The sequence below is a fragment of the Penicillium vulpinum genome (genome assembly GCF_028829585.1).
Source record: "Penicillium vulpinum strain IBT 29486 chromosome Unknown utg000001l_segment0_segment0, whole genome shotgun sequence".
In the NCBI taxonomy this organism is placed as follows: Eukaryota; Fungi; Ascomycota; class Eurotiomycetes; order Eurotiales; family Aspergillaceae; genus Penicillium; species Penicillium vulpinum.
Window position 1 is genome coordinate 6,241,063 of NW_026643241.1, and position 104,062 is coordinate 6,345,124.

The 104,062-nt window shown below is 48.4% G+C and overlaps 39 protein-coding genes across 39 annotated transcripts; 21 read left to right on the plus strand and 18 right to left on the minus strand.

Annotated features, from left to right (window-relative positions):
- Nucleotides 1–1,710: 1,710 nt before the first annotated feature.
- Nucleotides 1,711–3,782, plus strand: N7479_002223 (alkaline phosphatase; the record flags this gene model as incomplete). The annotated part of the gene is made up of 3 exons (XM_057249920.1): nt 1,711–1,823; nt 1,877–2,088; nt 2,143–3,782. 3 exons carry the CDS (start codon nt 1,711–1,713, stop codon nt 3,780–3,782), a joined length of 1,965 nt encoding a protein of 654 aa, XP_057114352.1.
- A 346-nt stretch (nt 3,783–4,128) lies between these two features.
- On the minus strand, nt 4,129–6,310 carry N7479_002224 (uncharacterized protein; the record flags this gene model as incomplete). The annotated part of the gene is made up of 9 exons (XM_057249921.1): nt 4,129–4,215; nt 4,266–4,381; nt 4,440–4,467; nt 4,518–4,721; nt 4,777–5,467; nt 5,520–5,592; nt 5,654–5,667; nt 5,733–6,060; nt 6,280–6,310. 9 exons carry the CDS (start codon nt 6,308–6,310, stop codon nt 4,129–4,131), a joined length of 1,572 nt encoding a protein of 523 aa, XP_057114353.1.
- Nucleotides 6,311–8,552: 2,242 nt separating this feature from the next.
- On the plus strand, nt 8,553–10,290 carry N7479_002225 (uncharacterized protein; the record flags this gene model as incomplete). The annotated part of the gene is made up of 7 exons (XM_057249922.1): nt 8,553–8,747; nt 8,818–8,827; nt 8,872–9,056; nt 9,085–9,159; nt 9,225–9,440; nt 9,491–9,687; nt 9,711–10,290. Coding segments are annotated over 7 exons (1,458 nt in total), but the record flags the coding sequence as incomplete, so codon positions are not given.
- Nucleotides 10,291–10,585: 295 nt separating this feature from the next.
- On the minus strand, nt 10,586–11,836 carry N7479_002226 (putative methylaspartate ammonia-lyase; the record flags this gene model as incomplete). The annotated part of the gene is made up of 4 exons (XM_057249923.1): nt 10,586–10,988; nt 11,043–11,170; nt 11,219–11,313; nt 11,374–11,836. 4 exons carry the CDS (start codon nt 11,834–11,836, stop codon nt 10,586–10,588), a joined length of 1,089 nt encoding a protein of 362 aa, XP_057114355.1.
- Nucleotides 11,837–12,116: 280 nt separating this feature from the next.
- Nucleotides 12,117–13,211, plus strand: N7479_002227 (zinc-dependent alcohol dehydrogenase family protein; the record flags this gene model as incomplete). The annotated part of the gene is made up of 2 exons (XM_057249924.1): nt 12,117–12,327; nt 12,379–13,211. The coding sequence occupies 2 exons, from the start codon at nt 12,117–12,119 to the stop codon at nt 13,209–13,211; spliced, it is 1,044 nt and encodes a 347-aa protein (XP_057114356.1).
- Nucleotides 13,212–13,941: 730 nt separating this feature from the next.
- Nucleotides 13,942–16,736, minus strand: N7479_002228 (uncharacterized protein; the record flags this gene model as incomplete). The annotated part of the gene is made up of 3 exons (XM_057249925.1): nt 13,942–15,627; nt 15,707–16,090; nt 16,155–16,736. The coding sequence occupies 3 exons, from the start codon at nt 16,734–16,736 to the stop codon at nt 13,942–13,944; spliced, it is 2,652 nt and encodes an 883-aa protein (XP_057114357.1).
- Nucleotides 16,737–17,164: 428 nt separating this feature from the next.
- N7479_002229 (NAD(P)-dependent oxidoreductase) lies at nt 17,165–17,896 on the plus strand (the record flags this gene model as incomplete). The annotated part of the gene is made up of 1 exon (XM_057249926.1): nt 17,165–17,896. The coding sequence occupies one exon, from the start codon at nt 17,165–17,167 to the stop codon at nt 17,894–17,896; it is 732 nt and encodes a 243-aa protein (XP_057114358.1).
- Nucleotides 17,897–20,828: 2,932 nt separating this feature from the next.
- N7479_002230 (pyridoxal phosphate-dependent decarboxylase family protein) lies at nt 20,829–22,349 on the plus strand (the record flags this gene model as incomplete). Its single annotated transcript, XM_057249927.1, has 1 exon — nt 20,829–22,349. The coding sequence occupies one exon, from the start codon at nt 20,829–20,831 to the stop codon at nt 22,347–22,349; it is 1,521 nt and encodes a 506-aa protein (XP_057114359.1).
- A 1,125-nt stretch (nt 22,350–23,474) lies between these two features.
- Nucleotides 23,475–24,911, minus strand: N7479_002231 (uncharacterized protein; the record flags this gene model as incomplete). The annotated part of the gene is made up of 2 exons (XM_057249928.1): nt 23,475–24,681; nt 24,748–24,911. The coding sequence occupies 2 exons, from the start codon at nt 24,909–24,911 to the stop codon at nt 23,475–23,477; spliced, it is 1,371 nt and encodes a 456-aa protein (XP_057114360.1).
- Nucleotides 24,912–26,432: 1,521 nt separating this feature from the next.
- Nucleotides 26,433–28,229, plus strand: N7479_002232 (homeobox domain-containing protein; the record flags this gene model as incomplete). Its single annotated transcript, XM_057249929.1, has 1 exon — nt 26,433–28,229. The coding sequence occupies one exon, from the start codon at nt 26,433–26,435 to the stop codon at nt 28,227–28,229; it is 1,797 nt and encodes a 598-aa protein (XP_057114361.1).
- A 130-nt stretch (nt 28,230–28,359) lies between these two features.
- N7479_002233 (uncharacterized protein) lies at nt 28,360–29,428 on the minus strand (the record flags this gene model as incomplete). The annotated part of the gene is made up of 2 exons (XM_057249930.1): nt 28,360–29,183; nt 29,299–29,428. The coding sequence occupies 2 exons, from the start codon at nt 29,426–29,428 to the stop codon at nt 28,360–28,362; spliced, it is 954 nt and encodes a 317-aa protein (XP_057114362.1).
- Nucleotides 29,429–29,879: 451 nt separating this feature from the next.
- N7479_002234 (uncharacterized protein) lies at nt 29,880–32,147 on the minus strand (the record flags this gene model as incomplete). Its single annotated transcript, XM_057249931.1, has 1 exon — nt 29,880–32,147. One exon carries the CDS (start codon nt 32,145–32,147, stop codon nt 29,880–29,882), a length of 2,268 nt encoding a protein of 755 aa, XP_057114363.1.
- An 828-nt stretch (nt 32,148–32,975) lies between these two features.
- On the plus strand, nt 32,976–34,532 carry N7479_002235 (M20 family metallo-hydrolase; the record flags this gene model as incomplete). The annotated part of the gene is made up of 4 exons (XM_057249932.1): nt 32,976–33,139; nt 33,192–33,509; nt 33,571–34,398; nt 34,454–34,532. The coding sequence occupies 4 exons, from the start codon at nt 32,976–32,978 to the stop codon at nt 34,530–34,532; spliced, it is 1,389 nt and encodes a 462-aa protein (XP_057114364.1).
- Nucleotides 34,533–37,307: 2,775 nt separating this feature from the next.
- Nucleotides 37,308–39,646, plus strand: N7479_002236 (acetate--CoA ligase; the record flags this gene model as incomplete). Its single annotated transcript, XM_057249933.1, has 6 exons — nt 37,308–37,346; nt 37,432–38,676; nt 38,736–38,996; nt 39,049–39,178; nt 39,239–39,513; nt 39,584–39,646. 6 exons carry the CDS (start codon nt 37,308–37,310, stop codon nt 39,644–39,646), a joined length of 2,013 nt encoding a protein of 670 aa, XP_057114365.1.
- A 2,106-nt stretch (nt 39,647–41,752) lies between these two features.
- On the plus strand, nt 41,753–48,658 carry N7479_002237 (uncharacterized protein; the record flags this gene model as incomplete). The annotated part of the gene is made up of 6 exons (XM_057249934.1): nt 41,753–41,852; nt 42,152–42,265; nt 42,572–46,368; nt 46,521–46,757; nt 46,814–48,475; nt 48,545–48,658. The coding sequence occupies 6 exons, from the start codon at nt 41,753–41,755 to the stop codon at nt 48,656–48,658; spliced, it is 6,024 nt and encodes a 2,007-aa protein (XP_057114366.1).
- Nucleotides 48,659–49,282: 624 nt separating this feature from the next.
- Nucleotides 49,283–49,725, minus strand: N7479_002238 (uncharacterized protein; the record flags this gene model as incomplete). The annotated part of the gene is made up of 3 exons (XM_057249935.1): nt 49,283–49,382; nt 49,436–49,481; nt 49,569–49,725. The coding sequence occupies 3 exons, from the start codon at nt 49,723–49,725 to the stop codon at nt 49,283–49,285; spliced, it is 303 nt and encodes a 100-aa protein (XP_057114367.1).
- A 103-nt stretch (nt 49,726–49,828) lies between these two features.
- On the minus strand, nt 49,829–50,176 carry N7479_002239 (uncharacterized protein; the record flags this gene model as incomplete). Its single annotated transcript, XM_057249936.1, has 1 exon — nt 49,829–50,176. The coding sequence occupies one exon, from the start codon at nt 50,174–50,176 to the stop codon at nt 49,829–49,831; it is 348 nt and encodes a 115-aa protein (XP_057114368.1).
- A 599-nt stretch (nt 50,177–50,775) lies between these two features.
- On the minus strand, nt 50,776–51,132 carry N7479_002240 (uncharacterized protein; the record flags this gene model as incomplete). Its single annotated transcript, XM_057249937.1, has 1 exon — nt 50,776–51,132. The coding sequence occupies one exon, from the start codon at nt 51,130–51,132 to the stop codon at nt 50,776–50,778; it is 357 nt and encodes a 118-aa protein (XP_057114369.1).
- Nucleotides 51,133–52,086: 954 nt separating this feature from the next.
- Nucleotides 52,087–54,019, plus strand: N7479_002241 (putative MFS transporter; the record flags this gene model as incomplete). The annotated part of the gene is made up of 2 exons (XM_057249938.1): nt 52,087–53,267; nt 53,335–54,019. 2 exons carry the CDS (start codon nt 52,087–52,089, stop codon nt 54,017–54,019), a joined length of 1,866 nt encoding a protein of 621 aa, XP_057114370.1.
- A 429-nt stretch (nt 54,020–54,448) lies between these two features.
- N7479_002242 (NADH-quinone oxidoreductase subunit NuoF) lies at nt 54,449–56,143 on the minus strand (the record flags this gene model as incomplete). The annotated part of the gene is made up of 3 exons (XM_057249939.1): nt 55,811–56,143; nt 55,681–55,752; nt 54,449–55,606 (listed from the first exon to the last, which is right to left on the minus strand). Exons 1-3 carry the CDS (start codon nt 56,066–56,068, stop codon nt 54,449–54,451), a joined length of 1,488 nt encoding a protein of 495 aa, XP_057114371.1. The 5' UTR covers nt 56,069–56,143.
- A 1,095-nt stretch (nt 56,144–57,238) lies between these two features.
- N7479_002243 (SET domain protein) lies at nt 57,239–59,508 on the minus strand (the record flags this gene model as incomplete). Its single annotated transcript, XM_057249940.1, has 4 exons — nt 57,239–58,452; nt 58,527–58,786; nt 58,864–59,412; nt 59,492–59,508. The coding sequence occupies 4 exons, from the start codon at nt 59,506–59,508 to the stop codon at nt 57,239–57,241; spliced, it is 2,040 nt and encodes a 679-aa protein (XP_057114372.1).
- A 576-nt stretch (nt 59,509–60,084) lies between these two features.
- N7479_002244 (SAPS family protein) lies at nt 60,085–63,844 on the minus strand (the record flags this gene model as incomplete). The annotated part of the gene is made up of 3 exons (XM_057249941.1): nt 60,085–60,762; nt 61,095–61,772; nt 61,823–63,844. 3 exons carry the CDS (start codon nt 63,842–63,844, stop codon nt 60,085–60,087), a joined length of 3,378 nt encoding a protein of 1,125 aa, XP_057114373.1.
- A 1,771-nt stretch (nt 63,845–65,615) lies between these two features.
- On the plus strand, nt 65,616–66,006 carry N7479_002245 (uncharacterized protein; the record flags this gene model as incomplete). The annotated part of the gene is made up of 2 exons (XM_057249942.1): nt 65,616–65,801; nt 65,857–66,006. 2 exons carry the CDS (start codon nt 65,616–65,618, stop codon nt 66,004–66,006), a joined length of 336 nt encoding a protein of 111 aa, XP_057114374.1.
- A 1,395-nt stretch (nt 66,007–67,401) lies between these two features.
- Nucleotides 67,402–68,126, plus strand: N7479_002246 (putative SNF7 family protein (Cta1); the record flags this gene model as incomplete). The annotated part of the gene is made up of 2 exons (XM_057249943.1): nt 67,402–67,467; nt 67,542–68,126. The coding sequence occupies 2 exons, from the start codon at nt 67,402–67,404 to the stop codon at nt 68,124–68,126; spliced, it is 651 nt and encodes a 216-aa protein (XP_057114375.1).
- Nucleotides 68,127–68,402: 276 nt separating this feature from the next.
- Nucleotides 68,403–70,264, minus strand: N7479_002247 (NRAMP family metal ion transporter; the record flags this gene model as incomplete). Its single annotated transcript, XM_057249944.1, has 3 exons — nt 68,403–69,219; nt 69,289–69,560; nt 69,626–70,264. The coding sequence occupies 3 exons, from the start codon at nt 70,262–70,264 to the stop codon at nt 68,403–68,405; spliced, it is 1,728 nt and encodes a 575-aa protein (XP_057114376.1).
- Nucleotides 70,265–71,218: 954 nt separating this feature from the next.
- On the plus strand, nt 71,219–71,587 carry N7479_002248 (uncharacterized protein). The gene is made up of 2 exons (XM_057249945.1): nt 71,219–71,399; nt 71,421–71,587. The coding sequence occupies exons 1-2, from the start codon at nt 71,281–71,283 to the stop codon at nt 71,431–71,433; spliced, it is 132 nt and encodes a 43-aa protein (XP_057114377.1). The 5' UTR covers nt 71,219–71,280; the 3' UTR covers nt 71,434–71,587.
- Nucleotides 71,588–71,590: 3 nt separating this feature from the next.
- Nucleotides 71,591–74,282, plus strand: N7479_002249 (uncharacterized protein; the record flags this gene model as incomplete). The annotated part of the gene is made up of 3 exons (XM_057249946.1): nt 71,591–72,625; nt 72,688–73,265; nt 73,319–74,282. The coding sequence occupies 3 exons, from the start codon at nt 71,591–71,593 to the stop codon at nt 74,280–74,282; spliced, it is 2,577 nt and encodes an 858-aa protein (XP_057114378.1).
- Nucleotides 74,283–74,853: 571 nt separating this feature from the next.
- On the minus strand, nt 74,854–75,714 carry N7479_002250 (uncharacterized protein; the record flags this gene model as incomplete). Its single annotated transcript, XM_057249947.1, has 3 exons — nt 74,854–74,961; nt 75,030–75,091; nt 75,210–75,714. The coding sequence occupies 3 exons, from the start codon at nt 75,712–75,714 to the stop codon at nt 74,854–74,856; spliced, it is 675 nt and encodes a 224-aa protein (XP_057114379.1).
- A 2,073-nt stretch (nt 75,715–77,787) lies between these two features.
- Nucleotides 77,788–78,057, minus strand: N7479_002251 (uncharacterized protein; the record flags this gene model as incomplete). Its single annotated transcript, XM_057249948.1, has 1 exon — nt 77,788–78,057. One exon carries the CDS (start codon nt 78,055–78,057, stop codon nt 77,788–77,790), a length of 270 nt encoding a protein of 89 aa, XP_057114380.1.
- A 1,814-nt stretch (nt 78,058–79,871) lies between these two features.
- N7479_002252 (YdcF family protein) lies at nt 79,872–80,675 on the plus strand (the record flags this gene model as incomplete). Its single annotated transcript, XM_057249949.1, has 1 exon — nt 79,872–80,675. One exon carries the CDS (start codon nt 79,872–79,874, stop codon nt 80,673–80,675), a length of 804 nt encoding a protein of 267 aa, XP_057114381.1.
- A 993-nt stretch (nt 80,676–81,668) lies between these two features.
- Nucleotides 81,669–83,102, plus strand: N7479_002253 (3-ketoacyl-coA thiolase peroxisomal A precursor; the record flags this gene model as incomplete). Its single annotated transcript, XM_057249950.1, has 3 exons — nt 81,669–81,678; nt 81,794–82,244; nt 82,304–83,102. 3 exons carry the CDS (start codon nt 81,669–81,671, stop codon nt 83,100–83,102), a joined length of 1,260 nt encoding a protein of 419 aa, XP_057114382.1.
- A 267-nt stretch (nt 83,103–83,369) lies between these two features.
- N7479_002254 (RraA family protein) lies at nt 83,370–84,394 on the minus strand (the record flags this gene model as incomplete). The annotated part of the gene is made up of 5 exons (XM_057249951.1): nt 83,370–83,540; nt 83,618–83,716; nt 83,780–84,129; nt 84,197–84,272; nt 84,338–84,394. 5 exons carry the CDS (start codon nt 84,392–84,394, stop codon nt 83,370–83,372), a joined length of 753 nt encoding a protein of 250 aa, XP_057114383.1.
- A 956-nt stretch (nt 84,395–85,350) lies between these two features.
- Nucleotides 85,351–86,425, plus strand: N7479_002255 (arylamine N-acetyltransferase family protein; the record flags this gene model as incomplete). Its single annotated transcript, XM_057249952.1, has 3 exons — nt 85,351–85,754; nt 85,815–85,860; nt 85,919–86,425. 3 exons carry the CDS (start codon nt 85,351–85,353, stop codon nt 86,423–86,425), a joined length of 957 nt encoding a protein of 318 aa, XP_057114384.1.
- A 152-nt stretch (nt 86,426–86,577) lies between these two features.
- Nucleotides 86,578–87,105, minus strand: N7479_002256 (NADH dehydrogenase [ubiquinone] 1 alpha subcomplex subunit 1; the record flags this gene model as incomplete). The annotated part of the gene is made up of 5 exons (XM_057249953.1): nt 86,578–86,598; nt 86,657–86,751; nt 86,838–86,841; nt 86,912–87,004; nt 87,058–87,105. The coding sequence occupies 5 exons, from the start codon at nt 87,103–87,105 to the stop codon at nt 86,578–86,580; spliced, it is 261 nt and encodes an 86-aa protein (XP_057114385.1).
- Nucleotides 87,106–87,770: 665 nt separating this feature from the next.
- Nucleotides 87,771–91,304, plus strand: N7479_002257 (uncharacterized protein; the record flags this gene model as incomplete). Its single annotated transcript, XM_057249954.1, has 4 exons — nt 87,771–88,249; nt 88,321–88,400; nt 88,481–88,528; nt 88,615–91,304. The coding sequence occupies 4 exons, from the start codon at nt 87,771–87,773 to the stop codon at nt 91,302–91,304; spliced, it is 3,297 nt and encodes a 1,098-aa protein (XP_057114386.1).
- An 889-nt stretch (nt 91,305–92,193) lies between these two features.
- On the plus strand, nt 92,194–92,638 carry N7479_002258 (uncharacterized protein; the record flags this gene model as incomplete). The annotated part of the gene is made up of 2 exons (XM_057249955.1): nt 92,194–92,199; nt 92,411–92,638. 2 exons carry the CDS (start codon nt 92,194–92,196, stop codon nt 92,636–92,638), a joined length of 234 nt encoding a protein of 77 aa, XP_057114387.1.
- Nucleotides 92,639–96,410: 3,772 nt separating this feature from the next.
- Nucleotides 96,411–98,360, plus strand: vosA (the record flags this gene model as incomplete). The annotated part of the gene is made up of 10 exons (XM_057249956.1): nt 96,411–96,472; nt 96,561–96,628; nt 96,734–96,803; nt 96,854–96,999; nt 97,059–97,143; nt 97,203–97,268; nt 97,312–97,419; nt 97,475–97,820; nt 97,893–98,021; nt 98,097–98,360. The coding sequence occupies exons 1-10, from the start codon at nt 96,426–96,428 to the stop codon at nt 98,358–98,360; spliced, it is 1,329 nt and encodes a 442-aa protein (XP_057114388.1). The 5' UTR covers nt 96,411–96,425.
- A 497-nt stretch (nt 98,361–98,857) lies between these two features.
- Nucleotides 98,858–101,407, plus strand: N7479_002260 (uncharacterized protein; the record flags this gene model as incomplete). The annotated part of the gene is made up of 2 exons (XM_057249957.1): nt 98,858–98,977; nt 99,050–101,407. The coding sequence occupies 2 exons, from the start codon at nt 98,858–98,860 to the stop codon at nt 101,405–101,407; spliced, it is 2,478 nt and encodes an 825-aa protein (XP_057114389.1).
- Nucleotides 101,408–102,154: 747 nt separating this feature from the next.
- N7479_002261 (ribosylnicotinamide kinase) lies at nt 102,155–103,216 on the minus strand (the record flags this gene model as incomplete). The annotated part of the gene is made up of 2 exons (XM_057249958.1): nt 102,155–102,968; nt 103,035–103,216. The coding sequence occupies 2 exons, from the start codon at nt 103,214–103,216 to the stop codon at nt 102,155–102,157; spliced, it is 996 nt and encodes a 331-aa protein (XP_057114390.1).
- Nucleotides 103,217–104,062: the final 846 nt, after the last annotated feature.

Sequence of the window (104,062 nt, forward strand, 5' to 3'; positions counted from 1 at the left end):
TAAAGAATTGAAATGGTAAGCCATGTCAGGGCCACGAGATGAGAAATAAGAACAATGAAAGCCAACCACATTGTTGGCTGCTATAGTTAGTGGATGGAAATATATTCTTAATCAGCATACAAATGCGATGGATACGTAAAATCGGCCTCCGAGAATTCTGACTGAGTCTCTCGGTATAATTCATGATACTATAATATGGTATCCTTTTTTTTTTCTTTCTTTTTTTTTTTGATTCGGTCCCGAGTCAGTCCTTTGACAGCCATTTACCACCAGAATAACAGCCACTAATAACGATATTTCTATAAGATCCTCACATCATATGATAGTCAAATAGCACAGCTTACAATTAAAGATCTCATGGTCGAAAAATAGGCATTGTAAAGATCCAATACTTGCAGTTATCCCGAGGGTCTGATACTAGTAGTCGATTCTTTGTTCATTTTGTTATTGCTTTCCACGACTATAATGATACAGTTCTCTATATCAAAGCACTACGACCCACTAATATCATAGAAAACTAAGATGAAAAAAAGTACTTTTGCTTCGCCGATGCTGTGGGGGTGACCATATGTTAAGCCTCACCTGTTCCCGAGCTCATGCAGTGTAATCACATCATGGGGCCACTTTTGCTGCAAATGGCTGTGAACTAAATTGGGAGGCTGATTTCAACGTTAATATGGCATTTCTACTCCGTACAGACTAGGTAGCTAGACATTTAGTACACGAAGTACGGACACTGGTATGTCAGTAGGTCACTACAAAACATCAATCAAGTTCACCTATACCCACTGTTTGTAGAATGCTCGGGCCTGTCAATATGTGTTTATGCAGGGACAGGCAGGTGCTAGAATATGTGGTATTCCGATTGGTTTGGCGCTGGAATTTTTCATCCTGTGCCGACAAAAGCGCCAGGGAATGAATTCATCTCCGCACCTCGGATGTATGTTGTATTTTAATATTCAGGATTCAGGGGTGCATGTTTGGAATCCCACGCTAGAACCGTCTACGGGTGGTCCAACCCTAACTAGGAGGGCCAATGATATGATGGCTCAGGACTTTGTTGTCTATATTGTACATGTGTACGGAGTACTCCGTGCATATCGTATGGTTTGGTACTTTGTATTTCACATTGGACATTTCAACCGAACGCTTACAGCTACCTTTTCTCGACACTAGGGATATACTCCGCACTCGGAGAGACATATAATTGACTAGCGTCTTGTTATATCTCTATATCGTTTGGTGCCATGATCGATAGCTGTGCGAAATGATTCACGTGTTTAAACAACTGTCAGTACATTTAGAACGTTATTCCACCCCATCCCTTATCCATCCCACGTGCGATGGTACGCCAAGCCCTCTAACCTTGGCGGACGACTGGGGTTGGTTGGACCGGGCTTGGCATCACGTTCACTCAACTTGGCAATGAGGGTCAAGCTTCCCAGGGAAACATCAGGATTACGCACGTGCAAATACTGCTTACTTCCTATTCGTTCCCGCGTAGAACATACATGATCTAGCAACACCACTTTGCTAAGGGTCTAGCATAATTCGGAGATTTGAATTGCTATACATCACTATAGATTGTCTTGGCAGGAGGCTCTTGGCAGGAAGCCCGCTTGCAACTAGCTGCGAAGCTCGTTGTACTTAACAGAGCTATATTCTCTCGAAATTCGAATCGATTTCATCACAATAAGCTTTGAGATCAAGATGCGTGCCACTTCTATCTCTGTGCTGGCATGTTTTGCCTCGTTGGCGGCAGCCCAGACCTTCCAGCGTCTGGGTGGTTGCCCCGACTTGGGATGTATCTTCCCTCCGGACCAGTATGTAATATTTCATTTGGAATTGATTTATAGCTACTAATTGCTATTTGTAGGGTTGACTTCCTTGCGGGTCAGTACTTCGATATCCGTCTCGAAGTACACTCCCCCGTCAATGGTTCCGAAGCTCGTGTTGGCAAGCCCGACGAAAACTTCAAGCTCACTATCGCCAAGAAGGGCAAGAAGAGCAAGGCTGTCTCTGTAACTGAATTCTTCAAGATCAAGAAGGAGCCTGAGCTTGAGAAGTGGGACTTCACATGGTTTGAAGGTAATGGCCTCGTATCATAGAGTCCCTGGGGAATACATAAGCTAACAGAAACAGATCGCTTCGCCCAGGACGCAAATACGCCTTCTCTAGTCAATGTGACCTCCAAGATCTACCGTAGAATTGCCCTCTACGAGCCCGGCGAGTACGAGGCTACTCTGACCTACTATGGCAAGCAAAAGACCGTCGCCAACTGGTTTGTTCGTAATATCCCTACCAAGCGTCGCGCCAAGAACGTCATTATGTTCGTCGGAGATGGTATGACAACCAACATGATCACTGCTGCACGTCTCATTGCCCACAAGAGCATCAACGGCAAATACATGACCAAGATGGCCTTGGACAAGTTCCCCGTGCTGGGTCACCAGATGACACACTCTATGGACTCGTTCATTACTGATTCGGCCAACTCCGCCACCGCCCTGTATACTGGTCACAAGACTACTGTCAATGCTTTGGGTGTCTATGTTGACTCCTCCAGCGATTCCCTTGATGACCCTAAGTTCGAGACTGTTACAGAAATCTTCCGCCGTCAACGCCCCAAGGGCGGTGTCGGCATTGTGTCAACTGCCTTTTTGGCTGATGCTACCCCTGCCGGTTTGTCTGCTCACACTGCTAACCGTGGCGACTATGACCATGTCATCGGCTCTTACTACGACGGTGGTCTCAAGGACTGGACCGAGTGGGATGGCCCAGATGTGCTCCTTGGCGCTGGTGCGGAGGACTTCCTCGCAAGCGAGAAGCACCGTGATTACTTCAAGCTCTTCGCCAAGAAGGGCTACAACGTTGCCTTGAACAACACCGCACTCAGCAAGGCCTCGAAAACGGACAAGCTGCTCGGCGTTTTCTCGAAGTCCAACCTCCCTACTTGGCTCGATCGCAACGTCTACCAGTCCAACCTTTACAACCAGAGCAACTACCCCGATGGATCCGGCCGCGATGCAGATGATCTCCCCGGACTCAAGGACATGACCCTCAAGGCCATTGATGTGCTCGATAAGCGTCACCGCAAGGACGGCTGGATCCTTATGTCCGAGGCCGCCAGCATCGACAAGCAGATGCACACTCTGGACTACGACCGCTCCCTCGGTGAGCTTCTCGAGCTCGACGATACCGTTCGTGCCACTATTGAGAAGCTCAAGAAGCTCGGCCAGCTCGAAGATACCCTCATTATTGTCACCGCCGATCACGGCCACGGCTTCGATGTGACTGGCTCCGTCGACACTGAGTACTTGGAGGCACAGGAAGACGACCGCAGCAAGCGCAATGCTATCGGTTATTACGATAACTCCGGTCTCTCGCAATACACCGTCGCCGGATCCAACGCCTTGCGGTACTCCGAGGGCGTCCACTTCCCTGCCCGCTGGGACCCCAGATACTCCCTGCACGCTGGTGTTGTTGCCCACCCTGACCACCGCGAGAACTACAAGGTTCACAGCGAGGGTCCCCGTGTCCCTGCTGTGTCCGACAAGGAGCATGGTGTCGTTGCTAACTACAAGGATGCCGTTACTGGCTTCTTGGTCAACGGTACCTTGCCCGTTGATGCCTCACAGGGTGTCCACTCGTTGACTGACGTGCCCGTCTTTGCCCGCGGCCCATGCCAGGAGCTGTTCGGAGGTGTCTACAACTCGATTGACATCTTCTTTGGCGTGGCGGAATGCCTGGGATTGTCCCAGACCAAGGCCAGCAAGAACTAGAGGGGGTCTTAGTATCATTCTGGTGATAGCATCACTGGTTCACTGAAAGGTTGAGCCAAGTAATTAAGGACTCTGTCTTATAGCTTAATTTGTACAAGAGAAGAATTTGAAATTATATCAGTGAAAACTCATCTTGTGATTTCAAGTAATTTACATTCTTTAAATATCGAGCAACACCCCCAGCAGGTAAGTTAAACGTCTAATTCTAAACACCAAATGAAGTCTATTTACAATGGCCCAGCCAATTGATGCAGTATATCAGTCAATACTTACCCAAGCATATCTATAAAGCAACCATTTCCAACCCTGGAAACATAATATATGTTCACTGTGAGAATAAACGAATTTAGGTGGCATTGTTGGCACAGGTCCAGCTGGCCTTGGACGAACTGTCGTTAATAGCCACGCCGGAGACATAAAGTCCCAATCCGCACTAGTCTTGTCAGTAGGGAATTCAGGATCAGGGAGATAGACAAAACATACAATAGCACAAGCAATTGCAAGAATGACCAAGTTGATGATGGTCAGGACGGTCTTTTTAGTTGACGAGAACCACTTTCCCTTGTTCATCATGAGCCAGAAAATGGCAGGGAGTCCGTCTATTTTCAGTCAGCAATCCATTTTGCATCAATACATTAGTATCAAAAGTCGACTTACAGCTAAACCAGCTTCCAAATAGGGCGCTCTGTACAACAGATTAGCACACGCACAATAATAAATGCCGAGAGAACATACAATCAAACTCAACAACTCGTTGAACACTGGGATCGACTCTGCAATCACCCACGCAAGAGTCCAAGTGCTCAGGCCGATAGCGACCCATGTACCTGTAGCCAAGAGACTCTTCTGATGCATGTGGTGCGAGCGCTCGCCGCGGAAGATTCGAACATAGATATACTTGCATGCAACGTGGCCGAAGACAACACCGGCAACAATGACCTATTAGAAATTAGAACAGGTCCCCTGGTTAACCACAGGGAGACAAATAACGCACCGTTGGAATGGCCAGGCCGTAGGCAACCTTCTTCATCATAGGTCCAGCCGACGATAGAGCCGGAGATGCGACACCTGGGCCCGCGTAGCAGTAGATGACCATAGCGGTCACAATATACATAGTAGTATCGACAATTTGGAGCATAGCAAGAGCCTTGGGGAAATCGGCGGGATCTTGCATTTCCGACATGATACCGAAGAAAGAGACATGGGCAATGAAGGCGAAGACGATGTTGGTAACCGCCAAGAAACCTTCCTGGAAGGTCGGGGTCGTGACGATATCGTTCTGGACATCATCGGGGGCCTGAACGGCGATGGCAATCATGGTGGTGATGGTGGCGATCAGGATACTGAGGGCGGAGACGATGGACATCCAGAAGACCTTCTCTGCTGTCCGCGGGAGGGCTGCAATACAGCTGACAAGCAAGCCGATGACTCCGAAAACAATGGTGCAGGTACCGTGGTTGGTGATGGTGTTGAACAACACGGAGAAGGTGAGAATGTGGCTGGCCATCAAGAAGATGATGAACAGCAGCTGGCCGACGAAGAAGATTTCGCGCCCAATGGGGCCTAGAAGAAGCTCGCCAGCATCGCCCATGCTATGGACCTGGGGGTAACGCTTCTTGAACTGGCCCATGGTGTATCCAGTGTACCACGAGATAGCGGATAGGAACATAATAATGACAAATGCTCTTGGAGATGGTCAGCTTTCTTCCTGCATCATAGAGGCAGACATTTTCTTACGGGATAATTCCGAGAGTTGCTACTGCAGACGGAAGAGATAAAATACCAAGCGAGATGTTTTCAGCAACCATTACTAGATGAACAATATTAGAAAGGGGTTCCTGTTTTGACTGAGGTTAATTATGGGCTCTCACGTGTTCCAGCCTGCCTGTATAAAAGTCAGAACTGTGCTCTTTGATGCAATCTAAACAGCAAATAGATCGAGATACTTACCACCATGGCATGATCCGATACTTCACTTCCCCGGATTCTTCATTTCCAAAGGGATCATCTGTGTGGTCTACCGGGCATGACTTCTTCTCCATGTCGGTCGAGTCATTGTATACTTGATGGTCCTGAATAGGACGAGGTGCTTCGTTGAAACTCATATTGTTGAAATAGTATGTGGAAAAGTGAAGAAAGAAAAAAAAAAATCCGGGGCGAGAAGAAAAGGCACCGAAAATCGCGTGTGGAGGCCCAAAGATGAACGGTTGGCCCAGAGTTTTCGCTTGGCGCAGGCGAGGAAAGTTGGAATATTCAACCACCAGGTACCAGTAGTGTACTGTTTATGATGCTGACTGTGGGGAGATCAACGGTTTTGTAACTTTGAACTCGCTCAAGCGCACTCTGGGGGTTCCTCCGGGGTAAAATGCCAATCAGGTTGATGGCGTCGAAAAAAACGCGTTCATGGGCTTCCAAGGTTGGCCAGCGACACCGGGGAATGATTACATAAACATATATTCACCGGCGCGCCTGTTTATAGTTGTGGATTATTCGGTACTAGGCGAGCCAACCCCGTACGTTCTAACCATCCAAGGTTTGGGACCTGGTCGTTGTTCTGCACTCCGGCGACCGATTTTACCGGCCCGGCACCCGGCCCGGCGTGAAGGCACCCCCGTTCGGCACACTTAGAGGCCCCCGTTATATGTCTCCTCAGATAACATAGAAAGTTTTAGTCAAGTTTTTATGTACAATTTGTGTTTTACCCCAAATTTCAACCCCAGATCATTCAACCCTTTAAAAAAGTCCAGTCTTTTCACAAGAAGTTCGAAAATTTAAAGTAATTATGCATAAGCCTCGGGAACTAGAAGTGGCGCTTTTTAACTTTCCAGGGTTATCGCAAGTCCTCGGGACAGGAACTAGAATTTTCTCGAAGATGCTTACATTAGCCTAAACCTCGGAGTCCGACCTCGGGAGGATTTATTCAACCCCAGGTCTTGGTGGGTTATGTTCTAGTCCTATTGCAGGGAATGGGGTCGATTGAATTCCGCATGGATCCGAGATCCATTTTCTTACTTGGGATGCGGGGTGTGAAAATGTTTTTTTTTAAATATATATATATAACATAACTACGCGCTCTATTGAATACAGCTTGTGACATGGGTTAATTTTTTTTCCCACTGAGTCAGGCCAGTGAGGAGCTTGCTACCTAGGTATGTATAAGGTGTAACATGAGACTGTTGAGGCTGTTGAGGCGGTTGAGAGGGCGACTATCTTTTGTGGCGCAGTGGCGTTTGCTTGGTTTGTCATCCAGTGTCAACACGTGATTGTTATCTATGCACATATGTACATAGTTGTGACCGGCTAAATCAGTCACCCGACTTGCCGTAACCGCTAAGAGAGCCTTTTTGACACCAAACCAGGGACCGATGGGTTAAATAGTTTAAAGCGCTTGATGTACAAAATAGCTGCCGATCAAGAAGATGCTTTATTTATTGGCGCGCCGTCGAAACTGCAATATGTCATCTTGATACAAATGCGCATGATGAGGATAGGGTTTCGACACTTTTTGTTCATCAAAGTAGCCAAATCAGACTGATATAGCCGTGATAAGGACCCACAAATGCCAAAAAAATGTGATCATGTAGTGTTCACGCCACACCGGCCTCCGCGGAATTGTAGGCGTAACTTGACAAGTCTGAAGTCGGAACCGACTTTAACAAAATCAAGGCATACACCCAGAGCGCCCACTGCATGGCCAGCTTCATGCTCAACTTCGTGCACTGAAAAGTTATTTTCAACAGTTTCAGCATGTGCGAATGAAGGAAAATGGCAGTGGCGAATTAAAAGGCCACAAAATCCTACTTCTAAAGCTCGTCAGTTGGAACTTCAAGTCATTCAGACACCCTTTCTTCAAACAAGACATATACTCTTACCGGAATGGTTACCATGACCATTCCAAAGAATAAATGGGGTGCCATTGTTAGCAATCCGTTGACCTATCGCAAAAGCGGATACGCATTCAGTGGACGGCCTGAAAGTGGACAGTACGAACACTTTCAGTCGGATTCTTTTAACCAGGATACTTTTTCCTATGGACAAAACTCCTGATCATGGGTAAAGGGTGTTCTTACACCTTGCTTGGGAGACTCGCACCCTCTGAAGCGCTGCCTCGGAGATGGTGAACTGCAGTAAATGTTCAACTTTTGTGGCTTCCTTCGCATTTTCAGATTTCGAATCATGAATATCGACCACACTTTCCATTCACAGTATGCTATCAGCAAGATGCTCTCAGGTCAGATATCTTGATTTACTATCACATTATGTTGTATAAAAATTATATCAGCCATTTGTTAGTTCTAAACTAAAGTACTGGTTTTAGCGGAATAAATGCCCAATTAGTGGTAAACATTGGGCTGAGTGTATTATGAGCGGCGGTTTGTCAACTTTTAAGCTATAGAACGTTGCATTGTGTGACTTATTGTGCCGGCGCCATACACATCAGACTTCTTGAAATGACTGAGACTTCAAGCGCAAACTCCTAGTGTGTGACCACGCGAAAGATGGTAAAAAATCTCATTGGAGCTAGGTACCTAACTGCTTCTAAGAATATGGTTGACTTGAGGTGGTTGAACCTGGGAAGGTTCCGATATACATCTAGGCATTTACTTAAATTAATAGGATTCTATGTTGAATTTATACTACCCGTGGACTTTTTTTTCTATTCCACTATATAACACGCGTTAGTTAACAAACTGTAAGTTACATACATGTACTTTTCAATATAGTATTGCTCTTTTCTGACAGTGATGTAATCTGCTGTATATTACAGCAAACTTTAATACACGCGACTTCGCTCCCGAGCTTCCCAGGGCTTTGGTCTCTGCTTATGAGGCTGGCATTTTGGATGAGAAGTCGCGCAAGCGATACCGGAGTCGAAGAAAATTTGTAACTGCTACTCCTACTTTTGTCCACGAGTTCGTCTGCCAAGCGTTCTGGCCGCCTCGGAGCCACCAAGTCCAAGACTGGGTGCGACACATACAAGTCAATTGTCCCTCAGGAACTCGATCAATCACTGTACTTGACATTCAATTTGCAGAATTCGCCGTGTAAGATGTGGTTAGAAGAAACCCAACTGCCTAAGATATAACAGTACAAGACGCGGGTGCGGCTATAGCCTATAGCACAGGTCTTTTAAAGACTATTGGGCGGCCCCAGCTAGACACCACACCCTTTTTATCTCAGGCTTTGCGGGAGCCTCGTGCCTTTGAATATTACTTCTACAAGGCTGGCCCATGGCTTTCATGTGTCCTAGACCAGGCCTTTTGGAGAGGCTCGGTCCTCCAAATCTACTGGATAGAGCTAGTTATTTGAAATACGATTATCTCGCTCAGCGCGCTCTACGAACGACCTCCCATTCACGAGATATGAGGTCACCCTAGTCGATTATTAATAATCCAGCCGCGGTACCTAAAATATCAGTACCATCGTAAAGCGCTAGTATAGTACTCACGCTCGTTGGCTCTCCTGCAGCAACGTATTAAGCGGGGTACGGTAGACCTAATAGTGTTCTTGATCAGCTGTATTCTCTTCATTGCTATCGGAATTTTACAGGGGAGCCGCAAAGCTGCTCAGATCCTATACAAACAGGGTACGCGACTGATTTTAGTGCCCTATCAACAGCAACCTCGACTATCGCCACTCTCGAGCCTATCTTCCGCCGTTTAGGAATATAGTTTTTTATTACCAATAGACTATCAGAAGAAAGGTAGGATCTTTATTTAGCTGTTCTAGACAAGCGTTTTATATCGATTAAAGAGGTAAGGAACGTTCTGTGTAGCATTGTAGCCGAAATAAAGGCCTTCAAAATTGACACAAAGGCTTATCTACACCTAATATCAGATAGTCAGCTGCACAAGGTATCAGAGCTGGTAGCTAGACAGCAGCGCCTAAAAACCCGACTCTCTTTGTATACTTAAATTCTATACATAGTTCAAACATCGACAGTGCAACTACGCTTCTTCTGATAATATATACGAGCGTCTTTATCAAAGCAGAAGCTATACTGAATCTTAACCAAAGTGTGTATAACGCCTACGAATCTAAATTCGCCCAAATCATTGACTTGGCCCCTACCGCGGTTGTATATATACATAGCTCGGGAGGGAAACAACCGCCGTTTATATTTGAGATAGGCGTATTCCTCTCACTTTTTATCACAGGGCTCAAATATCCCTTTCCCAAGCTACGAAGCCAGGTATTACGGTATATAGGGGAGGCGCCCACGACACAAGGGCTGTTTATATACACACCGACCGCTCATATCGTGGCAATTTTCATTATGCTAGAGGAGAACCTCGATAACCTACCAGGAAATATCTCTCAAGTATATGATCTGCTGGCCAAACCGGGGTATATCCCACCAGTCCAGCATCGCACATGTGATTTCAGTGTGTCGACAGTTATGGATAAGGAGGGTAAGACGTGGAATTGGTTGAATTATATACTCCACTACTTTGACGAAGATGGGAAGATACAGGTCATAGACAAAACAGTGCTATTCCCTGCCTGATATAATCAGCATAACAATATTTTATGATAGCACGATCTTAACTTCTCTGTCGATCATGGGGCTCTGAGCTGCTTGAAAGATCGGGAGAATGTCTCTATTATGCGATCCCACGCAATCATTGGACCTACCAAGGTTTCATGGAGGCTCAAAGAAATTCTGCCGTCCGTCTGACGCTTTATGAATATACACGCAATATTCGTTTGATAACCGTCAATACCGCATTCAGTCAAAGGCACTTGAGCCTGATTCATACCAGTCAAATATGTAAATTCAATTGAGATCAATCCCAAATGTACTACCCTTCATTGTCTAACAAGGCCAAAGTCCTAATCATCTCATTCGTCAAAATCATCAACCCCTCATCAGCCCCAATCCCAGGCTTAGATAACAAAAACTGCGGTTGTGTTGCCAGAGCTACTTGCGTAGTAATCCGCGCCGAAATATCCGTTTCATTTGCAGATCCTCCAAGGCAACACCCGATATTTTCCTTAACACAGTACATCACCGCATCAATGGTGTTATGGAGACTGCCTAGATCAGGCGTTTTTACCTGCACATAGTCCACGGCGTCCGCGTCAGCGAAGTCCTGGATATCATCCAGTATATTACACCATTCATCTGCAACAATTTTCACATTGATCCTGCGAGAGGCAAGGATCTTTTTGATCTGGTGCAACCGTCGAATTTGAGATTCTTTGCTGAAAGAAATAATCGGAGATTCAATCAACACATCGTATGGACGGGCTACCTACTCAAGTTTCTTCAGGAAGTCCGGTATTTCCGTGTCGGTGAAGGCATCACCGATTGTGCCATAGACGTCAAAGTGAAGCTGTGGTCGATATCCAGGGTCCCCTCGCTCCTGGATACGTTGAGCGACAGACTGCACATAATTAAGTATAGTCTCGCCTCTGGGGCCGATGTCACTAACGTGGACAAATGACGCATGTGGAAGAAGGGCCACTCGTTTCATGATCATCCTGTCCAGTTGGTGGTGGTCATTTCGATGGCAGGAGGCGAGGATATCTATCGGCCGATGACTGATATTTGTCTTCCACTCGCGGGAAACGATTTAGGTCATGGTACACTTATTGGCGAGAGCGGTCGCCGACAGGAGAGCTTGACTGAGTCCGTAACGAACGGCGGTGTGGAGTCTCTTGTTTCCCAATTCTGGCCACGGCTGATCAATTTTGACCGCATTTGGGCGGAATTTCAGCACATCACATTCGAGAAGCCATGGTCGTACAACTGTATTGAGCAGCGGAAGATGTTCTTTGAGGATAAACAGAGAGTCGCGCGATGCAGTGCCAGAGAAGATAACATCGACACACTCTCCAATGGCTACAGTTCCATTCGGTAGACGAAGCAGAATTGAGATCACCTCTCCTGCCTGGACAACCTTCTTAAATCCCGATGTCACTGGTGCGATGTCGTCGGCTAAAGAATCATATTTGGGACTCTGTTTCACTGCCTGAAGATCCTTGTGGAAATATCCAGACAGCCCGCAGACAAAGCGAACATCAGTAGGCCGAAACCTTTCAAGATACATTTTCAAATAGTACTCTAATGAGGGGGGTTTTTTTTTGCTCCGAGGGCTGAGTTTCCATCTATTATATTTAGGCAAGTGGGAAAATATACTGGCTGAGTACGAAGTACATATAGATCAGCGATCTCTTTCTTTCCCCGGAAATATTTCGTATTTGTTATTATATAAATTGCCGCGATGAAATCCTCTGTCCGCCTCTTTCCAACATTCTTCCCACTTACACTCCTGTATATCATCCAGAGTGTCTCAAAGTCCCCTTGTCATTATTTGGTCTACCTTTGCTATGGTAGGCACATTCAAGAAATATATCCTACCGGAAAGAAAAGGATTTCACTGTCTGACACTCCATGATGTGCCCAAGCCACGTCCTCAATATGGCCAAATTTTGGTTCGGATCAAGGCTGTCTCGCTGAACTGGAGAGACTGTGCAATTGCGAAGGGAATTTATGCATATCCCGGTGAATGCTGTGACGTGCCCGGTAGTGATGGTGCAGGTACTTTCCATATCACCGCATGCATTTGAATGCCTGCTGACAAGTGCCAAGGAATCGTCGAGGAAATTGGCGAAGGCGTAACCGAGTGGAAATCTGGCGATCGGGTGGTCGCGAACTTTATTCAAGACCATTTAACAGTTAGACTTACCCCCGGAGCTGTCAAATCATGTCTTGCAGGTGGCAGACCCGGTCTGCTGGGTGAATATATGATCCTACCACAATCAGGTGTTGTGAGGATCCCTGAATATCTTTCTTTTGAGGAGGCTGCATGCCTACCATGTGCCGCAGTTACAGCATGGAATGCACTCTACGGCTCGGTGCCAATTCGGCCTGGAGATGTTGTAGTTCTCCAAGGAACGGGAGGAGTGGCGATGTTCGGCCTTCAAATTGCGCGAGCAGCTGGTGCTGTGACTATCATCACATCTTCCTCGGACGAGAAACTTGCCAAGGCTAGAGAGCTTGGCGCCACATATGGCATCAACTACCGCACATCAGACTGGGCGGCGGAGGTAAAAGCGGTTACGCATGGCCGAGGAGCAGATCATATCCTTGAAGTCGGAGGAATCGGGACCTTACCGCAGTCCTTCCAGGCGGTTGCATGGAATGGGCTGATTCATTCTATTGGCCATATCACTAACATGGTCGGTGATCACAAAAATGGCGGGCATAGTGATGCAACATTTCTGACAATTGACCCACCATACATACTCCGACGGATCATTGTCGGTTCTCGAGAGCAATTCCAGGATTTGCTGGCCTGTTTCACTGCGAATTCCATTCGCCCAATCATAAACAGGACTTTCGAATTTGAAAAGACGCAAGATGCTTATGAGTATCTTTGGGGTTCATCACACATTGGCAAAGTGGTTATCCGCATACCATAGCAAAAATACTGAAATTCATGTCTCTTGCATCGTGCATACTCATCTTTGTAGACTTTACCTCCAGGTCAGCGGGAAGCATTAGATTCTACGCCCAATTTGCTTTTAGTTCCTCATTTCAAAAAAAAAAAAAGTCCACGACCCTTACTACGACAATATATACTTATTTCACATAGCATAATGGATTGATTTCAAAACGGTGCTATTACAGTGCATAATAAGTCGCTTCAGATTGTGGCTTGCTTGTTGATGAGCTGGCAGTTAATCTATGAGCAGTGATACCGGAGGCTGGATGGCTTTCGCAGTAAGCATGGATCAAATCGCAAATCCTCGTTTGCTGCCAGGAGCCTGTCTACATGGTAGTCTTCCAGCCTTTCCATAAGCGAATGTATGGTTATGCCAGCCTCGTGTGCCAACAATTTTGTTTGGCAGGATCAGTAAACGGGTCGGGCCGGAAATCAAGGTGTACCGCGCTTGCCGACCTTGAGGTCAAATGGTGTGTGATAGAAATATAAGGCGGTATCTGGGCTGTGCATGAAGGACACCCACCTGGCAAGATGTTCTTCACACAAGAAACTATCCTCATTGTTCTTCTTGGTTCAATATTTTCCGGATAAGGTCCGGGATTTATAAACAGTGCTTGTTGTTACCTTGTTTCATGAGCTGCTACAAGGATTTTGACAAGGCACATTATCATTGGCAACATGATGTGTAGTGACAAGCCAGCAGTAGCCTAGCGCGGTCCACCGTTATAGATCCCTCCATCGCACTCCATATCCTTCGCAGATGCAGCCCAGTTGTACCAATTCACCTCCTCATCCATGCGCATGTTGTTACCGGCTTGGTCTTCAGAGGTACTGGGGAAATCAGTCGGCATGCCCTCCCCAGACCACAGCCAAGGTGCAACGGCTGGATTGATAGTTTGGTCGCCGAATTGAGCTTCAGGTACCATCGAGAAGTAGTTGTGTGAGAAAGCAGAAGGATTTTCGGGTTCGAATTTGGTTCTTGGATTAGGCGCCATGACTGAAGCAAAGTTTGTAGATTCAATGCTTGGAACTTCGTACCCGAACTGTCCTGCATCTACAGCAAGATACTCTGGCTCAGCGTTGAAAGCTGAATTTAACGTTTTATGGGACAAATTGGGAGCAGAATGCACACTTGGCTGTCTTTTACCAATGTGCATTGATGGATTTGACGGGTTGACAATGGCAAACTCAAATGCATCATGTCTGGTTTTATCTGAATGTGCCACCAACTGCCGCCATTGATCAAGGAAGAGATCTGATGAATTTGAACCAGATGGAAATGGCCCAGGGCTCGATGGGATTGGGGCAATGTGATAGCCCTGTTCCAGCTGTTGGACAGCTTGAGAGTCATTTCTCAACCGCCCGACCTCCATATTGCGATAATCTCTAGCCTTGGCCATCAGCTTTCGGAGTGGAATCCATATTCGTAGATTCCTTTCCATGTGTGATTGATTCGGTATTAGCCAGGGACTATGAAGAGCTACCCAAGCCCGCTCAGAAAGAGGTGACCATGGGCGTCGAGAGATCTCTAGCATCATGTAGACAATGGAGTACCAATGGGTATAGGTTTGGAAAACCCAGCGCCAGTGCCTACATGCTTCCTCGTTGTTCAGGGCGTGATTGTACTCGGCGACCTCGATACTGGCAACCAATAGTTTTGTCCTCAGCTCCTCAGAGAAGTCTTCATTCGGGGAGGAGAACAACAAAGGCAAGTAAATAAGTAGGGTCATCTTGGACATAACAAGCCGAGCGACCTTAACTATTACCCAGTATATAATGTTCCCCGAGTCGGTTGAGTATTGAAGAAAGTCTCGTTGAAGGCCTTCGTATATCTGTTGCAGCAAGCGACTTTGCTCTTCTGGGCTCGGTGCTCTGTCTTTGAAATCATGAGGGAACATCTGCCGCGTGACCTCGCTCATGCCAAAAGACACACGGGCAACGGACATATCAGTCAGGGTATTGTGAGCTTGAGGAGTTTGCTTTGAATCAGGGCTGAGGTCGGCGTCATTAAGATTAAGAGGTATTTTAGTATCGAAACTCGCTGTTGCAATTGTGTAATCGGTCCCTTGGTCCTCGGATGCTCTCGCATCCAACATGCACAGGGTCCACCAGACTCTTCGCCGCATTTCAATCTCATATGGGCTGAGATAATCAAAATGTGTTCCATCACGATGTAGTCCCAGAGCTTGGCCCATTCGGATTACTAGTCCCGTCATCATCCACACAAATCTCGGACTGTCATGTCGGCGAGCAAGACAAAGGAAGATGGCAAATGCCTGCACGAGAACAAAGTCTGGTACATTCAGAAAATCTGCTCTTGCAAGAGCATGTTCGAGGCCTTGGCGATATTTGAGATTGAGCTCGGCTTTCGTGGCTCCAAAATTACGTACTACCTAAATGCACCAGGATGTAAGCCTGCAATCCGCATGCTTGGATCTGTCAGAAAGTTGAATATCTAAGGATTTGGCTCACATCTTCTTCTTCCATCGATGTGACGGCGGCGTAGTAAATAGAGAACATCAAAGCTTCATTGGCCGGTGTGAGTCCCTTCATTTCGCGGCTACGCCAATCACGAACCATGTTTTTGATGGTGGGAAGATGAACGATTTGAAAGATAATGTTCACATTTTCGGAGAACACGTCTAGGAGAAAAGGAATCTGGGAGGGGAGTGGATGAAGTTCTGTTAGGTCAGGAAAGAAAGCACTCAAATTGTGCCCAAACAAGAATCCGTGACGCTCCGCCGGGGTCCGTTCAAGTTCTTGTGTGGAAGGGGTCATCTCCGGCGAGGCCTCATCATCCGAGGTCTCAGATTCTCCAAATGGAAGACCGCTAACGTCTGCCCTGAGACCATCAAGCTACAATACAAGTTAGCCAGATATTTATTGCATGTAGCAATGTAAACAAACTAAGGCGGCATACCTCGTCATTGACCCTAGACCAGAAGCCAGTGCTGACATAGCGGGTTCGGTTTGAATCTTGAAGCACCAGTCTCCCGAACTTTTTTTGCAGGTTAGCAGTACCATTGGAAGATGGGTTTGACTGTCGATCATGCGCGGAGCTTTCAGGCGAACCAACGCCGGATGACCCTTCAGCACCAGAGTTAGCTGCTGGTTTAGCCTGTTCCAGCTGAATACGTAGCTCTTGAACAAGGCTTTCAAGGTTGTGAAGCCTTTCCATCACCTCATCTGCTACTGGCTCGGGATCCTGGGAGGCTTGTAGGTTGGATACCGCGCTGTTCAGGCGGTCGAGACGGCGAGCCCATCTTGGTGGCCGGTCTGTTGGTGGAAGAACACACGCGATATTTGCGCGACGGCAATTAGAACAGGGCGCTCGCTTGTCGCAACGGACTTTCCGACTTCGGCATACAACACAGCTGCGTAGCTTAGGGGGTGTTGTGTTTCTGCCTGAGGCGTCAAATCTCGTGTTTTTCTCGGCGTCCGAGGCCGAGGCGAGCGCGCCCCCAAGGGCCCCAGGAACTGTGACTGGAGGCTCTTGTGACATCTTAGGACTGTTCTGGGCTTGTTTCAGCAAGCGATTAATCATAAACGGGCCCAGAGAAACCTAGATAATCGTGATCTCGTTCACCAGACAAATGGCCTGGAAGTGTTGGCCCATTTGACTCAGGGATAGCGTAGATTCATAGACGTGAGCGCCAACCAACGAGATAACGCCATTTCCGCCTCCATTTGTTAGGCTCGGGTTCTCCCCTCATTTTAGTACGTGTCGCGAAAAAAGAGCGAGGCCTGCTGCCTTGACTCGGATGACTTTCGGCGACTTTCTCGATAAGATGGTGTCAGCCAAAATGTATATTATGAAGCCCATCGTCCCATCCAAGGCACTTAAAAGAAGCTATCCACCACGCCTCTATCATTTCTTACATCAGAACACAGCCTTCCAAGACACTACTTGAGCAATCACAGATCCAGACAATGACGTCAAGCACAAAATCCATCGTGTTCATTGGTGCCAGCACCGGCGTTGGCCTTGCTGCCCTCAAACACACTCTCGCTGCCGGACACAAATGTATCGCGCTGTGCCGCGATCCCTCAAAACTCACAGCCATCTTCCCTTCAGGGTCAACACCAAATCTGAAAATCATCAAAGGCAATGCACACGACATCTCAACCGTATCACAGTGCCTCCAAACCGACGATGGCCGCATCGTCGATGCCATCGTGACCACCATCGGTTCAAAGCCAACTGGAAGTGGAATGAGTGTTGAGGATCCAGACATCTGCAAGAAAGGCGCAGCAACTATCTTAGATGCCCTCGGTCAGCTCCGAAGCACCGGCATTACCGGAAACCCACACATCATCGGTTGCAGTACGACGGGCTTCTCCCGCTTCGGCCGCGATATTCCTTTCGTTATGCGGCCTATCTATTACCTGTTTGTCAGCGTCCCTGGAGCAGACAAGGTAGTCATGGAAGACCGTTTCGCGCAGAGCGGGGAATCATTCACAATCATTCGTCCGACCCACCTTGTTGATGGCGAGTCGAAAACGGCTATCCGCGTGGGCATCGAGGATCCCAAGACTGGCCCTGAGTCCAAGGTTATTGGGTATACTATCTCCAGGGAGGATGCGGGGAAGTGGCTCGCTGAGAACCTTGTCTTGAAGATAGACGCGAAGTATGTGAACAAGAATGTGACCATTACATACTAATAGGAATGATGCCGGAGACAGATGAACTAGCGGAGGAGTTCTCGCTTGCTGGGATTGTCAAACTTGAGAATGACACATTGTAGTTAATATAATGCATTGCCGAGACTCTCATCTCCTTGTCAAAAATTCATACCGTCCATAGTTCACTCGCCACATCGACTCCAGTAATCATAGAGTCCGGGAAACAATTTAACCCAGCACTGTATACACTGGTCCATGGGGCTGAAATAGAACCACTGAAGACGCGAACAGGGAAAGAATAAGTCCATTAGGTAGCAGTAGTACCACAAGACGAGCGGATATCTACTCATCTGGGTAGTCGTTCCTAGAATCACTGTTATCGGGGTTTCATTGGCATCCTCTTACACAGAGCACGAAGTCACCGTGGAGGACTTTGTGTCTAATGTCCCCAGATCAAAGGAAGAGAGTTCAAGGCGATGGCATAGGAAGGGACCATATGTGATGGCAGCCTTGTCGAAACTTCTGCTAGCAAATTATCTAAAGATAACTGCGTCTTGGGACTGATAGGGCTCAGGGTATAAGCATTTGTTTCACTTATTACGCCGGCCTCAAAATTGAGAAACGCCACCACGATTGGTGCTTTACTTGTTTCCGAAATTGCCCCAACAGCATCAGTGGCTGCTCGTGAGAGGACTGTTCCAGAAGCAGTATAGCAGCGAAGAAAACCCCCCCAAGCTAGACTGACTGCATGCACTATGCTCAAGTATTTCTACTTACACAATTCTGACCAAGTAGAGCTCAATCTTGGTAGAATCCAGATGTGGGGGAGTTTTGCGACTTTCTAGGAAATATACAATCCTCATCTAGACAGAATTCCTGAATCTTCTAAAATTCAGGAAATGTGTCCAAAGTGACAAGATCAGGAAAATACCGTCTCTCATAAGTCACTCCGAGCTTGGGCTTTTATGGATAGAAAAAGGATGGGCTAGGTGCAAAACTGCACTGAAACCATGGGTATATTCTCCATATCGAATAGGTAATTCAACTTTCTTTCCATACAGACAGTCGGAATGCCACTGTATCAATTTATGCAGCGTGACAGGTAGATACATATGTCCTACAGTGGCATAGATCAGCGCGCGAGTTGGGACAGATCTCATGCCACCATTTTCAACGCTACAATTTGAAGGTATTCGAAGAAGTGGCACTCCGTTCACACCCTGCAAGAGATTGGCATCAAAATCGAACAATTCCATGCAGATCTCGCGCCGGGTCAATGGGAGCCTGTTCTTCCATAGGACTCTCCGCCGATGGTCTTCGATCGCCTCATTATTATTCGCCAGACTATCGATGAGTGTTGCACAAAACTATGGCTTACACACCACTCTGCATCCACGGCCATCCCCCGATAAAGTAGGGATAGGATCTCATGTGCGTATTTCTCTAAGTTCAGATGGGAAGAAAGACCTACAACATATGAATTACAGAGTCCTTTTTGGTAGTAATACATCGGCAGTTTCTCGCTATTGCTACTTTCGGTCTTCCTCGTGAAATCAGCTATAGTCAATTTGTATCGGGTATCAGCAGTGGTAGTCTGTTCGTTGCCTGGAGATGGGGTAATCGAGAAACCATCCTCAGGTGCATGACGATCAGTCGTTTTGAGATCAAAATGATGAATGGCCTCACTAATTCGTACCTTGCCCTGTCCACCATGCTGGTGGCTGGACTTGATGGAATGTTAGTGGAGAGGAGTCTTTTTGTGGGAGATTGCACAGAGCCTCTATCAAGCATGTCTGAGTATGAAAGGCTCTCTCTTGGTATTAAAGTAATGATGCTCCAAACCTTGGATGAGAGCCTCGTTGCCCTCGAGGAAAGTAAGATCTTGCATGAGAACCTTGAGACCCGATTGAATAGATACAGATCTCATAACCCAGGCTAAAATCGCCTCTTAACCCTTTTTGTATCCTATCGGTCCACTAGTAAACATTGAACTTTATGACTACATATGCAACCCAGTACTCTCTACATTGCTGGGATTAATTCATCAAGTAGCAAGCTCGTGATTATGCAATGCAATGCCGAATGATTGGTCACAGCATGTGGCTTTTTAAGCTAGATCCAATGGAACCCGATTCACGCGTGGTCTGCGGTGTTTTTCAGCTGCGCCACATTCTGAAATTCTGTCGATTAGGTACGGAGTACTCTGCAGAATAAAGTTGATTCGTTCGATTTCAGCTTATTTTAGTCTCGCAGATAGATCTGCTAAAATTGAAGATTATGTTTGCATACATTCAGCTCATCCAATAGCTCTCGGCAGTGGGTGGACACGGCCTGCGCCAAGTAAAGAAAAGGTCCAAGGAGGGCTACACAAGAGATATATCCATGAGGAGGAATATTTCCATTTACTATCGTGCGGAGCGGACAGAGGACAGAAGAGAGAATAGATCTAACTGACTACATGGTTCTCATCTAATTAGGGGCTACGCTCCTCAAGCAAAAAGCTATCACAATCCTACGATTCACGAGAAGAAGAAGAAAGCACATTTGCATCAAAATTTGGCGGGAAATTTACATTCTTTTTGATCACTCTACCTCTCCTTGTGGCGAGTACCTAGGTACATGTGCGTGCTTGATGTGCATGCTTCCAAATAGTAACCCTTCCCCCCCTTTACACATTTACAGAAAGCCCAATCAAGTACTCCGTACTGCTTCAGGCTCATTCATGATCAACCTACTAGTACCTATGTAGGTAATCCTTAGCTTGATATATGTATTTTGTATATATTCTCTTGATATGATTTTGAATATTTCCAATTTAGCCCAGCATTATACATATGCATACAATATGCACGTAGTGCCTTGCGACATAACCCACCTCATTACTCCTTGGCTATACCCGTACCTTTCTCTTTATTCGACGAATTGCAAAATATCTCTTCTGGTATCAGGCCTAGTTGCCTTCACTCCCATGATGCTTATCCCGCTCTCTCATGAGCCGGAAAATGTTGAGCTTGTCTCAATACTCCAACAAGCCCAATCCCTCGTCACCGGTCTTCTCAAAAGTAGCCCGACGGATCCATCAAGTCCGATCAGTCGCATACCCAACCTCGAAGGCATAGAAGCCATTCAACGTCTAGCGATCCCTGGCGAGCCACAAGATATCACCTCAGTCATACGTGAAGCTCTTTCAATTTTCGATAATCGCATGCGTCTTGACCATCCAAAATGTTTTGCCTACATCCCGTCATGTCCTTCGCCTCTGGCGTACTTTGGGGATTTTCTGACCTCTATCTTCAATGTCAACGCGTCGATGTGGACTATCAGTTCTGGGCCAAGCGCCATCGAGGCTTCTCTTATACTTTGGTTGGCTAGTCAGGTGGGACTTCCTTCGTCTGCTGGGGGATGCTTTGTGTCTGGTGGTTCAATGGCCAACATGACAGGCATTATTGCCGCAAGAGACCAGATGCTCCTCCCAGAACAACGCGCCAATGCAATAATTTATGTATCTGACCAAACGCACATTTCTGTGGCCAAAGGTCTGCACATGATTGGCTTTTGTGACTATCAAATCCGGGTCATTCCCACAGATAGCAAGTTCTGTCTAGACTGTAAAGCATTGCAACAGACTATCGATGGTGATCGGCGCATTGGCCGTCTCCCGTTCTTGATCATCGCCAGCTGCGGAAGTACAAATACTGGGAGCATCGACCCACTGCATGCGATTGCTGATATCACTCGGAATGAGAGAATGTGGCTCCATGTTGACGGCGCTTATGGTGCATCGATTGCACTCTCCTCGACCAAACGCCATCTTGTGGACGGACTTGGACGGGCGGATAGTATCTCCTGGGACGGGCATAAATGGCTTTTCCAAACCTATGGTTGTGGTATTGTTCTAGTACGCGACAAAAAGTCTCTCGAGGATAGCTTCAAGATCGACGCAGAATATATCCGGACATCACTTGCACCAGATGGATCGACCAATTTCTATAATGTCAGTCCCGAGCTTAGCCGTCCCGCTAGGGCTATATCGTTATGGTTCACTTTGCGCGTTCTTGGGCATAACCGCATTGGTGAAATGATTGATCAAGGATTTACCCTTGCCTCCACGGCAGAGCATGAACTGCGACTACTTCCAAACTGGGAGATCGTAAGCCCAGCCATTTCAAGCATTGTGGTATTTCGATTTTCGCCCCCTGGTTTGGATATTGTGACAGCGGACTCGTTGAATTCAAAGATTTCTGCCAGACTTCTTGATGAAAACTCTGCTGCTATCATGACTACCAAAATCCGTGGCCGCATTGTGCTCAGGCTATGTGCGATTAATCCTGCCGTGCACCCAGATACAATTTCTCTGATCGTCTATCGAATGAATTCAATTGCAAAAGAAGAGCTGTCATTCATATTGCCAGTAAAGGAACCACAAGCTGTTCCAAACTATATACGCACTGAAGGTTATACTCCCGTGGGACTTAAAAGGTCGCGCATTTGACGTATCAACTGAAAAAGATGGTTTTGGTATTTCAAAGGGTTCAAAACCATAATGAAGGTCATTTGGCTTCCGGGTTTATGCGACTTTATTGTGTTTATTTATTGTGTCATGTTGGACACTTAGCTTACAAGACATTGGTCATCTTTACATTTCTTGCAAAATCACTTAGTTCAAGCATTGTACCTTACTACAGAATAACCTAGGAAACTTCAACTATACCATATGTATTGCGCGGCTTGAATATTTTGGTAATTTCTAGACGTTTACATTGCACCCAATCTTTTCTACCTCGAACAATATAATTTTGGAAATTTGATAGAGAAGCTGGATATACGGAGAACACAGGAGCGACTACTATGTGCATATTGAAGTAATCGCGCCAAGCGCCCAGATATCATCTTCTCAACAATAACTTGATACTACACACAATCTACGCATAACGCCCGATTCGAAGACATTATTAAAGGTGCTTCTCGCCAAGTGTAAGAAGCAGAGATAGGGCCAGTGTCATGGAGCAAACAGAAAGATGTGGTCAGCTCGAGTCTTGCTTACAGGTAGATCCCTGCAATGTCAATCGAAGTCTATTCCGTCCGAACAAAGAATTCAGCGATGTTAGATATCACTTTTAGGAAAGAAACCTTAAGCAGAAGTGAGAGCAGAGGTTCTAGGCTCGACTTACGGCAAACAAACATAGACAGCTTTAAGTCCCGGGTTCGCTTCTGTTATACCCAATAATTATTTGGAGTGGAATGGGCCTGACAAACCGTAGGGTAAGTGAAGATTGCTCTCATGATTTGCCATATAAGACCAGTATGAAATGCAGTCTATATTCAGGGGCAATTTCTTAGAGCCCAGTTACCAACTGAAGACTTCCATGCCTGTAAGTAGCAGTTGTTTATAGTGATTAATGAAGTGATAAGGTTTGCCTTTTTTTTTGTCTTAAAGGGTATAGTCTAGATATAATTAGGACAGACAAGCATGTTCAAGATATTTGTTCAAAATATTTTAATCTATTATTTATATTCGAGAGCCAACCAGTGTACTCTAAGCATAATCTATATGCGGTGTATATACAGTGCATGTAATGTGAATGAAACAAAGCAATATGAAGCAAGACGAGGCCACCTAAGTGTCAGTGTTGGCGCAGGAGAAGCTGTTGCTGTTGGAGCTCTTGCTGATAGCCGTGCCAGAAGCATACAGCCCAAGAACGCACAGCACCAAACCGAAGCAGGCAATGGCGATGTTGAGGATAGAAAGCAAAATCTTGCGGGGAGAGGAGAACCACTCGCCGCGGTTGAGGTGGAGCCAGTAGATACCCGAGAGACCGTAACTGAACCAGGAAGCGAAAAGAGCACTGATCAAACTGTTCAGGTCGCTGAAGACAGGGATAGCTTCGGCGATGATCCACGCAACGACCCAGCAAGCCACACCAAGACCAACCCAGAGACCGATGGAACGCTTATTGCGCTGATGCATGAGATCCGTCCCGGCACAGATGCGGAAGTAGATGTACTTCAAGCCGATATGACCGTTTACGACACCGGCGCCGACAATGGTGGGGATAGCAATGCCGTAGGCAATCTTGCTCATCAAGGGACCCGCGGATGTGAGGGCAGGGGAATGCACATCCGTGCCAACATAGTAATAAATGACAACGGCAGCGGTTAGGTAGAGAGAGATCTCAAAGGTCTGAAGCATGTACAATGACTTCTTGAAATCTTGGGGCGTCTCCATCTCGGCAATCAAACCGAAGAAGGCGACGTGGGCGCAGTAAGCGAAGACGATGTTTGAAACGGCCTGGAATGCAGTGTAGAGGTTGGACTCGACAGTGGCGTGGATGACACGGCCGGGGTGACTTTCGACTCCCACGGAGATCATAGTGATCACGACAGCACATAAGATGCTGAGGAATGATGCAAACGAGATCCACGTCATGCCCTTCATGGTACGGGGGATAGAGAGGGCGAGCGAAAGGACCATACCAACGACACTGAAAATAATGGAGCAGGCGCCGTGGTTGGTGAGGGTGTTCATCATGACACGGAAGGTCAGGATATGGCTGCCCATGACGAAAATACAGAAGAGGAACTGGCCAATACCGAAGAGCTCGCGGCCGAACTTGCCCAGCAAGATCTCACCGGCATCACCGAGGTTCTGAATGTGAGGGTACCGTTCACGGAAAAGGCCAATGTTGTAGCCAGTATATGTTGCGAGGAAGCCGAGGCCGACAATAAGGATGATACCGGGGACGAGGCCCAGGGTAGCGATGGCGGTGGGTAGCGACAACACACCTAGTGAAACTGACTCACAGATCATGAGCAAGCCACATTGCCTGAAGACACCTCACATTAGCACAGTGAATTAAAGAGATTCCTGTGTTCCCTATGATTAAACATACCACCACTTCAAGGTTTTATACTTGACTTCGGCGTACTCCTCGTTACCAAAGGCATCGTGTACCTCCCCAGCCTTGAGCTGGCCTTCCTCCTCGAATTTTGGTACATCCTTCCGCTCAACGATCTTATCTTGCTCATAAGCAGGTGGTGCTAAATTGACGTCCATTCTGTGTAGTTGAAAAAGCAGAGGACTCAAAGTGTTGAAGATGAGTTGAAGAAGATGTTTTTAAATCCCAAAGAACCCAAGGGGACCTGGGCGATCTTATTGTTTCCCCATTTTTTCTCGTAAGAATTTTTGCCCCCCTCTTATAAATGGAAAGTTCCACAGAAATTCGATGCAACTCGACGGTTTCACCAATAGCGTGTCCTAATCCGGAGGGACCCGGCTAATGACTAGACCAGTTCCAATGCCGAACTGCACTAACCCAATAATTGCTGACTCACTCTAATTTGGTCATAGAAACCTTGGAATTGGCTGAGTAGCCCCAGTTTTGTCCCCAGTTCCCACTCTACATTGCCTGACTGTCACATATAGTGATCGCCATCCCCGTTATTAAGCTTTACATTATTTAGTTAAAGAACACATTTTTCTATATAAAATGGAACAAGATAATACAATATTCACCATATATTGTGGCTTTTATTTTTATATCAGATAGACTTTTTTTTGTCCCGAGATCAGATCCTTCACCGGGATCCCGGTTCCTCGGCTTCTCAATCAAATTTTTTACGTTCTCACCGAGTGGCGAGTCACCGCCCCACCTGAACTCCGGAGTAGAGAGACAACTCCGGAGTCCTTTCTACTTTGTATGTCCAGGAAGGTCTCGTGCTCCAAGTGGATTCAAATTAGTTTTAGATACCCCGGGTCTAATCTCCTCTATATTGCCGTTGATGCTACATCTTCCTCCAGGTCTCTTCCAATTCGTCTACTTATCCCCGGATTAGATTTCAAAATATTAGTATCCTGCCTAATAGGTGATAGTTCCAGTTCTAAATGGACCGAGCGTTGTTTTTTTTTTCCTTTCGTAATAACATGAGATAACCTTAATTCTGATAAGCAACGTGGCTGTGAACATTTAAAATTGATGTCCATGCGATTTGATTGAGCGTATGGACTTTGTCCAGACCAATTGGTTCCAGCCATCGCTTACCATGCCTTTGCGAGAACTGCCTGAAATATCAAGTACCTTGCATAACTTCGCCCCTGGAGCGGACCCCGGGAAATGCAAATTAGTACTACTCTGCACGGTCTGCATAATCTTTCTGCATAATCCGAAACTACTTCGATGATTTTGCGGGTGATACGGCTCAAGAATCAGGACACCCCGGAGAAATCTTGGAGCGCAGCGAACACATGGCCACAGGTTCATTGTAGATCTAACCTTGGGTGCTCCCGAGATCGGTCCACGGACTCCTGGAGGCACTGCCCCGGGGTGAAGGCTGAGTAATATCCTTGAATATCCTGTACCTGCCGTTCTGGGACTAGTGGGGCAAGGAACGTTAGTTGGCCCAATATGGACTAGCGCGGTCAGGGTTGGTCAGCAATGCCATCGCGATCAGCAAGTTAACGACGAGGCATGAACGAGACAGGGTCTAGCCAATCTACTGGATTCTGAACTATAATCTTGATATACAAGCAAGGGCTTGAATTATATCGCGCCGGTGACTCTGTTCAGCGCTATATGGCATGACTCCACAGCCGCCACCCATCCACCCTTCACCATGGCAGCCGTTGCCACTGCCTCTATCACACATAGAGTTGGAGGGTATGCTGGATGCAAATGAGCCGACACAATGGATGCAAGAGGATAACTCTTTTAATACTAATACTGGCTACGAATTCCAACCATTTCCCTCAGACATCAGTGATTTGGAATGGTCGCAATGGACAAACTATGAGTCACACTTCATACCAAGCGCTGATGCACAAGCACAACCTGGACATCAAGATCATGAAGAATTAAAGGTTTCAGGAAATACATATGATCCTGCTCTGCCTTTAGCAAGGGAATATGTTGACCCATCCCTGTCGCAACGAAGTCTCACCAATGTTTCCCAGTGGCTTGACGGGGCATATCGTCCTCCTGTATCATGTGCTCATTGTCGCAGACATCGGCTACAATGTCTGATAATTCGCACTGGCCCCGCCAACCCAAACCCCAAAAATGCCTGCTCAAGCTGCGTGGCCCTTTTTCGGGAATGCAGCTTGGCAAAGGGAGAGAAACGACTCCCGTCGGGCTTTGAGACTTTCTCTCCGGTCTTAGGTCATCTCCACGGTGTACCGGAAGATGGAAACCCATTACCCGCTACCAATACATGCATGGACGATTGCGATGACCGAAAAGAACCTAAACAGTTTCTGAGAAAAGGAGCTAGAGTTCTCCGCGAGTGGTTCTATCAACATCAAGAATATCCTTATCCAACAGATGCACAAAAGAATCAAATGGCAAACGAGACTGGCTTCTCCCAAAAGCGCATATCAACCTGGTTTGCAAATGCTCGCCGCCGTCAAAAGCAAAAGATCCAGACTGCAGGTCTTTCTTCAACATCCCGTACTCGCTCAGGCTCCCCCATGGTCACCAGCACGCTGTCATCCCTGACTCCCATGGAGCGATGGCAGGCATCCCCACCAGATGAGGAACCTGTTCCAGAAGCGGCAATTCAGAATGCCCTTGCCTCTGGCTCGATAGAGTCGGACGATAGCATTGACCCATTCCAGCTCGATGGGTCTACCATGGATTTCTTCAATTTCGATGAGAGCTCGTCACATTTGGCGTCCTCGGTATCGAGTATTGGAAGCAAAGCGTCTGAGACATCTGATAGCGCCTCTTCAGCATGGAGCTACCATTCCTCAGCAGATACCGGGCTGCCATTCCCACTACTCCCCAAACAAACCAAACCCAAACGCATCCGAGGACGGCAACGCGCAGCAGTAGATCATCATTACCAGTGCACATTCTGTACGCAGTCTTTTAAAAAGAAACACGACTGGGCCCGCCACGAGAAAAGTGTCCATCTCACCCTTGACTCCTGGGTCTGCACTCCAAATCTCAGCGAAGTCCAACAAGCGTTCGACCTCCAGTTTTCTGAATGTCCCTTCTGCGATGTCCTTTTCCCAACGCCCGCCCATTTGGAAGAGCATGAATTCCAAGTCTGTGCCAATAAGCCTGCTCAAGAGCGATCGTTCAGTCGAAAGGATTATCTCTGGCAGCATCTGCGAAAATTCCACAGTTGCACGAAAGCCCCCGTGGCTGACCTTGAAGCCTGGCGCGGATCGGTCGCTAACGTCGAAAGCCGCTGTGGATTCTGTGGATGCTCACTGTCTACCTGGTCAGCTCGGGCAGAGCATCTGGCGGGTCATTACAAGAAAGGATCTCGTATGGATCAATGGGAAGGTGATTGGGGTTTGGATGCATCTATTTTGAGTGTTTTACGCAACGCGGTCCCACCCTCTCAGCAGGCCATCATAAACATGTCTGCTTAGCGCCGATCAATGTTGTCTACGTATATACGAATAATGAAAATAATGAAAATAATGATCACATAATATATGCCATTGAACTATTCATACTGCGCTGATCATGAACGAAATTACAAACTCAAGCTACCCCATTTTATGCCGTAGTCTGCCATTCGCGATTGTACCAAGTCCCCATGCCCAACATAAACAGCAGGAGGCTGCCGTCCCTCACGACGTCTTTGAAAAGCTGCACGACCATTCCCATACCACCAGACTTCCCACCAAGCAACACCTTACCACCAGTCAACAACAACTCTCCCGTCACAAAGATCGCAAATGGATTCTGTGCCGTTGCAGGCTTTGGCGGGGGAGTACCGAACAACGCAACCGAAGACCCAATAATGAACAGCAGATAAAAAGCAACCGACAAAGCAAAGACAGTATGCATGGTCTTCCAAATCCGAGCTTGCTTCTGCTCCGCCTCCGTTGGCGGCGCCGCTCCACCCAGCATATTAGCAATGAAAGGCGGCACGCCAAGCATTGTTGCGATAGCAGCGGGCGAGAATCCAGGTGCTGGTTGGTTTCCTGCACCAGCTCCTGGCGGGGCATTGGGGTCACCGCCGGGTATAGCACCCATGAGAGAGTTCAGGAGTTTGATGGTGGGGTCTTCGGGTTCGTCAGATGGCTGGCCCTGTCCTTGGTCCTGTCCGGCTTGTCTCAACATCGCACGGAATGCCTCTTGCTGGGCCTGGAGGCTGTTTGGAGCTTGCGGATCGGGATGCACGCCCTGGCCTGGTTCCGGGGCGGATTGTCGGAGCATCGAGAAGAACGCTTCCTGCTGCGCGCGGATCGCTTCTGGTGACTGCATGTCTGGTTGGGGCGAAGATGAGGGTTGGAACTGCGGGTTTTGTGGTTCTAAAGAGGGGAATCCGGAGATTGCACGCTGGGGTTGGGGGGATGGGGAGGCTTCTTCGCGCTCTGTTGTTGACTTCAGTTAGCATTGTGTACTGGCGTAGCTGATGAAGTAGCATGTCTACTAATGCTACCAGGGGGTCCCTTGGCTAGGGCTGGGAATGCGGATTTCATTTCGTACCGGTTTGTGGCGTGCGTCCGCTGAGACTGGTGATTTTGTCCAGGCGCGCTGAGCCTCCTTCCTTGATCTTTGCCTCGCGGCGCTCGCGGCGGATTCGGGCAGATCGCTGTGCGGGTGATTCGTCTGCCATCGTTGTGGGATCGAGAAAGTATATCAAGATTGCTGTAATCAGGGAGTAGCAAGATGGTTGTGCGATTACAAGTGGGATGTCGTTTGGCGAAGGCCAAGCTGGATGTTGCCGATTATGTGTAGTCCCGTGGCGATAAGAACACCAGCCACAACACTCCCTCTACTTTGTACACGAATCGACGACCACACCTGATTGTCTCTACCAGAATCATTCAATTTGTCATGTGATGCTCTCTTTCAAAGTTCATCTATCTGCTTGGATTTGTTGGTCACTTTACCGGGTTATTAGGGTGATGGCTACACAATATCGAGCATGCACAAGGCTCTCGGGAGCTCTGTTAGATGACCAGTAGTAAGTATCTCTCTGCTGGAACACTGTTGAAATCCAAGGGAAACATAATGAGATATTCTTGGTATATTCTTCTAAGCAATGCTTATATAGACGTCTATATTCAATAACAAAAGTCCTGCACAAGCTGAGTAAATACCTTCTCAAACTGTTGAAGACTCTCAACTTCGACCCATTCCTCCTTGGCATGAAGGCCCTCTCCTGCTGGGCCATATACAATAGATGGGATACCAACAGCGCCGAGCAAGGCCGCATCGGTCCAGAATGGACCAGCCTTAACGGCAGGCTTGCTCCCAAGCACAGCAGAGGCACAAGCAATCGCCTTCTGCACGAACGGATGATCGGCTGCCACCTTCTGTGTAGGGCGTGACATGGTAATACGTGGCTCGGCGTATTTGAAACGAGGCTTTTGCTGGGAAATTTCTTTCAGTAGCGCGCTGATATCTCCTAATATGGACTGTTCCGTTTGGACTGGGACAGTGCGGAATTCGACAGTGATAGTACACTTGTCCGGGTAAGAGGAAGGCTCTTCGCCACCCCGAATCAAGCCACAGTGTAGCGAACCCTGGCCTAGGAGATCGTCTACTGGCAGCTGAGATTGGTACTTCTCCAAAGCCTGCAAGAAGGATCCGGCATACAGGATGGCATCTTCTCCTGATGCAGGGTCAGATCCATGTGCAGCAACTCCCAGGATATCAACTTCCACCCACACAAATCCCTTGTGGGCAGTAAGGATCGCCCCTTGGGTTGGCTCGGGAAGTACAGCAGCATCAACGCGCCAGCCAGCCTCAATCACATCCTGAGTTCCCTGCGATGCATCCTCTTCATCTGATACTGCAGCCACAATTACATCGCCCCGAGGTATACGGCCGCTAGCTTTAGTTGCTGCAAGGGCAGCTAATCCTGCAGCCAGACCCCCTTTCATGTCGAGGCAGCCCCGGCCAAATATAACCTCTTTTCCATTCTTGGTTCCAATAAACCCGGACAGGGGATCTGTCTCGTAGCTGGAGAGACTGACGGTGTCTGTGTGGCCGTTGAACATGAGAGACTTGCCACCTCCGCTGCCTCTCAAGACTCCTATAATGGATGGTCGTCCAGCGACCTTCTCAATCCAGTGATACTCGATGCCTCGATGGGCGAACCAGGCCGCGAGGTAGTTTGCGATTTCAGTCTCGCCCACTCCATCCGTTACAGACAAGGTCGGGTTGGAAGAGTTGATTTGAGTGAGAGTTTGAGTCAAGCCCACGACATCTTCAACAGAGACGTCTTTGGGGATTGGATACTCGCGTGCACCTTCAGTGCTGAGAAGAACGACCACAGAATCCTTTTTCAGAAGTGAGGTACCCTCCTTCGATGTAGCCAATTGTCGCAGTGCGGCCAAAGATGCACCTCCGCATGGCCCAGCTGCCACGGACTTGGAAGTCAGATACTGCACAGCGCAGTGGCTCTCATATGATGAGACGGTGACACAGGCATCAACCAGGCGCTGCATATCAGGCCATGCAGTAGAAGATACTGTGCCGCAGTCCATACCATCCATGATCGTGGAGGAAGTTTGGACAGTAACCAGCTTTCCAGCAGTCAAGCTAGAAGATAAACATGCAGCGGTGTCAGGCTCGACGGCAACTACAGACATAGGCGTGCTCTGCGACTTGCAATGCTTTGCGACCGCATGCGCAAGGCTGCCCACGCCAGCAGGGGTGATCATCACACTACCCAACAGACCAAGCCGAGCAAGCTCATTCTGAATTTCGTGCATCATAGTAGAATATCCCTCCACAATCCACGCAGGAACATCCACATACCCCTCGAACGCAGTATCCTGAATGAGGAGTACACCGCGTCCCACACGTGTCTCATTCACAGCCTCCTGCACCGCCTGATCATAATCGCCCTGAACAACAACCAGCCTAGCCCCCTCCCCAGCGATAAGATCCCGAGTCGACTGGTTCAAAGACCGAGGAACAAAGATCCGCGCCTCGATACCGAGGAGTCGAGCCATGAACGCAACCGCCCGTCCATGGTTCCCCATCGAAGCCGTCGTCAAGACAATTGATGCTTCTTTTGCTCGGCTTGATAGTTCATCGAGCGAGACAGTAGAGGGCAGGCCGAGATGCGCTGCAATCGCTCGGAAACAGCCCCATGACGCTCCCAGAACTTTAAATGATGGTAGGCCGAACCGGTTACTCTCGTCTTTGACCAGAACGGTGCCAACTCCTAGCTCTGCCGCGAGCTCTGGGAGTTGGACTAGTGGAGTTGGGGCATAGTTGGGGAAGGATTGGTGGAATGCTGTCAGGCCTTCGATATGCGTGCAGGTACTGCTCTCATTTGCTGCCGCAAGGTTGAGGTAGATTGACCGTCGTGATGGCATGCTGTGCGTTCGGATATGCTTAATTGATCTGCGCAATGCAGGTGCTTTATTTATTGCCGGCTACACCATTCCCAATTAATTTGGGCCTTCTAGGGACATCGCGCCTTCTGACGACATGTCGGGTCAAGTGGGGACTCTTCTGACGAAATCAACTCCTACAATATATTTTTGGCGTTTAATGAGAGATTTTAAGAATTTATATTATGTTTATTTCATTAGGTAAGAGTATATCTCTTGTCCAGGTGGATTTGACGCTAGCGCTTGTATACAGGTTGGTACAATGTCTTGAGGATTATTCTAGGGTTTATGGTCACACTCGCTGGTTGCAGTGAGTCCACAGTGATATTCTGGGAACGACTGTTTAAAATTGTGCTTGGACAAAGCTTCAAAGAGTACTTTGTCTGCCACTTGGATTTTTGACATATTTTATCTCCATTTGTAGTGGGTTTGTATGGTTAAGATACATTATGTACCTATTTAGGGTTCGCAGATGTTGCGGGAAGGCGTCGCTCCCGAATCGTTAGGCTTACAGGGTTGGAACCGGCCATTAACCTCAGGTCTTTTCGGTCACCCAACAATTATTCAGGCTTCTAGTGAAAATATTCGGCTAGTAAATTTGATCGTTGCTTCGACCGTATCCACACCTGTTGTGAGAAGGCGCTGTCAGATTCATAGATTGGTAAGTGGTCTCGGACTTTGAGAAGACTGGTTTTAATCTAATAAAGCCCTTGTATATTCTAACCTTTCAGCTCCCGCCGCCTGCTCCGAATTAAATAGTAGGTCCTTTCAATAGACAGGCTATTTGATCAGCGTCACTTTATCAGCAAAATGTACGGCACAAGAGGCACAACACGCGCCCTTCATTTCAATGCCCGGCGGTTCTCTACTGCCGCCCGACTACAAGCACCATCAGGCCTCAAGATCAATCCAGAACGATTATGGAACACGCTGCACGAGACATGTAAATGGGGTGCTGAGCATCGCTATGGCGAGTATGTACCTATTTCCTCTTCAGCCATTGAACATAATCTAACGACATAACAGGAATCCAACAGAAACAGGGATGGCTCGCCTGACTCTGAATGATGATGATGCCCGTGTTCGTCGGTGGTTCGCTGCCGAAGTCCAGAAGCTTGGCTGCTCTCTTTCTGTGGACCAGATGGGAAACATGTTTGCACGGCAATCAGGCCGTTTGAACTCAGCTGCTCCAATGATCGCAATGGGAAGTCATCTCGATACCCAGCCTCGGGGTGGTCGGTATGATGGTATTCTCGGTATCATGGCTGCACTTGAGATCCTTCGGACGATGAAGGAAAGTGGGTTCCAGACCAACTATGATGTCGGAGTGGTCAACTGGACTAAGTAAGTATCAAAACTTGTTCCATCATGTCATTTAGGATTGTCACCAATTACGAGTCCACAGCGAGGAAGGTGCACGCTTTCCCAAATCAATGTGTTCCTCGGGTGTCTGGGCAGGTGCCATCCCAATCCAAAAAGCTTGGGACCTGCGCGATATTCACGATCCCAGCGTAACTCTACGCTCCGAGCTTGAACGACATGGATATCTGGGCGACATTGCTTGTTCCAGCGATCCGGCGACCGGATACCCTCTCGGGGCCCATTTCGAGTTGCACATCGAACAGGGCCCCATTCTCCCAGGAAACAACCGATCAATCGGTGTCGTCCAGGGTGCCCAGGGATACAGATGGTTGACTATGACCGTTCACGGGAAAGATGCTCATACCGGAACGACACCTTTTAGTGCCCGTCAAGATCCATTACTTGCATCAGCTAGGATGATTGCCGCTTCGCACGATATTGCTAAGCGACACAACGCACTGGCCTCGACTGGTATTATTAGAGTTCCATCTAACGCGTCTACAAACACCGTCTCATCGCAAGTGACTTTCACGCTTGATATCCGACACCCGCAGGATAGCGTAGTACATACCGTGCAGGATGAATGCCTCAAGGCATTTGAGGCAATTGCATTGCAAGATGGCAAGGGTGTGTCCTTTGACTGGACGTTGGATACAGACTCGCCGGCTGTCAAGTTCGACGACAACTGCGTGGCGTCTATTCAGGCTGCGGCGGATCAGCTGGTTGGCCGTGAGAAATCAATACTCATGACTAGTGGCGCGGGCCATGATACTGTTTATACTAGCAAGCAGTGTCCCTCTGCGATGATCTTTGTCCCTTGCCGGGATGGTGTGAGCCACCACCCGACAGAATATTGCAGTCCGCAGGATTGGTAAGTCCTCTCGTTCCTCTAGACAATTTTTCCCCTCAAAAGCTAACAGTCGCAGTGCTCTGGGTACGCAAGCTCTTCTTGAAGCTGTTGTTCACTACGATCAATTCAGGGTGGAGACTGAAGGGCAAAAGTAATCGGAATTTTCGGCTGAGTTGGTGTTAAACCAGACCTGGTTTTTGAGTGTTTTATATGATCATATAAGTTCGGCTCGAAGGCTAGCGTATCCCTTACCCCGGTAACAAGAATCAATACTATGTAATACATAGCACCTACATGTGGACAATATGAAAGGGAGTCGGTCGGACCTTCCACTTCTCGAAACAAGCTATTTGCCACTACTCCGTACATCCATGGATGCTGCGGACCTCGGGAGTATAGCGGGTTGACTCGGGGTACGAGTCAGTCTTGTACGAGTCAGACTCCATCCAACTGTTCGTATTCCGCATGGTTCTGAACTACAACATAGATATTCATTGTCCCTCTGCTCCACCCAATGATCTACTCGCCCCACTCTAACTATTCGAAACAAAAGGTTTAACAAACTTCAACATGGCTGACCATATCAAACAAATACCGAGGCAGGAAGAAGGCCCCTCCAAGCGACATGATTGGATGAACTATTACAAGACATGCAGTCGAGCAGTCCTCAAAACAGCCAAAAAAGATTATGCGATCATACAGCGATCTAGCCACGTCTTATTATGTTGGATTTAGTTCGAAGCGGTCTCCATCAATCTTAACTATGGCCCTAAGTCATCCGGGGCCTGAAAGTCATGCGATTCATGCATGGCGCGCCGTTGGTCTACATGTGACAAGAGACAAGGGTGGCCGCATGATAGACTTGGCACTTGTGCCATTTATTTAGCACGAAATACTTTTCTTCCTCAACGCGTTTATACATATTCAGCTCTTTTCCCTGGTGTGGATGAATTTCCTTGTTTGTTTTGTTGGGGGCAACGTCCAGCAGAGCATGGAGATAACACGGTCTTTTCTCGGGTCTCACACTCGACAGAGGGACTCGTCCCACAATAATCTTCGTTATCGATAATTCTGTTACGCTTATTGGGCAGGTTACATTCTCTCCCCGCAGCCAATTCAACGATCTTACTATTGTAAATATACAAATACGGCTTGATACCCCGTCGGATCGCTCGGTGTACACATATGTGTACACAGGGTCTTGGGGTTCGGGCCAAATCACCTCTCTTTTTTGTTGGGAAAGTGGGAAAAGGTGGGCCTTGAACAACCTTTTTTTCTTACAGAGTAGCAGTGTGTTCACGAGGTGTGTTCATTCGTATTCCACTGATCTTCATGCAGTAGTTACAGAGGGGCCAAGATCTCGTTGTACAATGCATACACTACGGAGTACATAAGGCTAGATACCTATGTTAAGAGGATAAATTATTTCAGATGTCAAGCTCATTTCTTATAAGTATTTCCACCAATGCAACTGTAATAAAGGAAAAAGTACCACAGGATGAGAGGAACCCCTGCAAGGTACCCCCTTTTTTGTCCCACACTCATTTAACTCCCCACAATACAATCCAGAATCATTTAAAAATAAAGTAAATTAAAACATGTAAAGAATAGTAATACAGAGTCTTGTACTAAACAGTGGAACTGTCCTTTGAATATCAATCCCTTAGACTACTGCCATATGTAGATATATGTGCATATATATACATAATGTACTATCCCAGTATAAAGTTTTGAGATCAGATCAACGCCAATAGCGCAAACACAAAAAAGGAGGCCTATAGCTTACTCATCCACATTCCGAGATCGGCTACCTAGTCTCGTGATAGAGCCTCCATGATGGCGAACAGTGATATAAGGGATATTCGGTCCGAGAATGCCCAGGTGCCTTGACATCATAACATCATATTATGACATATCGAAGCAAGAATTTTAACATATAAAATCTGGGGAATACAATCTATATGCATACATAACATATGTTGTAACGTACAAACTCCATACTCAAATACTATTCGAATCCGGCAAGGGAGGCCTGTAGTGGCGGGTCTGAGCTGATCCAGGAGCTCGAGGACACGCTTGTATTTCTGAATGTGTCTGACTTGCAGGTCTCCTGTGGCCCGCCCTCCCCTGGCCCGCGACCAACCCCGGACCTTGGCCCTTGGCCAAGCCAAGATTATAGTCCCCGCCTATTGGACTCGGACAAAGGGTTGGACACCGGAACACCTAGGCTAGAGTCGGTTGAACTAGCGTTTCTTCCCGACTAGGAATGCCCCAATAAGGTGGCCGGTATGATCTTAGTCAAAAATATTGGAGGGGCAGCTTACCCCGGAGCAACGGAAGAGGACCTACCAACCCCCGCATGGCCGAACCCAAACCATGTATATTTATGATGTGACGATTGTAATAAAATGAAATTTGGGGGGTGAATTGAGAGTGTATTGAGAAATATACCTTTATTCAAGTCCTAATCTAGAGATCGAAGTGGATAATAATCCAGTTCAATGTACAGAGTAGAATGATTCCAAATGTACTCCGTACATGCCGTCTGCGGCTAGATAGAGTGGTATTTTGGTATTTTATTGTAAGAGAGTGCACGGACCACTGATATGGCCAAAGGGAAGTGGCACATCCACCCAGGAAAGCTGGAACTACTAATATTGTCGTGAATCCCCTCTTGGATTTCCTCTTTTTTTTCTCTTCTCTCTAATTGCTATACGCTGTTTACTCATAATCCTTTATAACTTATAACTCACAGAGTAAGTTCATCTCTACTATGCGCATCAAAACAAAGAACACTTTCATCCCACTTTGCTCACTTTGCCTTCTTTATTTCGGAACCTTCGCAATTCATTTCCGCTAACATATAATCTCGCACAGAATTTATTATATAGTCCATTCCACATTCATCACTTCCATTGGACTCCGCAATCATGTCGGACGGCCCCATTCAGCCTCCCAAGCCCTCAGTGGTAAGAATTACTTTTCTCACCGGGATAACCAGCCCCAGGTGGCTTTGGTGACCGCAGTACAATGGGCTAACAGTTAGTGATATAGGTGCATGAAGCACACGAGGTCGACACTTTCCACGTCCCCAAGGCGTTCCACGATAAGCACCCCACCGGCACTCACCTGAAGGACCTCGACGAGTACAAGAAACTTTATGAAGAATCAATTAAGAGCCCCGATACTTTCTGGGCCCGCATGGCCCGTGAGCTCCTCACATTCGATAAGGACTTTGAAACCACACACCACGGCTCGTTCGAGAACGGCGACAATGCCTGGTTCGTTGAGGGTCGGTTGAACGCCTCGTTCAACTGCGTCGATCGTCATGCTCTTAAGAACCCAGATAAGGTCGCTATTATTTATGAGGCTGATGAGCCCAACGAGGGCCGCAAGATCACCTACGGAGAACTGATGCGCGAGGTATCCCGCGTTGCCTGGGCTCTGAAGGAGCGCGGTGTCAAGAAGGGTGACACGGTCGCCATCTACCTGCCCATGATTCCCGAGGCCGTGATCGCTTTCCTGGCTTGCTCACGTATTGGTGCCGTGCACTCCGTTGTCTTTGCTGGATTCTCCTCCGATTCCCTCCGGGATCGTGTCCTGGACGCCTCCTCCAAGGTCGTCATTACCTCTGACGAGGGCAAGCGCGGTGGCAAGGTCATTGGCACTAAGAAGATTGTGGACGAGGCTATGAAGCAGTGCCCCGATGTGCACACCGTCCTGGTGTTCAAGCGCACCGGTGCCGAGGTGCCCTGGACCGCTGGCCGTGACATTTGGTGGCACGAGGAGGTCGAGAAGTACCCCAACTACCTCGCCCCTGAGCCGGTTAGCTCCGAGGACCCTCTCTTCCTGCTTTACACTTCCGGTTCAACCGGCAAGCCCAAGGGTGTTATGCACACCACTGCTGGCTACCTGCTCGGTGCTGCCATGACCGGTAAGTACGTGTTTGATATCCACGACGATGATCGCTACTTCTGCGGTGGTGATGTCGGTTGGATTACCGGTCACACTTATGTCGTGTACGCCCCTCTACTACTTGGCTGTGCCACCGTCGTGTTCGAGAGTACCCCTGCCTACCCTAACTTCTCCCGTTACTGGGATGTCATCGACAAGCACGACGTCACCCAATTCTACGTTGCACCCACCGCTCTGCGTCTGCTGAAGCGCGCTGGAGATGAGCACATTCACCACAAGATGAAGAGTCTGCGTATTCTTGGCTCAGTTGGAGAGCCCATTGCTGCGGAAGTCTGGAAGTGGTACTTCGAGTCTGTCGGCAAGGAAGAAGCTCACATCTGCGACGTTCGTTTCCCCTTCCTCTTGGACCTTTTTGGAATAACTTCTAATTTTTGAATTTGCAGACATACTGGCAAACTGAGACTGGCTCAAACGTCATCACTCCTCTTGGTGGTATCACCCCCACCAAGCCCGGCAGTGCTTCCCTCCCCTTCTTCGGTATCGAGCCTGCCATTATCGACCCCGTCTCCGGAGAGGAGATTCTTGGCAATGATGTCGAGGGTGTTTTGGCCTTCAAGCAGCCCTGGCCCAGCATGGCTCGCACCGTGTGGGGTGCCCACAAGCGTTACATGGACACTTATTTGAATGTGTACAAGGGTTACTACGTAAGACACCTCACAGTCTACCTTTACAGGATTGATACTAACTCATATATAGTTCACCGGAGATGGTGCTGGCCGTGATCACGACGGCTACTACTGGATCCGTGGCCGTGTCGACGATGTCGTCAACGTTTCTGGACATCGTCTGTCCACCGCTGAGATCGAGGCTGCTCTTATCGAGCACCGTAAGTGCAACCACAATACAATCCAAGATTTCCAACTGAGCACAAACTAACTATGAACAGATGCCGTTGCTGAGGCTGCTGTCGTTGGTATTGCCGACGAGCTGACCGGCCAGGCTGTCAATGCCTTCGTCTCTCTCAAGGAGAGTAATGGTACACCAGAACAGATCAGCAAAGACCTTGCAATGCAAGTTCGCAAGTCCATTGGTCCCTTCGCCGCTCCCAAGGCCGTCTTCATCGTGGACGACCTCCCCAAGACCCGCAGTGGCAAGATTATGCGCCGTATTCTGCGGAAGATCCTCAGCGGCGAGGAGGACAGCCTTGGTGATACATCAACGGTAAGCGCATCGCTCCCTAGGTGACATAACCATACATTCTGAACAATAACTAACGAAATCTTCTTTACAGCTCTCCGACCCTAGTGTTGTGGACAAGATCATCGAAACCGTCCACACCGCCCGCCGAAAGTAAAGTGAAGGTCTATGAATTTGATGATAATGACGTTGGAGAGCAAAATTCCTGGTGGGGTTTTTGAAAGTAGCATGATGGTCCTTCGCGGATCATACACCCCCGACCTCAGTCCATTTGGTTCATAGCGGAATCCTTGGACTAGACTTGACCATGCGGGCGGGTTTCTTCTCTTTTCTTTTTTTTTTTCCGGTTTCAGAATCACTACTTGTACTTGAGATTCCCTTGGTTCGCTCAGAAGCGATGTGAATAGTATTTTTTTGGCGCTTCATATATACTTCGTGGAAGTTCTGCCGAGGTTGTTGGGTATGTGTAAACATTTACCTATCAGCCTCGATGCAAAGCATCTGGCTGGTGTGTAGCTGTACTATGTGATCTATAGTCGAAATTCCCAAAAAAGAGAGCGTATGCTATTAGTTAATTTTTCAAATGGTCTCTATTCTTCATTGAATCAAGTAACAGCTTCACCTTTCCGCCAGAATATCCATTGTCGCTTAATATACCTAGAGTAGGTACAAAAGCTACCTACACCACCGCCCTTATGTATTGATTAGTGAGATCCAGTCAAGGCTTCTCCCGCCATGTGAAGTACGACCTAATAGCCCAGCATGCATTTTAAGCAATTAAAGGCGCCACGAACCCCTCATATGCCACCATATAGAAACTTATGATGAGCACAAGACTTGAGATTATCTGAGCCGGTTTTAGAAAGACGAGACAGCATGGCTTCTCTTGCCCCACGCAAAATATATAATTCAAGCCCTGGGGTCAAATTATCCGGTTGCGGGAGGAGGCGAGAGGAACTTTTGAGTCACTACCTAAGCTTGGAGATGAGACCGATGATGAATAAAGCTCTTTAATAACTACCTGTATGTACCACTTGTAGACTAGATCCTCTGGTTACATCTTATGACTTACCTCGGCTCAAACCCAGGCACACCCTTTATCTACATACCCAATGAGGTGCGGTTTCTTACCTGCATTGTCCTGGCTCTCATTGGATGTTATGTACATAATCTTACATAGTAAATACCTAGATAGTCGCTGTTGTTTCGTCGTGTACCGTACATATCATCCACGGTATCTTAACCTTTGAACTCGCTTAATGAGTTCAAGCCACAGCGTGGGCTTGTTCTCATGCAGAATACCTATCTGGAAGACACTAATCCGCTTGAGACTCTTGAGTACATTCGGTTTCTTTAGATTCTATTCGTTCAATTATCTCGGAGAGTCTTTCCTTATTTAATAGTATCTTATTTCGAATTATGTGCACAAAGGTGGCCTGAGAAATTGCCTAAATGGACAATATCTGCGCGATAAGGTTGACGGTTTTTATAGTTGCCTCCGGTGCGTGGGTGTCCGGCGGTCTACGGTCTTCCTTAACCGCATGAGACCAGCTGATATGTGCACGTGGCTATTGGGATCACTCTAAAAACTTGCGATGATTGGATGGCAGTCAACTATAGGGAGCTATTATACTATCAGTTACGAGACTCGACACATGTGGGCCTATCTTTTCCATATCAAACGTTCTGTGGTAGAAATCAATCATGTCGATATAAACATTGGATGTGAGCTTTCAGTCGAAATTCTGTAGCCCGAAATTAGGTTGAATGATGATTTGGAAATAGGCGAGCGTAGCAAGAATAATAAATAAATAAAATTTAGAGAAACCTGGGTAACAATATAAACTCAAGTATGGAGTAAATGGGTATACATCAATTGAGTATATTTCACCTTCGGATCACTTGTGACTTGACAATAGTCGTCAACCAATAGAATATCTCACTTCGAGCTGCATTGAGCATCAATGAGTCATTTTTTCAATAAAACAAACCGAAGACAAGTCTATTGTCCTTATTTTGCACCGCATTCATTGGAGACGTCCGATTTAGGCAGCTATCACGTGATGGAACATTGTGATCCGGACCTTACCTAACACAAGTCTCCAGCAAACTTAACTCTTCCTTTTCTGTCGCGTCTTCTCCCTCTCTTCTTCATCCCGCGCACTCCTGCTTGCAATTCTTCTTCTCTTAATCTGCAAGCTCTCGAAACTGCGCGCAATCAACCTATGACTTCGTAAACACCCGACAAACTCCAACCGACATCATGTCTTTCGGATTTGGAGGGTTCGGTCAGAACAACCAAAGCAGCGGCTTTGGTACAGGCACTGGCTCTGCCTTCGGAGCTGGCACCGGTACTGCTGGAGGTAGGTTTTTTCTCTTCAATTTTTCAAATTCCCCTTGTGTTTTTGCGCTGTACCCCCATATTCCCCCCTCCTACTCGTGTCCTCGGCTTTTCCCTATCTCGACGACCGGTGCTCCTGATTCCGACCCGCGATGGTGCCACGCGCGAGGCGAAAAAAACATCAACATAACAAACTTCGTCGTGCGGTCGAAAACCACCTGCGGACTACTTGGATGCAATAGCGACACCACAACAAGATAAGGAATGCATAGGCTTCTTCGAATCCAAGTCTCTCTGACCGCGATCCCCTCCGTCATCTAGGCTTTGGCTCGACAGCATCCCCGTTCGGAGGCGCCACTACTGGCACTTCAGGCACCGGCGCCTTCGGTGGTGGTGCTTCCAACACTACTGGCTTCGGATCTGGTTCCGGCGGAGGTACGTGGTCAAACATCTTGGGCTTTGCGCTGCTCTCTCGATTTTCCCTGGCGATCTCCCACGTCGCATCCCACGGTCTTGCGATTCAAGCGCCCCTGCATTGATCGCGCAAATGGAACCTGTCAATTTGGTCTTCGCTCTTCCTGGAGTTATCGCTCGTTGTCCTCATCCTGGAATTGCCAATAACATGCGACTTGCCCACATTTTGGCCGATATGTGCCCGAGGACCTCTTTTCATCAATCCGCACTTGTTTGATCGTTGCATTGAAGACTTGATCGTGTTTACTAATTCTTACTTCTCTATAGCATTCGGTACCACTACTCCAGCCCAACAACCTAATGCCCTTTTCGGTGGCGGAACTCGCCCAGGTGGATTCGGCACCACGAACACTTCTAACAGTGGATCTCTCTTCGGCGGAGGCACTCAGACTGCTGGTGCCACCGGCGGCTTCGGCACTGGTGGAGGATTCGGTTCTACTGGCACCGCTGGTGGCTTTGGCACTAATGCCAGTGCAGCCCCTACGGGTGGAAGCCTTTTCGGTAGCGCTAAGCCCACGGGCTTTGGTACTTCGGCTACGGGAACCAGCGGATTCGGCACTAGCGGTGGCTTCGGATCTGCTGCTGCTACCACGACCCCCAGCACAGGCTTTGGTGGCTCAGGCACTGCCTTCCAGGGAGCTCTACCAAACTGCGAAGGTACTGGCGGCACCCCGTTCAGCCCCTGGAACGAGAAGGATACCAGCTCAACCAATACCACGAATCACTATCAAAGCATCTGCTTTATGCAACCCTACAATAAATGGTCGTTCGAGGAGCTACGCCTAGCGGATTACCAACAAGGTCGTCGTTTCGGCAACGGCAGTGGTCAAGCTGGTGGCTTTGGCGCTCCTGCTTTCGGTAACACGACCACTGGTGGATTTGGTCAAAATACTACAGCTACTCCTGGTGGCTTTGGCGCTAGCACCACTCCATTCGGAGGGGCTGCCACAACTGCACCAACCGGCTTCGGTTCAACCCAGACCGCAGGTGGATTCGGCTCAACTGCTGCTAACCCATTGTTCGGCGGAGCAGCAAAACCAGCAACTTCCTTATTCGGCGGCGGAGCTACTCCTGCAGCTTCATCAGGAGGCCTGTTTGGTGGAGCCACACAGACCACTGGTGGATTCGGAAGCAACACCGGTACTGGAACTGGATCAGCTTTCGGCAACACCGGCGGGTCCATGTTCGGTGCAAATAATCAACAACAGAATAAGTCCGCATTTGGCACTACCGGCACAACTGGTAGCGCCTTTGGTGGTTTCGGCGGTAATACCCAAACTACTACTGCCGCAAATCCGTTCGGAGGTTCGACTGCCACAGCCTCACCCTTTGGTGGGGGTGCTCAGCAGCAAACAACAAGTGCCTTCGGTGGTTTCGGTGGTGCGAACCAACAGAATCAAGCTCAAACTCAACCTAAGTCAATGTTTGGTGGCGGTGGATTTGGTGCGGGCACCCAGCAACAGGGAACTGGCACAGGTTTGCTCGGCGGCGCCGCTGGCAGTACTCCTCCAGCTGCCGGATCTTCGCTCTTTGGTGGAAACCAACCGCAAGCCCAGCAGCAGGGAACTAGCTCACTTTTCGGTGGTCAAAATCAGCAAACTAATACGGGCAGCTCGCTATTTGGCGGTGCGCAGACCCAGCAGCAACAAAAGCCCGGTGGTCTCTTCGGATCTACCCCAACTCCCGCGGCAGGTGGTTTCTCTGGCTTCGGTGCCTCGCAGCCCCAGCCAGCCGCTGGTGGTAGTAGCTTGTTCGGTACACAGAATCAACAGCAGCAGAAGCCCGGTGGCCTCTTTGGCTCGACTACGGGAACCGGCGGCGGCATGTTCGGTGGTGGTCAAAGCACTACGGCTCAAGGTGCCGGGTCTTCGCTCTTTGGTGGTCAAAATCAGCAACCGCAGGCCAGTGTCTTAGGTGTCAGTCCTTTCGGTGCCTCTACGCCCGGACAACAGTCTCAGCCTGTCCCTGGTAGCTTCCAAGCGTCGCTCCTTGATGGAAACCCATATGGAAGCCAGTCCATCTTTTCTGGTCTTCCTGCTCCCGGCGGATCCGCTCCTGGTCCCCTTGCCACGCCACTGTCATCTAGCATGAAGCAAAAGCAGCGCACTCCGTTGCCAGTCTACAGAATCACTCCAAACGCTGCCAATCGCCTTGTCACCCCTCCAAAGCGTGGATATGGTTTCTCTTACTCTACCTATGGCTCGCCATCTGCCAGCACTGGTGCCTCGTCTGGACTTGGCAGTAGTTTATTGGGGGCTGGTGGCGGTAGTCACAGTCTCCGCGGCAGCGTCAATGGCAGCATTGGTCGTACCTTCAGCAAGAGTTATTCCACTAGCAACCTTCGCAAGACCTTCGATCCCGAGTCGGACAGCGTTCTTTCTCCCGGTGCCCTACAGGCCGGCAGCGTACGTGGTAACAGCACCCTCAAGCGTCTCACTATCAACCGTGGTCTGAGAAATGAAATATTGTCGACCTCGCCTCGTACTTCCCCAGCCCCTCTTCTCACCAACGGAGAAGATGCTGCTCAGTCTGCCGACAAGCTGAAGAAAAAGGTTAGCTTCGACGCTAATACCAACGGGCTTCACGGCGGAGAACTTGTTCGCGTTGAAACTCAGAGTCCTGAGCCGTCCGCTGAGGAGCTTGGGTTCCTTCGCTCTGTGCGCAAGAGTGGTAGCCTCAATGGTGTCGATGCTACCCGCACTTCCGATCATCCTGAGACGGAGTCTGTTCGCCGTGACCTTGCTGCTGTCCCCGAAAGCGCACCACCAACCACCAACGGTGCTACTGTTAAACGCCTTACATTCATCCCTGGCGGTGACCCAAGGCCTGGTGAGTACTGGATGCAGCCTTCCCGTGCCGAGCTTAGCCGATTGAGCCGCGATCAGCTCAGACAAGTCGTCGACTTCACCGTTGGACGTCAGAACTGTGGATCTGTCACGTTCAACGGCCCCGTTGATCTGACTGGCGTTGATTTGGACAACCTTTTCTCCAATATTGTGGATATCGGTCTTCGCAAGATTACTGTCTACCCCGAGGAATCTGTCAAGCCTGCCAGGGGCAAGGGACTGAACGTGCCATCTACCCTGCGGATTGAGAACTCATGGCCCCGTGGTAGAGATAGGAAGAGCAACTCGCCTGTCACCAGTGGTCCTCTGTTCGAGAAACACATTGATCGTCTGCGGAAGGTGGGCGATACTGAGTTCGTTAACTACGAGACTGAGACTGGAACCTGGGTTTTCAAGGTGCCTCATTTCACCACATATGGCCTCGACTATGATGAAGAGGAAGGTGAGAGTCTTGATCAGAGCACCATGAGTGCCCAGGGCCCTGACCACCCCACCCCCAGGGCTCATTTCAACCACTCTGCGAGTTTCGATCAGTCTACCAATTTCGACCAATCCACCACTTTCTCCATCGACGAGTCCTTCGTCGGCTCTATGATTGGCGTTGAAGATGATACTTTCGATTTCAAAAAGCGCAAGCTTGTTCCTGGCTCTTTTGCTAGTCAGGCCACGCCTGTTGAGGATGATTATTTTTCTGAGGGTGAGACCGAGTCTTTTTTAGAGGAAGGCTCCACGGGTTCGACTACTGAGAATGACGACGATGTCGTCACCGAGAGCCAACAGTCTGGCGACTCGGTAGTTGGATCAGATGAGGCAGATGAAATGGATATGGAGGGTGCCTTTCCGACTCCTCATCGCACCGTGGAGCGGGACTACTACCAGAACACCGTCGGTGATCTGGATACCACTTACCCTATCTCAAAACACTTCGGCAGTCCTCCAAAGCCCCAGCTTGATCTCAGTGGCGATTGGGCTGAGCAGCTGCAGCGCACCATCAGCCCTCGCAAGCAGAACCGCGATGCCTTGCGTGAAATGCAGGCAAATGCTTTCATTGATCGCAACCTTGTGGACGACGAATCTCCTACAACTCTTGCTACAGCCCCTCTTAAGAAAGGATTCTCGAACAGCATTGATCTTATGAACTCTTTGTTTCAGCAGCCGCGCAAACAAGCTGCCCCTTCTCCGCTGAAGGCTTCTAAAGCACCCCCAAAGGGCTTTGAGGTTAGAATTCCCTTATGTTCACACTGATTATCATTCCTTTCGTTTCCCCCGTCCTGTGTTACTGCATCGTGTATCTATGAAATTGCACATCACCCTTCAGATAGTTTAACAAATGAGATAACCTGAGCTAAAACTTTTTTTCTTCCTTCCAGTGGCCTTACAACAAGCAACCCAAGACCTTTGCTGGCGATACAACACAAATGAGCGAATCCGACGCTGCTTTCCATAGCTCTTTCAAGCCCCGTTGGGGTCCCATGGACTCCCTCATCTGCGCGAAAAACGATATGGAGGACACAATCTTGGGGGTGAACAAGACCTGGAAAGAAAGTTTCTCCATTTTCAGCGAAGAACGTGATATTGCAGTCATGGCTTACACTCAGTCTGGCGAGGTATGTTTAATGGTCTGGTTGGTGTTTATTTGAATTGGATACTGATGATGATATAGGTCAAGGAAATGCTTGACGTCCAGCGGCTTCAGTCCTCTATCCAGCGCATCGACGGCGCTCCCTTCGTTCGTATGGCTAAGGTCGACCTGTCGCAGTTCCCTCTCTCGCCGTCTACTCGTTCCCAGTCGGAGGAAGAGCGCTTGGTGTGGCAGCTTCTCAACATTCTTTTTAATGACGATATTGAGGACGACATCTCAGCGGGTGTGCCCTCGCGACTACGACAGCAATTTGCGCACCGAATCAAGAAGGACCGACTCACACGTCTTTGGGAGGGAATAATTCGTGAAAAGCAGACCCAAAACCTGGATCTGATTCGCTCCCCCATCGAACGCGCCGTCCATTTGATTTGTTCCCACCGAGTGGAGGAAGCGTGCAAGACGTTGATTGAGAGTCAAAACCCGCATCTGGCGACTGTGGTTGCACAGATTGGCCGCGATGCTACCTCGCGGGCTGACATAGCGAACCAGATCGAGGTATGGCGTCAGAACAATATCCTCTCGGAGATGAGTGAACCCGTGCGAGCACTCTACGAACTGGTCGCAGGAAATGCTCTCCGTAGCGAGGGCAAATCCGGCGGTGCACTTGAAGACCGGGCCTCCAGCTTTGGCTTCACTGAGCGGTTTAATCTAGATTGGTTCCAGGCCTTCGGTCTTCGTCTGTGGTATTGCACTTCTGAAGATGAGCCCATTGAGGTGGCTGTCTCCAAGTTCCTTGAGGATTTGGCTACCGGACAAGAACCCGCTTTCCCCCACCCGTCGCACCAGGCCAGCTCACATGCAGTCCTGCAGCCTGGCTCTGATACACTTGGGCGCGAGTCTCCTCTCTGGGTGCTGCTCAAGGCCTTCTCGGCGATTCAAAGCAACAGTGCCAAATCCATTGAATTTCCGGCATCTTTCCTTCCCGAATCCGTCTCCGGTGACCGTCTGTCCAACCGATTCTCCTTCCAGCTACACCACGTTCTCGCTGCGACGGTCGGACAAAACCAGGCCATCAAAATCGACCAACATCAAACCGACAAACTCATCTGGGACTTCGCTTCTGAACTCAGTGCAGGCGGAAAACTTGATCAAGCACTGTTTGTTCTCCTGCACCTTTCCCAAGCCAACGATCGCAAGCAAGCCGTCCAAGAAACTCTCGGCCGGTTCGCCGCTCAACTTCCCGAGCCCTTCGCTGCCGACGGCTCCTCCCACCCGGCATGGCAATATCTCGTTACTGAGCTCCAGCTTCCTGAGCCCTGGATCTGGGTTGCCAAGGCCCTTCATGCCCGCGACATTGGCGACGCTCCTCGTGAGGTCGACTGTCTTATTCGCGGCAAGCACTGGAACGACGCCCACGCCACATTCTGTCGCATCGTCGGTCCAAGCACCATCATCGAGGGTGACTACCGTACCCTCGAGGCTCTCGTCTCTGGCTTCGGCGACGGCCCCGAACGTAAAATGCGCGGCTGGTCTTCTGGCGGCGGTGTCTACGAAGATTTCCTCCGCCTGGTCAACGCCACCAGTGGCCGACGTGATCCAGTTCGCCTGAACCGCTTGGTGGCCGCTCTTGTTGCCATGGGCGATCGTGTTCAGGGATCCAGCCTGGAAGGACTGGAGGAGCGTGTTGCATTTAAGGAGATGAGCCGGGCTGTCGCCGGCTGGATTACGCACGAGGATGTTCATGTTAGTTTACCCCTCCCTTTTCCGCTGATACATTGTTTTTGCTCATTGCTGACTTCCATCTTTCTACAGACTGTTGAATCTTCCGCTGTCCTGGGCCTGCCCTTGACAGGAGATGCTCGTGTTTTGCAGACCGCAGAGATGAGCCGTCGGTACTACGGCGTCATCATGGCGGGTGGATGTTAAGTTTTGAGGAGACAAGGAAATAATGTTCCAGTTTGCATATGTTCATTGCGGAATTAGCGGGCATTAGCTATCCAAAGCCCAAGCACCCTGATCTTTTTCTTTTGTTTTTCCTCTTTTCTACTGTTCTACCCTGTCCCCCAAATGATCTCAAATGGTTCCCATGACATGTATTGTACTCTACCCTATTGCTGAAAAACTATTTGACCCAATTCATTTTATCCTTTTCCTTCTCTAGTGTAGACATTGTAGCAGAATAGAAAATACGTAGTTCGTAGTCATATCTTTGTGATCACTTACGGCTCCGCTCATTGGCTTCACCAAAGTATGGGTATAAATAAAGCGCCTAGGTTATACTTTGCTGTATTCGCATATCAGGATGTTTATCAAGGGTGGCCTGATACCTGCGCTCGTATAATACTCCACGTGAATAGTACTTTAGTGACATGTTAGTCACCGTCATATTCAAGTTACTAGTTACATATTAAACATCATTTGTGCCTATTATAAGCAAACTAAAAGGATCAGGAGTTGGTTACCAGCGAATATTGGATTGATTGACAGCGATAACTGTGGTTCCAACCTCTGCATAAATTGCGTCGTATGTAGAACTTCCAGTCACTGTTGTCAAGGTCCACCAGCTTGGCTAGCTTGTACAAAGTAGTTGGTATCAAGCCATTTTTCAGTGCTATCAATGGGACCAGCATTTGAGAAACCCGAGATGCCCCTGGAAATAAGAATAATAAGCATATACCATCTCGGGGAAGGAATATCACTTACATTTTTCCGGTCAACTTATCGTAGATGAGATTCGATGACGAGGCCACTAGTGACTGAAGACCCCACGGCACAAGCTGTCTTATCGATATGTTAACGCAATGACTTAACAGATAAAAACAGAGTAGGAACTTACTGATACCCTCGGTAGAATTCTTCACGGATTGCGGGGCGGATATGAGGACGCCTGCTCTAGAAATACTCATCGGTGAGAGGCTCTCCAGGAACTTTATCCCAGACAATACAGGTGGTAAAGCCCAATGGAATAATGCCATCATGCTTCTGCTGTTCATGTTGATAGCCAAGAAGTTTGGGGATAACTTCGCAGCCTTTTTCCTTTAATTTCTTCAATGCTGTCAACTCAGGATGCTGAAATGGTGGACCAGCCTGGCTTCCTCAAGTTCTGGAGATTGGGAAATCGGTGCCGGCGATAGACATTTGTTGATACATCCGCAGAAATGCTGGCTTCTTGGTTCGGTCATCATTGCGGTAGCAGAGGAATTTGACGGCGGCAAATAGAGGACCAAGACCATTGTTGATGTCCTTATGAGTCATAAGAAGGGATGTCTCCTCGAGCTTCTGATTATCTATATCTGACAGGGCAGAAGTGTTTTTTTTGGTGTCTGTGGTGACCTCAGTGCCATGAAGGCCGACAAGGAACACAGTCTCAGCGCTGTGGATGGAGAGATTTCTATATAAGAAAGGCCAAGAATGAATGGTAACTGTGAAAGGCACTAGGGACATAGTTACTCAACATGGTAGATATTTATCCATCTGGGTGGCATCATATTTATCTTCATATCGTCAACTAAACGGAAGGAGCAGCCCTGGAAGTACTAACACATGTTACATAGAAAAGTCGGGTTGCACATTTTGCACCTCTTCACGACCTGTATTATATGTATGCAGCTAACTTCCCAACAACAAGGGGAAATATCAAATATAAATGTACTAAAAGAGGTTTGAAAAAGACATGAAAAGGTCGTATACGAGTGACTGATTTATCAAGGACGATTAGATTTCCAGCCCATGTATACCATTTCACAATGCTCAGAATTCCAACACTCCACCAGCACGACCTCGGTTTGATTGACCACTGCTGAGCATCCATACCTAGCCACACCTCCTGCCTCGAGCCTAATAAAAACAAAATTACATGCTCCTTTTAACAACATATGTATATATTTACCGAGATATATATACTACACACTGCGTCTACCTGGGTCTATTTTATAATTATATTATAGTACACAATTTTGTAAGATCGGCCTAGTAGGCGATGTTCAATTTAGATCTTAGATAAATACATAAGACCAGGGTACCAGGGGCGTTCAAACCAATGCTCAGTCTAGAAAAACTGCGGCACCACGGTCACGAGGTAGCAAGACACGGTTATCCCATACCATCGCACGGCGGACTCCAACTTCTGTCACGTTCATAGTTTCCGCAATTGCCTGGTAGGTAGCCTGCCAATGGGCGTATGAATGGGGGTTGGTTGCTGTCAACGTATTTCGGAGTAGCTCGGACGCGAGTGCTCGGCCTGCGCTGGGTCGGAATCCGAAAACAGCAAAGGTGATTGGCAACGCATGTCGCGCATAATCCTGTATTGCCACTTGCGGGGATACAAAAAGGTCGTTGGCGGCGGTACATAGCAATATCATCGAAAGCAATTCGGAGTACGCAGTGTAAGCACACTTCATAAAGCGTATGTACGCTTTGTACGATTTTTCGCGGATAAACAACATTCGCTTGGCAATAACACGCTGGATATACCACGCCAGACCGATACGTTCGACGAATGCGTGACACACATCCACATTGCCCCATAGTCGATGAAAGTCGCTCCAAGAACACTCTCGATGATATCCGACAAGAATCTATCCCACAGGTGGGCGAACAATTTGCACCCAGTGCTATCGAGGTGCCTACCAATCAATTTGTCTTGTGAGATCGCTTGGCCAGGCTGTATGTTAACAACCCATCTTTTGGCGCTGCCAATAGGACCAGCATTTTTGAAACCTGAAATATGCCTGAAGATAAGAAGAATAAGCACATCCCCTTGGACACCATCTCGGGGACAAGGAATATCATGTACAGTTCAAATCTTGGATGAGCCAGTAGAGCTCCAAGCTATACTTGATCCTCGTAGGCCTTGTTTATCCGGTGTTCGGTAACGCTTCCAAGTCAATTGCCTGTTGGAACCGGCCCTTCAGACTGTGCTCATCTTCACACTTTTGATATCGCGTGGTCTCCGTGTAGGCTTAATGGCCTGTCGGTCTTGTTCTTGAGCTCTGTGCTCTGTCTGATGGCTCTACGTCCTGTAAAAAACCAGCCCTGTATCAGATCTTGCCCTGAAATTCAAGTTTGTGAAGAGCACAGGATTTTGTATGGTATTTCCCTACCAATAGACGGAGAATGCATGATGTTGCCTGGTGCTCCAAGATCTGTAACACTGGCAGTGGAGAAGTGATGTGGTGCGAAGATAAAGTTGTCCAGGGTTGTGCAGACACTGTTAGGGAAAGTGCCGCAGAAGAAGCTACTCTCCTCTCATTCTCTACTCTGCTTCTCCATTTTCTCTACTTTTCTATTCACTACTCTCGCTATCATTGCCCACTTTTGCCATCATTCTGTCAAGCTATACCATCTTCCTCAATATGGAGCTGCAACAGATCGAAGGAAGTCGTGAGGCAGGGACTGTGACAGTACCTGGTCCCTTCGAGCGCGCCCCAGCAGATCGCAGTGTAAGGAGAGTCGACAGTGGGTACGGTCCTGGCTTTACTGAAGTACCCGTTGCAACCCCAGCCACCCATACATCCCCCAGCGATGCCAATTCCAACAACGTCCATGATCGGCCCGAAGCTGCTACTGACGGCACCTCAGGCTCGCCAGCTACCGAAGCACATGTCGAGATCGCAGAAACAGCACCTGATAATTCTCAACCATCGTACTCGGCATTCAGCAAATACGAAAAATTGTTCATCGTGATAATGGTAACGCTTGCATCGTTCTTCTCCCCTCTTTCCGGTCAAATCTACTACCCAGTCATGCCAACATTAGTACGGAACTACCATCTTACCCTGGAGCTGATCAACCTCACAATCACTACATACATGATCTTCCAAGGCCTGGCCCCGAGCTTCATGGGCACATTCGCTGACACTGGGGGCAGACGTCCAGCCTATATTATTGCGTTCGCGGTTTATACCGCTGCCAACATTGGGCTGGCGCTGCAGAACAGTTTTGCAGCGTTGCTTGTCCTCCGCTGTCTCCAGAGTGCAGGAAGCAGTGGCACCGTGGCCTTTGGTTATGGCGTTATAGCGGATATTGCGACAACAGCAGAGCGTGGGAAGTACATTGGGCCCATGGCAGCAGGTGTTATGGTTGCACCGGCACTAGGCCCTGTTATCGGTGGTCTTTTGGCCAAATTCCTAGGCTGGCGCAGTGTCTTCTGGTTTCTGGTCATTATTAGTGGAGGATACCTGGTGTTCTATGTGCTTGCTATGCCAGAGACCGCACGCAAGATTGTTGGTAACGGCAGTGCAGCACCAAATGAGTGGTGGCGCAGGTCGGTCATCCAATGGTGGTCCAAGAGGCAGGTACAGTCGGATGAAGAACGTCACGCAGAAAGATCTCAACAAGAGACTTCGCAAACTAAGAGACTTAGGTTCCCGAATCCTCTCAGGTCCTTTGTCATTCTGCTGGAGTGGGATGCCCTGATGATCATTTTGTACGTCGGAATTGTGATGTTCTCGAATATTGCTCTACTAACAAGCATTCCCAATCTCTTCGGTCCCTTGTACGGGTTCAACGAGCTCCAGATTGGTCTCTGCTTTTTGTAAGTTTCTGTGTCTCCCTCTTTATCCTTCCAATAAAGGGACCTACTGACTAACACAAATATCCAGGCCCCTTGGAGTAAGCTCTTGCCTTGGCGCAGTCCTATATGGGAAAGTCATTGACTACAACTACAAGCGAACAGCCCAGAAACTCGGATTCCCCGTGGATCTGAAGAAAGGAGACGACTTGCGCAGCTTCCCAATCGAGCGCACTCGCCTGCAAACAGTATTCCCAGTAATGGCCATCGGCATTGCAGCATTCATCCCATACGGCTGGGTCCTGCAGCAAAGAGTACACTTAGCTGCCCCGCTGGTGCTCCAGTTCATCATAGGCTTCTGCTTCGTTGCATCCCTGAACTGCCTTAGCACCCTTCTTGTCGACCTATTTCCAGATAAGCCCGCCACGGCTGCGTCGGCGTGCAATCTTGTTCGCTGCTGCCTCGGTGCTGTTGGGGCCGCTGTCATTAGCCAGATGCTGAGCGGCATGGGGTGGGGATGGTCTTTTGTTTTTCTGGGTTTGGTCATGGCTGTTGGGATGGGGATGCTCTGGGTTGAATATGTGTATGGCATGGGCTGGAGAGAGAAGAGGTTGCTCAAGATCGAGCGGAAAAAAGCGGAGAAGGAGGCGAGAGCCGCTGAGATTCAGGTCGAAGGAAAGGCCGATGGAAGAGAACAGAGGGATACTGATGTTCGAGAATTGGTTGCTGGTGCTAATGTTGATGTTACTGGAACTGATACTCGCTCAAACCGGTGAGGGGGAAAACATAGGGGACCATCGCTCTGCTATCATGAGGCGGTGGACGTTGTTGTTACCATACGACTGCCTGTTATGACCATAGGATTGATCGCTTTATGGAAATGGAGAAAATGAGAATATGCTACGTAGCACGAATGAAGACATCAAATGCATCAAATTTGCTACCGACTGTACAATAAAGGAAAAACCTAGGCGCGATAGAGGAACACGAGGGGATCGAGCAGAGTAAAGAAAAGAGAAACACCACCCTCCCCGGCCGGACCAGGCAAACAAGAAGCAAGAAAAGACATTACCGGCCAGGGAGAGGGAGATATAAGAGAGGTCTAGATGTGATAATCATCCCCGACCCGTTCCTGCTTCTTTTTGAGGGGCCAACATAGGGAGGAAAAAGGGCTTTAAATGAAAAAGGAAAGGTGTGGGGAGCGTTTACATGCCAGGGGAGATCAGTTTGCCCTCAGCACGGCTGTTGGGGTGCCAGCCACCGGCGTAGGGGGCAGCGCCGAGCTCCTTCTCGTACTGGCGGATACGGGCCTCTAGTTCGGGACGGAAGTGGCGGATCAGACCCTGGATGGGCCAGGCAAAGGCCTCACCCAGAGCGCAGATAGTGTGGCCCTCGACCTGCTTGGTGAGCTCCTGGAGCATGTCAATTTCACGCTCGCGGGCATTTCCAGTCTCGAGACGCTGCATCATCTGCATGGTCCACTTGCTGCCCTCACGGCAGGGGGTGCACTGGCCGCAAGACTCGTGCTTGTAGAAGGTGGACAGGCGAGAGATGGCGCGGACGATATCAGTGGACTTGTCCATGACAATGACGGCAGCTGTGCCCAGACCGGTCTGTGAATCCTTGAGGGCGTCAAAGTCCATGAGCTGGTTGTCGGCCACAGACTTGGGGATGACGGGAGTTGACGAGCCACCGGGGATAATGGCGAGCAGGTTGTCCCAACCACCGCGGACACCTCCACAGTGCTTCTCGATCAGCTCGCGCAGCGAGATGGACATTTCCTCCTCGACTGTGACGGGGTTGTTGACGTGACCGGAGATACAGAAAAGCTTGGTGCCGGCGTTACGCTCACGGCCGAAGGAAGAGAACCAGCTGGCACCACGGCGCATAATGGTCGGTGTCACAGCAACGGTCTCGACGTTGGTGACTGTGCTGGGGCAACCGAACAGACCAACTGCAGCGGGGAAGGGAGGCTTGAGGCGGGGCTTGCCGGCCTTACCCTCAATGGACTCAATGAGCGAGGTCTCTTCACCACAAATGTAGGCGCCCATTCCTCGGTGAATGTACACGTCGAAGTCGTATCCGGAACCGCAGGCATTCTTGCCAATCAGGCCAGCCTCGTAGGCCTCGTTGATAGCCCGCTGGAGAACGGTAGCTTCGTGGTAGAACTCACCACGGATGTAGATGTAGGCGGCGTTGGCATTCATAGCACGACCCACCACCAAGCAACCCTCGATCAACTTCTGGGGGTCCTTTCGCATGATCTCTCGGTCCTTGCAAGTACCGGGCTCACCCTCATCTGCATTGACAACCAGATAACGGGGGCGAGGGTCCTTGTCCCAATCCTTGAAGTTCATGAACGACTGTCGAGTAGCGGGTCAGCCCGGCTATCCCACAAAACACTCGCGTTCGTCGGAATTGCGGATAGGCCACTTACGTATTTCAATCCTGAAGGGAAACCAGCACCACCACGACCACGGAGGCCAGATGCCTTGATCTCTGAGATGAGCTGTGTGTGGCATTAGCAATTGATAATTCCCCAGCTCGTCAATTGTGCGACAACCCACCCAATCATCGCCCTTCAAAAGCATATCCTTGGTCCGGTACCAGTCACCATATTTCATTGATGACTTCAGATCCGCACCGTGGTGTGAGTAAAGGTTGGTGAAGATCCGATCTTGGTCCTTAAGTCCGCCATAGTGCTTCACGGGAGGCGCCTCCGACACAGATGCGAAGGAGCGGGCGGCCGCCCCCTGGGCGCGGAGGGAGCGGGTCGAGAGATGGGAGAGGGAGGAGGTGGAGGGAGCCGCCGCTCTGGATATCATGATGACGGCGGGGGTGACAATGCGTGGTGAGGGTCAAAGGGTCGTGGAGAAGGAGGGAAGGGAGTCGTGGAGCTCACGGCAATTCCTGCGCTTGCTGAATGATCCGCCTTTGGCTTCGATATGATTGGGTGGTACCTTCTCACGTGACCGCGTTGCTGAGTCAGTATTCCAGACTCGGTCATGACGCCCTTGTGGTCCCTAACGGAAGTTAGGGCCTAATAGTTATATACCGCTGCAGTGACAAACACACGTTCTGTTTATCCCTATGATCTTTTGGCCTAGCGGCTAAATGATCTTATGTAATCCCTTAGGAGTTGCGACCTAAGCGGTGCTTAGGATTACACCCTCAAGTATATATTATCACGTGACTTTCTACGTACAAAAAGAGGTGCTTTCACCTCAGTGGCTTCATTCTCTAGCATATATTCGAATTCCCTTTTTTGGGCAACCTCTCATGGTTTTCTTTTGTGTCCTCTTTTCTTCTTAAACTGTTTTTTATCTTCAAGTCAGTAATTGTTACAGTGATCATAGGCAAGAATAGTCGGCCTCTTATGCAACCTTGTGATGCAGTCTTTTGGTGGTCTTCTTAGACATTCTTTATATATACTTTTGGATATTCTTTTCAGAAATCTTCTTCCCCTGCTCAGTATGGGAAAAAAAAGATATTGCCACGTCCAAACGACCACCACAACTATAAAATGGTTGCAACCACTAGATGACAACATGCACGCACATCAACAAATGAAATCGCTTCAAGGAGCCCCCCTCTGAGAATACCGCACCCCATACTGTTTCAAATCCATTTTTTGACCTATCTACATTCCTTATTTTCGACCCGAAATAGCTTGGCTTACCCGTTGGCCTTGCCATTGCAAGGTGTCGCCAACTACCTGCGTACTGGCCCTGTCAAACAGCTTCGCGAATTGGGTTGACCGGACCCAACCTTTTAACATGGCTATGGCTGCCACTGACAGCGCTTCCTCGGTCAGCATTGCAGTCAAAGTCCGTCTTTTTACTATCAGAGAGGCAGCCTAGATCACACGATGTGACGAGGGTCCTCTGTTTCTCGGCGACAGTTCCCTCACGCGGCTAAAATAATAGACATAGAGCAAGTAGGCTGAACGTGAACGGTAAACAACTCTTTCACTTCTATGTCTACTATCTCTTTATTTATTCTTGCGGCACATAAAGGCATGCCTGCTTCAACATGGACAGTGATCCCTCCATCTTTAGAATCTCAAATGGCTCAAGAGGAATCATGACCATTTCCGAACCTGCCACTGTCCATGCCCATTTAAGCCACTCCGAGTCTAACCACCCACTACCCTCAGTAAGCCAATTAACCCCATCACCAGGTGCCAATGAGCTTGGTTGTTCCGCCCTAGTATATTCTTGGAATTGACGAAGTGTTTCGCTGGCTTCATCCACCCCAGTTTCAAGAGATCTGGAAATAACAGAGGGTGGAGGGTATTGCTCAAGCAGGAAAGTAAACCATCGGTTGAGACGCGACGACAATTTTGATCGTGCCTCTGGTGAATTATATGTTGCAACTAGCAAGCAAATAACCGTTGCAAATATAGTCTGTGGATCGCTCGAGATACTCGGGACAGCCTGGCTCACCACTCCGAGGGCGTGCTGGAAGCATGTCTGAGCTGGCTCCTGCATTTCAGCCGGGAGAAGGCTGAAAAGCTCGCCTAATCTGAACAGCTCACCATTTTTAGTGATGAGTGATGGACGCTCCAGAATACGCACTTGGATCCGGGACATGACATCGTCTGGGATGAGGCCGGCCGGGATGCGCGTCATTAGTTCATGTATGAGGGCCTTGGTATCCTCCCAACTTTCACCACGCTTGTGTTCTCTGCCACGTGTAATAGTCCAAGTAGCGATAACCAAGGCAGCCTGATCTAATGTGATTTGACCATTGCGGTAGATCTGGGAGTGGATCTGGTTTAGGGTGGTTGGTTGCGAAGGCAGATGTTCCGCACTGGCTTTCAGATTTGTGGCATGGGCCATGAGCTCAAAGCTAATCTGACCGAGTGCAGCGTAGATACTATGGCTGTTTCCATATCCCGGGGGAATGCGAATACAGTCCTCGGTGATCTCGAGCATTTTGCGTTCGCGTGCGTTTGATTCCATGACGGTCAATGCGTTGAAAAGTGCCGGTGAGAAGATCGAGTGCTCCATCCTTGTTTCGGGTGCCAGCAGTGGGTAAAATGGATTGAATATGTAGTAGTGGTCTTCGACATTCTTGGCAACCTGGGGGAACAGTTCTAGCTGGCGAGCCTTGGCTTCGCCGAGAGGGCTGTCAGGCTTCACACCCAGATGAACAATGCGATAATCAGTTGGGTTTCCGGCAATGCAGAATCCATAGTTTATCAACACTATGTTGTAGTCAGTCTCTTGGAGTTCAGACGTTCAGAAATATTGAATATCACGTGGCAAACGCGATACGTACATTGTTCATTATTACGAGGGCCGTAGTTGTTGGAAATTTCATGGCCTACCGAATGATCTTCAAGCACAAGTAGGCCAATATCCTTATCACCCGCTCGCCACTCAACCTTCGCCATTGGCCGATGGTTCGGAAGGTCAATGAGCGGAAGCAGCGCCGAGACTCCATCCTCAGGAAGATCATCAGGTTGGACAGCCCCAGATAGAACCTTTGACGAGAATGCACGGGAGGTAATGATAGTTGAAGCCCAAAGATATAGCTCCCTGTATACAAATTAGTATAATGTTTCCTCGGGCTTAATAAAAGTGACAGCCAATAGCAGTATGCTATAGTTACTCACCAAGTATACTGCTCACAATCCGGGAATCCAAGTGCATCCAACTGAAGATAGCCCGAATCGTACTTCTGCTCCCATATCTTAATTCTCTCAACGGCAGCTTCGGGAATTCCAGTACCCTGAATCCAATCTACATCCTCCTCGCCAAAGAACAAAGGTGTGGTCAATTGACCGGGCTGAGGCAGGGTACGAAGATACGGATACCAGAATCCCTCGGGCCCCCGTAGATACTGGCCCATGAGGAAGAAGGCAAAAGTCTCCTCTGGTCCGACTTCATCAATCCATGTCCGCGGAAGGTCAATTCCGTATTTGGGGAATGATCCCCGTGGTGACTCGTAGCCTACGGCATTGTACCAGGACATTGACACGTTGATTGGAGTGTTGATCACCCGGGTCTCTTTCGGGATTGGTTCTGGCCAGTCTGCTTTCACTTGCAAGTGCACGCCGCGAGAGGCGTCTTGTGCAATGCGTACGCTCTTGTCGATTGTGCCACCATGCTGGATGAACCAGGTTACTAGCTCTGTGTGGGCTTTTAGACTTGGATCAACTTGTCTGTTTCGCGTGTGTTAGATATGTTTAACATTCTCTTGCAAGATAATCTGGGAATGACGTATCGCCAGACTGCGCTTACTCTGAGGAAGCTGCCATTTTCCAAGCAAATTAATAGATTTTATTTGATTGATATTTTTTTGTGTTTCCTCACAGGCACTGTTTGTTATCGACACTGTTATCCAAGAATGAACTCGACTTGGTGTATCGGTCAAAGTCCTGAGGAAAGAATTGATGGGGGGTGGTGGGGGCCCGCTTTTTTCCTCTGTGAGATCCAACGTGCTTCTTTATGTACACATTTTGAAGAATGATCTATGAAATAAAATACTCTCGGGTTGATCAACGGTGCTACCAATTGCTTAAACTAAATCAATTCGCTTCTCCAGACTTCAACTATCGTACACAGGCGAATGCCAACAATCAAAGGCCATGGACTCGTAAGTCGAACTCAGGTAGGTGACATGCGATACATGCAAGGACACAAATAAAACATCAGATCAGAAAGCTCTCCATGCAGAAATTGAGGATCATGAATGTAGAACCCCATAGCTACTCCATCGATGGAAAGTGTATATACAAACGCCATGCCGCGACGGCGACTCGCGCAAAAATCCCCCCGGTTGTTCAGTAGGATGTACCGTCATAGCCATGCAATCAAATGTAAAGAGTCAAATCTTAGTTCGAGGTTGAGGACTTGCGACCAGGGACCACAATTTCCACCAATCCGTCATCCTCACCATCACTGCTGTCATTTTGCTCGTCGTCATAATGGGAGCTCACGGCTCGGGTTCGGCGGAAGTTGTTGTATCGGCCGGGGCCCGAGAGGTTGGAATAACCAAGAGATTCATTTATGATAGCCTCGTCTTCATCGTCGGAGTCCATCATTCCAATGCCACTGGGTCCGACCATCTCACCCATCTCATCATCGTCATCATCCTCGACTTCGAGAGGGACACGAACCTGGCGCCTCACGGATTCTGCATGGCTATCACCTTCATCTTCAGATGAGTTGGTCGATAACGAGTCTGGAGGGCTGAATCCCGATTCTGGGAAGGTAGGTGAGTGTTTGGCATTTGCTGAGCCAAAATCACTATTTGGGAACGCAGAGCTGCCTCCCTCAGCATCCTCATCGATCCCTGCAATTACGAATGGGTTGCTCGGCCAGTCTGACTCTCGGCCCTCACTCCCTTCGGCCCCTCTGCCTTCCTCGTCGCCATCTTCGTTTTCGGATGATTGCTTTTGGGCGGCAAGGCGCGCGGCTAATTGGCGGCGTGCCCGTGATGGACCAAGGCTCAATGGAGCAGGTGGCGGGGGTAAGATAGGAATAGGTTGGCTGGCTGAACTCGTTAAAACCTATGAGAAAGTCACGTTAGTAAAGATAGCAATACATTTGACTAGTTTCAGTCAAAATCACAGTAATTACACAAGGGGGGCAATGTAAAATAGATGGGCAGGGAGATTCCAAATCTCCGCAGGAGGTCGATGGCTCCATTGAACGAGCTCTAGCAATCAAGCACTCTACCCGGAAGTCTGGCTCCGTCGCCTCTTGCTATGGCTTTTGATACATAGGGTGTATTAAGATGATCGGCGAAACTGGGAAGGACAGAAGAAGGGGGAAGATAATGGGGAATGCACGGAGTCGATCAAGGATTGTGCATCACGTCAATCGGGAAGAGGTCACCCACATTGTCAGTGTCACCTTGATCGGCATTGCCGGAGTCTCTGTCGTCCTGGTCCTCCATTTCTTCGTCCTCGTCGTCATCGCTTGAGCTGGCAAAGCCACTCAAAAGGGAGGTGCCACCTCCACCGAATGCTCCACCAGAAACACTTCCTTGGCCGAGATCGAAGCTCTGGAAGGTTGAGCCACCGATTCCTCCATTCAATCCTGCGTCTGCCAGAGCGTTGGAGTTAGAGAAGCCTTGGCCAGCGTTAGTGTTGTTAAGGCTAGTCTGGCGAGACCCAACCGACATGTCAGGACGAACGCCGCCGAGAATGGCATTGTCCCGCTCGCGAGTCTCTGACAAAGTCTGCTCGACGTACTCAATCCAGTCAGGATTCAACACGCTCTCCATAACGGCCCGTGAAAGCAACTCCGGCGGGTGACGCTCGCTGAACTTAACGACTTCCTCCGCAACAAGAGTAAGGTGTCCCATGTATCCGAGACGGATTTGCTTGGTCCGCTGAGTCTCATCGCTGCGCTTCTGTCCTTCAACAATCGCGTTGGTGATCCGTCCGATGTCAAAGACATTGACTGCGAGTGCCCTGTTGTAGCCACGCTCCATGGGCCCATTGAAAACTTGTTGAATCACATCATAAACAACATTGTGAAGGAAGTTATTCCACGGGAAACGGAAGAAGAAGCCCTATCAATGGTTAGCCTAGGTTCTCGGGCTTTTCCAAGAGAGATACTAACCAGGATCGTTGGGACCACTTTGTTCTCCACAAACTGGATCTTCAAGTAATCACCGACGACGGGTTGTCCGTTAGTATCGAGTTGGATGTATTGTTCGGCTGAATCTGCATCGCCTCCGTCATTCATAATGCTTGTTTCCTCGGCCTGTGCAGTAACACTAGATACTTTTTCTGATTGATCGGCAGGGGCTGAGTTTGACTCCGATGCTTGTTCCTTCGAAAATAGAGGGGCCGGAACATCTTGAGAGATAGAAGCCACGGGATCTTGGTTATCCTTTCTATCCTTTTTCTGCTGGCCTTGTTCGTTTTCCAGATTCATGCTGCCAACTTGGTCAGGGAGACCAATAGTAGGCGACGAGGGGTCAATGGCTGCGGTGGAACTTTGAGATGTATTTGTGGTTTCTTCAGAAGACACTAGCTCTGCTGCTGTGATCTCCGATGAAGGAATTTCGCTGACCGTTTCCGTTGGCTGCGAGTTGGCAATAGTCGTTGTGTCGGCACCAGATTTTGCACCCACTAAAACACCAGATGCACCAACATCCTCAAATCCTTCTTCTTCACCTGCATGTGGCACTTCGGTGATCTTGATCTCTTCTGGTGATCCAGAACTGAAGGCTGAATCGTTTGCGAAATCAGCCGTGGTATCATTACAATCAACCCCGGAATGCTCCTCTTGGTTTGGATCAAAAACTCCTTCACGGATCAACCGCTCACGTTCCTCGTCTCTCTGCTTGACGTACTCATCACTGCCTGGCTCATTCAGAAGACCCATATTACTGCAATGAAGCAGCTCTGCCATCAATTCACACGTCTTGAATCGGTCGAAACCAAGTGGCTCAATTTGCCCACCCCATGCAGAGTTCAACTTTCCTCGCTCAACAGTCTTGAGCTTGTTTCCATCATGAATAGTGTGCTGGGAACTTTGAATGAGAGCCATGAACTGGGGAATATGTTTGGCGAAGAGACGTAGCAAGGTTCCAAGGTAGATAGGGTCGTACGTAGTGAGCATTGTATCGGGACCGCCAAGGGACTCCGGGTCATAGTCGGAATTGTTTTTGCGAATCACCTCAATTACAATACCCACGCCCACGGTCAGGGGATTGCCGCCCATGAGCATAGCATCGATGAGTTGCTGTACGCACCGGGTCGAGACAAGCTGGCGTGTCAAGCTGTTAGGGCCAATACATGACTGGTCGTTCGGGCTTGCATTTGCAGATATAGTGATGATCGCTTTCAAGAAATCACCTGCCGAGGTTTGAACAGATGCCGGACGATCAGGCGACAAGAAACACAAAAGATTGGGAATCAAATCCTGGGACTTGAGCCAGTCAACGGTACCCTGGCCACCTTCCGCCTTCTCAAGGCTGATAATTTTTAGAAGAAGATCCATGACCATCGGGTTGTCAACATGCTGCAACAATGCTGGGACAATTCCATCAAGGGTCTTGAGGAACCCCAGCATCTCCTCGGTCTTTTTATCAAGCAAAGTCTCGTTTACTTTCGTGAAGTAGCTTGCCTGCAATGAATCAAGAGGTGGGGATCGTCGCAGAAAGCCCCAGAAGTCTCGCAAGTATGAAGGGTTGGCCATCATAGATTCAAGGATGGACCAGGTCTCTGATGAGAGAATCTCACAGGCAACATAAGCATGCTTCAGACGATTCTTCTCAACTTTGTCTAGATCATCTGGGTCAAGAATATCCCTCAGCGGATCCCCTTCCTTCTCCTCGTCTGTGTTCGTCTGTTCCGCGGAAGCGGCAGCATCCTTATCCTTCTCTGAGGCGTTTTTCGCATCATCTTCATCGTTCTCTTCATCATCACTCACCAAACTCGGTGCAGTGACATAGTCCATAAGCCGTTTCAAGACATGGTCCTCGCGCAGGTATTCAATGAGTTTTGTATTAAGCTGTTTCAGTTCTTGAATGATTTCGGGCTCATCCAGGAGTTCCTCAAGAGTGATATCGGGTTTGTCGAGCAGGGTATCGATGGTGGAGATATTCGCATATCCCCCAAAGCGCCAAAACATGATGGAGTATATAGCCGAGGGAAATGATTCATAAAATGGATTCGTTTCGTTCGTCTCCGAGATATCGTAACGGAGCAGTCTATGGTACAAGGGCTGGTCGAAATATCGGGTTCCCAGGAGAGATTGCACGACAGGCCGATACACCGGCAAGCCAAGCGTGGTGTCCACACACAGAGACCAGGTTGCGCAGGTCGAGTGGGGTCAGGTCGACCGTCACGGTCGATAAATGACTAGAGCTCGAGATGTAACCAATTGAAAATTGAAGCGATCTAGCGCTGTGTGAATAGAGAATGTATTAGCAATCGGGCTCACACGCTTGCATCACTAGCAGTCCCGATGATGTGTTCCCGTGAAGCAAGCCGCCTTCACCGAGTGGGTGCGACAGACGCAGTGGGAGGATATGATCAGGGAGATTTATCGGAGCTGCTGAGCCAGAAGACAGAGCTTTTGATAGTGTGTACCTTCAATCTTGAGGGAATGACGAAGAAAGAGAGAAATCTGGACCTCCCTGTGGGTTTGGAGAGGGGAAGATGAAGAAATGGCGAGTGGAGTTGGAGAGTCAAAATGAACAGACTCGAGGGACACACACAGAGAAAGAGACGGGAATGGCGACTCAACACCTGTCCATCAAGGAAGCAGTTGAAGGGAGAAGAAAGAGAGGTTCCGCTTCGGGGAAGCTGTGCTGATCGATTACCGATCCCTGATGGCCACGAGCCCTGTAGCAGGGGCGGAAACACGTATGTAATCACCGCGGGGATAAAACCTCCAGATAAGAATGAACTACAAAGATCCCTGAATATATGTGACTTTGATGGGAATTATTTGTTTATTATGTTTTTTAAAAAAATATTATTTATCTATTCCTGTGCTTTTAAATTTCCATCTCATCTCATCATGGGGTCAGCTGCATCCATCAAGATGACGGTGGGTACGGAGTACTGGGTACAACCCTTCCCCGCCACATTTGTGTGCTGAAGGAAGTAACAGATACATTCAATAACCTGTCCCACGTTGTAGCCCAACTTAACTGCCACAATGATACAAGGATCTAGATACTAGCGGATAGTACATCATCTGACAATTCTGCTATATGAATTTTGTAGAATCGCATAGCAAACATCTCCCCACCAATGTGAAACAGGCTAAAGTTACACAGTGATATAAAACCCATGTGCACATGTGAACTGAAACTTCGATTCGAACGTACTTTATGATCACGTGTGTGTTTTGTGGCCTCAGGTATAAACTGACGTTCCCTACGCTTATAGTTATGGGAACTCCTTTTCGAATATAACGCTTCTTTTCTCTAGCCATATCCTGTTAGATAAAACAATTGACTACAATTTGGTTTAATGCACTTGTGGCTCTGTCCTAGCTTTTTCAGATAAGGGCCGGGCAGGCATCTGCTCAGCCTCATCCAGCTTGCCTAGATTGAGATAGGACTCCGATTAATGAAGGACATGGCATTAAAAGCCCTACCTAGTCCTGTACTAAGTAATATTATTGGGATATCTTACTTTCGTACCTTCTAAAGTTGAAGGCGAGGCCAGTCGTCTCACCGTCTATCGGGAAATTCCGATGATGCAAGCCATGGATTCAATCACTGAGAAGCCCGAGTGGCATCACAATGGACATGTATACAATTCAATCACCTCTTAAGTCATTCATTCACAGATATCAAGTTTTTGACGAGGAAATTATTACCAAGCGGCGCAGAGAACTCGCCGAAAACGGCCCCCAAAATGATCGATGAGATTATCAAAGAACTCCAATGAAAGCGGAAGCCTTTGTGAAAACTGGCTGCACAGTTGCCTTCGACACCGCGGTGGTGAATTCAGATACCCAAATCGAAGTTTCCTTGCAGCAGGCCTTGAAGTCTGCAGTTCGCCCGCTAGATTATGTCCCAGAAGGACAAAAGGATTACTATCCAGGGTCCAATGATAAATTCGTCAATCTGGTATACCCATCCTTTTTGCCGCTGATCTATGAGAAGTCGCATTCTTCCAGATCAGATCATCGCAGTCGAAGCTTGCTTCCAGAAGAGCCAAGGTGTCCCACCCAGATTTCCCCCAGAAGGCGACACGGAACTCGCTGACTGGGATATCGGTATCCTTGATAATGATCCGCAGCTACAGCTGAAGCCATACAGCCGTCAGTTTTAGTGGCTCCCTGTGACGTGGAGCTCACAGATAAAGGTTGTCGCATCGCATCTTATATTAATAACCTGCCTCCTTGGGAAATCCGATCCCTTTATGAAGTTATTGAGAAGAGCATCGCGAGGGCAGTTCAAGTCAATCTCGATTAGAATTGAATTACATACGAGACGGTTTGATACGAGGGTGTTGATTGGGTAGAGACTGACGAAAGTGAAGACAAATACTTCACAGTTCAACTCCCTGGGCCCGGTGATTTTGAGCCGCCTCACCTACCAGGTGGTAGGATAGATTCAAGCCAAGACTATGCTGAGAATGGATTGAAAGTCATTATCCAGTTAGTCAACATTGAATTGGCTCATTGAGGGACAGTTGTTGAGTGCCATCCCTTTGTCCTTCATTTGACCTCCCCAATCCTTAAATTCCAAGAAAGCACACCTAAAACTAACGAACTATAGAATGAACACATATGTTCCATTGCTATCTACTAATCCGCGACAGGATCTCCAGGGCTGGGAATCCCGAAGAGGAGGAGGATCTATGTAGATAATAGGAACAAATCCTAGGCCTAGTGCGAAGATAGATGGAACAGTCATGTTTAGGGAACCAACTTTCGCAAGTTTTCAACGAAAACGGTATAAAGCCTAATCCCTGTAGACGACCCTTCTATGATAACCAGGGATGACAAATGGCATTGCCCAGTATACGTAAATGGATGTACGGGTATTTGGCCTAGCGGTTGTCGTTGGCGACATTGGCGCACTGCCTCTTGGATCCCCGTCCATCCTCAGCTTGAGTGCCGTTTGATCTCAAGTTGCCGGATCGCCTACGGGCGATGACTTTTTTCTTTTTAGTTTGATACTTTTCCAATGATAATGATGCCTTACTTACTTACACTTTGGTGTCATTGAATGGGTCATTTGCGATCTCAACTAGAAATATGGCCGAAGTTGACAAGTTGGAGGATCTTAGAGCTGAGGCACCTCAAAAAAGATATCAGCCCTAGAGGGCACCTGCGCACCTGCCCAGATCAGTGAGCTTATATAATAAATAGTCGTGCTCGGTTTTACTCGGCGAGAGAAAAAAGTGGCAAGGCCTGAGGACTAAAATGGGAAGGGAAAGCCGAGAAGCGAAAGAAGCTACCTAGTCACAGTACACAATATGTATAGGTACTTAGGAAATAATTCAGGGCTTTTTACGGAGTAGTACTCCGTACTTTATTCCATATGTACTCCAGCTCTTGACAAAGTGCTCTGTCCCCAGCTATTGGTTGATGACCCCGACCCACCAACCGCGGTTTTATTGAGCACTGGCCACACATGGTCTGGAATCGGTCCCAAGTCCGCTGCCTATTTGCCCTCACCTTCACCTTTGAATAATAACAACACAACCCAACCCACCATCATGAACCGGCTATTTGGCACAAAGAGTACAGGCCCTAAGCCTACTCTTGAAGGTGCGATTAGCAATGTACGATGCCCGCACAAGCCTGATCCAAGGCACTCATCTCGCCCCCTCAAGATACCCCACTAACCATACAACAGGTCGACACTCGAGTTTCCAGCATAGATGTCAAGCTAGCAGCCCTTAACTCCGAACTCTCTACATATCAAGCCAAGATCGCCAAGATGCGCGACGGGCCCGGCAAGAATGCCCTCCGACAGAAAGCGCTCAAGGTCCTTCAGCGACGAAAACAATACGAGGCGCAGCGAGACCAACTCTCCCAACAATCATGGAACATGGAGCAGGCGGGCATGATGCAGGATAATTTGAAGAATGTGATGACGACGGTGGACGCGATGAAGACCACGACCAAGGAACTCAAGAAGCAGTATGGCAAGGTCGACATCGATAAGATCGAGCAGATGCAGGATGAGATGGCAGATCTGATGGAGGTCGGGAATGAGATTCAAGAAAGTATCTCCCGGGCCTATGATGTCCCTGAGGATGTTGATGAGGCCGAGTTGGATGCAGAGCTTGAGGCGCTTGGCGAGGAATCCATGTTTGAGAGCAGCATGGGCGAAAGTGCTATGCCAAGCTTCTTACAGGATGAGGTGGCTCCCCCACAGTTTATTGATGAGCCGCCGGAACAGCATAAAGTCAAGGAGGCCGCAGGCGGACTTGGATAAGACTAATTTTAAAGCGTGCTTTTGTTTGGCGGCAACCAGGTGTTCTTCTGTGTCAAGGTACAGGCAGCGGAGTTGATTGGGTGTTTATTTTAACTTGCAATAAGCTACGCTCATATCATATTTGAAGCTCTCGTTTCATTCATGTGTTATATTATAGCAATTAACATATGCATTATTAAGCTCCATAGATCAGTTTTTCGCTGCAATAAGGGACGTGCTTGGTCATTCTATCGTCCCAGATGCATATACCTTTGGTATGGAAAGCATCACTAGAGATTAGGATGCTTTGCCCATTCCCACTAGAACCAGCAGGGCCACATTCATCACAACGATGACAAGCCACACAAGGACCGCAATCACCGAAGTGAGTAAGCTATTCCGCATCGGAACTGTCACCACGTCAACTTCACCCTCTCGTTCGGAAGGTTCTTCACTCCGGACGGTCATATAGCGGTTGAGGCAAGTGAACCAGATAAGAGGTGCCGAGAGAAATGGCAGAAGAACGCTCAAAACAACCTGACTCGCAGTCAAAGTCTTGTCGATGCCCTCCTTTCCAACGGCTGCAGCAATGATGATGCTAGGAATGATACTGATCGATCGGGTGACGAGTCTTCGAAGCCACGGTTTGATAGTCCAATTCAGCATCCCCTCGCTCACCATTTGACCAGCAATTGTGCAGACAATTCCAGCAGAAATGCCTGACAGTAGCAGGGCGAGAGCAAATACTAAGCCGGCTGCTGGTGAGATCGATTTAGAGAGCAGGCTGTGAATTCCAAAAAGATCGGCATTGCCTCCGCCAGGAACATCATAGAGAGCAGCACCCGCGACAATTAGGATTGCACTGTTCACAAACAGGGCGAAGGTGAAAAGTGATAGCGACAACTCGATGATCGAGTACTTCATGCAGCCGCGGATTGCATGAATGGATGGGCGATATTTCACTTCACCATCAGCGTTCCCTACAGGCACGGAGCTATCCACATAACCAGAATTGACGTCGAATTCCTTGAGACGGGATTGAACCACGCCGCTACCAAGAAATAGGGAGTGTGGCATAACAGTGGCACCGAGGATTCCACAACTTTGGTAAAGACTGTGGGTACGTTAGTACATAGCTCGTTTTTTTGCGGGGGCAGTGAACAGGCAGATTAGACAGACTTACCCTTCTGATTGAACGATGGCTGAAGATGGCAAATATCCGCGGAACACTTCACCAACTGACTGGTCCTTTATGAGAGAGAGCTGAATGCAAAAGCAAACAACAACACCTAATACCAAAGCCATGACAAAGAACTCGAATAGTCTAAGCCCCCACATCTTCCCATTAGGTCGGTAGAAAATGAGAATGAAAAAAACATCGACCAGTGTGATAGCACAACCAGCTACCAAGGGGAGATTGAACAATAAGTTCAACGCGATCGCTGATCCAACCACCTTTCAATTTTGTCAGTACATCAATAAAAAGCCTCTAGACCAAAAATGTGACATGTGACACTCACCTCTGCAATATCAGTTGCGATAATGGCTGATTCTGCGAGGATATAGAGACCAATCACTAGCCATTTCGGAAGGTGTTCTCGGCAATTTTCGGCCAGGTTCAGACCAGTCACAGAGCCCAGCTTGATGCATAGGGACTGCAGAAGAATTGCAAATAGGTTAGAAATGAGAACAATAAACAACAAGGCGTACTTGAAGTCTGCACCGGCTGCAACATCCGTGGCATAATTTCCGGGGTCGATATATGCAACTGCGATGAGGAAACCAGGGCCGATGAAACGGCTGAATTTAGCCAGGCTTTGAGCGCAGTGCAGAGAAGAAGATGTCAAACAAGTAAAAAAAGGGCGGCGAGGTGATCCGCTGCTCCTCGGGGGTGAATCACCTCCCGAGTCCGCAGCGATCACTTCGCCGCTGGGATCCTTTGCTTTTCCAGGGTCTCGGTCTTGCCGACTGTTCGGTCTTTCAATCGATAACGTATCATCTCCTACTGCATTTGCAGAATTGGCATGTCTTCGATGGACTCTAGAATTGGCGAGACCATTAAAGTCATTCCGCATAGTGGTGTCCGGGCTGAAGGGCGGTGGGCTTTGATTCCAGCTCGGGTTTTTGAGAGTGTCGTCGGTCCGCGAGGGGCAATTCATGACTGCAGTGATGTTTATATTAAGTGTTGGGTTCTCAAGAATCAAAGACAAATATGCAATGGGTAACTTGTGAGATCCTGTGAGAGCCTGAAACTGTCCGGGTCTCGTTGATTCCCCGTTCTGGTACCAGCAAACTCTATACCGGATTTGTCTCACACCATGAATTCCGATCTCCAAGGAGTCAAGTCCCCGCTTATCTTACAATTCTACATTCTACATTCTTACTCCGTACGTTCTTTTTTTAAAAAAAGGAAAATAAGAATTGTTGGGGCATAAATGATCGCCTTAATTCCCGGAAGTCGCAAACGGTTGTGGATCAAATTCCACTCAAACAGTAAACGGTCAGAGTCATACACATATACTCACATGCACCAGTTGACCTTTTGCATAAATTATGATCAGGAGATCTTGGAAAACCAAGTGGCTAAAGAGCTATTCGGCTTAACTCCATGCAATACGAGACTTTGTTTATCTTCAATTGGGCCAGGTCCTCCCGGCGTCGGCACACTTGGGCATGAATTAACAAAGAGTAATGATGATTAAAATCTATACCCTATAGGATAATTAAGCTGGAGATATTGCTTTTTCATGTCATTTATATTTAAAGTACGGAGTAGATGTATCAAGTTGATGTCAATCAAGGATCTATCCAAAATATATATACTCCGTACAACCAGCCGGATTTAGTAATAATAGTAAATAACAGTAATAACAACAATAACAATCAGTCAAACAAACAAAAAAAAGAAGCAAGGACTATATGCATACTTAAAAATTACCCCAAAAATGAATGGGCAATAATATGCAATATGACATGTCTGGCTCTCATAGGCTTCAATAATACTATAGAAGGCTAATAACTGCTAATAAACCCCATGTTCACCGCCAAGTCCTTATGTTGCCCCTAGCAACCTCTTTACCCGCACGTTGTTTACTCCTCCACCTTCAATCCAGCCAACCCCAAGGATCGTCTCATGCGCTAAGTCGAGGCAAGTGGATCAACATCTTGATACTCGATGACGGTTGCTGTTGGCAGCAAGACGCCGTTGATTCTTCAAATTCCCCAGCTTGCCCATCGTCTGATCTTTTTTTCCCTTCCACCAGACCTATCTCCTTCCCCGCTTTTTTTTTTTTTGTGTTTTCTGTTAAAATTTAGGTGCTATACTTGATTATCACCCTTCTTTGTGATCGCGTTACTGTTCTGTCCTGCGTTTGTTTGCACAGATCCCGTGAGTTTGAACTGCAACTACCCGTTCCCCTCCTCAGATCTTCATATGCTTCATCTGCTAACAAGATGTACTTAGTTGCTGGTCAAAGAGGATAGCAATGGCTGCGAGTACCTCCGGTCCCAAAATCTTTGACGATGCGAACCGATCCCCTACCAAACAGTCCATGTTCCGGGCAATAATGTCATCCAAAACCCATAAACGAAATCAATCAGCCGACGATGCCATGGCCCTGCGGCCTCTGCAGAGAAGCAAGCCAACCGAGAACATCCATTCCCCATTTAGCGAGGAGCCTGGTTTGATTTCCGGCTACCGCCCGCTCAGTGAGATTGTCCCCAATCGTGATGCGAGCGACCACGGAATGGCCACGCCAAAGATGGGCAAGGAAAGAAAAGGAGCTTTGCATAAGAAGACTAAGAGCGCTGTCTCATTGAAGTCTCTGCGAAATTATATGGAGCGGAAGGATGGTAAATCGGAGGAGACGCCCTTGCAGAATGAGAATCCGTCGCCCAAAAAGGCCAAATCATCCAATAGTCTCTCGGCCATCCTCAAAAGGTCCCAACGGGGAAGAAAGGATGGCTCAAAGCATAGTCGCGATAAGGAAAACCGCAGCCCGACTGACCTGATTGACAATATGCCATCCCCAGTCTGGTCGCAGGACTCGGCCTCGGTTCATAGAGAGCCTATTGGTCGATCGAGGCCGAACTCGACCGCCGACATGGGACGAACTGTGGCAGACGAAGTCTCTCTCTATACGCCCAAGGGCTACGGGCCAAGCCAGCAACGCAACTTCTATGACTACCACCAACCCTCCCTCACCAAATCGAGTGACTCGAAGCCTCGCCCCAAGTCAGACATTCTAACAGGAAACCACAAAGTGAAAAATCTTCTTGGGTTGCAGCGCGCACCTTCGGGAGAAAGTGACCTTGTTGGGCGATCTGATAATGCTTCCTCTAGGAGCAGAGGGCCACCAAGTCCACGAAGAACATCTCCCCCTACTATGGCGAAAGAAGAGCCCAAGCGACTTTCTCGTGTACAGGCTGCTATCTCGGTATTCAATGCAAAGGAGCGAGATGCCGACGTGCATCAGCATCTGAATTCCAAGGATCTCGAAAGCGAGTTTGAGAAGCTGCTGGTTTGTTGGCCGTACTATATTACAATTAATCTGAATTGCAAAGACTAACTTATGACCTCTAGGATGCGAGGAATATTCCTCATAACATGAGAGACAAGATGCGCTCACTTGATACCAATATCAAGGCTGATTTTATCCAGAAAGATCGAACAGAGAACATTACTCCTCTCAGCCCAGGAACCGGTGATAGCCGTCGAGGACGCGGCAAAGAATCCAAGGAAGATCCCCAATCTCAGGATCGTAAAGGTTCCCGATCACGATCTAGGAGCCGCGGGTTTAGCTTCACTAAAGGACCCTCGTCGCCTGGGAAAAAGTTGCGGCGGGATAGTGAAGCATCAAGCCGTCGTCCAAAGTCTGTGGATCTTTCTCAGCCTGTTGGTGTCTATACCACTCTCTCAGCCAATGCTTCAACAGCATCACTTGCTGATGCGGCTGCTGTCGATACCGCGGCGGATCCTTCCGATTTCGTGCATTACCTGAGAGAGATCCAAAAGCCCGAGATGGTTGAGGTGGGAAAGATGCACAAACTGCGTCTTCTCCTACGCAACGAAACCGTCCATTGGGTCAATGACTTTATCACTGAAGGGGGAATGGATGAGATTGTACAGCTTCTCTACCGCATTATGAAGATGACCTGGCGGTATGTGTTCTGTCTCCTCCTTCATTCAGGCTAGTAGCTAACGTAGTTTACAGAGAGGACCATGAAGATACCCTTTTACACGAGGCATTGCTCTGCCTGAAGGCTCTGTGCACTACATCTGCGGCCCTAGCACACCTCAGTGCCATTGAGGAAGAGCTTTTCCCCGCTCTGCTGCATATGCTCTTTGACGAGGAAAAGAAGGGTCCCAGTGAGTTCACCACTCGAGGGATCATTGCAAACCTGCTATTCACGCAGCTCTCCACTGCCCCTGCTGGTGAACTGGGGACCAAGCGCGCCAAACAAATCCTTTCTTACCTCAAAGACCCTGCACCGCCAGTGGACAACCAGCCGCTGGCCTTCATCGCCAATATTTACCAGTCACGACCCTATAGAGTGTGGTGTAAAGAGGTCACCAACGTGACCAAGGAGGTCTTCTGGATTTTCCTTCATCACCTGAATGTGATTCCCCTCCCTAAGTCGGAGGACGTTTTCGGTGAGAATACATCAGTAGACACTCGTCCTTACAACGAGCGTCACTTCCCAGTCCCTCGTCCTCCTGTTCCGGCTGCTCCCTACGTTGGCGGTGTCGAATGGGATGCGACCAACTATCTTGCGGCACATCTCGATCTTGTGAACGGCTTGATTGCCTTCCTGCCTACCACTGATGAACGAAACCAACTTCGTGATGAGCTCCGTGCCTCTGGTTTTGAGAAAGTCATGGGCGGTAGTCTGCGTACTTGCAAGGAGAAGTTCTATTCTTCTGTGCATGATTGTCTACGAACCTGGGTCGCAGCAGCCGCCGATGATGGCTGGCCTTATACCTTTGTCCGTGAAGGTCCACCCCGAGTAGGCGAACCTGGCTCGCCCACCAAATCCCCCAAGAAGTCCGCACCGGGTAGTCCTAGAAAAGGCCTGATCGACGAGCGGCCGCCCAGGCTGGAGCTTGCTCTGGATTTCTCGGACAACCGTGCAGCTGGTCCGATTTCCCCATCGAGCGAACTGCGCAGCTGGCTCTAAGAACCGGGTGCGCAACCCCCCGGTTCGATTTAACGAATTTCCCATTCCTCTCTTGTCTTTATTTCCTATCTTTTTTTTGGGTTTCACATTATCATGACTCGGCGTTAGGGCTGGACCTCAAGCAGCCCCACTCCAACTTATTTTGTTGGTATTTTTTGTTTACTTGACCTTTGGAGTTTATTGGTGGTCTGCTATTTCTGGCGTTGGCATTCTCGGTGTTATTGGTATGTTGATTGCATTTCCTTGTCCAGAGAAGTCCTGCGGACATGATGTAATGAAGCCAAATATTGGCACAGGCGACGGAGCAGAAAGTGAGAAAGAGACAGACTGTTGGTTTTTCCCTGTCTCTTTCCCCCTTCTCTCCATGGTACAGCGACGCCTGTTCTTCCGACGGGATTTCTTCATGACAAACGACCTATGAACAGATATGAGAATTGAATGAAACGTCACTGTTTTTCTTATTGAATTTTGAGATTTCTTACCCCGGACCGGGGCCGTAAATGCAAGTAAAGAATCTAGTTGAATATTGTACAAAATATTGATGTCAAGCACACAAATCGATGTGACTCGACTACTGACTCTCCTCGGACGCTGTATTATCCTTCTGGTCTCTTCTCGCACCGGGAGGCGGTGCGCTGGAGAATATAGCCCGGAGACCAGCGAAGAAGCTCTCCCGAATCTATGAGACGGAATCATGTTAGTCAAGATGGAAATTCGCATAATTCCAAAGGCACAGAAAGCACTTACTCCATGGAACGGAGTATCATTTGTCTCCCACTCCATGAACAGTACAGAATAGATAATGACAACTAAATAGCAATAAAAAGTCAGCATTCTTCCCCGAAATCCAATTATCCACCGTAGTTTTATGCGCAATTCGCAGTTCCCAATCTCCAACCAAAACCCAAAATTTCAGCAAACACTCACATCCAATAACAATCCACTGGCCAATCGTAACAGCCTTCATAAACGTTGGCCGGGCATACTTCAGCGCCGCGCGACGGCGGTATTTGCGCTCGAGCCGGAACTGGTGTTTCGGGGACAGCTTGGACATATCCGGTGGCCATTGACGCTTCGGCTTATAAGGACTGTAATAGACATCTTCGAAGGAGGGAGGTGTGGAGGAGTCGGTTTTGTTTGCGGAGAGGCGGAAGGGTGAGGGGTCTTTGGTTGGTGGTGATGCTGTGAAGGCTGTGAATGGGGTGGTGGTGAAGAGGCGGGTGGTGCTAGGGCTCTGTTGCAGATTTGCGGTTAGTTTTGCTTTAGTTGCTTGGAGATACGAGGCAGGAGCCGTTCTATTCTCCTGCTTGCGAGGTTCACGTACAAGGTGCCATGATGGGCGGGTGAGTGGTAGCTTGCAGGATGAGATGCTTGCCACTATGCTTGAGGGTGCGCGCGCTGATGAGGCGGCGGTTAAAGCGCGTCGGAGCATGAGTGGTTATCTGCTCGCTTTCTTTGTTCGGTCCGCTTGGAGTGGGAATGTATGTATATGTAGTGGCTGGTGGTCCTCGGGGATATGAATGGTGAATCGCCGGGTGCTTTGTCTTGGAGGAGGCCTTTTTTGGGCTATATTGTCTATTATTTGAGGTTTTAACATATCCTCCCCTGATAGCTCAGCTGGAAGAGCGCAAGACTGTAATTGTCCAGTTCTGTAAAGAACTTGTCATCTTGAGGTCCTTGGTTCGATCCCGAGTCGGGGGACTTATTTTTTATAATTTTTAGTTATTCATATAACTTATTTAGTACAGGCAGCCCTATTGTATTTATGGGATTTAATCTGCCGAGATAACTAGCCTTTTTTTTTTTTGTATCAACGGTATACACAGTTTAGAATTTTGGCCTCTTTTGTATATATCTACAAAGAACACCCAAAAACATATCAGAGTGTTCTTACATATAACGTTCAACATAACTATACATACCTACCTACCTATGGTCAGGGCGAACTTGAGAGTCAGTGATGGGATCGCACGGCAAAGATCGTTTATTACCGTAGTTCTTGTGTTATTATAGCCTGTGCTACACTACAATGAGCAACCAGTATGCCAGTTAAGTTAGAACATGGATGCCATTTTTTTCTTGACTCTAAATAAAAGGTTGAAATAATTGTTTCGTATTCATAATACTTTTGGCAGACAACCAATTTGATATATCTCACTAAATGAAAGTATCTTCCTCCGAGGCAAAAATTATGTATCAAACAATCAAGATATTCGATCGGTTTAAAACAAGCAATATCCAGAACAATTGGTAGAGCTATGTTGGCACTTGACAAGTCGACATGAATCAAGATCTTTTTGGTGTTGACGAGCCGTCATCCCAATTGTCAGTATAATCAGCACTACATGACTTTCATCAAGCTGCTCGCATGCTGACTTGATGAGATCAAAAGGGCTCACGTCGTTATCCAAGCGTAGTCCCCAGATAGAAGCCAACTCAATCCGATTATAGAAGTTCTGCTTTTCCTAGAAATCAAGGTCCTGGTAGATTTCATTCTGTTCCTCATGAGTGAGCTCGAGGCCCCGAGCTTCTCGGCAACATCCACATGTAAGCGCACAATGCCCAGCTGCTAGCTACCGTGTTGATAGCTGGCATCCACAGCCCCAAGAACAACATCCTTGCTTCATCACATGACTGATTCAAATCATGCTAAACTCTACTCTCTCCTCTACTCAAATTCATTTTGCTCATGAATAAAGCAGACCTTCTGGGTCAACTGATGCGCGTCTCCTACCTGTTCGGGTATCCGAGCAATAAATGTATCCGATAGAAGAAGATAAGCTAGGGAACAATTCACTATATGGATAAATACTTGTATGTCAGACATGTAACTGGATAAATTGAGTCGCCTCGTGAGAATGATACCGAGACTCAATGCATTGGCCATATATACAGACTCCCCAAAGATCCCTCAAAGCCATAAAGCCTTACGTCCTCAAACCTCTCTAATCTTGAGACCGACCCCAATGTAGGGCGATATCGGGATTGATAATCGCTCGGATGGGTTAGGGTGTTCAGAGGTGTGCTCAATAGCGGGCTGGCCCATATGAACAAACTGCAGTCTGGTAAACATACTAAATACATAGTCCCCAATAATCATATCTCAATATCTTAGAGTATTTAAATGCATTCTATGTTGTTTGCCTGTTGCAGGTGCGTTTTCCCAGGGATCTACCCCGACTCATAGCTCTTGGTTCCTCCTATCATCCAACGAGCTATCCCTTGTCATCGGACTGCCCCAAGCAATGATTTATTTTGGCTGGTGTGCAATTTCTGACCCCATGAGCCAGCTTAATAATTCCGAGCATGGTGACGTCTTTCCACGTGATGAACATCGCTCTGGCGGCCATACTGACAAATTGGCCGTTGAGGCCAGATACCCAGGATTGTGCACCCTTTGTTTAGTTCTCTCTCCCCGCCTGGTCACTCAAAGCACGACCCGTCTTGGTGTGTTCCTCACACGACTTGCTCCCTTACTTTTGTTGACATGCTTGCAGCCATACATCTAGCTTGTCGACCATCTAACGCCCACAAAGGGGAATTGCTCGATCAGCCGTTGCGAAAATTCTTCGAAGTTATCTTGGATCTCCTGTGGGAGGGTATGTGCGAATGCTAGAGCCGGTCCCCTCAACCCTGCCAACAAGGTCATAGCCTGGACTTGGGCCCTATCCTCTGCTAGCATGTCGGTGACGGCTTGCCATGCAGATTTGCACTGTGTCACGTAGAGATTCACATTCTCCCCGGGTTCACCGGAGAAGGGGCCGGGGTTCCGCATGTTGAGATGGGATGGACCAGCAGCTGGCTGGGCTGCTGACGATAGGGTAGTACATAGATTGTCGGGATTCGACGCTATGTGTAAAATTGGCACCTTCGCCGATTAGGTGTATCTGATAGAGAGCTTCAATAATGGCGACGAGAAGGGAGGATGAGGAGAGAAGGCCAAGATGAGAAGCGATTGCTTCGTCTTCTTGTGTGGATGGAGAACCTTGGAAGAGGTTTCGGGCAAAAAATCCGAAGACCCGGTTTATCCCTAGTCAAGCCCATATATGACGAACCTTCCAAGGAATTTTAGAATGGATGATGTATAGTACTATGTACAGCTTCGGATTGTAGGGAACATATAGGTGCGAATCCACATCCCGTGTAAAATATATATCCATGAAGCTCACATATTTGAACGACAGAATCTCAAAAGAGATAATAAAAAGGTGGCAAGCAGCATAATAGAACGAATAAACCAAAAGCTCACAAGGCTACACCAAGAAACCCGTGGAATCCGTGGAACCTCTGCCCTCGCGTGGACCCTACAGTTCTTGCTCCAAAGCCATTATTGGTGATTAGTTAGCCGGCCTTATGATGAGAGTAATCGAACAAGAACTCCGTGATCTACCGCCGACAGCCGAGTAAACGATCTGTAAGATTATGTAGTCAGAAATGTGACCTTGGCTGGGCTCCTGAATATTATGTTGCAACAATGGGTCAAATATCGACCAGATCAGCCGGAGTTGAGGTCATCTCACCAAACTCATCTACATGAACCTACTATAACATGAAATGGGCCTTTGCAGGAGATTACCGAAGTGTGCCTGCGTCTGTCAATGTGTATGCCCCGGCTAGCAGGTAAACAGATAAACACACCCGAAAAAAGGGTACAGTTCAGAAAAACAAAGGAAATTGTGAGATAGGTGAGGACAGTTTTGAACAAATCATAGACAATCATCATAGACAATCATCCGTCCCCAACAAGTGATCATATAGCCTGCGGGCTTTTCTTCAAATATTTCAGTGGTCAATACCCAGTAGCACCCTGGATTTCTATTATACTGGAACCTAGTGAAGAACTTTTGCTTCGCTTCTTCATTTCCGGAACTATCACACGGGATATGTCACTGCCGATCAGAGGCTGTTAAATCTCCACATACTACCCGTGGCCGATATCATTTATACCAAATGATCTAACTAGACTGTTAGTGAGTTTTATTAGACGATTGATGGCCACGGGACCATTGAGTTAACAAGACTAATGTGTGAGGAACAGACAAAGCTATGCCCTTGTCACACGATGAATGTCACCGCGTGTTGATCTCCTCAAAGTTTCTGGCTCACAATCCACTTCTTCTGCTCGCCCTTGGAATGATGTACGGAGTAGATTCGGCTGTAATGGCGGGTGATAGGCAAACTAAGTAAAGCTAAAATCCTATCTGGAGGGTAGTTTGCCGCAACTTGTCTGAATACCGCCATTTTAGCCAAGTAGTGAGTCTATATTTTATTTTTGACAAAAAACCAAGTCTTTCAAAGTGGTGATTCAGTCAAAATGGACATTACGAGAGGTATCTGGGAGCCAGGCCCAATAATGAATGGGGTATAATTCACAAATATGTCCTCCAACCAATCACATCCCCTGATAGCTCAGCTGGAAGAGCGCAAGACTGTAATTGTCTGTTCTGCAAAGAACTAGTCATCTTGAGGTCCTTGGTTCGATCCCGAGTCGGGGGACTTATTTTTTATTTTTTCCATACATTTCTTCATCCATCATAGACCTGTCTCTTCTCTCAACCCACGAACTAAGTTTATCAAACATCAACCACAATGACCGCAAATTCCTATATGGTCGCGGATATCAATCTCCTATCTGAATTTCTCAGCGACAATCAACTACAAGATCTCTCCACCACATCCCCAGCCGACTGCATTGTCATATGCGCCTCAGCCGTTCTCCACAGTGCCGAGGTCCTTTTCAAAACTCTTCAGCAAAGGCCATCTCTTACCAGAGCTCTCGTACTGTGCGGTGGCATCGGGCACTCGACCGAGCTCCTTTATGATGCAGTGAAATCTCATCCAGTCTTTTCACGAATCGCCGATGAGATTCAAGGTCTCCCTGAAGCCAAGGTTCTCGAACAAATTCTGGATGAGTTCTTCGATCGATCTCTCATCACTAAGGAAGGATGTCAAATTCTCCTTGAATCCCGATCTACAAATTGCGGACAAAATGCCTCGTTCTCTCGCAAGGTCCTCGACGAAGCCGGATTTCAGGCACCAGCCACTTGCATTATCATTCAAGATCCCACGATGATGCTCAGGACCAGGGCATCGTTTGAAAAAGCTTATCAAGGCATCCAATCTCCGGTCTCGATCATTAGTTGTCCGGTATTTGTGCCGCAGGTGCAATTGTCCAGTAGCGGAGTCATTGAGTATTCAGACATATTGCCACCTTCGGAGTTGTGGTCACAAAGTCGGTTTATGGAACTAATCATGGGTGAGATACCGAGGTTGAGGGATGATAAAGATGGTTATGGCCCTCAGGGGCGTGATTTCATTACTCATGTGGATGTTCCAACCCATATTGAGGCAGCTTGGTCTCGACTACAAGTAGTAGCTAAGAGTTCTAGATAGTATGGAGAGATGTGTTAAATCAAAACAATATCGTGAACTACATACAACTCTACAACAAGTTGAATAGGAGGGTTTGAAGTGTCCTGGGACCAGACGGATAAGAGAGAAGCATCCAGCACAGGAGGACACTTAAATCTCTCGGTCGCATGGAGGAAAATGTCATTTGACTGAGGTGTGCGTGGGTATTGTATTGGAAGTTATCCATTTGACTGTGATAGTATAGGAACCGAGGTACCAACATGCTGCATAGATTCCGCACATGCATCTGTAATGCAAGTACGGCACACATCTAACCCCACTACCATCCAACAGGGGAAGGAGTTTGGAGTTGTTTCAATTGTTTCCTTAAAAAAAAGATTTACAGAAATCTTGGAAAGATTCAAAAATAAGTCCCCCGACTCGGGATCGAACCAAGGACCTCAAGATGACTAGTTCTTTGCAGAACAGACAATTACAGTCTTGCGCTCTTCCAGCTGAGCTATCAGGGGAGTTGGTTGCGATGTTATCCACATTCCTGATCTATGACTCTATACACTCAGGAAAAACCCGAGAAAGAATTCAGCGGTTCCACCGTTTTCAATCATGGAGACATATTTGATATGGAGATAGTTTTTAGGATAAAATGTTTATGCAGACAATATCTAAAATCATGTTTAAATATGAAAAAGTACCATGCCGAGCTGATCTACTATGTCGCAAAACGTGAGTCCGACCATCAACACGCGCATGTGATATGGCTACTCGATTTCACATGCCCCATGATCCACCAGTCGAGATCCCGTGACTGTGGCGGATCAAGGATGATGCGGCCACATGGACCTCGGTACTTTCTTAGAGTGCGATGGCGGCCAGCAACGGTCGCCCAAACGGGAAAAACCACCGATTCTATGGCCCTGATTTATAAACCAACGGCTCCCCGGATATCTGAGATATCTTATTATCCTTACTTTTGCCCTTTCTTCCATCCTTATACCTCTATCACACATTGACGTCATGTCTAACGGTGAGTGTTGTGCATGTGACAGCCTATGGGCTTGTATTCGATAGAATACTTGGTTTCTGATGGCTTGTTGCAAATAAGAATCGAGGCAGAACCAGCAAGCTAATTCTATATATAGCCCAGCAGCGTCTCAACCAGGTTTCCTCCCACTTCGTCGCTGGCGGCAAGAAGGGAGCCGCCGCCCTCATCGAGAAGCACCCCAATGATATTGTCGTGACATGTGCCCTGCGCACCGCTCTCACCAAGGGTGGTAAGGGTGGCTTTAAGGATACTGCAGGCGCCGACCTGCTTGCCGGTGTCTTCAAGGCTGTTCTGAACAAGAGCGGCGTTGACCCCAGCGCCGTCGAGGATATTGCCGTCGGCAATGTCCTTGCCCCCGGTGGTGGTGCCACTGAGTTCCGTGCCGCCGCTCTCGTGGCTGGCTTCCCAGAGACCACTGCCGTGAGGAGCTTGAACCGTCAGTGCTCTAGCGGTCTCCAGGCCATCGCCGATATTGCCAACGCCATTCAGTCTGGCATGATCAATGTCGGCATCGGTGCCGGTGTTGAGAGCATGTCCTCTCAGTACGGGTATGTTTAATTCTTGGCATTACCCAGCTCGATAATATGGCTAACAAGTGGTGACACAGACCGGGTGCCGTGACTGAGTTCTCCGACCTCCTCGAGAGCCACCCTGAATCCGCGAACTGCAAGGTCCCCATGGGTGTGCTGTCCGAGAACATGGCCAAGGACCGTGGCGTTACCCGTACTTCCCAAGACTCCTTCGCCGCCAACTCATACCAAAAGGCTCTTGCCGCCCAGAAGGCCGGTCTCTTCGACGAGGAGATTGCCCCCTTGGACGTCAAGTGGACTGACCCCAAGACCGGCGAGGAGAAGACTATCACCGTGAAGGCTGATGACGGTGTCCGCCCTGGTATCACCGCCGAGTCGCTGGGCAAGATTAAGCCCGCTTTTGCTAAGGATGGCTCCATCCACGCCGGTAACGCCTCTCAGATCTCCGACGGTGCCGCCGCCGTCCTCCTCATGAAGCGGTCCACCGCCGAGCGTCTGGGCCAGAAGATCCTCGGCAAGTACGTCACTGCCAGTGTCGTCGGCGTTAAGCCCCTGCTCATGGGCGTCGGCCCCTGGAAGGCTATTCCTGTTGCACTAGAGAAGGCCGGCATCAGCAAGGATGATGTCGACATCTACGAGATCAACGAGGCGTTCGCCTCCCAGTGCGTCTGGTGTATTAATGAACTCGGCATTCCTGCCGAGAAGATTAACCCTAAGGGTGGTGCTATTGCTTTCGGTCACCCTCTTGGCTGCACTGGTGCTCGCCAGGTCAGCACACTGTTCACTGAGCTCAAGCGCACAAATAAGAAGATTGGTGTCACCAGCATGTGTGTCGGTACTGGTATGGGTATGGCCGCTGTCTGGGTGGCGGAGTAAATGAAACTTATGTTTCGGTTGTACATTTGCACAGCGATTTGGCTTTTAGCCCCTTTTTTCTATTTCGGATACACATATTTCCCGTTCTGTATTGAATACTTCGAATACCAAAATGTTGATATATATATGCTCTACATTTGATAGCAATATTGTTGTATATTCCCTTCAGATGCTTCGGTGAAATACTGGCGCAGGTCTTTCCATGCTCTTCAGTTCCTCGTCTGCTGTATACCTGATCTAGTTATATGTATAGACATTAGACTAGAGCTATCCGCGGAATTTCTTGAAGGCATCAGTGACACTCATTCCCTGTGCAACAGCCTCTTTGGCGTGGCCATCCATTGTGGTCAGTTTAGGCATGAGCTCAAGCACCTGGCCGAGCAGCTCGCGAGGAATAGCCACTACTCCTTCCAAGGGGTCACAGAAGATGATGTCTCCCTATAATGCATTACGATGATTAGGCCATGAACTCCACCATAAAGCAATCGGCGAGCAGCATTGGGGTCAGAACTTACAGGTGAAACAGTAACACCCCCGATTGAGATTGGCACATCACGAGCACCAGCCTTGGCCTCGGCATTAGTACCAACAGTAGAGGTAGCGCGAGCCCAGATCTATCATCGCGCGAAAAGCTATCAGTAACGCCAACGACATAACCATGAGAGATCATGACAAACCGGAAGCCCAGTAGCCTTCAATTCCCTCAAGTCCCTGACCCGGCCACCCACAACCGTAGCTTTGATACCGAGGGCTTTCATCCGGGTCGCCATGATCCCGCCCGTCACAGCGCAATGCTGGTTCTCAGGCTGCTCAATGACGACGATGGATCCGGCGCCAGAAGGATCTGAGGCTTGAAATTCGCCAACGTAATCTACCCAGTGCTTACCCAGCGGGAAACCGTGCTTCTGGGGATTTTCTGTTGCGATTGATGGTGGGCTGACGTTTTTGGCTAGAAATTTGAATGTTGTTGCAGGGGCTGCAACCTTGGCCATTGTTTCATTCCATCCTGTTGTAGGAGAGAACGGCACTGGTGGATATATGTGAGTCGAATTGGACGCATAGAGGCTTTCGCGAGTTTTGTATTCATGGCTTACCTAGATCTGCAAGGTAGCCTGCTCTTGCTGTGCTGCCCTCGGGCGCCTTTTGCAGCTTGATGAGGGCGTCTGATACCTGCAGAATTAGAATCTTAGATGCACTATTCAATACTTTGGTATGGGGGAGCAACGCTGGCATACATCGCAAGGTGAGTAGTTCTCGGTTAATGTCGCGAGTTGCTCGTTTAGCGTAGTCATTGTGTTTAGATGCAGGAGTTCACGGTGGGAGGGATAATTCGCCGTTGAATTTGTATAGACAGTTGTATTGTACAAAGCACGGTTTATACAATAAGTAATTGAGGAATATATGATGAGCCAAAGGTCCATTCGCTGATCAGTTGAAGCACATGTCCGTAGGTCCGGATATCGGATGAAAACTACATCATCGGCCATCTATAAATCGGAGGGTTTAAAAGCACGTTTCACAAGCTTATTTATTTTGAGACATTGTGATACTGGCTAGAAGCAAATTCTATATTCTCTACATCTGTACAACATTGATAATTATACCTGGATAGTGTTGTTCCTCTCAAGGGCCATAGCCGAGGTGGATAAATACATGTCTCAACCTGTCGCATACAGAAAACGTGGGGTAGGTGATTATCGGGACAATCTACCTTTTTTGAAAAAGAGCAATAGAAAAACGAAGAAATAGATTGTTAGTTAGCGTATATATATAGTACTGCAACTACCGGGATTCACGTCTTCCATTGCCGATATTCTACTGGAGTTATTTACCCCAGTGTTCTAAGGCGGGGTAGTATATTCGATGTAGCATTCATGCTTCTATAATTTCGAATCTGCCTTCTCTTCTGGACCGAGTTTCGTAAACAGAACGTGCCAATAAAAAAAATATGGGCGCATTCTATGCCATATGCCATAAGAGCTATCAACAGTAACTATATATATGGATATACAATTCAATCAACAGTGGAATTATCCGAGCAGGCTGTCTGCAACACGTGTATGCCCTAATATAACCGTTATAAACTGCCGGCGTCGCGGAGGCAACCTTTCGAGGAAAGTGTGGGGAGCCAAGTTAATATTGGTAATCAAAAAGAAGCCTAGGTGGCAATGGCTTGGAGGAATTAGCAGTCGTAGATGTAAGACAATTCATATATCCCTTGAGCATACAAACTCAAACAGCAAGGACAATGACACCACCAAAACCCACATATACCGATGAACAGCTGGAGTTATACTTGAACCGCATCGGGTACTCCCACCCCGCCCAATCCAAGTGCAATCTTCTTCAGCATCTCCGCCAGGATATCGAAAATGATGCGTTCTCTGCGCTATGTAGTCTGCAAAGGCGACATCTAAGTGCTATTCCATGGGGTAACTCAGGGCTGCATTACTCGCAACATCATACTATCTCTCTGAATTCGCAAATTCTCTTTGAGAAGTTGGTGGAGCGGCAGCTAGATGGGTACTGCATGGAGAATACCGGAATCTTCTTGATTGTCTTACGGTCTCTGGGATATCTTGTTTACGCTACTGGAGGCAGAGTTAGTCATGCTGCGTCGAAGGGATTGAATAATGGACTATATTTGTCGTTGTAAGTTCTCCGACATTTTGGCATTCTGACCATTCGAGCTGAACTAACCCCATGGCGAAGTGGACATATGATATTGGTTGTGACTATTGGAGGGAAGAGATATATGGTATGGCATGGAGATCTATTGCAGCTACCACATGAATCGTACTAACGGATACTAATAGATTGATGTCGGCTTTGGAAACAATTGTGCCACTGTTCCAATGCCACTTCAAGAAGGTGCTACTGCTACGGCTATCGCACCATGCGAGATGCGTGTTGTCAGAGAAAGCATTGCCGAGTTTACAGATCCAAGCCAAAAGGTCTGGATCTACCAAACAAGATACAACCCTGAGAGCGAGTGGTTGCCAATGATCTGCTTTTCCGATGTGGAGTTCCTACCACAGGATTTCGAGGTCATGAACTTCTCCGTCAGCCAGAATCGAACTAGCTGGTTCACCCAGGTCTTTGTCTGCATGCGAATGATTTTGGACCAAAGTGGCACAGAGATCATTGGTCAGTACGTTATGTCGGGCAAGGAAGTCAAGAAGAGATTGCGCGGGAAAACGGAAATATTGCAGGTGCTGGATACTGAAGGGGACCGAATCAAGGCCCTGGCCAAGTATTTCGGTATGCACCTTCGTGAGAATGAGATCCAAGGGATTCGGGGAATGACCTCGGAGCTCAAATAGACATGGATGCCTGAGCATACTACTAAGGGAATCCGAGAGAATAAAGGATATGGTACAACGTTTCTAGCGAAATTGCAGTGGATATGTATGGTCACGAAGTAAGGAAGGCGCAGACATTGAACGTAAAGGAAAAGAGGTTGCAATTTTTGAAACTAGTAGATCCGACTCTCGATCTATATCTCGGGTCAGCATTTCTGCATGGAGACTAAAATCGCAGTCTGTTATTCGTACCTTCCATGGGTTGCTGACTTCGAATCCGGTGGGCGCTTGGTGGTTGCTGGACTGTCCTCGGAATGAGCCTGTGATGCGTTGGTCTCTCTCCATCACTATTGTTGGTTGCGATTAGCCTCATATAATTATAGAATTATTCCTAGATGCTTTGGGGTCCGCCGATAAGCTGTTAATCACTCACTTTGCTGTGAAAATGTTAGCCATTGTGCTTTATGCAAGTTCCGACCGCAGCCGACAAGGATGGGGTCAACTTACTCTATCCCACAGGTCCCGGTTCCAGCGCGCCTTTTTGCCATCGTTGGCAAAGCGCTTGACAAAGTGAAGACCGTAGCCTGTCACGCCAAACATCTGTAGCAATTGGTGAGCTATAGTCCTGGAAGGCATTGACCAATGGTACGTACGCCCATGATAATCCCATAGGGAAGCAGGGCCTCAAAAGGGACACCCATGGCGTGCAGTTGTATGGGTATGTATTTGATCGTAAGGAGGTATCAAAGTAGAGCTAAGAGCCGTAAAGCCTCTCACGGACGGAGGAGAGTAGGTAGATCGCAGAGAGTGTGGAGGGGAGTGTCTCTTCCTACAGCAACGGGCTTGAGGTCTCCTCCACCCAAAGTGGTTTAGCCTGCGCTGACTCAGCGCGCTGCAACGACACTCACAGGACAAGGGGCGTGAAGGTCGCTGTGGATCGCATTCGATTGTAAAAGAGACAGGCCCCGGTGTATGGACTGTCTGTCGACGCGTCTGGTACGCTTTTGAATCAAAGATTGCACTGGTTTCTCTTGGGGTGAGTTTCTGTTTTGCGACGCGCGTGCGATGCGTAGCCACCCCAACGGCCGACTGACACCTCTTGTTTGTTTAGCTTTCACTTTGCGCCTGGAGACTTTGAACGTCAATCCCGAACGGTACTTCTGTTTGTAAAAAACTTCGGCACTGCTCCAACCTGCCTCGAACCCGCTTTTGATCCAGATGCACCCCCAGATCAGTGCCGACGTCAGCGGGGTGCTTCTGTAACCGGTTCGGTTTAAGCTTCTTTAACGAAAAGATACCCTAGTCTGCCTGAGCGCATACAATAAGCACTTCTGTGCTCAACCTGGCGGTGGCGGTAACTTTCACTATGGCGGCGACGGTGCCGCCAGCAAATGATGAACCGGGCAAACTCGACCCGCCTATGGACACAGCCGACAGCGACCTAGATGCAGAGGGCGAAGAAGAGACTGACTTGTATGCAATGGATCAACGGCTTCAAGATGCCGTTCACCGAGCATACACTGGAGAAGTTGATGAGGATGGCCTAGAGGAAGGCGCTGATGGAAACAACTCGAGTATCAATGGGTTGAACGGAGAAGACGATGACGACAATGACGAGGCTGAACCTGTTGGAGCTGTCAAGCTTCCTGATGACGATGCGGGTTCTGAAGAAGACTATGCGGAGTCTGAGGCAGCCGACGTGGATGCCGATCCCGGGTTTGAGGCAAACGACCGTGATGTATCAGAACCCGAATCAAGTGACCACGAATCAGAAGCTGAAGACTGGGAGGCTGAGAGTGGCCGCGATGATATCGAAACTGATATCCGTAGTGGCGCAAACTGCATGTAAGTAGAAGGGCTCGATATCGCACTGGGCACAGAGGTAGGACTTTCAAGTACTAACAACAGGACAATAGATTTTGCACCCAAGACGAGGAACACGACCCAAGTGAAGATTTTGAGGAGTGGCTCACTTGTATTGTGTGTGGTGATCACTGTACGTCTTACTCCGTTTGGCAGATGCCGAGCCCTTTACCCCAATTAGGTTGAACCATTGCTGACTCGACTTTCCGACAGCTCATCGGCAATGCGCTCGTGAACAAGAAGCATTTGATGAAACGGAAGGTACGCGACCGCTCTGTCCTTGATTTCTGTCTCATCATCTCGCCGTCCGTTTTATTTATTACACCCACTAACATTACAACACCCAGAACCATGGAGGTGCCCCGGCTGTGTCCTTAACAATCTAGAGCCCGACACGATAACAGATCCAACGACAGAAATCAGACTCGGAGCTTCAGCTCTTCCTAAAGAGCTTCTACCTGCGCACGCTGGTACACATGACGAGGGATTTCATTCGATATTCAACACAGGCGTCAACGACGAGATGCTCAACAGCTCGCGATCGCTACGCAAGCGAAAGGCCTCATCAATCGATGCTGAAGAACACACACCTGTGCTTCGCAAAAGACTCCGACAAACATCTTTCCGCTCCGATCACCCAAGTTTGAATGATGCGGCATTGGATGGCGTGGATGCCACTCCTGATGGTGATTTCCACTCTCCCGCTCGAACACGCTCTGTACGCGTGCGACGTACCCGCGCAGTGGACCGAGAGCACTGCCGCGTGGTAGCTAGGCAGTTTGGGAAACTGATTATTGGGTTCCGGCTGGACGAGGCAAAAATTTCTAAAATAACAGGCACTCAAATCCGACCGCAACGCAAGAAGAAGAAAGCACCAAAGCCGCCACCTGTGGCCCCAGAACCCCAGGCACATTTCGTTCCCCTTCCCCCCATATCCTACAACTCCATGACTTTGTTCGACCGTGAGACCGATGACGCAAAATCAAAACCATATGGAGGCATTCTGTCCGAAGCCGAACAAGATACATCCAGGACACTCCCCACACAATTCGATCGCGACCGGTTTGAACAGGCACGTCTGAAAGCCGAAGAGGAATGGCAACAGAAAGTGAAGGAAGCAGAACTCAATGGCGAAGTCACTCCGCATGCATCACAAAAGGTTTCTGGTCCTCCTTCAAAGATCAAATCCATCAATTTCGGTGGCTATGAGATCGAAACCTGGTATGCAGCGCCTTACCCGGAGGAATACAGCCGTAACCGTGTTCTGTACATTTGCGAGTTCTGTCTTAAGTACATGAACTCGGACTTCGTCGCTTGGCGGCACAAACTCAAGTGCCCTGCGAAGCATCCACCTGGTGACGAGATCTATCGAGATCGATCGATCTCAATCTTCGAAGTTGATGGACGCAAGAACCCGGTGTACTGCCAAAACCTTTGCCTTCTCGCAAAACTTTTCCTAGGCTCCAAGACTCTTTACTACGATGTTGAGCCATTCCTATTCTATGTCATGACTGAGTATGACGATCTGGGTTGCCATTTTGTTGGTTACTTTAGTAAAGAAAAGCGTCCAAGCTCAGCGAACAACGTTTCTTGCATTCTCACTCTACCCATCCACCAACGAAAAGGTTACGGAAACCTTCTCATCGACTTCTCATACCTCCTTACCCGCATCGAAGGCAAAAATGGATCACCCGAGAAACCGCTCTCTGATATGGGTCTGGTCTCGTATCGGAACTACTGGCGATTGATTTTATCATACCAACTTCGGGATTTGAAGACGCCTATCAGTATTGCAGATCTGTCTGACCGCACTGGAATGACAGCAGATGACATTGTATCTGCCTTGGAAGGACTTCGAGCTCTCGTGCGGGATCCCATCACCAAGACGTACGCCATCCGTCTTGATCACAAGTACTATAACGAGGTCATTAGTGGCTGGGAAAGCAAGGGTTACGTCCAGCTCAATCCAGATGCGCTGCTCTGGACGCCCTACATTATGGGTCGTAGCAACCAGTCTCATTTCGATCGTGCTCCCATACATACTGTTGCTCCCCGAGAGGATCAGGATGAAGACGAAGATGAGACCGAGGCAAGGGCGACCGACTATGAGAGCAATGCTCGAATGATGAATGGGTCGAATAGAGACGCTCTCGCAGACTCTGCTGGACCGCCTTCCACATTGGCTCTACGGCCTCATGGCCCCCATCATCCTACAGCGGGCAACGCCGAACCAGCTGAAATCCCCAACCCTGCCGCTGGAATCCCACCGTCCCGGTTCGAACTTTGGCCCCCTGTGCCTCCGGCAGCACCCCCCAAACGCAGACCTGGCCGCCCATCTGGTAGCACCAAACTCAATAACATGTCAATGACACCCACGGCTGCCCGCAACAGCGGTCGCAACACACCTCGACGACCCTCCGGACTGGCAATGGCCACGCCTGGAGGCAGCACTCGTCGCGGAAGAAGCTCGATCCTCACGGACTCACCCGCAGCTGAAGCAACACCTAGCCAGGCCAACGGTCTGAAACCTGAAGTTGTTGATGAGGATGCCGAAAACATCGCTCCTGTACCCAAAGAATCTGTAGATGCGAGCGAAGAACGACCGGAGCGTATTAATGGAGATGGTGCTTCCGATGAACCTGTCAAGCCCAATGGCATTGATGCTGCCGAGGCTGAGCTTGCACCCGAGCTATCCGAGGACAAGGACGCCGAAGCACCCAGGACCCCCGAGAAACAATCTAACTCCATCTCGCGATCACCTGGGATATCAGTCTCACGTCCATCCAACGATAACCCCAAGACACCGCGATCAGTCAACCGGAAGGCTTTGGTCGAGAAAGTTCACGTTATGGTTCCCGCTGAGCCAGGGTCTGCTTCCAAGCCACCAGGCAAAGGTGATGACCAAAAGGCCCTGGTCAATACCAACGGTACCGACATAGACACAGATGCAGACACAGATGCAGATGCAGATGCAGACGCGGATGCAGAGATTGACGCGGAGTACGAAGTGGATGGGGATGTCGTGATGCAGACATGATAATCTTGAAGCTCATGATTCGTGCAAACTTTTTTTTGCCTGCGAAGCAAGTTACGCATGTGGACAGGGCGTTTGTTTTAACGAAATTTCCGATTCCTTTATTTCTCTTCTCGTTTCCTTCACGCCTCCCCGGGACCTGCATTGTCCCACCGTTCGATTTAATATTCTTTGTCCGTTTTCTTTTCTTGTTCAAAGGCTATGTTACACTAAGTGGGTGCCCAGAGGCGACGGATGTGTAATGCAACACTCGTCGATCCTCTTTGGTCCATTTACTACTAGTCACTTTTTTAGGGATTTCATCCAGCACGGAGCAGGGATGGGGGTATCTGGAGTTTTTTTTGTCTGGGTGTTTCTTTTCTCTTTCTATCTAGTTGCGACGAATGAGTACAGTGTGTGATTAGCATATCTTATGTCAATGTATCAATTACTGGGTAGCTCTTTGGTTTAGTGTTCATATGGAGTAGATATGTGCCTTGCATGCGATATATCCAAGACGAAGTGTAATGTCGCGCAGGACATGCTGGGTTAAAAAGTCAAAAATAGGATAGATCTGTTAGACAAAAACGCCGCAACTGCCTACGAGAAAGAAGACAAGGATTGTCTTTTTCTCTAGACCCAATAGCCAATTGTAATCCCAGTACGGAGTATCTCTTCCTCCATATGCGAGGGACAAGGCGTAGCACTTGATCTCGATCTCGATTTCGATACGATATACGGAGTAGTTGTGGCTGATCTGCCATTCATCTGATGTGTTCCATCAGGGGCACATATCAACATAAGTACACGGTCTTCGTACTCTGCATAATCCTTGCAGTAGACCTGTACATATGTAATGGGCTAAGGTGACCGAAGAAACACAGAAACATGAGCAATAATTATGAAAATCATCATGCATGTGAGTCTATCGGGTATCCCCCAACAGGAGGATTTTAGGCCAAGCCTTTTTAGGAAGGTGAGATTTGCATCGAATACCCATGGACGGTCGACGCATCAACTTACCAGATCGGGAGTACCAAGTAATACTAATTAGCATTAGGGATGGTACAGATCAGAAGGAATACAGAATCATTATGTCCACAATAATAGTACAAGGTAACAATCTATAGTCCGATGCACACCGATCGAAAGATCGGCGGCCACGGCGCCAACACGGACCGGACAGCTGTCAGGGAGGGAACGAAACCATGGAACGGACCCCAAACCACCATGGAACCATCAAAGGGCCAGCATTTAAGCATAAACACAGTAGCGCCCACCTAGCAGTTCCTAACCACTGGTTCTCAATGGAGATTGCCGCTGTCAGATATGCGCCCTGGACTGGGTTTTGGCTTTAACTTGTGCAATTCACTAAGGTAATAATTCCACAGTCTCCGTGAATCTAAAAAAAAAAATCCTATCCCGCCCCGTACAGTAACCGCCTCTAATATTGCTCCATAGCCCCCCATTCTTCCTTTTCCCTCACTTCATGCGTGCCGAACAGGGGTTCGTTCTGCTAGTAGGCTTTTTTTTTGGATCGTTCTCCACGGGTCCCTTTTGAGTTTCCTTTGGTCCTATTATTATTATTAGTGTACGGAGTAGCCAGGAGAACAGCCTCGACACAAACAGGTTCCCAGTTTTTCCAATCGGGGCCGCAGTGGATTTTGGCCAGGGTGTGTGCTGTACTTTTAAATTGGGAAAAAAATTTGAAAAATTCGCTTCCTTTTTGGCGGTCACTTTTAATTTTTTGTTTTTCGCACTCGAACTTTCTTTTCTTCTTTTCTCTCTTGTCCCTACGAGTTAGCACCAGTATCACAGCCACCCTTCGCTCAATTATTCCAGTGTCTGGATGAGTCATGTTAGGTAGTTTCCACGACCGAATCATGACTCTGCACCAGATGAAATGGTGGCTTTCCCCGCCATGACCAAAGGCTCAAGTCTTTGGATTTCTGTCCTGGCGCCGGAGCCGACTCCCGGAAGTCAAAAGGAAGTGACAGGTCGTGCTTCCAGTGCTGGGGCTTGCTTGTCGCATAATGATGTGCATTTAGGGCTGTAAGTTTTTTTTTTCGGGCCTATCAACTGCATTCCCAGGAACTCGTCGCTCGGGCATAATGCAATGGATAAGAACTACTGTTCAGGCTCAGTCAGACCATCAGGCAATGCCTGTACCGTGTGTTTTCCCGCCTTCCACCCCCTCACTTGACTCTTTTTTTTTCTTCTTCTTCCTTAGGTAGTCGGCCCCCTTTTTGTCAGCTTGTACTTATCAGTTTGACGAATCGCAGACGCCGTTCTCTGGAAGCTAGGTATTGGCGCCGGAACCCCCCTCAGCGGGTCCCATCTACCCCAGTCACTTGCCAATAACGATAGCACTCTTACTGCAGGATTAATATTGGGAAATGGGACTTTTGTCAGGCTGATCGGCGCGTACGGATCGAAAGTGAATCCTGCGGTGCTCACCCTTGCATATGATCGTTGCTATCAAAACTCCCATGCGCAGATAGATCCCATATGGCCGGATGAACTGTGACAGGAATGCTTGACATAGCCAAGTGTACCTGCAGGTCTCTGTATCACATGCTGGGGAGTGATGATCATCGCCGTGCCACTCCCAACCTGGACCCCAGAATATCTGCATGCAAGCTATAATTTGGGATTTCTATTGCGAATCCTGCCAAGAAAAGGACCCGATAACGAAAAGAAAAACCGGCCCCATGCCTAAAGAGTGTGGAATGCAAGTTCTTCGGCAGAACACAGCAGCCTCAGGATGTGTGATCCACAGGTGCACCGCCGATGCAGCCAAATTTATCTGGAATGTGACTGAAGAGGAGGGGGAAAAAGTACCGTACATCCTCAGCCGCAGGTCGAGGGTCGAGTGTGGCGCAAAGCAGCCTCCCTGTAGTCCATACTAGAAAGTACCGGTTTTTTTTATTTTTTATTTTTTTTATCATGACGAACTCCCGATCTGCAAGCTGCAGCACTGCCCCCAAACATTCTCTGGTATTGATCTCTTTCTTCTTTTCGTTGGCTGATGCATGCTGCCCGGCCCTATATCTGGATGGAGGGATTTCCGGCTGACGGAACCAACCAGCGCCAACGGTGGCTCTCAACTGCAGTCGGCATACAGTAGCTTGCATGAAATCCTGGGCCTGCATATCTCTTATGCAATGTGATGCGTCACGGGGAAAGCCCTGCGCGCAGTGGTGTGTTGTTCGTTGTCGCATTGTGTTTCCCCCCTTTAAACGCGCTGTCCAAGTCTCATTCCTGCGCTGTCTTTTGATTTTGTTTCTCGCTTTTCCTCGACTCAACTCTTTTCCCCTATCTTGCTTCCCATTGTCGCATCATGACTCGGCATGTATCGGTTCGTCCCGGTTCGGAATAACGTGCTCTCCAAGCGCTCTCGGGCTTTACACGCTACTGCACGCGATTGTGTGGGAATCCTCTTTCCCGATCATTTGTCAATCTGTGACTGTGCTGGACCTGGGTCTTCGAACGCGGATCGAGTCCTTGCCCCTTAGGCTCCGACATTCACGCCTTCAAGTGGTACACACAAACTCCTCGAAGAATTCAGGTGCGATATTCGAATATTGGATTTTGTCACCAGAAGGAGCATTGGCATCAAGAGAAAGGTATTGTCCCCTAATTTTTTTTGTTTGTTTAGGGGGGAAGGTGTCCAAGCGAATGTGGGAGTTACTAGTGAAGGCATTCTTTGGTTCGGGATGACATAAGGAAGTCACTAACCATTGGAACCTTGGAACCAAAGGGTTAAAACTCTGGTTGACAGGCGGCAGCTATAACCGCCTATTGAGAAGTTCTATATGAACTTCAACATATGGACTATCTTGATACTCTTGAACAATGGCTAATTACAGGATTTAGATCGAGTGTGGAGACACAGGCGCAACCCCCGGACATAGGCGATGCGGCTTGATCGTGCATATCTCCACTTTTGACTGGAATGCTTAGACGCCGGACCAGGGCCCGAGTCCACCTGGCGTTTAGACCAACACCTTTACGGACGACAAGAAAAACCGGGTCTGATCACCTGCATAACCGGCGCCAACCTTGTGGGTTTAATGATCACAAAGAAACAGGCGCGGACTAGCGGATTAGCGGTTTAGCCATTTCTATTTCGGACCAACGAGAAAGAGAGAAAGCCAGAAGGTTACTACTTATCCTGATCGTCATTCGCCCCTTTGACCGTGGGTAGCTGAGCCTATTCCACTTTTTCTTCCGTCTACGGCCTAATTCCTCCTTTTTTTTGGCTTTCTTTTTGGTTCTTCTCTCCCCCCCCCCCCCCCCCCCTTCTCAAAAGGCAATCACATTTGGGACTTTGGGAAAAGAGATCCACCTCAGCTGCTCTCGTTTTTGAAGAGATTGCTACTGTGGTATAATTTGAGGATTTCCCTTTCTTCTTGACCTTACATTTTTTTTATATTTCTTTTTTTTTTTCCTAAAAAAAAAAATCTTGGATAATTCATTGGGTTAGTTGATTATATTTTTTTTTGTGGGATTCTAGAATCTGATTTGTTCAGGACTGGCAGATTTGAAAGCCTGTGATCCAATTGATTTTCTGATTTTTTTTTTCTTGAATTTGAATCTCTTTTTTTCTCTCCCCCCTAATTTATTGAGAAATTCTTTAGATTCGAATCTCGGAATATCTACAGTTGTTCCCGGGGGGCCGTTTATAGGGGAAGATCAGAGCTTAAAGTTTTTATCTGGAACCGCGCTCGGTTGGCTCTTTCCGCTTGCAAACTGACGACACCACTCCGTTTTCGTCTTCGACACATCTTCCCATCTACTCCAACACGAAATCTCATTTGGTGTCTCTCATTTGTCTTCACTTCCCATGGTTGAAGTCCGAAGAAAAAAAATCATTACCCCACCACACAGCTGCCACCCCTCTCCGACGACATCGTGACTCGTCCAAGGTTCTCTCTATCTTTTTTGACTGGATTTCCTTTCGGTCCTAAGACCCGTTCTTTCCTCCTTTTCCCACTCTTTACCTCGTAAAACCACAGATCACTTTCACTTGGTCTTCTATATTCCCGAGGATCGGCCTTTGTATCTGCTGGTACTCTCTGAAAAGCAACCTCAAATCTGGGGGTTCTCTCCACCTTTTTTTCTGTCTGTCTGTGACTCGTCTTGATGAGTGCGACATTCTCCGACGCCTCTCTCTCGCGCGAAGCTCAGGGGTGAGTAGCTCTTCTGTCTGCGTTGACAGGGTCGCAACTCTTACGCGGTCGTCCAGGGAATCCCACTGACAATGTTGAACAACACCAGTTCTGACTTTGATTTGATCATTCGCCAGCAGCCCAATCGGGCCCGCGTGGCGGGGGGCAAAGAAAAAGGTATGTAGAAGCTCCTTCTCTTTGGTTTCTAGCTAGTTCACCTCGGTGAAACGGGAAGCGAAACAGACAGGAAAAAAAAAGAACCGGATCTAATGGCTTCTGCAGAACGCAAACCGATCGATCCGCCCCCGATCGTCCAGCTCCGGGTGCGAGAGGAGGGCACCTACCTCGCACAGTAAGTGCGAATTCACCGTGGTTTTGGGCGCGTGGCTAACTTCGGCACAGACATTACCTGCAAAGCCCTTATTATTTCATGTGCTGCAGTCTGTACGATGCAACAGAAGAGCGTCCCGTGCCAGTCGCACCGTCGACTGCGTTAGCAGGGACCCTAGTTTCGTCTCTTCACCGGTTGAAGGACGTGGACAACAGCGGTTAGTTCTGGCCAGTCTTGGAATGGGAGACTTGTTCACTGACTCGTTTGGTTTTGTAGATGGAGGGTTTTTCGTCTTTGGAGATCTCTCGGTGAAGATCGAGGGTGAATTCCGCCTGAAGTTTACCTTGTTCGAGATGCGAAAGTGAGTAGCACGGTCGGGAGCCTAACTCCGCATTTCAAAAGCTAACAAAGAGCCAACAGGGATCGTGTCTCCTACCTGAAGACTATCATCTCTGAGCGGTTCACAGGTAAGGATCTGCGTCTACAGTGGAGAGCACTGGCATAGTTGGGGAATCTGACAAGCTTGTAGTCTCCCCCCCAAGAGTTTCCCTGGAATGATGGAGTCAACTCACCTTTCCCGATCATTTGCGGATCAAGGTGTGAAACTGCGCATTCGAAAGGAGCCTCGGACCATGTTGTAAGTGTCATGAACTGACGGGGAAGTTGAAGGCGTGTGTAGCTAACAGTCGTAGGAAACGAACAACAAGACCTGACGAGTTCCATCAGCCAGTCCCTACTCGATCTCCGGAGCGTCAGTCGGTGCAGATCCCTCCAGCATCTAGCTATGGAGGCTATCCGCCGACAGCCCGAGATTACGGGTACTATGGTCAGCAGCCACCGGTCAAGCGTCATCGTACTTCGATCGACTATGGCAGACAACAGCAGGGCCTCTATGATGTGGATGGTCGAATGGCCCGTCAAATGGATCCATATAGCCAGCCAACACCTGCCATGTACACTGGTCAGCCAGCAACCTACCAAACGCCTAACCCCATGTCGACTTACTCTACAGGGCAGGTGGTGCCTGATTATGCGGCGGTTCGTATCCTTAGCCCTTCCCCTCCTCTTTGACAGATTTTAGGAGCTCTTTGAGCTGACATCGGTGGATAGATGTACCCGGGAATGCAACCATCAGCCCCCATGTCCCAGATCCCTGATCCTACCGGTCAAAGCCGATCCAACCAGCAGCAGCAGGCCGCTGTGGGACAACTGATGGCGATGAACCAGCCTGGCACTCCTGTACGACACCCCTCTGCGAACCAGTGAGAGAGTGTGGAATAGAATATCTAGCTAAGGATTTTGGACCCGTGACAGACCCCAGATTCGACTGGAGCGATGATAGCTCAGGGATATGCCCGGTCCGGATACCCCCCTAGCTCGACCATACTTCCTCCTCTGCAGCGGAACCGCGACTATCCTCAAGGAACCAATGGATCCGCGCGAGGTTATTTCGACCAAACTCAGGCGAATACCCCCATTCTTCCATCTCAAATGGTCAACGAAGGCGATCGATTTGGCTCCGTGACCGGCCCAACAACGTTTGATCCCTCTGATTCCGCAAATGGAACGCCCCAATGATTTGCTTGACCTCTTCAACGGTCTGGCTTGATATTATCTTTTCTTTCTTCTGTCTTGATAGACTAGAAAGAGTGTTTCATTATTCTCTTTATGCTTTATGCTTTAACTGGGTGGCTAAAGGTTTTTTTCTATTTTTTACAGGCGCTAGCGGGATAAAAAGGAGGAGGTCTTTCAATGTTCTTTCATGAGATTGGGAGAAAAGTGAGACTATTCTTAAGCCCTTCTTGTACATACAAGCCCTTTTTTTCAAAAAAAGCAGTACCACTGGCTAATTGCAAGTGCTGCTTCTTTTCTCTCTTTTTTTTTTTTTTTTTAATTGACGATGTATGAGGTGAAAATGCAATGGCTTTAATATCTCTTCGCGTACCTTCCTAATGTGTTTGCTACCTTCCCTCTCGATTGCTCTCCAACTTCTCTTCTCTTCTACTCTCTACTCATTTTCTCTCTTGTATCCTTCCTTTTTTCATTTCCTCAATTCATCGTCATCTCATCTCACGATGGATGCCACCACGGAGCCCACCATGGACCCTAACGACAGCCCTCTCTGCAACCTCGATTTGTGGTGCGACTGGAGCGGCGTCCCAGAAGACCCAGTGTCTATCACAATTGCCATGGAGGTAATATTGAAAAACCAGGGAGCCCTTGAGTCTTCTCTTTGGGTCTCAGTACTGACTGTCGTCTGAATTAAGCTAGAAGCCTGCGGTCATCCCAACCTTCATATACCAATCCTCAATGTTAAGTCGCCAAACATCGTCAAAAGCCCGTCTTGGATCATCCGATTGAAGCCCGACTTCGCCCACAATGATACAGACGCTCCCCTTGACCATGAATATGGCGATGAGACCAAGAGATACCCTGCCAAGAATGGCTCTATTTCTACCTCTGGGAGCGTTGTTCTTCATGATGACTCGCAGGGTAATCATTTTCGGGGTCGTCGTACTGTGAATATCTCGGCGATGTACACCCGGGTTGATAGCTCGGATAGCTCAACGTCTCATAACCCATGCAAGAACGATGTCAACGGCAGTAGCCCGAACTCCAACCCGCGTAAGAGATCCGCCACGGCTGCTTCTCTGCCTGACTCAATCCCTCCTGACGATGAATGCCAAGGCATCCGACACAAAGTCCTGATGACCAAGGTCGACCCGCCGAGACTAGAGCCTGTGTCCCAGGACACTAGCGCCACCAAGGAAATCGCCAGCTCCATTCCCATTCGAAAGTGTTCTGTTAGCTTGGACGGAATCAGCGTGACATCTGGGAACATCCCGTTGCCTCCAGACTCGGCTCCAACTCCTGTGCCAGTTTCCCCGAACGTTACACCTGAGAATCCTTTGGACGGCAATATCGCGACAGTTGAAAATCTACTCGATGAAATCTTTCCTTGTCGCAATGCAGAAACTTCTTCCAGCAAGACTGACTTGAGCGGCACTGAGCCGCTGACCGAAGCGAACTTGCTTCAGCGGAATTATGATACGTTTTCTACTCGTGGGCGCAACGGCAGCCTTTCTAGCAGTGAAAATAGTGACAAAGAAAAGGAGGACCTGCTTCTTTCTCTTGAATCCATCGGATCGCCATCATCCTTCTCGGGCCATGGGTTTAATCAACCCCCTCTGTCCCAGACGTCCGCGGAAATTGCCAACAAGCACAAGCCCAAGCTTGTTCTAAACAATGACATTCTTTACCTGCAGACCCCTCAGATTGTCTACTCTGCGACATACCAAATTGCTATTTCGCTCAAGGTCAGACTGCAGAAAGGGAAATCGAGGGATTGGTGGGAGTTGATTGTGAGTGGACTGCCTCGACTCGCACAATTCGAGTCTGGCTACCTCTACTTCCGAACACCCCCAGGCCAAGGAATGGAATTCACGACTTCGCCCTTCAAACGACATACGCTTGTGGAAAGCTGCTTGATGGCCCAGTTTGGCAGCGGAAAAAATTTCGTGATTCCGTTCCGTAAGTGCAATGCTGAGTACTACGGACAACTCAAGGATCACAAAGTCAACACAGTCATACGGGCCGAGGTGGCAGAGACTGGGGATCCTTCATCCTATCTGATCAAATATAACGCTGTTTGCTCTATTGATCTCATCAATCACAGCTTCTGGGCCGAGAAGTGCAAATTCTACCTTAGAGTGCATGGCGGCCCGGAAGGCGAGTTTGACGCCGTTTTTGCAGCTGAGAAGCCTCTGATCAACTCTATTCGGCTACAACCAGCGCCAGATGGGATTGGAATCTCGCGCATCAGTATCATCAGCATCCCCCAAGCCCTGAGCATGTTCACGGTGTCATGGGAAGTTAAGGTGTCACGAGGCGATGTCACCTGGCTGCCATGGATTAGGACCACGCTCAGCTACAGTGATATCGAAACCAATCTCCAAGAAGATTACACTCTTTTTGGCCCTAAAGCTGAACATATCCCTCCAAAGCACCCGAGGTTTGATACTAGGTGCCAATCTCCATCCTCTCAACTGAGACTTTCTCGCAAGCTTGATCATTTTAAGCCCCCGGTTGCGAAGACTCCAGCTTCATTCTTCTATGACAGTTTCGCCATTCGAGAGACTGGAATATTTAAACCAGCTTCCAAATCTACAAGCACACAAACCCTAGTTGCGGAAACTCCAGTCGCTGAGCCAAAGAAGCGGCCACTCCGCGCTGTACGCGGACTGTGGACCTTGATCAAGTTCTTTGTCCAACTACTCGGGTTCCTGGCATCTGTTCACATTATCTACTACTGGTCGTACTTGATGCGCGACTGTGGGTTCCGTTTCGACAGTTTCGACAGTTTCGGCCTCCTTGCTCACCAGACTTCGTACCCCCAAAATGAAGTGTATGGCTGTTCCAACGGCCTAGTGGACTACGCAGTAAATATTACGAATGCTGACGTGGAGAAAGAGATGGACACAGTTCTGCCGGAGCTGTTACTTCAGCCCGAGCTGATTCGATCTGAAGTTCAGCAGACTATCAACACTGCACCTGTGGAAATCACCCCAATGCCCCTGAGAGATCGTATTGACTACCTTCTCGGATGGCGAGGACCAATTGCGTGAGAGTAAATCTTTGATGACGAGGGTGGCTCAGTATCGTTAGGATGGAGAATACCGGGATATGAATGGGAAGTCACAGAAGCAGGCGCAGCCATCGCTGCAGTTAGCAGATAGGGAAAATAACAGACAGAAATCTATTGATTAAGCCAATATACACCCTGGACAGCTCGAAAATCCCGTATTCAGGTCTACAGTCCCTGGTTCTACATAGAAAAATCCTACAGTTTATGCTTTTAACTTCTAAAGGGATATTTGAAAAGAGCATCCAAAGCACATCAGAGCGTTCTTTGGAAATTAATTCTTCCGGGGGAGTTGCTTCGAAAGGTCGGATGAACGTTGCTGCATGCACGTAATGATGATGATTCCATCCGAGGACCCTTTTGGTGACTTTTATGCAGAAACAGGCTATTATATGCATAGCTTATACATGTATATGAAGTGAGTTAAACGGGTTAGAGATATATATTTTTTGGTGCTCCTAGTATTACCTTGACTTCTCATGATGATGCTGGACTCTTCTTGGGTGGCGAGGACTAATTGCGCGGGATTGAGTCTGAGAATATTGGGATGGCTTCAGATGTTAGAATTGCTACGAAGTAGAATACTGGGACTTGAATAAGAAACCACATAAGTAGACGCAACCATCGCTGTAGTTAGCAGATAGCAAAAATGAAAGACAAGATTCTATTGCTTAAGCCACTGTATATATAGCACTTGTATAGTCTACCATTCAGGTCATGTATATATATACTACGTCCGATCCAAATAATATCCTAGAATCAACTCAACAGCCCATCTCAAAACAACATCCATCCCTGCACTCCCACAGCCCGGTGCAACCTCAACCCCAACATCAGTCCTAGCCCTAGTCCCATCCCCAACCCTCCGAACAAGATCAGCCTCCGCCAGAGCCTGGCTCCCGCCCTTCTTATCCTCGTCTTCATCATCAGAAATCAACAACCAAGCATGGTCCGCCACATACCGCGGCCAGACAACATCGTCCACATACCCAGGCGGATCGACCCAGAAATTCTGCGGCGGACGATCATCCTCAGCCTCGAGATCAATCTCCGTCCTCGTTTTTCCATCTCCCCCATCCTCTGTAGTCTGCACTGGCGGTTCCGGCGCTGGCCCGACAGTCACGTACCCACTCCTTCCCTCGCGTCTAGCCTTAACAAGCTCGTACGCCGCAGGCAGGAAGAGATGAAGATTTATCGCGTCATGAACGGAACGGAGGACGTGCTGTTCTTGCTCGGATTTAGACTGGGGAGGCGCAAAGAGCAAAAAACCCTCTAAGAATGCAATGGTCGGGCTCTCGGTGCTCTTCCCTGCTGTTCCATCCCGCAACCGAGAACCAACGACATCCCTCAACTCCTGCACTATTTCGTCTGGCACGCCGGAAGATGTCTCGTCGTTCTGGTCTTCCTTGCTCTGTAGGCGCGGCGGGAGCCTCCCATTTTCGCGTACGTAGTGCAGTGCTTGCGAGAGGAAGGGGATGTCAATTGCGGCGGCTGTGTCCCAGTCTTGAATTTTTGTTCCGGAGGCGGTTGTTGTGTAGGGGATTCTAGGGCAGATATTAGTGTCTGGTTGGGTGTATATGAACGGCATTCAATTAAGAAGGTGTACACACTGATCGTCTGGGAAATAGAAATCGTCTTCGTGGATTATGAACGTGTTTAGAGGTGAGTCCTTGGGTTTAAGATTCACCCCGCAGAATATGCGCTGCAGTAGCCGCGCAAGGGTTGTCTTGCCGCTGCTCGAGGGCCCGGAGATCCCTATTATCACGGCCTTCTCGTGAGTTGGTATGCTCATTTTTTTTACTCGTTGATTTGGGAGGAATTGGAGAATTGAAGATCTTCTAGGCGACGGGAGTGAGGGGTGCGGGGGTGAGGGGGTTGTAAGCAAACTTACTAAGCTTAGCTGACCGGTACTTAGCGGTACCTACTGTGGGTGTGCATATGTACTTGCGTGTGTGTATTTCTTTGTACCTTCCTTCGACTCGGCCAGAGCAAGAATATGCTCATGGGCCTCTCTTTGACGATATAGGACTTTGGCCCAAGATAATATTAGGGATTTTATATGTTAGAATATTCTGATGTTCTTTTGGATGTCTTTCTAGATGTGGCTATACGAAGGCGATAAAAAGCATAAACCGTAGGACTTTCTCCATGTATAACCAGGGACTACTCTTCTCTTTATTTAATTTCCTCGCCTTTTCTTAGCCCGTCTGTCTTTTCCACCATGGGGAGATAGCAGGAACTAGGCAGCTGAGGCGAGACGCATAAATGACGCTGCTCCTTGCACTTTGTGGGACGAAATTGACCGCAATTATCATCGACGAAAGAAGAATCCCGGCGGATTCGCAGCAAGTTTGGAGACTGGAAGACTGGTTTATATATATTGAGACTAAAAACCCGCCAAGCTGGTTCCTCTTACACTGGGATGTATGCCGGTCATGTTTGTTAATGAAGTTTTTATTCAGCCCTTGCTTAAAGCACCTTGGCCCAATCCACCTCATCTATGCTGGCCAGCAATGGAATTCGCAATAAATATAAACAACTTCACCCGCCCTTAAAGCGTTGGAGCCGCTAGCAAATATATCTGCGGTTATATATCTGCCTTCATGCACTATAATCGAATTCCGAAAACCTACAGGCC

Coding starts and splice junctions, on each gene's coding strand:
- N7479_002248 (XM_057249945.1), top strand. CDS start 71,281: ATGACGGTTGCTGTTGGCAGCAAGACGCCGTTGATTCTTCAAATTCCC.